The sequence below is a fragment of the Poecilia mexicana genome, unplaced genomic scaffold (assembly GCF_051168715.1).
Source record: "Poecilia mexicana isolate PSO_F unplaced genomic scaffold, ASM5116871v1 scaffold_12, whole genome shotgun sequence".
Classification (NCBI taxonomy): Eukaryota; Metazoa; Chordata; class Actinopteri; order Cyprinodontiformes; family Poeciliidae; genus Poecilia; species Poecilia mexicana.
Genome location: NW_028263381.1, coordinates 19,399,354 through 19,543,532, shown reverse-complemented (window position 1 = coordinate 19,543,532; position 144,179 = coordinate 19,399,354). Strand labels below are relative to the sequence as shown.

The 144,179-nt window shown below is 37.9% G+C and overlaps 1 protein-coding gene across 1 annotated transcript; it reads left to right on the top strand.

Annotated features, from left to right (window-relative positions):
- Positions 1-33,961: 33,961 nt before the first annotated feature.
- Positions 33,962-136,899, top strand: LOC106921688 (leucine-rich repeat transmembrane neuronal protein 4). Its single transcript, XM_014993527.2, has 2 exons — positions 33,962-35,516; positions 134,226-136,899. Exons 1-2 carry the CDS (start codon positions 33,996-33,998, stop codon positions 134,547-134,549), a joined length of 1,845 nt encoding a protein of 614 aa, XP_014849013.2. The 5' UTR covers positions 33,962-33,995; the 3' UTR covers positions 134,550-136,899.
- Positions 136,900-144,179: the final 7,280 nt, after the last annotated feature.

Here is a 144,179-nt window from a genome sequence, read left to right as displayed (position 1 = left end):
AGACAGGAACCTGGCCTGTATGATATAGTTCTTTCCAAGCCATTTAAGTTAGATAAGCTGGTGTTGCGTTGTCATGTTAACAAAAAGACACAGGAAAGCATCTCATCTGTCATGTGCAACATGAGCCCCAAAAGAGCATATGGTGACATTCAAGTACAAAAGCCCTTTAGGTGAGTAAACAACACAGCAGACCTTCACACTTTTCTGTTTTGTCATTTAATTAAAACAAGTTTTCTCCAGCAACACCTTCTTTTGAACACTTCACTAACGATAGCTGTGAGCATGTTTTGTCTCTAATAAGAGAAAAAAGATAATAATCTCTATATAATATTCAGCACATGATTCCAGTGCCCTCCGCCGTGTTGCCATAAGTAAGCATTTTTGTCAAAGTTGTATGTTTGTTAAAGCTAACATTAACGTTCTTTCTGTAAACGGATACAGTTTGATTTCTAGTGTCATCCAAAACATTTTGTTCAGGACAATTTTGTCTCAATTTTCATAACAGAATACGATTGATAACATCAGGTATGACAGATCGTGACCCCTAATCAAATCTAAAGATTAATGAGCATCCTTCTGCTGGGAGATGTTATTGGTTTGATATGATCCTTTATGGTAGAAAATTATAGTCGTTTTTTTAGTCTTTAATGGGGCATAAAACAGTATCTTTGTGGGCATAACTGAGATATTGACAGAGTGAAATCTCATCTGAATACTTCTCTTTCATACCTAAATATTCGTGCATAAAGAACAAAAATGCAAAACTATGGAAAGATGAGTGGGCAGAATGACTAGAACAAATTGTCAACTATTTAAAAACACTCATCTTGTGAACAAATATATTTCATTATTGGCAAAATAAAGTAATTTTATAACATTTAGAAGCAAAACAATAGTAAAAGTAACATACAAAGTCTAACTCTAAATCTCCATAATGTAAATATTATTGATTACATAGGCTGGAATTCATAACTTTTCAGTGGAAACACAAAACTCAACTCCTGGCCAGTTGATATTAAACCATTTCCATGAGAAGTGGCTTGGAAAAATGTGCTTAGAGTCATAACCCAGGAGTGTCAAACGTACGTGGTGCATTCACTTCCTTTACTTCCAGAAAATATAACAAAATCCTCAAAGCAATTATAAAAAAAGAGGGGACTTGAAGAGATCATCCATCACACCAGGACTGTGAATCCATTTCAATTCATTTTTAAAGAAGAAATAATTTAAAAAATTACATAATGCACAGTATAATCCCAGTGAGTATGACTGCAAAGTGCATGTGATAAGGCTATTATTATTCAGTAGATTAAGGTCAACAGTTTGGCATGTACCATGGATCAAGACGTTTATTCAATGCAAATAATGTTCTAAAAAAAAAATAATAGGGAAATTACACCCTTCAAAGGGCTTAAGTATAAAAAGCTCTTCAAACAATGTCAGGAAATTGCACTGAACTTCAAAATGTCACTATATGTGGCAAGGCCACAACACATTGTGCTTAGTTTCTCAGAGGACTGTTATTATGAAAACCGAATGGTTCATTACTGAATGCCTGCTGTGTTTTGTGCTGTTGGTACATCTAAGGTGGGCTGTTTTTGTTAACCCTTACCTGTACAATAAACAGGTCACCACTCTTGGGAAGCGATTATGGTCTAGCTCAGTTAATGATCCTTGCTGACAGCATTTAATGAAAATTAATGGCCAGCTTTTGAATACCATGCAAACAAGTAGGACAGTGTCTGTATTTCTCTGGCTCTAAGATGCTTTTCACTTTTAAAGATAAAGCCACATAAAACAAATAAGTAAATGAACCAATACTGCAAATTAACTCAACAAAATGAAATCAAAGGTACATTTCTTTCTAATTACAGTAATTAAAGAAGTCTCACGCTTGCCAAGCATCTGATAAATGAGACAGCCAAAGTTTTTCCTTCCTCATACTTGGTTGGATCAGAAACAGAGGAGCTCTTATTATATGCTGCGAGAATACTATTAATGAGTATTAATTGAGACACACAGCATGGAGGGAATCATTGATATTCTGACTTAAAATTGTAAATTACATCTATGAGACGCAATCCCAAAACTATACGATCAGCTGTGTGCATGAACTAGATTAACAGAGAAAAGTATTTGGTATGTGTTTTTATTTTGTCAAATGGATTATTTTTATTTTTTTTAAATTAATTTAAAGCCAACACATTTTCCTACTGCTGCTAAAATAATACCTTCTGTTACAGTTGTAGGAAAACAGGCTTTTGCAGAGTTTCTATACATTTTTCCTGGGCAATTTTTTGGGGGGGCATTTTTAATGCAATTTCCCTGAGGGAAAATCCCAAAGGGATTAATAAAGTGTTTATCCATCTAAAACAATCACAATGTCTAAAAACATTCTTTGTGGTCAATGCAGAGAAGATTTAATAAAATCTTGATACTGTTTTCATTTTGAAAAGCATTATTTCTAAATGTAATTTATTTACATAAAAGTCAAAATTTAGTAGCTAATGAACGATCAAGCAGTTATTTCTCAGCCAGATTAACCTGACTACAAGGGCAATGAAAAGGCGTTGTCTGAATTTATTATTTTAATGCAAATGTGAATGTGGTAATATATCTAGCTAAACACGTAGTTACAAAAACCTGCTTTGAAACTGAATGCCTGGGGTCGCTCTTCAGTTCAGAACAGGAACTGTTGCCTATTGCTGCATGTAAGATATTGACCACTAGTAACTGCACAGAACTGCACATCAAAACTCCATGCATTTCATCATTTATACACTTATCCATTCACCATATCTGAAATTTAACTTTACCTCACAATTCCTGAAGGTGAAACATAATTTGTTCTGTCCAAGAAAATATCATCATGGTTTGTTTGAATACAGATTTGTTTTTATGTGTTAGATCCTTCCCTACGTATATTTTTTAATCGACAACTTAATCATCACCTTCAGTCTTTTCTCTTTTTTTTTCTGCTTTGGGAATATACTCTCCCTAGTACACAGTCCCAGCTTGAGTGAGGCCATGGCCAAGTTGCATTTTTAACAATGTGCTGCCCTTTTAATTAAGATTGATTTATTTTTTTATTTTTTTTGTGTAGTGCATTTAAAGCATTGCATAAATTGTTAACCAGTCTGCAAATCATGCATAATATTATACATTCCCCGAGGTGTTCCTGCTGCACAGAATTAAAGGAACTTTGGTGACTGTGCAGAATTTGTAAATATTTAGACAGGGAAAGTAAAAGTACAGAAAGAAATGTCTCATTCAGCAGCTAGATCATGTTTTCACAGCCTGCTTTAATGTCAGATCAGAAATGACAGTGAGAAGTCATTTTAATGTGTTCAAGCTTCACTGTAGAAACATGCACATTTGTTGCACTTCAGACTAATAGTACATAATATGATCAGCCGATTTATCATAAATCATTCATCTATTATCTGGCTTCTCATGTTACCTGGTTAGAATCTGACATCCCCTCTTCTTACTTTAAGTCCACAAAATCCATGAAGGTTTTTCAAAATCCTTTGCACCCGTCAGTGTTTTTGTGGAGGTAAAGAGTCAACAAAAAATGCATTTAATTTAAATTTTATATATCCGTATAAATATATAAAATTAAACTAAACTTGTTGTGACCCACTGTTTATTTATTTATTCTTTTACATAGATAAATCATAAGTACATTTCAGCTTCGGAACAATTGTAACAAGCAGACCCACATGTTTCACTGCTAACATAAACGCTGATGTTAAAACATGCTATTCCCAAGATGGTGGACCAGCCAGCACACCAATAAAAGGCTGGGCGTCTTAAACTATCCCTGAGTGCATGCGAGGAAACGACAATCCATATCTCCTGACCTAGCATTGTAGGGACGTCTGCTCTGCATTGTTAAATAAGCAGAAGCATGGCGACTTGTCCTACAAGACTCTCCAACAAGGATACTTCAGGCTAGTCAGTCACTGCCTTACTAATCAGAATCCCCTCCTTTATATTGTCTTCCTCTGTGGATCGGCACTGATTAATGCAACCCCTTAGCCTGAAGAATGCTCTGGTTAAACAGTTACAGCAAAATCTATCTCATGAAAAATCGCTGCACGTTTCTGAGGTAAGACACATCCCTCTGTACCAGGTCTGTTTGCATTCTATTCCCAGTCATCATATTAGCAGTCAATGCTTGCACTGAGCATTCAAAACCATCGCAAGCCATAGGTCTTGTTTTTGCTGATGCAGCCTGGCTGTCAGAATCATCAGTGTGTGCACACAAACAGCGGTCCTTCTGGAGGCACGGAAATGCGTACAGACAAGGCACACCACATGCGCATATAGAAGAAGGGTTCCTCTTTCTCTCTGCCGCTCTTTCTTTCTTTTCTCTGACTGTTTTATCTTCCTCGGCTTCTCCCACTCCCCAGCACCTCATGCAATTCAGAGATTATCCTGTTTTCCTCCTCTTCCTTATGCTCCAAGCCCCACCAAGCTGGGATTTGTGTCACTCCAAACCTTTTTAGCCGCGTCCCAGCCGTGCAAATGGCGACGATAACTTTTATCGCATATCACAATACATACGAGAAGAGTCTGATGAGTTAGACGTTAAATTAATAAGTAGTACCACCACCGAACAAAATTTGCAGCGGAGTTACAGGGAGTTACATGGTTCTTGCAACAAAAGCAATCCATATTTCTGCCAATATATGACTTTAATTTCACTGAGCTGGATCAGTTCTATTCGTTCTTTTTCTTTTTTTGTCTTTTTCTTTTAGTTTTAGTGCTTATATGTTATCCTCAGCATTTATGTCTCTCTGTATTGCCACTCTTCTTTTGCTCCAACTCAACAAAGTCCCAAAACAAATCGTGTGTTCATGTTAACCCCCTTCATATTTATGAACCACATATTTCAATTAGTCACAAATGGATATGCCCAAATCCTATAGATGGAGATAAACACGGAGCACTGGGATTTTAAAGCTATCTAGGTCTGATGATTAAAACTGATAAACTCCTCAGTTGCTCCTCTCGCTGTCCGACCTAACCTACCTGTTTGTATCAAGCCTACATTGTCAATAGCTCAAACTGTGATTTGATCTCTGCCTCTAGGTCCTGTGATAATTACACTGCTGGAACATCAATAAGGATTTATTGGGCTTTGCTCCACAGTGCACAAAAGCGCTCCCCCTTAATCTTTGTGAGGCGAGAGCCTTTGACTTGTTAGCAACACGTGCAAAGCTCCAACGTTCCTTTATCCTCAGCTAATCATTAGTGGAAATTAACATGAACTGGGGCGAAGCGAGAGTGCGGGTTCTGTGTGAAGGAAAAAAAAAAAAAAACCCGTGAATGGGAGAAATGTTCTCAAAGCGCATGTTCGGTCTCCAGAAGAAACGAACATCGTCTGACCTGTGAGGGGGGAGAGAGAGAAACACATTGTAAACCAAATGTTGACCGTGCAAAAGCTGCACCGTAGGTGGGGGAGACGTACCCCTGCAGTATTGTTGGTATACATAATGTTGTTTATATCCTTGAACATAAAGCATAATTTACTTACATGATTCTTAAAGTTAGTATGCTAAACTCATTGTTTAGGGAATGCTTTTCAGTTTTGAGTGGAAAAACCCGGAGAGTTTTATATCAAAGCTCTTTCAAGAGATTTAATCCGGTGCCCTGGAGTCTCTACAGATGGAGCCCAGTTTTGCCTCCCCTGACGTCAGCCACTGCTTAGTAGATAAAATCTTGTGCTGCTCACTGAAAGAGTTATGTTGCAAGAAAGGAACTTTTTGTCCTCCAAATATGGTGCAGAGTGATTCTATGACGCAAAATGAACAAGCTATATAGGAGATAAACAGGTACCTAACCTGGCTATGGCATACAAACTGCATTGTTTTTCTCCTTGTTGTTTTGACATTATTTTGGCATTTTTAAAAATATTCATTTATGAGGTAAACATAATTTGCACTTTACTGATGACGGCTTTTAGATTAGGGTAATTTTACAGATTGGTCACTTTGTGTATTACTCGTCTGTTACCAATTCAGATTCTGATCAAGTTTTTAAGTTTGTCTTAAACCCTTGTGACTTTTGAGGCTGCTCGTCATTTTTAATGTGGCTGATATGGCTTTCGGTCCTGGGAGGTTCTGCTTGGGACATTTTCCTTGACAGTGTGGAGAAAAAGAAGTTGTTCCATCTTTTAATACATTTCTAAACTTCCACTTGTTCTTTTTGCAATTCCACTGAGCAGATACCAGGTGTAAATATATATATATATATATACAGGTGCTGGTCATAAAATTAGAATATTGTGATAAAGTTCATTATTTTCCATAATGTCATGATAAAAATTAAATTGTCATATATTTTAGATTCATTGCACACCAACTGAAATATTTCAGGTCTTTTATTGTTTTAATTTTGATGATTTTGGCAAACAGCTCATGAAAACCCAAAATCCCTGTCTCAAAAAATTAGAATATTATGAAAAGGTTCTCTGAACGAGCAATAAAAATAATCATCTGAATCAACAAAGTAACTCTAAACACCTGAAAAAGATTCCTGAGGCCTTTAAAAACTCCCAGCCTGGTTCGTTACTCAAAACCGCAATCATGGGTCAGACTGCTGACCTGACTGCTGTCCAGAAGGCCATCACTGACATCCTCAAGCAAGAGGGTGAGAAACGGAAAGAAATTTCTGAACGAATCGGCTGTTTGCAGAGTGTTATATCAAGGCACCTCAGTGGGAAGTCAGTAGGAAGGAAAAAGTGTGGCAGAAAACGCTACACAACGAGAAGAGGTGACCGGACCCTGAGGAAGATTGTGGAGAAGGGCTGATTCCAGACCTTGGGGGAAGCAGTGGACTGAGTCTGGAGTAGAAACATCCAGAGCCACTGTGCACAGGCGTGTGCAGGAAATGGGCTACAGGTGCCGCATTCCCCAGGTCAAAGGTCAAGCCACTTTTGAACCAGAAACAGCGGCAGAAGCGCCTGACCTGGGCTACAGAGAAGCAGCACTTTGGACCACTGTTGTTCAGTGGTCCAAAGTACTTTTTTCGGATGAAAGCAAACTTTGCATGTCATTCGGAAATCAAAGTGCCAGACTCTGGAGGAAGACTGGGGAGAAGGAAATGCCAAAATGCCAGAAGTCCAGTGTCAAGTACCCACAGTCAGTGATGGTCTGGGTGCCATGTCAGCTGCTGGTGTTGGTCCACTGGGTTTTATCAAGGGCAGGATCAATGCAGCCGCTATCAGAAGATTTTGGAGCACTTCATGCTTCCATCTGCTGAAAAGTTTTATGGAGATGAAAATTTAATTTGGTCTGGAATCGGCCCTTCTCCACAATCTTCCTCAGGGTCCGGTCACCTCTTCTCGTTGTGTAGCGTTTTCTGCCACACTTTTTCCTTCCTACTGACTTCCCACTGAGGTGCCTTGATATAACACTCTGCAAACAGCCGATTCGTTCAGAAATTTCTTTCCGTTTCTCACCCTCTTGCTTGAGGATGTCAGTGATGGCCTTCTGGACAGCAGTCAGGTCAGCAGTCTGACCCATGATTGCGGTTTTGAGTAACGAACCAGGCTGGGAGTTTTTCAAGGCCTCAGGAATCTTTTTCAGGTGTTTAGAGTTACTTTGTTGATTCAGATGATTATTTTTATTGCTCGTTCAGAGAACCTTTTCATAATATTCTAATTTTTTGAGACAGGGATTTTGGGTTTTCATGAGCTGTTTGCCAAAATCATCAAAATTAAAACAATAAAAGACCTGAAATATTTCAGTTGGTGTGCAATGAATCTAAAATATATGACAATTTAATTTTTATCATGACATTATGGAAAATAATGAACTTTATCACAATATTCTAATTTTATGACCAGCACCTGTATATATATATATATATTTCTGAACACTGCTGTGGCTATAGTTACACACATTCTATTACATTAGTGTCTTCTATTGACAGTTACCAGACAGGAAATGAGCAGAAAGAGACGGGTGAAGTGATGCAGCAAAGGTCTCAAGGTCGGGAATAGAAACCAGGATGACTAGGGACTATAGCGTCTGCTTTTGGGGCATTTGATCTATGGCTTCTGATGCAGCACTAAGATAAGAATATTTCTGGTTATGTTTTTACAATTTTTAAATCTGAATTGCTTTTTATTTGCCTTTTATCCTGAAACACTTATCCTGGACAAATCTCAGGTGGATATTTATACTTTTTTTTTTTGTTAGATGATGTTTTCACTGCACAAATATATATATATATATATATATATATATATATATATATATATATAACAAATAGCATGATTAAATTGCCAACATTTAAGTGGAAAAAGGTCACTACAACTGGGGTGGGATGTGGTGTGGTGGGAAGGCAAGTAGCCGTTTTATGGAGCCTTGCTGTTCTTAATGTTGCCATCCAGGGTTCGAATCCACCCCTCAGGACATTTTGCATCATGCCCTTCTCATTTCGCTCTCTGCCTTTTCTACTGTCTGAATTCTGTCATTAAAGGTCAGTCGTGCTGCAACAAAACACAATTACTCGAGCTGCTGCTTAAATAATACAACTTCTGCAGTTGTTTCCAGGCCATGAATGTTGGGCACCAAATAGCTGAATTTGTCTTTCCCATTAATGTGGGAAAAGTGCAGTAACAGGTGGGAGACAGGCAGTAGTGCATGGATTTATGCTCCATGCAGCAAGAGAACACTCAGGCCCTTTTGACATATTTTTGAAAAGAACTTTCCAGGTACGTCATTCCTACAGCTTATAGAAAGTTTTAAAATATTTCTATAGCTAATTAAATTTAACTGGTTTATGACAAGTTTGTTTTTGGTCAGTACATGTTTTTATATTTGATCATTTAAACTGCTGCTTCTTCATGTCTTTGCATCTATTTCCAGACTACCCAGACTGAGGTCATAGAAATCAGAATGTGGTGCCCTCGGTTTTCCAGTGTCAACCCCTCAGTTTGAGCAAGGTGACTCCCACAGCATGTAATTAAACAGAAAACGACCTCACTAAACACATTGCTGACCTGCTGAGCGGCTACACGCGCTGGCATCTGCGTTTGTCACCACGACCGGGTTCCTTTTTGTCCATTTTTCAAGGAACTCTCCACACTGTCAAGGAAGCCAACAAACAAAATGAGGAAATGTTGTTTTTTTGACACCAGCCTAACTGGTCACAAGTTAGAAACTCTGCATGATCCAGTCTTGCAAACAAAAAGTTTGTAACATATCAAACAGCCTCATTATGCAGTATCTGCCAGAACACTGAGGTGTCTGTTAATAGACGGCAGCACAGAGCATGCTTTGAAGTTGAGGTTTTGGTATTCTTTGGAAAGAAAAATGTAAGGAAATCCCCAAAAAATGTCAAAGACAACAAATCTGAAAAATGAAGTTATGTTCTTTCAATTTCATCATCTTTTAGCATCTAAGTGTGGCTTTTAGAAGAACTGGAACTACAGTGCCCTGCACTGCTAAAAAAATGTATCTAGATAAAAATCTTAAAGTGTAATGTGCATTTGTATTCAGCCCTACTGAGCCAATGCTTTACCTATTTTGCCTTCTGCAATTCAATTCAGTTTGTGTTTTACCAATTCACAACAAATTTAATCTCAACCCATTGTACAATAAAACAACCTAAGTTTAACATGTAGATATAGACAAATTAAAATGTAAAAATTAATCATTGTTATTAAGCAAAGCACTCAATCTTACTTTATTTCTCAAATTGATTTTAAAGTTTACTTACTAAGGAATCTCAGCCGACTGCATTAAGCCACTGACTTTGGAGCAATCACTCTTCCTCGAGCAATCAGTCTTCCTGAACCAGCATGTTGCAACATTGGACAGTTGATTGCATTGAGTCGCTTGAGACCATAAGACCTGGAATGTTTTTTTTTTTTTTTCTGTGGATCTTTCATTTACCACGTTATTGTGAATGTTTGCTCTGAAGAGGTTCTTGAGACAGTAAGTAGGTAAGGTAAGTCCCCCTACGGCCACAACTCTGACTGATATCTAGTTCATCAGCTGAGTAAGTGGGAGATACTCCCGTTGTGAAAATAACACCTGTGACTTTCAGCATTAAAACAATTTTCACTATTTTTTCACACAGTGATTACCCCTTTATGACAGAAAGGTGCAACCATACATTTTGAAGATATTTACATTGTGAAGCTAAATTATGATATGATCACTAATTATGATTACTGCTTTACATCATGTTATAGGGTTATCCCCTTATCAAAAACATACCTGACGAACCTTGCAGAGCAGCCCTCCTCTGCCACTCCCCCACTCTGCTCCTTCAGACTAGCCAGCAGCAATTAGCCAACACCTGGTGGAACTGCGCATCTGCTGGGCTCATTATACGAGCTGCTACTCAATGCAATGCTGGTAAACACGTTGTTAAAGGGTTAATAGAGGAGCCATGCTGTGATGACTTGCTGAAGGTGGAGTTACAGAAAGAGCACGAGATATTAAAGAGACAGAGGCCCAATTCCAAAGCATTAAATTCCAAAGTAAACTTTCCTTTAAATCATATTTGATATTTATTGATTTTTTTATAATGACTGAAGTTAATATAGTTACTTGGCTGTGCTATAAAATGGCAGTATGTGCCTGATTATAATTACAACTCCCTCACCAGAACCTATTTTTACTCTAAATTTTTAGCGCTATGGCTGCAGGTCTTTTGGGTTTGCTTCTACCAGCTTTCCTCATCTAGATTCTAAATTTATTTGCTCACTTTTCTCCTTCTCAAAATAGCTCATGCTCAGTCAGTCTCAACTGAACATACACATCTGCACTTTGTGTGATTCTAACATAAGAATCGAATCACTTAAAAGTCTCGGCAACAAATTACATGAAAATCTGTTGTTGCTGTATGAACAATGTTGGGTTATGTTTTTATCATGTACGACACTGAGCCATGCTGTTTCTGAAATGTACACATGAACACGACTTACGGCAAATTGCGAAAAAGTTCAAGGGGCAGGAACACTTTTACAAGGCATTGCAAATACACACTTCACAGTTTCGCGAAGCACACAAGTTTGAGTTTGAAACAGGGATGCATTTCGTATTCCCATAACAGACATCCTGCAGGGTAATCGTTTTCTTCTGCCTGTGTTTTGCCAACTTGAGCTGCAGGTATCATCAATACAGCCTAAAAATGATTTTAACAAGGCTCTTCAGCTCATGCCCTACAAGTTCACAGTTTGATGCTTTAAATTGTACTTTTATTTACAGAGAGGAAGGTAGGCAGAGGGGAAACAGCAAGTGATAAAGCTGTTTAGCGAGATTTGACATGTTTTGCATTCATTGACAGTGATTTAACCTCTGCCAAAATGTTCTTTGAAGTCGAGCAAGAAATCGGAGGTGCTGAACATGTCACATGCGACGAGCTGAACAGAGCCAATCTGAGCCCAACAAAAAGCCTGACTGCATGAGCTCAGAATCAAAACACTTTCTCACTGAGCTACAAGTAATGAAACCTTATATTTGTGTGGGTTTGAAAATGATTCTGTGCATTGGTGTTTAACCACAGTCACCCGCATGAAATAGCCTGAGACCATCTGCGATTTATGATTCGCTCCCAGCCTCTGGCAAGCCAGGCTGAATAATTTACATTGTGCTGAGGCCTACGTGCCCAGAATGTCTGATACCAAAAATAGAGGAAGAAGGAGAGAGAATGGGATGGGGGCGGTGGTGGGAGCTAATACACATTCAAACGAGACACCACTATGGTTGGAATATGGCACAAAGTGGACATGTTGAGGGAAATGGAGCAGGTAGCACGCTGTGTGATTGCCCTAACCTGCTGAGTCATATAGAAGTCCTCCTGTGAGCCTTACTAATCAGTGAGGCTCTGCTGTGTCACCAAGACATGACAAACACAACATGCAGGACACTTCCCGCTTCCTCTCTCCTACCAGAAAGTGGTGTTTTTTGCACTCACTCTGCAATCAGCTGGTGGAAGGGATTGATTTCTTTCCTTGCCATTGTTAAATTGTATTCATTCAGCTTTGATCAAAGCCGAGAATAAAAATATCAACGAATAAATGAAAAGAAGGAAAGGATGTGACAGGAAATGAGCTTTGGAGTGGGGGTTGGTGGGGGGATGGGGGGGGACAGAAGGAAAATGCTGTATCGTAGGGTTTCTAGGTGTGCAGTACGGGTCAGATGTTAAAGCTGGAAACAGAAACCAATGCATTACTAATTAAATGTTTCTATCTCTTTTCTTATTTTGTAATGTTCCCACTGAATAAATGCGCTTAAATTATTTGTTGGATTAAAAAAAAAAATCTATGTGATATTAAAGAGAAGAAAAATAAAGTAAAATTAATTTCAAGACTTTTTTTTACACGTCATTACCAGAAGTGCTGATAAAATGTGGCTGACTTTGTGTCTGTGTGTGTACTAATTTACTCAAAGTCTTGTTTTCCCTGCTGCATCTTCTGGCAACACTGTTAGATGGTTTTTGACTCTCTCACAGGTGAATGCACTTTAACAAATGTGCAGACCCACAACTCACAGTTCTCCCAACGGGCCGCAAAAAAAAAAAAAAAAAAAAAATAAAAATACTGCAAGATGAAGGAGAAACATAAAACATGATAATAGCCACTTTTTAAACAGTTGCATGCACCCATTTAAAAAAGGTCAAAAGCAAAAAAGAGTCATTAACATTGCTAGAATTACAGAAAATAATGAGACACAAATAATGGTTGCGACAAGGAAAGCTATTTGGCTCTATCATAAAATTTGTCCTTGAGGATGCTTTCCCAGTGTCTTTGAACACAAAAGTAAGCAGGCAAACAGAGATTGCATTGTGTGATAATCTTCAACTGTGCCAATCAAGTGGCTTAATCACATTGGGGTTTTTAATGAAAGTGGAAGACCAAAGGCAGCAAAAAGTTGTACGGAGCCAGATAAGAAACTCCAGTGGCCTATAATTGCACCTCATTGATCTGCAGAGTTTAAAGATCTTTATCATCTCACATTATGTAAATTCTTCCCTCTCACAATAGGATTAGTAGACTCTCCTCTGTCTGTGCTTTTGACCCTAAGTGTTTGTAAAAGGTTCTTGTTATACTGTAGAGTCTAAACACAATGTTCATTAAAAAAAAAAAAAAAAATCTATTTGCTTTTGCGATTTGCTTTCATTGTTCAAATTTTTGTCAGACATTGTGAACTAAACAAGAGAGTCTGATCCTACCCATGTTCTGCCCATGTGAGCTTATGTCCACAGAGAACCCATGGGCAGATGACAGATGGCGAGGCACCGCCATTCACAGATGCCCACCTCTTATGTCTCATGTCTTTGCCAAGACAAAACACATAAAGCAGGCATGGGATCAAGTAGTTTGTGAGGAGAAAATCAAACGAGAAACACTTGACACAGTAACACATCACGTAACGATTCAGTGAAGATTCTCAGCAAAGTTCGAAATCTTATGTGTAGGAATGTGTCAAAGAGTTTAGAACCACAAATGACTTATGTATCTGATTATTTTAATTCATTAAATGTATCGCATCTTTATGTATATGTATTTTTATTTTTAGTTCAATGCAATTTACTGTATTTAAATTTAAAGACACATGATCAAAATTACTTAAGCCGCGTCCAGTTTATCCATCAGTTGTATTGTTATGTATCCATTCTTTATTTACATTTAATAGGTCACACTGTGCTTGCAAGAGGTGGCACGCTACAGTGCTAGGGAAGACCATTCCTTAAAGGAAGGGACTAACTGAGACCGGCCATCTGTTACGGCTGGCTGGGGGTTGAAAACAAAACAGTTATGCAATATAATAAGGATGGTGGTGTAGGTATGGTAGGGGAAATAAATAGTTATAAGAAAGAAAGAAGACGAAAACCTACAAAGTTAATGAAAAAAATAAACATATAAAATAAGAAAACAGCACACTGTGAGTCTCACAAACACAACATTTTGGAATTTAAGTTAGTTTAATAATATGTCAGAGTAATCTGTCTGACATCATGAAGTAAGACAAAATATATCAAAAATAGCAGCACAGATGCCCAATCTGCACTGAAAAACATTTACTTCTCTACATTTTGCGAACTGAGTGAAGCACCGGCTAGATGCATCCAATTATTTTTTTGGGACATTTGGAAGCATCCATTTAAAGGACCCAAGCCTTGCAAGGTGGCAGAGGACTGACGTCACTCTCCGGTGGTCAGTGGGAATACTTTAGGTTGTAAGCCCATCATTAGACCACAAAGACACACACAGTACAGAGAAACATTTCCACATACAACCACAGCTGATTAACCTGAAATACATGTTTATGGCTGGTGACAGGAAGCAGGCGTTACAGGAGAACCACACTGACAGACCCTGACTGTAAATCAAGCCTGGGATCTGTTTGCAGTGATGTACAGTTGATCCACTGTGCAGCCCTCAGTTAAATCAATGCACATTTTCATTGTACATTTTTGGGTTAATACCACTGTTGTTTGGCTCAAGGTTATGATATCTTTCAAACAGGCTCCAAGCAACTGGAAGCTGGTTCTATATCACAGGGGCCTGTCACCTAAAAAAAAAATACTTCCTCTAGTTCTATATTTAGAACACAAAGGTAACCCTGCAGTCTGACACCAAATCACCCTGTCCGGATAGTATAGAACCATAGGGTCTTTAGGAAGTTGGTCATTAACAGTCTTAAACTGAAGAGCACTGTTATATCTTGGATTTTGCAGGTAGCTCATGAATAGAAGCTAAAACTAGAGAATTGTAATCTCTTTAACTAATTCTCAACAGAGCTCCCACTAATCCATTACTCATTATTATTATTCATTTTTAATTAAGTCATTTATTCATTATTCAGTAAGTCATTTATGCAAGACATCTGCTTCAGAAACTAAAGGAGAAAATTGAACTGACAACTACTTAGTATGTCGTCTTCCAGTCAATTCTTCTTTGCATTTTTAACTAAAAGTTTGTTTACAGTGCAACTACTAAAACACAGATTTTTTTTTTTAAACTATAGCTGAAGCTCTGGAAATCATACTAAGATCTCCTTAAGTAATATTTTTAATTCCCTTCAAAATCATCCACACCTACTGAAAGTTTCTACTTCTTGATTTTACAACCACAAGCATCAATGGATTTCACTGGGATTATATGTGATACACCACCACAAAGCAGGGCAGACTAATAAGTGAATGGACAAAAATACACCATTTCACTTTTTTACAACTAAAAATCATATTTTGGCATGCATTGAATTCACCCTATGTCTCCAGCAGCTTCTGCATGTCTAGAGATATTGTTTTCTCTCCAAACGGTCTGTGAGCATCAGTTTTTCACAGTCTTGCCATAGTTTTCCAATTAGATTTAGCTTTGGTCTTTGACTGAGCCTTTCAAACACATTATATTTTCAGCTGAGTTCTCCCAAGGTGTCTCTTGCTGTATATTGAGGGTTGTTTTCCTGCTGGGACTTGAAACTCCACCCAAATCTCAGCACCTCTTTGCAGCCTCTAACAGCTTTTCTTCCAAGACTGTTAAATATTTAGCTCCATCCATCCTCCAATCAACTCTGAGCAGCTGTTGTTCTGTTGTATAGCACCTTAATTGAATAACACTGGAGTTGGTTTTTTAATGTGATTCATGTCTTATATACCTATACGAACTCAAATCCAAACCTGAGTTTATTTAAGCCTGCCACTTTTTATGAGTGCTGCAGTTACTACAACTTCCTTGCTACGAGTGTGTTCTACTCAGCAGTTCTTGCATCTTCACTTGCCCAAATGGAAAACTGTAATCTTAGACACTGAGCAATGACATAGATCACTGTTAAGACAAGAGCGTCTAATATGAGTCAATGAGGGCTGCTCCCTTGGCGACTGGCTTTATGTTTTCTTACAGTAAGCCTTTCTTGATAATTAGCAATTAGTTGTAGAATACCTGCCCCCTGAGCATTGATCATTCTCTTACTTCATGCTGTGGTCGCTTTTCACCTGTTAACAAAGCAAATCTAAAAAGAACCAGACATTCTCTCGGACTGTCGTAGGATGCAGCACCCTCTCACTGCAGCTCAGCGTCTGTTTCAGCTTCCATGCAATTTGGCTGATGACTTTACTTCTGGAATGAGTTCAACAAGCAGAGGCCATTCTGCTGACGGCGGTAAAACAATTAATACTGTGTGAAGTTATGGAAATACACACTATGCTATAGCCTCCAAGCAACAGCACTGGTTTCTCCTAAAGCCTTACAAGAGACATAACTGCATAGTAAAACTACTGTTGGTTCATTAAGTCTCTGTAGGGCTTGAGTGTCAGTGGATTGCAAAAGGGCCTGCGGTAGCTCTGGAGGAGGTGCAGAAATCTACAGCTTGTGTGGAAGAGTAGTTCGTGATTGTGCAATCTACAACTTTGACCTCATTGCACGAAGAAAGTCGCTGCAGAAAGAAAGCAATAAGAAATCTGGTTTGAGGTTTGGTCACATGAGACCAAACCTGAACATTCTGGTCTAAATGAATGATGCTACATGTGGTGCCTGAAGACACCATCCCCACCATGAAACATTATAGTGGAAGTCCCATGATGTGCCAGTGCCCTTTTTTTGTTTTTTTTGGCAGTAAGATGACAAAATGTGAAAATAATTCTAAGGGATTGAATTATTTTGCGATACAATCAACCATAACATGAAAAAAACAACAACAAAAAACCCCAATAAAAAACAAGTTGTAGATGGACAAAAATGTTTTACCATGCTAAGGTGTAGCATATTTTTTAATTTAGTGAAATACTGCAACAAATAATAAATAAACTGTCCCTTTCATTACGAATCCTGAAACATATTTCAGGAGCAACATTTATCAAATATCTTCTTTGACTCTAAATGTGCTTGTTGCCTGGCAACTTTCATAAATAATGTTGAATAAGCTTTCAGGTTGGAACTATTGAGGCCTTGTGTGATTCAATGTCACTGCTGACAATATGCTGCTGTTGTCTCTTAGTGGGATAATTTTGTATTTATTGTATGGTATTTGGACTGTAAATGTAAACAACAACAACAACAAAAAAAACCCTCAAGAGTTAGAAAAGGTTGTTGTGCATTATGTTCATTCATGAATCTGTGTATATAACATATAGCTTCCAGATCCCAAACATTAATAAATTACTTTACATGATCATCTGATGAGTGTAATGCATGACACGAATATTAAAAATTTACTGTTCTTTCTGTTCTTTCTTGAATACACATGGCATGTTAGAGAAATAAGTGCAAGATCAATGTTTGGAAAACAAAATAAATAAATATTAAACATTTTGGGGAAAATAGAGCTGTATGTAACATTAATAATATACAAACCATTCTGCAAAGAGAAATCAGAAGTCATCCTCAGGTAATCTCCTGGGCTGAGAGACAGTTGTGTTGTGTCCCACCTGTGCTCACATTAGGACTGATTCTTCCTGGAGTTTATTTCCATCCCCTTTGATCCCGACGCGCCTTGAGGCGGTTTTCAACTCCAGTTTCACAGGTTCTCATGAGAACGTGAATCATCAAACAGACATCCAGAGACAGCTTAGTTGATGATTTCTGAGGCATGTAAAAGAGAAAGGGGGGAAAAATACTCCTGTATATCCCACAAAATAATATCGGGACGGCATCTTAGATAGAGGTGTGTTGAAAGCGCGACAATAAATGCAAAGTTCTACTGCAGTAGCATAGTCTCACAATTAAAAAAAAAATAAAATAAAATCTGCGCACATTTTAAATTTGTGTATGTCCAGTCAGCAGAGGGAAAAAAAACAAACAATTGCTTTCACTTAAATCACTAATGGAACATCTATTGATAGTGTGTGCAAGTGAAGATACTGAAGCAATTTGTTTTATCCAGTGAGTTTTTTTTTTTTTTTACATGTTCAGGATGATTTAAACAAACGTTATTCATTAATCCTTGGCTTTGTGTTTACCTGGTCAATAAAACCAAATTGGATGAGATGCCACTCAAAGCTGCTCTTCAAACTATGAACGAACAGAGCACATGGCGTTTAAGTGAGACCATTTCCCATTGATGTTTGTAAGTAAGGAAATGGGAATGGGGAAATAGTTAATGTACTTGACCTGCACATGATATGCACAGATCAGTTATTTTAAAATGAGAAAACAACTCTGAAGAACAACAATTGGTGAGTGTAAAATTATGCCTGTGCAAAACAAAACAATGTTGATATCTTTAAATAATTAAGCCAGTGTTAACTTTTAATACCTTAAAAATGTATTCTTCTCCCCTATGAAACACCATAAATGCTTAAATTATAATTTGGATTATTTTAAGTTTTACACTGCTGGAATGAAATGCTAATTTATTTTAAGTTGTTTTATTTTATTTTATTTTATTTTTTTGTTACAGTTCTTTACTAAGAGTATCAATAAATGTAGAGGAGGATGTTAATAAATCGCTGGGATTCCATAGCTGCTTCGCTAGTTGCAAGTCTCCTTTTTGCAGGTCGCATCCATTAACCTTTACCCCAAGCTGCTTTACAATCTGGAGTGTTGCGTTTCATATAGTGTTGCTCAGGTTGAAGGTAGGGTGTCTGGATTTAAAGAGTTTCAGACATAATGAGGACATGAGGGGTGTAAACAAGCATGACAAAATAATTCTTCAGGAACTACTGGGAATAAATTCAAATACCATCTCTGTTACATTTTATCATTAAAGGGGTTACATGTTGTGAAAGTATTTTTATTTATTTTTTCTGTCACATTATGGTGTTCAGATATTAAAATATAGCATGAAAAAGTACTTGGACGTGGTGCAAACAGTGCTTTTTGCTGCTTGCCGTTGATATTGGTTTACCCTTATTTTTTGGTCATTCAAGTCCCCTACCTAACAGACCTTCACAAATATAGCTTTCCCATCTGTGTCTCCAGAACAGAACCATATTTAAATAGTCTTATTGTTGTTTTTCACAGTCTTAACAAGAAACTCGTATCATCGGAACATGAAAAGAACCTGTGGGGAAGCATCTGCATTCGTTGTGACTCTTCCATTCATCTTTGTTTTATTTGGATGCTTAATAATTTTTTATTTTTTCTATTTGTTACCCATTTTCAAAACAGGGAAAACACGGATTGGTAAGCCAGGGCAGATGAAATGCACATAAAAAATTCAGCTGCCTATTTCATCCTTTCTAAAGTGCATCGGCTGACTCAGTGGGAGGCATTGCATTCCTAATGCAAGATTCTGCAGAATATTAAGCAGTGCAGAAGCAAAATTCAATTATTCTTATTGTTGTTATTACAAATGCAACATTTAATTTGAACAAATTGGAGAAAAAAAATGCACGTTAAGGAATAATTGTTAACAAATTTGCCAGATGGACAATTATTGTTGCCTCCTGGATTATGGGAACGTAACAATTCTTTCTTTATTATTTTTTTTTTGTAATTATTTCTTTACTTATTCAGAGAGATGAGTGTTTCCCAAAGCTTTGAAGTAGTAATCCACCATTTCATTTTAACCTAAACTTTAAAGTTAGATGACAAAAGACAAAAATGAATACTAATAAGTGAGGCTGTGATCTAGTCGGTTATTTAAAGTGACAATATTATCTGTGGTTAGATATAACTTGAACTCGGTGAAACAAGTATGAACAATTACTGAAGTTTATCTTGTCGGATTGTGAGAAAGCGAAAAACAATATCTCTAAAATGTGCTGTTTGAGAATTTCAATAAAAAAGTGACCTCTTGGAGTCAACAAGTTTATATTCCAACCATTGGGTGTTGTGTCCATGCAGCGGATTGGGAGCAAACTCGAACACTCAAACAAACATAAAGGAGGTTCCTGAACTCTACTGTGACTGTGACTGGAGCAACATCCTTTGATAAATTGATAATAAAGCTGACACTTCTGGTGTGAAACAAAGGATGGGCAAGTAGGAATACACATCATGCACGGTGGAGGATCTCTGATGTTTTGCTTCTTTTTCAAACATCCCTGAAGACTTGTTAGAATGCATGACATTTTGACCTTTCAGAAAAGCCAGTAGGTTTTAAATCAAATATGATGTGTTCTGCCTGCTTAAAGTGGGACAATAAAGTAGCAGGACAATAATCCAAAACACGTGCTGAAGTTTACGAGACAGTACTCAGCCTGCTCATGAGGCCATTTCAGATCCCAGACCTGAATTTTAAGGAAAACCTACAGGGGTGAGCGCAATACAACTGAATGTAAGAAAAAGAGGTTGACGACAATAATTTCATATTGTGAAATTCCCCAGCACATATATTTACTCAAACTAAAGGTTGAGGGTTTTTTTTTTACACTTTCACTGTAAGATTATACATCTGAAAATAAATAAATAAATAAAATAAAATGCCCGTGAGACATTGTACACATCTTTTTTCGGGGCGCCAGGGGATATGTCTGCATGAACTCAGTCATCCAAACTGCAGCATTTCAGCACCACGGACAGCTCTGTGTGGTCTTTGGCTTCCTTACTCTGAGCGGTCTGACAGCTTCTTGTTGACTTTTAAGCTAAATACAGATAGTTATTGGAAGTCACAAAAAAAAAAAAAAAAACACAACTCTGCAGCATGAATAATATTAATAGTATATTTGTATGTATGTACATTTATATTACACATGTCCTGACATACACTGGACCTACATGAGATGAGATCTGTTGTAAGTAAACAGAATAAAAACAAAACTAAATAGATGGAGAATATGGCTCTGTGCCCAGGACAGCTCACTACCAGGGGGCGGCATAAGTATTTGAAAAACAACAAAAAAAAAACAAAAAAAACGTTGCATCGGCTTATCCGGTGAAAAGACACTTTAAACATACTTTTAATAAGTACAAGTGTGTGTGTGTGTGTATATATATATATATATATATATATATATATATATATATATATATATATATATATATATATATATATATATATATATATATATATATATATATATATATATAAAATAACACAGTCAGATATAGATAAGCTGACATTTTCTAAGAACTGCTGCTGAATAGTTGCAAACCTATTCCTTAGGAAATTATATCTTTACTTTCTGGGGGTGACCGTCCCTCCCTGACGCGTAGTGCGCGATGAACCCTTCGGACTTGCGCCCTGATCGCGGTCTGACCAGAAGAGGGCATTCCGCTTCTGCCTGACAAAGTTGCTTTGACATGCAGACGTGATTAACGGCGGCGTCATGCTGCATTTCAAACCCAGCAGCAGCGAGAGGGAAGGGAACGATTGAGCAGGGAAAAAAAAGAAAAGAAGAGGGGGATGTTTGGATGACTTTCCCGAGAGACTCGTTGACAGCGCTTCACACTCACTTGGGAATAAACCTGCTGCTTACTTTCTTTCGGCGTGCCGCGCAGAACACAGACGAACAAGGTCTTTTACCAGAAATATTTATGGGAACTAACGGCCTGCTTTTTTATACCACGCTGACGCGTGTGTGAAGTTCCAGACGGGATTTTCGTGGAATTTCCGTGCGCATGTAAGACTGACATGACTTACTTGGATGTGATATTGTTACCGTCTGCGCCAGCTGCAGTGCTCTTTCTGGCTGTTAACTAAAAAAAAAAAGAAAGAAAAGAAAAGAAGCTGATTCTTCGCTCTGCTTCTGAGACATGGATAGAGAGTTCTGAAGCCGGATTTTGCCAGCCTTTAATCTGGAATCGGGAAGTAAATGACATTCTCTGCGGTTCGCTGGGACGGGAATAGGTGCAGAGCTAAACCGGATAAAGCATCGCAGGTCCGGGAGAGTGAAAAAGGGCAGGTGCGCTTTGGAATCAGCGACTGCGCGGAGAGAGCGGACCGGTGGATTAGGACGGTACCTGCGTGTGCTGTGGAGAGCGCATCATGCGGACTCGGATGTCGCGCACAATGAGCCATTAAAACCTGTAGGCTGGAGCGAAAACAGATAAGCGGATATGGGTAAGTTTTTTTTTCTCCCCTCTTTTAATCTGTTTGCTGAACGTAGGTGGCTGCCTCCATTTCTCACAATGCAGATCAAATTGTGTCTTCTTTCCATAGTAGAAGCTGATGAAAACCGGACGATTGCGTCAAAAAATGTCACTTCAGACGCACCGTTCTGAATTTGTATTTTTAATATTTTTCATTTAAGTGATTGGAAAAGCTTCTGAAATGTGGCTGCCAGTTAGTCGCAGAGCTGCAATGTGTGTGTTTTTTTTTTTATAAATCTCCTGATCTCCATTTCCCTGTCCTTCGCTTTCTTAGAAAACTGGCTTTTAAATCACATTTTCAAATAATGCGATTAGAAATTCCGCCCCTAAAATATGCAGAAAGCAAATCCGCCTGCTTGTTTTAATTAAAGAACACCCCCTTGTTTTTCTCCGACTAGTTCGGGTGCACGGATGCACTGATTGATATGGATCGGAATGCAAATGCGCGGCGCATTTTGGAAGCCAGTCAACTTTATAAAACGTGCCTCTGCATAATCATTTATTGTCCTGTTTGTAGGCGCGTCGCACGGATCCTGCTGTCCTGCCTCACGCCAAAGCTGTGTGGCTCTGAGAGGACCAGTCGTGCAGGACTTTCTCTATCAGATTGATTTTTCATTCAGCAAACCCCATCGTGTTCTGCACCTGCTATCAGCAGACTCAAATTTAGCATAAAGAGCATAAAGCATGCGTTCAAGTGTGTGTTGTGCTTGGTTGTCTTTCTGTAGCAATGAAACGGGCTATTATGCCACTGTATCTAACCTACCCACTCTTACTCTCACTTCTAATTAGTATTTACCATTTGCCCCTTCTGTTACCCACACGCGTGCGCACTATTACTTACCCACAGGCCGCCCTGTGCCACACTCTTGATCCCCTTTGAGAGAGCTTCTGATGAAAATAAAATAAAAAAGAAAATCCCATTTTGATCAACACTTCAAAAAAAAAAACTGCATGATTTCATCTTTTTTGTTCTAGACCTAACCAGTTGCTTGAGTTTATTGGGGGAGTTGTACCATTAATTGTAAAACAGCATGACACATTGATCCACAGCAGGTTACTGCACCACATCAATATGAACTGTACATACCAGTACACTACACTCTATAGGAGCTGCAATTCCTGCACAGGGCCAGACTTAAGAGGATATGAGCCCCTGGGCTCAAGCCTGTTTTTACTCGGTTTAAGCTCGTTGTGATGCCTTATGCACACATGTTTCTTTCACTCATTTAGCCATCCCAATTCTATGTGCGCATATTATTCACCGCCTTATCAGTCAGAAGGTACTAAGGGGAGCACACCCTGGTCAGGTCAGAAGTCCATCAAAGAGCTACAGGTAGATCTACTACACACAGATTATCCATACTTGCACACATATGTTCCCTTTCATCTTTTTGGAGACCAATTTTGTACCCACACTTTGGAATTTCATTTCCTCTTGCTTCTATTTCATGTCTATATGTGAACCATTTTGACCCGTATACTTAAAATCATTTTTTTTTCTTGTTGTCATGTTATTTACATTTTTAGATTGCTATTAAAATCCTCCAGTCTTGCATTTATTTTCATTCAGTAATACATTATTTTCTAACTCCTATGTTACTGGGCCAACCAAGAACTGCACATAGCCATTTTTTTACATATCACTGATGTAGGTTGAAGCATACTCCATATATTCTATCAATTGGAAGGCCTTTGTTGCCATCTTTCAGTTGGAGTTATTCCCGATTATTCCTAATTTCATCAGTGTAAATACTAATTACCTAAGGTAAAACCCATGATATCTCTGATCTCTTTAATTTAGCACCTGTTCAAAAGGGAAAACACAAATGAATGTTTTATTTTGAATTAAATCCCTGCTATTGTAAAATCATCTCTTGGACTCAAGCCCAAGCTAGTGTAGGCAACCTCCTGTTGATAGATATTAAATCTTGGACCCACATAATCATTTTTTTTTATTTAATTATTTCACACATGCTAACATTCCCTTGGAATTTATGAGGAGCACAGAAACAATGACCATGACCAAGGACAGTTTAGTGCAAACAAATAACCTAACTTATATTTAGATGATCCAGGGAAGCATGTGAGATATGTGCAGTTCTTTGTTATTCAACTAGGAGTTATGGATATTCTTCAAAAGTGTTGCCCCATATTGAGGTTGCTGCAAGTCAGTGATGAATTTTTTTTTCACTCCAACACCTCCCATCCAGAAATCGATATCAGCTGATTTGAGTTTTGCCATATATTTTGTTTTCCTGAAGGAAGTTGTCATCATGATGGTACACTGTGGTCAGCAACGAATACTCAGGTTGGCCTTGGAGTTTCATTGAATGAGGCTAAGGCGGTTAGAGGCTCAAGTGTGTAAAGAAGAAAATCCCAGAAGAAAAAGTTTGAACTGGTGCTGAAAGGCAGGGCGAATTCATGACTTTATGTTATTTATGCCAAATTCCAATCCTACCAGCTGTAAGGTGCAGCTGAAATCAACACTGATCCAGTTTTAGTAAGCAGAAAACTTGAGCTTCAGTTTTCTGTTGTTAGTTAACCAAGGTGACACCTACGTTCTGCTCCTGTAGCCCAAGGTTTATGTTTAGGGATGTGTTCTGCTTATCTTTTTAATATTTAGTGTTCATGTCATTTTTTTTTTTTTTTTGTCTTTTTGCTTTTCCATCATCTCCAATCAGTCTGGGAATCCTGAGCTCTGACATTACCAAGTTATATCCGACCACACCCCATTGCTGTTGATTCGTTTTTGTCTCTTTCTCAGAACATTTTGTGTAAACCGGTTGTGTGTGAAAATTATAGTACATTTAATTAAATAGTTAGACTATCTATAAGGGACTGCCTGACCATTTCTTGATGGTCAGTTTGTTCTTCAGCAAGTTGCCTCCACCATGTCTAGATACCTAAACACATCGATTTCCTGCCAGGAGATTGGCTGATGAGCTCTTTGTTTTAACAAGCTATTGAGCAGATAAAGTTACTAGTGAGTGCAAACAGGAAATTCCTGCACATCTGATGTGACGTGAGTGAAACCGAGGTTCACAAAATCCAAGCTGTCAATGCAACACACCGTTGTGCATTTTGCTCACAAGCATTTGATGATTGCGCTGTGTTTTAGTCTTCGTTTTTCCGCCAGAATAGCTGATTGTGAGCCTCTTCATTAACAGCATGCGATGCACTTATGTTTCATGGACCATGTCATTAGAGATGTGCCTCACAGGAGGAGGATGTTAAAGTGGAGAGAAAGTACAGAGCTCAGAAATGAATTTAGATGCAAATGACATTTCACACAACCTCTCAGCATCTAAACACAATATGTTTCCTGTTACAGAATCAGTGACCATGGACTACTCTGCACTGTATACTTCAATAGTATCAACAGATGGCTTTCTGCTGGCCTTCTAGCATCACACAGGCAGCACTCTACAAATGTCAGGTGAAGCAGGTGCACAGCGAGATCAACTAGCCCTTTGAGGGCAATATCTCTCCCCTCTGTTTACATTGGGGGGGAAAAAATCAACTGCTTGTGTGGAAGTTCAAAAAAAGTATCCAAATACTGAGGCATTTTAAATTCTTTTTCATAAAGTTTGGGATGAACCATTTCAGTGCCAATTATTAGCTTTTTATTTTTATCTGCACAACCTAATTTCACCCAATTCAGCCAACATAGTTAGTGTTATGATTTCAAAAAAGATTAAGAAAATGTCACTGAACGGTTGATTTTAAATCGTTTTTCATCCTGTTTTTTCAGACACTGCCCTTACAGACTCTAGTGAATAGCAAAGGAGAAGTTAGATGTTTGTTTTTCTGGTATTTTATTTTACATCACAACTGTTACCTTCTTTTTTCCTAATAGCTATGTATACTCAGTGGTGACTTTCTGTTTGTGCTAATTGGCTCTCTGCCCAGGGCATCCTTTTGCTAGGAGGTGGCTCAACCAGGGAAACTGAAAGAAGCCATTTAATCACCCTGTTCAATTTTCTCTTGCTTATTTGCATATTGAGTCAGTGAGAACTGGGTGTGCCCCAGTCTCTAAAACACATTGTGTGGTCATGCATGAACTGGATTATTCTAACAAATAGACCAATAAATAGATACTTAAACAATCAGCTCTGATGTGGACTTGCATAGTTTTGCTGTGATTCTTGATAAGGGATGCTGTTGCTAACAGAAGCTCTGATGTCCCTGCTCACAGCAGTATGTTTTGCAATGAGGTGATTTTGTTGGCTTAAATTGGTTGTGATTGCAGTAATAAACATATCCTGTGCACATGCTTCGTGGGTGTCAAACAAAATTTAGGTGCATTCTCGCCACTTACTGGGCCAGAGTGTGTGCATCAGTCATACCCGTGAGCCAAAACTGAGAGAACTGAGAGGTGTAATCACTAAAATTAATCAAGATTTCATGTGCTAATCAGAAGGATGAATACCATTCTGGTTGATGGAAAGTCATGACAGAGTCTCTCTGGCCCTTCTTATTAAAACAAGTTTGGACTGAACTGTAAAAGCATGTTAGTAACTAGGCAACCACATAGAAACGGTCGAGGCTTCTCTAATTTAGGCTCTGAATAGCAGATTGAGATCGAAATTACTATAGTTACAAAATTCAGGTAATTGGTAGACAGCTGTTTGATTGCACGGTTTGTGTAAACCCGGTTCGATAACGTCCTAATTCATAGATGTTCCTGTGATTAAAAAAAAGAATAAATAAATTAAAAAAAAGTCTTCTTCTTTATATATTCTCTGTCATTGCTAAACGACAGTGTGCTGTGTTACAGTCACCAATATTGGTGTGTGGAGTCACTGGAGGTGACATTAATGCTATGTTCTTATATAACAGTGCGATTATCAGGCAAACTTTGGCAGCGATGCGACCCGAGCGTATTTCTGTACAATCGTGATCGTAATCCTTCCTGTGCAGTTCCACCTAACAAGACCAGGAAGCACAAGGAAGCAACAAAATGGCACAGTATTTCCAAGCTTTTGTTTCATCGGTTCTGGCTTGGCTGGCTTTGGTATGATCCCACAGATAATTGGAGACTAATGAGTTGGCTTAGGCTGATTTGGGGACATCCGTCCTTATGTTTTAGGCTGCTGTCCAGCCTCTATGGAGTGAAGACTGAATCTGGTAGCAGTTTTGTCAATGACAGGCAGCAAATAGCAATGAGCCACTCATGTGCGCTCAAAGTGCACCAGTTAGTGAGTCCATTTGCCAAGTTATTAAGCTGCATTTGGTTTTATTTTAGGTCAGCAGTAAAGTGCACTTACTCTTTCTATGTGTTAGGGTTGAGAGGCAGAAATAGCCATCTTCTGCTGCTGAGGACAGCAGGGCTGTCTGCTTTATAACAAAGCATCGCGCACATGCCTTTAGACAAACTTGGACTTTTATTATCCATGCCCAGAAAGCATCGGATTACGAGAAATAACAGTAGAACGTAAAGTGGTAAAATAATAAGCATTGATGCATATAATTCTAAAAAAAAAATGTTTAACATAAAAGATTAATTTTAGCAAAACAAAGAAGGGAGACCATAGAGCACCTTCAAACAAATATCTCTTGAATTTATATTGTAGTACAGAACTGCGATATATTCTAGTGGGATTTTATGTGATAGACTAATACAAAATTGCGTATATTTATTATGCAAATAAATATATTCCAGCGGGATTTTATGTGATAGATCAATGCAAAGCTGTGTACATTTCTTAAGTAAACAAAATAAATCTGAAATGTTTGGTGTGCTTTGGAAAACTATCACGTCTTACTTCAATTGCATCTGCAAGTTAGACATTTTAAACTTTGAACATTCTTCTTTCAAACTATTACTCAAGCTCAGTCAGATGGAGAGCCTCTATGAATGCACTTTTTCAAGTCTTTGCACAGATTTTGTTTGAATTTATGTTGGTCTTTACTTTTACTTGAATATTCTACCACTTGAATAGGTTTTGATGAAAGCTGACCCATTGCAGTTCTGATTTTATTTTGAGGTTTTCGCAACGTCGCCCCAGCCTAAGGTGTTTTGCAGTTTCTGACGTTTCTATGGCAGCCATTCAGGGCTGATTAAAGGCTTGCTCATACGAGGATTTAGCCAAAGCTCCTCCCAGGAGCTGTAGTCTCTAGCCGAGCTTCTGCATGACAAAGCAGCCCTCCACTGCGCCTTCCCTACACAGTTCCACCAGACTAGCGGCAGCAGCAACTAGCAAACACCTGGTGGAACTGTGCATGTGCTGAGCTCATCATAGGAACTGTTTCTCAGTATGCTGCTAAGAATGGTCATCATGGAGAAGAACTGTTATGATGATGTGCTGAAGGCAGAGTGTCGGAAAGAGCAGCACCATCTTAAAGACCAGTTTCAAAGTATACATTTTTTTAAGTTATTTTTGACATACATAATCTTAATAACAACTGAAGGTTGTTTACTTGTTTGTGGTATAAAATGGCACTATGCACCTGGAAAATACATAAATACTCCCTATAAATGTTGGTCGCATCTGACTGTATTTCTGTTGTCAACTATGTGATTGTCATTCACTGCAATCACATTGTTGCAGGAGCTCTAATGGCAAAACTTGAAACTGTGTCCACATTCTCACACTTGCTGTGTGTATTCTGTGAACCGACTATGCACACACTGTCCACTGTCCTTCATTTCCCACAATCAAATTAAATCAAACTGGTTTGACTACAGATGCGTCTGACATTGACTTTTTATTTGTGAAAAACTTCAAAAACCATCAGTAATTTTCTTTCTACTTCACAAATTGTTGCTACCTCATGTCGTTCCAGCTCAATGTACAACACATTGAATTGGGGGCAAAATGCAAAAAAAAAAAAAAGAAAAAAAAAAGAAAAGGTTTTGCCAGTTACTGTAGATAATGACTTCAGATGGGAATAAACAAAAGTTGCAAAGGAATGAAGATGACATTTTTTTTGAATCCATGCTCAAAAATAGGTTTTGAGTTACAAAAGCATCCTGATGGCTTCAGGGTTCCAGGGCATGCAAAATTTAATGTGTGCTAGACGAAAGGAGAAATTTCTTTCAAATGAAGGAGGAAAAAAAAATGGTAACGATGAAAAGGACCTCAGCTGGGAGGTAATAGAGACACAAACCCTTTGAGTGACACCTAGGAGGGTGACTTGTGCTGCTTCGTGAATAAGATTAGAGGAAGGAGTGGGGCAGAAGATGGCCTACAGAGGCCTTAGCTCATAGATGTCTCATTAAACTGCATGCCATGTCAGTCAGAGGGAAAGGGGTGTTTTGTGAGCCAGCCTCAATCTGTAGGTGATCCAGGAGTCACTTCTAATAAAGCAAGCGTACTTTGCAAATGGGACGAATGCAGAGTAGAAGTCTTGTTTTGCTCGTCCTCGTGGGATGCAAGGCTGAGCGAAAGTTCGCATTCATGTGTAGTGGAAGCTGCCCACACATTTTAGTCCACTCTTGAACATGCATTTGGTTCTAAGTATTTTAAATGGACATGGGAGAATATGCACCCGCCATTTGTCTACATCACTTTTCTTACCTCGTCTCCTCTTAGATTTTGATATGCATTATGCGCCTTAGACAAAAATAAATCGACTACTCTCACAAATCTTGTGATCCTCATCTTTCAATCTCTGCAGTGTGTGTATGTTAAAGTAGCACAATTGTTGGACCCGGAATGAAGAAATATGATGGATGGAGCTGTTGGTATAATCAATAGCCAGCACAAATTATCTTTGCGGCTCCACAGTTCCCTCCATCTGTAAGGGATGATGAAAGAATCTTCTGAAAACAAACACTAAGTGTTTCTCTTTCAATCACACTGCAAGACACAGACAAATACACATACAATCCCCATATGGGATCGGCAGATGCTTGGCAGTGAACTAAATGGCTATGTTAGACACCATATGGTGTATGATGCCTCTCAGCCACACTGTCAGGGACTTACATCTGACAAATCCCCAGAAGATTATTGAGATTCCACAAGTTACGCCTTTGACCGCAATAGAGGTATTCCCAAAGTCTGGAGATTCCCACGTTTCAAAGTGAGGTTCGTCGTCAGTGTAACATACTAAACATATGGCACGATCAGTCTGGACTCTCGGTTGTACCTGTCACCATATTGTAATCTAATTAGAAGATGGATCACTTCTATCTCCATGTATTAATCTTATCTCAGTCTGATCATGGCAATAAATTTCATACTTGATGATATTGCCTTGAGAAGCAGACTGAGGTGAGCATTCTCTCATACTATCTATTCCAGCGGAAATCAATGCATCTTAATGACAGATCATTAGTCGCTGGGCAAAAGGGAGAGAGGACTGGGGGGATTTTAAGTGGAAACAACTGATTCCAAGCTAATAAAAAACAGGTTTGTTGAAGGAAGTCGCATACCCTTTTTTTGTTATCTTTATACCACCAATCATTATTTTGATGTTTTACCAAAACTTCAAACCCTGTTGAACTATTTTCACATTTTGTCACTTTAACACCACAAACCTCAATGGATTTTATTGGCATTTTACATGATAGACATATATAAATTTAATAAACCAACACAAAACACAAAGACAAAGTTTGCTGTCCGTTTCTATTCATTCAACTTTTGCTTTGAAATCCCCAATTATTTCCATACTAACCTCCAGTATTGATCAAATTGATTTACTTGTGCAAAGCACAGCTATATGTTTTTTTTTTTTTTTTTTTTAATGTGATAGAAACTGTGCATCATCCTCACAACATTATGGTGCCTCTGCTTTTCCCCATGATCTTATCATTTTTGCCGTCTCTGGTGTGTTCTTCTTTCTGCAGGATGCTGTTTGTTTGCTAATGTTCTTTAGCAAACGTCTGAGGCCTTCACAGAACAAAAAACAAAATAATAATAAAAAAAAGCATTTGTCTTAATTACATTTTAAATGTGCTACTTTGTTTTCGTCCAAAACATAAAACACTACTAAATCCACTAAAGTTTGTCACTGTAAGGTGATTAAATGTAAAAGAAAATATATGTATGCCAGCTACTGCGTCTTGTGTCTATGGGATTATGCCTCCCCTTTCTCCAAGCTCCAGCCTTTATGAAAACCAAAATTTACATTCCAGTTTCCTGCTCTTTCTAATTCCAAGTCTGCTGGAATTATCTTTCAAGTCCTAAATATTTAATTAATCTTAGAACTAATCCTACAACTAAACTTAAAAATGATGAACACCCTCGATCCATATTTTCTGGTTTCTTCATCAGTTTCTCTGTCGCTGCAGTAGTGTAATAAATGTAATTCACACACTTGAATTTCAGGCTCCAAATTTGTCATGCCCAGCTCTTACAGTGTGTCTTCACAAGCGGCTCGTGTTCATTATTCCTACAGTTTTGTTAAATTGCAGAATTTCTAAGAAAAGTGCACTTGATGGTACTTTATCAAGCCATAAATGCGAAAGCCTTCTTTGGGATCTGCAGGTGCGGCAACCAGGGTGTAAAATGTAACTGTTCTTAATAAAGGAACACCTGTACACCAGCTTACCTGAACAACCATTAAAGCAGACATGTGAGATCAGTATTCAGCACAGAATCGAAACAAAAAAAAAAGACACAAAAAAAAACACAGGGACTTTTGTTAAAGTACGTGTTGAATACACAAATCTGAGATATGTTGCATTATTAGACTAAGTTATGTGACTTGTTTTGGGTATGTGTATATTTACTAACTATTCATGTGCAAAAGATCTGATTTTTTTGAGTAGTTTTATATGCTTTATTGAACTAAAATCAGGAGTATAAAATCTGTGTTTTTGAAAAAAAGTCTTCTGAGCTTCTGTTCCCGTGAACACCTTTCACCAAATTCCATGGCATCCACTGTTTTGTCTCCTCTGTAGTAAATATAGCCCAACAATCAATGCAGCATAACGTTTCCAGAGTCATATCTTCATCCATATTTGGAGTTAGTCTTTCCAAAAGCAATCACAGTGCCAATTGCAGAAGCAGATCAGTCATGGAGAGTGAGATTTTACTCAGCACAGAAAAAAAAAATCAGCATGAAAGGAGTGATAGTTGTGTCTACAGTCCTGGAGGCGTTTCAATTTAGACTCCAGTCATTTCATGTTTAACCAAACCAAAGCAGAACAGATTCAGTCTGAATCATTACTTTTTGCTTTTCGCTGGTCCAAAAACATCACTATATCCCCAGAGGAATGGAATTTCACAACACCTCTCTGCAGAATCAAACAACTACCTGAAAGGCAGTTTTGTGGATTAGTGTGGGCATGATGTTCAGCAAGCGTGTGTGTGTGTGTGTGTGTGTGTGTGTGTGGTCTTGTTTTTTGCATTCTCCAGACTCCTAAGAAGAAAGTCTGTGAGGTTAGGCTCTGGCATTTTGATGAAGCTAAGTTGAAATATCTTATTTCAGGCATGTGATAAATTAAAGAGTTTAGGTACAGCTATTTTGATTGCATTTCAAGATATTTGTATAAGGTCTTAAAAAATCAACGGGGTAGAAGTCTTAAATTCATTTTAAGGACATTGGAAAGTTTTAAATATTAAACATTTTTATAATAGATTTTAAATTTCATTTAGCTGCACAATTGTACCATTGTTCATTCATTGCTTCTTTCACCATTTTTGTGTAAATGTTGGCCTTAGTACTGTGACAAAAAATACAGGCCCTACAATGCAGGATAGCAAGCAACCTTTTCTGAAATATTTAATTTAAAAACTCTGCTCCTGAAGCTACCTTGTTTTAGCAGGTAGTTTCAGTAGATAGTAATTAAAATCACCACCTACTTTGTACTGGTAAGATGTTTACAAGATGGAGCTGTTTACAGGAATGGCAATAGCGATTACTGTGCACTGCAATATGGCATTGAGTTTTTTTAAAACTATTTTTAAATTAAAAAGCTACATTTATATTTCAATTATTTAACAATGCTGTTTCAATTTATAGTTCCTTTTTGGACTGAGTCAAATAACGGTCCTGGATTTGACAATATTTCTTGTCAATTCTCTTTTACATCTTTTGCAAGCTTTCTAGAACATGCTTACTGGTTGTAGGCATGTTGTTTGTGGTGATGTGCTGTGTTTGCTCTAGTCTGATGAAAAAGAAGCTTACATTTGGTTTCAGTCCTTAAAACCTTTCAGTTTATATTTAAATATGGTTATGGACATCTCGACATTCCACCTCACATCTTCAGTGGCTGTAGGTCTTTTTGGTGATTTGCAGTGGCAGTCCTCATTTTGTCTGGTCACTTAGTCCCATTGAAAGTCTTTTTTTCCCCAACATATTCCCTATCTGCGCTGCTTGGATCAACTAGTCAATTTATTGAATTTAATAAAATGTAAATGAAGCTATTTTTGCTTTTATGTCTTATGATGACGTGGGTTTTAGCCCTGTTGTTCTATACCGGCTCCCTTGGTATTTCCACCTCACTTTGATGCTAAGCGCATCTGGTACATTGCATGTGTTCTGGATCTTTACACATCCTCTACTCTGGTAATATTTATAGGACTGTCTACTGGGTATATTAACTCTGCCTGCACATGGAGTCGCATTTAGCTGGTTTTGCTTTTGAGCTGAAAGAATGGGCTTCCTGCTATACAGGGACTTGTTATGCCATAAAATGTTTTCTTCTTCCTCCTGTTCTGGGTTGAATTTCTTCCCCAGTTATTAGTGATTTAGTACACTTCCAAAAATCAAATTTATTTGTTGATGTTACATTTTAGCCTTTGTTTGCTTTTCTGAAGAACTTAAAGTAACAGTCCAAATGTGTAGGAAAAGATTCTTGGATTGAATTCAAATGTTTTAGCCAAGATGATCAAGACAACTTATCTCATCTTAATGTTCGTAAGAATCCCTTTTGTTTTATTGTCTTTGTCTTTTGGAGACAAATGAGGTCACAGGGACAAGTGCCTGCAGTCAAGTGTAGGCATATGAATCATAAAAAGTATTTGTTCAATAAAATACTTCTATTTTAATCTCAAACATAATTGGAAAGTAAATATCTTATTTTCTAACCTTCCTTTTCTTTCTTTTTTTAGGCTCTGCTCTGCAGCGTCGCTGGCTATTGTTCCAACTCCTGATGCAGGTGTGGCTAGCGGCAAATCCATCTCTAAGTGATCGCCACTGCCCTAAGAGTTGTCGCTGTGATGGAAAAATTGTCTACTGTGAGTCAAGCGCCTTTCGTGATGTCCCCAAGAACCTTTCAGGAGGCTGTGAGGGCCTGTCACTGCGGTACAACAGCCTCTCCAGTCTCCGCGCAGGACAGTTTGTTGGCCTCAACCACCTTATTTGGCTGTACTTGGACCATAATTACATTGCCTCTGTGGATGCAATGGCATTCCAGGGGGTCCGCAGGCTTAAAGAACTGATTCTAAGTTCGAACAAGATCACATCGCTCCATAATACAACATTTCATCCTGTCCCTAATTTGCGAAATTTGGACTTGTCATACAATAAACTGCAAGCCTTGCAACTTGGCCAATTCCAAGGGTTACGTAAACTTCTTAGTCTTCACATACGATCTAATTCACTAAAAACTCTCCCAATGCGTCTTTTTCAAGATTGCAGAAATCTTGAATTCCTTGATCTTGGTTACAATCGCCTCCGGAGTATCACCCGAAATGCACTTTCTGGACTTGTAAAACTCACCGAGTTGCATTTGGAGCACAATCAGTTCTCCAAGATCAATTTTTCCCATTTTCCTCGACTCTACAATCTACGGGCTCTTTACCTGCAGTGGAATCGCATTCGGTCAATGAGCCAGGGCTTGACTTGGACCTGGGCCTCTGTCCAGAAACTGGATCTGTCAGGGAATGAACTGACAGAAGTAGATCCCGTAGTTTACCAATGCTTACCAAACCTGCAGACTCTCAACCTGGACTCTAATAAGCTGACAAATGTTTCTCAGGAGGTTGTTGATGCTTGGATCTCACTGACCATGATTAGTTTAGCAGGAAATGTTTGGGACTGTAGCCCTGCCATCTGTCCCCTTGTGGCTTGGCTGAGAAACTTTAGAGGGGCAAAAGAGACCACAATGATTTGTGCCTCTCCCAAGAAAGCTCAAGGAGAGAAAGTGATGGATGCGATTGAAGCATTTGGGGTTTGCCAATCCAACCAAGGGCCAGTGATCACAGTGAATATTACTCCAAACCTATCCAGTGTCCCTGTACAGACAGAACATAACCCATCTGTTCTGGCTTTGACAACTAGCTCGGGAAAGAGATCTGAGGGCTCTCTTTGGGGTCCTACTTCATTGGCAGTTACCCCACCTGTTGCACTTCCTCCAGAGCAAGACTTAGAGCCCGTCTCCTTCCATAAGATTGTGGCTGGAAGTGTTGCCCTGTTTCTGTCCGTTGCGATGATCCTCTTGGTAATTTATGTGTCCTGGAAGCGCTACCCTAACAGCGTGAAACAGCTCCAGGAGCACTCTGCCGCGGCACGCAAGCGTCGCAAGAAACCCCGAGAGACGGAGCGCACCCTTAGCTCCCCTCTGCAGGAGTACTATGTGGACTATAAGCCCAACAATTCTGAGGCCATGGATGTGCTCGTCAATGGAACTGGACCGTGCACCTACACCATCTCAGGCTCCCGAGAATGCGAGGTATGACACACTACTAACACTACGCTCAAATTAATAGAGTAAAATGATGGCACAGGCATTTCTTTTGCTTGTAACGTAATACTTCATGTTTTCTGATGGGTGCTTCACCTAAACCCAATCTCTTCTCACATGCATTGTTTGTTATGTCACAGAACAGCATGGAAATACAGACAAAATGAAAGTTATTGTCACACTATATATTCTTTGGTGTGTGCTATTTGACTATTTATGCCCTTATTTGGATTTCACAAGCTTTTTCTTTGTTTTGGTATGCTTTTTTTTCAGTATTAAAACAAAAAAAAAAGTTTTTTGTCAGCATTAAAGCTTAAGGACGGCACCTACATGCTGGATGTGAATGACAGTAGTACTCTTTTTTCCCTCTAAATGGAGCTTCCTCAGAGCAAATGACTTCACACTTTTTCTTGACACAGCTATGACTCAAGATAGTTGTTGAAAAGCTCCGCAGTCCCCCAACAGCATTGCCTTTCAGCTTTCCTTCCTTCCCTTTTATACTATGGCTGTAGTTACTCGCTTGTTTGCTCACTTGCCTAAGTGATTAGTTAAGCATAAACTGAAATGAATACTTTCACTGGCCGTTGACACTTAAATTCACATTCATGGAGGTAGGGGGGAAAAAAGTATTTGTTGCACACAGACAGAAGCAGTCTTTGATAGTCCTTAAAGGAGTGTGAATCCTTTGAAATGTTTTACACACAGGCAAGTGATTTTCTTCAAAAAAAAAAGTATTTACACACCACATCAATGCTGGAATAACACGTTTCTCCGCTTGCTTTCACTTACCCTCCTGTTGTGTACTTGACCCGCAGTATAAGGATAACGTAAAGCTCTTATTCCAAGAAATACTTACCTCTCATTTTCCAGGTTACATTTTACATTTATTCACTATTTCACTGATCACATTAGAATTGTGAATATTGGGCCTTTAGCTCATTTACCACCTATGTCGTGGGGTTTTTTCTTCCATTTATTCCCAAAGGTTAATTATTTTTAGAAAACGACTCAAATATTTCTGCAATGTCACATTTAGCTGCAGACTTGAAAACATGATACAATTTACCATGTTGTATCATGATAAATTAGACTGACGTGCCAGTCTAATTTAAAAAAAAAGGTTATTTATTTTCAGATAACGTGTTTTATATATCATAAATGAACTAATGCTGCCAGTTGATTAAAACATATCAGATTAATCACATTATAGAACTGATTAATCAAGATGAATCACCATGTTTAACTTTGTAAGCTTGAAATGTAAATATTGAAGAATGCATCACCAACGTTGTCCTTGTTTTATGCCACTTGCAAAGTGAAGAAGTGTAGTTTCACTTCTCATCTATTTGGTGTGTAGTAGCCGTGCAGTAATTGCGATTACCCACGGATGTCCAGGGGTTTCCGGTAAAGGCAGTAAATGTGGCGTCTGCCAGCTGTTGTGATTTAGCTGCCTCAATGATGTTATACAGTTTATGTATTCTTTTTTACAATAGTTTTTGTTGAAGTTTCTACAGCTGCATCCTGTCAGCGTTGTCTGACAAGCGTGGCTTGATGTTGTAAAATCGCCCTGAATTAGCATCTTTGCTAGCGTCAGCGAAAATGTGCTTTCCTCGAAGATGGTCTTTTAAACACCTTGCGCTTTGGCGAAAACAGAATTTATTGTTGCAATATGTACATACCACCTTGATTTTATCCACTGCTCTATCAGGGAGTTTTATCAAGCTGCATTTGGTGCTGAGCACACTAGTTTGACTCAACTTGCTCATCTTTTCACTCGCATTTGCGACTTTGCGTTGTTGACCAAAGACTGTGTGATGCATTGTTGTGAACCAGGTAGAGAGGACATAATAGGTTATGCAATTAATTTGCATTATATAATATTATCACATTAAACTTTTTAGATCAGTCGCCTGCATGTGTCAGTATTTTCAGCCTTTGGATAAATTTAGGCTTTACTTTGCTGTTCTAGTTCTTCAGTGTGGGCAAATTTCACGAAAGAAGTTGCTCACCTGCTTTCTAAAATTAGCACTCTGCTTTGAAAAGTTGTAAAATGTAATGACTGCTTTAGCTGAATCTCTACAACTCTTCACTTACATGCACAGCTGTCTAAGCAATGTGGAGTCAGTCATACACAGACAAGCAGCTTCAGTCTGCCTTTTAACTGTGAACATCATTGTGAAGTAAAACTCGCTTTGATTGTTAGAGAAAAACAATAATTGATCAGAAAAGTTGTGTGGACAGCCTATGCTTTAACTTTGCAAACCTTGGACAGAAAAAATGCTTTAGCTTAGTGTTTGGGAGGTTAGGGTCTCTGATGTTAATCATTCAAAATCGTCATCAAATCTAGTGACAAACCTAATTATTAATATATTAAATATTTTGTAGGTGGATGAACATATGCACTAATAAAAAATGTTTGGCTGTGGTTCATTGCATGCAGGTCCATGTCACTTTCCAATTAAATTGTTTAGTTCTCAATATACTCATATATTTCATAGTCTTAGATGATAGGTAAATCACGAAGGGCACATTTAACTAATCGTTGGCATTTGGATTGATCAAGGCCTTTTCTCAGTTGATTATGGTACAACCACTTCGCAACATTTTTTCATTTAATGTGACAGACCATCATAAAGTAGCATGTAGTTGTAAAGGGAAATTCTTCACTAATACAATTCCTAAAGGTTTGGCCGGGGAATGGGTTCAGTCCCCCTTTACCCTCAATACCCCTAAAGAAAAGTATGTGCAACCAGTTGTACTAATTCAATAAAATGTAATCCCAAGGCACTTTTTAAAAATAGTCAATTCAGTCAAAATATACAGAAAGATTCGAAACTAATAAACTCTGAATTTACTTTTGGAAGGTACTGTATTACCCATAATGGTGGGTCACAAAAATATTTAAAATACATGTTATTTCCTTATAAACACCTACTTGGCATCATCCCCAAAAGTTGACTCTTTTATTTTTGCATACAAACACTTGGCTGTGCACCATGTGGATGTTGTCTGCTGTGGTTTGGGTCGCCTTTTAATCAGCTCTTATCGAATCCCAAGGATAGAGTTGGACAACTCTGGTCTTAAAGGGCTGTTGTTCAGCTTGTCTTAAATGTCTTCCTGCTCCAAATGACTGTTTCACATCACTTCGCCTTATCACTTTGTTCTACAGGGACCTAATAATTTATCTCAGATAGAACAGACAAAAGTAGAAAACAGGCAGCAGGACTGCTAACCCCTCAAGTAACATTTCCAAACAGACTTATTAGACCTTAAGGGAATTATTAATTCAAGGATTTACATTTAAGTCTTATGCAAAATATAGCATTAAACTACAGTAAGTGAAATCGGCTCAGAATAAACGCCTTCCTTTTTATTGTGTAGTCTTTTGCAGGTACTCTTGAAAATACACCTTGTCTTTCCTTATCTGTCCTTCCCTCTCACCTTACAAAATGGTGGAATGGTAAGACAGGAGCTATCCATCAGCAGTCCACGAAGTCCTGAGTTCATCTCAGAATGTGCTCTGATCTTGTTTCTACATTTTGTTGCCTTAGCGTAGACATAAATCACTGGACAGAACATGGCAGCGCTTGCAGCACTCTGCCCACCTCGCAGCGTTGCTTCCGCTTTCCGCCGTTAGGTGTGTAGCGGTTTATGTTCATCCATCCCTGAGCCGGAGTTTCTTATTCCTCCTCCGTCACTTTTGCCATTCTTTTCAATCTGGATTTTTGTGCCACGGTATATAGTAACCTCTTCATATTATTGTCCTTGCTCTCTCAGGTCCACTTGCCTCGGTGTTTGGCAACCTTTTTAGTGAAATATCAGAAGATAGTGGAATCCTCATTTCCTTGTGTCACTTCAATCAAAGCAGACTTTCCCCCCCGTCATTTCATTTTGATTTTCCTTTTATCTGGTCCACTGTAGCTGCACTCCTGAGGTGCGCAGTGGACTTCACCTGATTTCATGTTTGATGTCACCTCTTTTATGTGTCAGAACATCATTTTATGCCTCCTGGCACTTTTTTTTTTTTCCCCAGTGCATTTTGTAATCTGGCAACACTACATAGTAACATATGCACTCTCCTCTCTCTTCATTTTCCTGCCTTTTCATTTTGTTAAATATTGATGGGTTTAGGAAAATGGCCATCATCAGATTTCCCCAAGTTGATTTGTGGCTCTTTACAGTTTAAATGCCGGAGATACGAGAAGGAATTCGTTGTTTAGATTTTTTCGTTCTTTTTAAAGCCTCTCATAGGTGCTTGACTTATGCTCTTTATCCTCCATTCTCTAGGTTTGACTCAGGCACCTTACTAGGTTTCTTCTTTAAAAAGAGAGGAGGAGCAGGCAGCCATGAAAATGATCAAATGCAAACATTTTTTTTTATCTTAAATGTATGCCTAAATATATGGATTTTATATATTTCCAGTAATTATATTAAATGATAATAACATTTTGATTTTTTTTGCTGAATTGTTTGTAAGAACAAGATGATGCATGTTAAAAACAGGCTGAGTAATCCTAGCTGGTGTTGAGTCTAATTCTTTGATGAGCCCACGTTGTCTGCTTGATTCAAGCCTTCCCTTTCAGTGCCACTTCTGAAATTCACTCTGTTTTTATTTCTTTTTGTTATATTCCTGTTTACCCTTTTGACTCCCAACAACTTTCTCTGATACTCCTGCTGACAATTTTCAAAGCCCAGTGAACCACTAACTGCACCTCAGAACCAGATCAGCACATGACACCTGGCTTTTTAAAGTGTTGCAAAGAAGCATTTGAAGTTCTTCTCAGCTCATAGTGACATTTCAGAGGAGGAAAACGTGATGTTTTGATATTGAAGATTTTCCCACAGTCATTCCAACACTATATTTCCTCTTCATATCTGTCTCTGAGCACTGTCATAAGAATAATACATAATCATTTGTGTTGTATCACAGCCTCTCCTTTCATAGAAAACTAATTAAAATCTTGACAAGTCATTCGGTTAGGCGTTTGACAAGATATCAAGAGGGATGAATGCTGATGTGTGTTCAAGTAAATGCCCTGTATACATTTTTATTTTTGTAGTACACACAACATTCAGAACCCTGAAAATGACCAATCAGAGAACATTGTTTTCATTTCGGAAAAGAGGAAATAATGCTGTTTTATAAATTAGATGTTTTAATTAGCAACATTTCATTCAATTGGCACTTTAACAAAAAACACGTTTTTTTACATCTATGAATTATAAATCTTGAAATTGAAAATGAAACAATTTGCATATAATTTCTAAACTATCTCAACAAAAATATTACTTCTACGAATGAATTTAAAAAAAAAATCACTTGATGAAATCCCACTTCATTTCTCGCCAGAGTTAAATAATGACCAATCAAAATTAATCAAAAAGCAAAAGAATAAATGAAATGGATAAATAGATAAATGAACATATAGATTACCTGGGCTAGATATTTTTCCCAGGCACCATTTCTCAGTAACTTTACTTTTTGCCCCAGTATTTTTATTTCAAAAGAGACAAAAATAGAATTAATTAATAGAATGAATGAATATATTAATTTAAAAAAGGCAATAAACTAGATGTTTTTCCAATGCTTACTTGTGACAATATGTTGTGACAACATGTTGTGCTGATTACACCCCACTAAGATGAATAAAAAAAAAAAAATAAAAAAAAGATTCGCAAACTGAAAAACCCCCCCACAACAAATAAATACAGAAACACAGATACCAGTAGCCGTACCAGATGTTTTCCCTTCAACTATTTACACATTAGGACTAATCTTACCACAGTATTTGTTATGCTGATAACACCTTGCTTGTTTCAAATTTTAACAGAATGAAAGCAACCTGAGTAAACAAACAAATTAATGAAACAATACAACACATGTATTATGTAGATTATTTTTTCCATAGATCTGGTTACACATTAACCATATTTGTTTCCACAGTATTTCTGCTATGTTCTTGAAACATTGCTAATAATGGGACACTATAATGGGAAATTACCGAATACTGTATCTAACAATCAAATAGGATGAAAAAACAAAACAACAAAAAAACCTCAACAACCAGACACAGACTCTGCTTAATGTTCTTCCTTTGCGCTAATTACACACTAACTGTTCTAATTACAGCAGTATATCAGGTTACGCAGTCGACACCATACTATATACATATTTCACCAGGATAAAATACCAATATTTCAGGGCTGTCAATCAACAAAAATATTTAATTGCAATCAATCCTAGAATTTTGTTCAAGAATAATCAATAGTAATGATTAGCTTTTCCCCCTTCACACTTAAATATACCTGCTTTCTTTATTAATAGTATTGTAAATTTGCATTAGGAATTTTAACTTCTTTACTTATGCAATATTTAGTTATTCATTTATCAAGTAAGGTTGTAAGTCAAATCTTGTACATTAGGTTTAACATTATTTATACCCCTGACAAATTTCTATTTATTTACAGTTAAATGCATATATCAAAATAAAATGTATTGTGACAATTTTATTTTATTTTTTCATGTGTTGCAATGATCTCTGCACCTTGAGGTTATAACACTCCTTTGCTGTCACTCTAGTCTCCTTCCAGAGATTATCTGTAGGATAAGTCAGGATTCTTGCTGGCCTATCTTGCCATTACTTCCACTCAGAAGAATAACCACGGTCTAATGAATGAATTACCTAAAAGTAATTACTTTAAATGTGTTAATTATTTTCAGCCTGTATCATGAATTCCCATAGTTGCCTATGAAGAGTGTTCAAATGTGCATAGCAAAATTCACATAAGCTATATACTACTCATAAATCTCTGGAACTTTGCAAGAATGTACGAGAAATCTTAAAGTGTAATTTTGAAATTTTTCTTCTTTACACTATCTTAAAGTTAACATTGCTTAGGTAACAACACCTGGTGAAAGAAAACAAAATAATACTGTATAAGTAAAAAAAAAAAAACAACAAACATTTAAATTTGTCATGGTGTCAACACAAACACTGGGACACTAGCCAAGGATGAATTAGCTAATTACAATTCAGTGGAGAGGTTAAACTTCAACATGCTAGTGTCTTCAGTCTGTAATAAACCAAGTGGGAGTCTTAAAACACGCACTGTGCCGACTGTGGGAAAACATCTCTCTTATCCGCTAATCCTGTCTGTTTCACACTCCCGTTCCATGCTGCTGCTTTCCACACTGCTGTTTGATCCATGCTTAATGAGGGTGGAAGATCACTAATGCAGCAATTACATTACCTGGAAAAGAGGCAAGAGTAATTCCTTTTCCTCGTAGCTTTCTGTAACGCAACCAAGGCGTATTGTTAGTGTTAGGCTTTGTAAGTTACACCTTCTTCTTTGTTTTATGTTTGACCAGTGGTTCTCATTATAAAGCTGCTGAAGCTTTGGTATTTCTCTTTCATCTGTTTGCATTTTCTCTCCACTCATCTGGCAATCAACCCTCATCTCCTTTCCTGCTTCCAGTTTCAAAGTCCTTTTTCAAAGGTGTTCCCATTTGTTTTACAGAGGTCGCTGCTCTGTTTTATTACCTCATATCTTCCTCTCTATCTGCTGATGAAGTGCTGCTCTCCTAAACCCTTCCATATGGATGAGGAAAGTAGTTTAACATATTGTAGCTGCGTCTAAGCAGATAAACCGGGATCCTTTGAGAGTGAATAAAAGGTGAGGGATAATATCGCACTTAAGCCACACCTCAGAGAAGCCTGTGTTTGCATTCCACTTATCCTAACAATCTGTTTAGATGAGCACAAAGCAGCAATTACAATCATTTTCAAGCTGCCATATTTTGAGCATCAATGTGTGGAATTGTGGAAGGTCAAAATAATCTATTTTAGAGCAACTGAACAATAAAAATGTCAATAAAAATATTTTATTTTTGTGGTCAGATTTGCTTTAACTTATGAACTGAGACTACATTTCAGTGGAAGTTCCATGAAGCTTTTGGCTCTTTCCATAGTTTATCATCACTTTTCCACTTTAGAAATCACTTGAAACCGGCTTTCACTTGTTAGTGTCCACAAAAGCCCTCTGCCCTGCTTGAGGCAATTCATTGTAATGCTCTTGGTAACATGACTGGCATGCATTGCACAAAAAAACACCATGCCAGGATCAGACACATTGCTCATTTAGATGAGTAGCGCTAAGGCTCCCTCTTGGAGTTGGGCCCCCAGCTGGGGAGAAATATTCACACCTCCAAATGGTGCAGGCTGATTGCTGTGCCGCCAGAGGAAATTTTTCAAGCTGCAGTTCAAATGCAATTTTTTTTTTTTTTTTTTTTTTTTTTTTTATGTCAAAGAGAAGCTCTGGCACCGTATTTAGTGATGAGTTGAAAGCAGAAGACATAATAAGGGCGAGCAGCAGCTCATCAGGTTTTATGATTCCTCCAATGTTGTTGGTTAAACAATATTTCATCAAGGAAAGGCTGAAACTGATGGTTGAGGTATGGAAACATCCATTATTTGTAAGAAAACTACACAGATTGTGAGGGAATAAACTCACGCAAACAACAATTACACAAATTTTCATTTGTGTTGTAATCTAGCCTTATTTGAGTAGTCATAAAGATCGTTATCTATTGATAGGATGTCTATTAGATGTGTGTATTTTAGGCAATTCAAGATTTTCTTTCACTACAGCGACCTTTTAATCGTTCTGATTTATTGTGAAATGTTTCAGGATATCAAATTATTCTCCTTTTCAAAAGAAGACAGAAGTTACAGTAGTCATTTGTGTACTGGAGCAAAGAGAGAAGCAGATCTTTGCAGCTAAATGCAAAAAACGGTGCTCTGTTTATATTCTTGCTGGTATGATCCTTCTCAGTAAGATTAGACAGCGGTGCTCCCACTTTCCCCTTAATTATGCTGCGAACCAGTAAGAAAGGCGAATATGAGTCATTGATTTCCCGGCATGTAAGCATACTGTTCTCATTTCAGCACATATGTGCAAGCCTGCAGTGACGTGAAAAAATTCAAATCATTACTGTAACAGGCACAGTGTTGTTTTATTTTTAAACCAGAGCAATTGCCACTGACAGAAACACTTACGCTAAACATTTGTGCTTTTTTGTTTATGTTAGTCGGTCATTAATGAGGTCTTTGGTAACTATGTCTTTTGGGTTGTGTGTGGATGAATGGAAAATTACGACTCACAGATCTCAGATATTTATTTCTGCAGGATATTTGGGTATTTTAAGCTGCTTTTCATTATTAGCATTTCTGTCTTGTAAACAGTACATATCAATCTGAGAACGCGGTTATTGCAGATTCTTGGAACTACATTTAATTTATCAGGGTTTTTATTTATTTATTTTTCTTTCGCATTCAAAGTGATGAAACTCTGCATCGGAATTTTGTTTATATGAACCCAAGGCTAATGTCAGCCCATCCCAGAGCTGTGAACTGTTTGCGCACTCATTGGTTTTGACAGTATTTTTAGGCCAACCTGTCCGGCACATTCAGAAAATCTGAGTTTAAGTGCTGTAGGACACACAGGAAGGCAAACACCTGGCAACACCATTGAGCCGTCGACAAGCAAAAAGGAAAAATCAAGAAAAATCGGGCGGTCATACAGGCTTCAGACTGGGAAGTGTTTGTCCACGTAAAGAATCTCTGCCCTTTGTCTGCAGATCATCCTCAAAGCCTCATCCTTACTTGATTGATTTTTATCAAATTATGTGTTTATTGTGGCCTATGGTAATATGTCACACAACCAGCAGATGTAGGGTTAAAGATCTGATCTATAATCTGAAAGTTCTGGCATTGACTCCAGCTTTGTTCTGTCACATGTTGATGTTCTCCTTGGCAAGGCACTTAGACCTATGTTTCCTACTGATCTGCCTCTCTGTGTGAGAATGCGTGCATGTTTGTGAGTGTGATTTGTTGAGTGTGTTTCAAGCAGTCTGACTGAGCAGTATGACTCGAAAGGAGCTGCATAAATTCAGAGCTAAATAAATTCAGTCTGTTTGCAGGTTTAACAATGCTATCTATAACGTTTTGTTTTTTAAGTGTTGCCAACATGCATACAAACTGTAAATTTATCTTATAGTTTAGCACAAATCCTAAGCTTTGAAGCACATGCAACTTTAGCATAATAAGGGGTTTTACGTCAACAACGATTATCAGATGGCTCTCAAAATCAAGAGAGTTCTCCAAGATTGTTTATTTATTAATTCAAGTCAAGCTACACACACACGTTTTAGATTTTCAAGGCAATTTAATGCAGGACTCTAAAACAAAAATAAAGCCACTTTAATTAAAGTGGCAAAATCTTCAGCGTCATCCATTGTCTCTGGTTGTGTTAGTGTATTGTTGTTAAACAGCTAATTTCAGCAGAAGAAATGTAAGTGTAGAAAACACATTTGTAATTAGGAATACTTAATTAAGCCAACATGGTTTGATTCACTTGGTATTTTTTTTCAGAACTGAGACATGAAAAAACAAATCTCACATATTAGGTTTTGTTTAAAAACGGTATTATATATGGGCTCATAAAATGTACTCCAAAATATCAAAGTAGTGTACCAAGAACAAATGAGGAACAGCTGTTGAAGTCATGATTTTGCCACATGCTTTTGATCTTACAAAAGAGCAAGAGGCTACAAGTCAGTTTCACAGTAAAGGTGAACAGTTCTGTAAAACCACCAGCTTTTTTTGTTGTTTTCAGTTTTACTGTCTGGAACACTCATGTGTGTTTATATAATGCTGTAGGGGTGGTATATATACAGTATATTTATATATTTCACTCTGCATCAGAGCCGACTGCGTGTCAATGCTCACCCTTTTCTGACCATCATAACCTTCATCTCTCCGGCCTGCAGTCTGATCCTGAAGGTTTCATTCTGTTCCGTTTTCTGTTTCTATTAAAGACGTCGTTTTCTCTGCTGTGTCAAGCACATATTATTTTTAGTTAATTACTTGTCTCGGACTACCTCCAGCATCCCACTCACTGCGGTCTCAGTGCACAGACCTGATGTACTGCAGGTTGTCTTCTGTTGCAGGAAATGTGCACCTCGCATGATTGATGACTCCTCTTCTCCAGCCGCCTTGCTTTAGTGCCGTGATGATTCTCATATGTCCAACTGCCAAGAACATAAATATACATAATTCAGAGAATAAGTCTCCAGCATCCATGTTATCGCCATGCATGGCGCTTTATAATTCAAACGGCAGGACGGCAGGAACTTACAAACTCAGAAGGCGAATGTTTGCCATGCCTCTTGTCATTGTTCTAGCTACATTTCTAATAGTCTGCTAAAGACAGTCCTGCCTTAGAGCATAACAAGACACAAATAAAAAAAGTCATAAAATCTTAGGGAATCTTTAAAAATAAAATAGAACCGTGTCTACTATTGATTGGATTAAGAGGGTAATAAAAGCGCTGTATTGACAAAGCTGACAATGGATACATTGTGCATCGATTGTGCCACAAAGCCAGTGAGGCCACTTAAAGACCAGGGACGAACTCCATACACAGATTACAGATAATGATAATCATAAAATGAGCGCAAAATCCACCTGAGCCTCATATGTATTATACATAAAGACTTCCAATACCTTTGCAGCAGCCTGACACCATAATTCAGAGTTTGTGCCCATTCCTTTGTAACAAAGGATGGCTCAATTTCAGTGTCATTTGTGTATTTCAAGAGATATTCAGTGAAAATTTGAGGAAACTAGTGGATTTTAGGAAAGCAAGCTGCTTGTAAGTGTTACACAACATTTATCTGACGTATTTAACATTACGAGCACTTTCTTGAAGAAACTTAGATGAGAATAGAGATGCAATAATGCATAATAATACATTCATTATATTCCAAGGGGGAATAAAAATGATGCTTCTTTGCTATGTACATCAAGTGTGGTCAGTCTGTTATAATTCCTGAAAACAAGTCTATTTGGCTGATACGGGAAGTTTCAAGCTTAAAGCAATCACTTTCAATCTTAGACAAGAACTTGGTCTCATTTTACCAGACAGAGTTATATATCCATTTGTAAGATTAACTTCACTTTGACAAGACATATTTTAACGTTTTTGTACTGAAAGATCTTGTGCCAAATGGTCTCATCATACCTCATAGGAGAGTCAGGTCCTTATAATTGAATGGATGGTTGATCCATTTACTCTAAATAGCATTTTATAAATTATTTGGAACTCCTGAATCACCAGTTCTCAAGTCGCTTTTGTGATATTTAGCAATTCAGCTATGAGTGGATCAAACTATGTGAGAGTGGCAACTGATCCGTATTGTAATAAGAACTCACTGTGAAGGTTGTGCTTCAAATACTTATAAGACAATAAGTGATAGACTGCTTTTAGCAGCCAAAAAGTAATATTAGTAAAATGTCTTTTTAAATATCTGTTGTGTAATTCTAACAGATTTGTGGTTCAGGTCTACTCTGCTTCTCCAGAGTTGGAACTAAACATTCTGCTTTTTATGCCCCACCGATCTGGAACAAATGTCTAGAAATCTGCAAAAATGTAATTCAAGGCTAAAAAAAATCAATTTATTTAGAAATGCCTTTGGTCAATGACAACTGGGACACCATGAAGTGTAGTCTGTTTTTTAGCCTGTCGACATTTTACCTTACTTTGGACCTGGAATATTTTACTTGTTTGTTGTTTTATTTCCTTCTAATCCTGCAAAGCACTTTGAATTGCCTTGTTGAAATTGTGACATACAAATTAAATCACCTTATTCCCTCCACCCCCCCCAAAAAAAAGTTTAGTCATTTCTTCAGATGAAATCTCGTGGAGAGAAAAACAATAATAAACATGCCACTTGATATCAGAGCCTGCCATTTTTGACGCCAACATTGGATTAATGATAAGTGAATTTCAGTTTTTGTTTTATTTCAAAACCATTCTTGCAATTGTCTTGTTAGTTTTTGTAGATGGTCTAATAATATTTTGCTAATGTTTAGAATTTTGAAACAGACACTTGACACCAGCGGTTTCTAATATCAGCGTTTTATGGCAATACACTGTAGCTATTAGAACAAAAACTGCACTCTAGAAAGTTAATACATTTAAAACAAGCATTTATTTGGAAAATGTGACCTCTCTACCAGCTCGCATGATATTTCATTAATCTTGTATTTAAGTAGCCTGAGATGACTCTTTGAAAAGATTCTCTTCTTTAATCCATTCAGTCCTCTTAACTGATATGCAATCTTCCAGGAAAAGTAAGATCCATAACACCGTCTTGCCACTGAATATAACCATTTAAAAGCAGTCAGTCTTAATGGATGGGGTCACTGCCCGACAAATTACATCGTTCATCATCAAATATAATTCTCTCCATGCACTCACCTTGTAAAGTGAACACTTAAATTGGGACGTTTTCTAAAGTGGTGTGACAGTCAATGCAAAAAGAACATTTTAATCACATTCTCCTCCAACTCACTTCTGATCTATTGAATGGTTCACCTTAGAAAATACATGCCTGATCAGCTCCTCTTTTGTGACATCACTAAGCCTTTTTTTGTGTGTGTGTGTGTAAAGAATGATTTCATTTTTGACAAAGAGCCTGTAGTGTAGTGGAGGTACCAAGAACATATTGGGTTTTTCATTTCTATACTTTTGTAAGTGATGAGCCACTCTCAAATGAAACAGTTACGCTGTTTTTTTTAATTTATTTTTTTTATGTCCACTCTTTTTGATAAGATAAGTGGATTTTTAAAAATCTTCTAATGATAATGGTAGGTCAGTAATCGGCATCAGGCTAATCGGATTTACGTCAACAAATTGGTGTTTTTGACCTTTCTGACTTTTCTGTTTGAAGGTAAACTAATCCACACAGTGAAAGAGTGAAAGAGTGAGCAGTTGGCATCAATCTGGTTTCATTGAGTTCATTGGTTATTTAAATCTGTGTGTCTAAATAAGAATACAAGCATATGCGATGCAAACGTGTGTGTCACATTGAACACATGCTTTGTATGATGTGTAATATGTTGAGGAGCAGAACTGACAAAATCATAAATATAATGGAGCGATATGCATACTTTAATAACATATTTCAGAGCTACAGCTACACAATTACAAAGGAGGAAGGTACAAGACATTTCTTTTGAACGGTAACAGTATAGGAAAATGTAAATGACCAGCACTTGTATAGCACTTTATCAAATCCGAGGTCTCCAAAGCATTTACACTAAATTCAATCTTTCACACATTCATACACGCATTCGCACACTGATGCAAAGCATGCATAAATAACTATTGGAAAATTAAGACATACAGAAGTGAAATGAAAATATTGAAATCCAGTGCCGTGCAAACATAAATATAGTCATATTATAATCAAAATCTTAAGAGTAATAATTGAACATCTGAAAGGTGTGGTGTGTATTTGATTTCAGTCCACTGTGCGCCAAAAATAAATATAGTCAATCTATGTATGGTCATAAAAAAATATAATAAAAAAACACTTGCCAATTTTAGTGTCAAGACCAGACAAGGGGAATAGTATTCAAAGAAGATGGCCAGAGTTATCCATCAATGACTCAATCTAAAATGATCTTATTTGTCGTATATACCGTATTTTCCGCACTATAAGACGCACCTAAAAACCTTCAATTTCCTCAAAAGCCGACAGTGCGCCTTATAATCCGGTGCGCCTTATATATGGACCAATATTGAGCCACAACAGGTCCAGCAACGGACCTTACCACAGGGGCCGCGTTTCATTGGCTAATGCCCATTTTAGGTCACAGTGCAGCTACCACGTGCGTGACCGTCTCACAAACACAAGCTACAGTAGTAAACATATGCTAATGTACATTGTGGACCATCAAAACCATGAATGCCGACTTACCCAGCCTTGCAAGAACAATAGGCATCAGTGATCTTGTCCACAGCTATATTTATGCTGAGGGTGTGAGGATCTGCTGTTTTCCTCATCTATCGGTAGCTTTTAGCTGTGACACGCACAATGTTGGAGGCATCCAGTGGCTCAAACACCTTGATGTCGTCCAAAAAAGATGACATGAACTTGTTGGTTCCCCTGTCCATTGTCGTGGCTGATATGTTGTGAAAATCCGGCAGAAATGCTACGCTAATTAACTCAGATCGAAATGAAAGACGTCATGTTTACACAGACATGCAGTAGGCTGCTTACGTAGTTGGTCCACTACGGTAAGCAGCCGCCAACTTCTTTTTCCCCCGTAGAAGAAGTAGTGCGCGGTGCATGCTGGGATAGTTGTCAGAACACTGGTTTGTTAATAAAGTTTGATAATACATTTAAAGGGGGGAGGGGCAGGGGAAGAGAGACAGAGACTGCAGCGGCAGCGTGTCGGTTGGTCTGTGTTACCCAGAAAGCAGTTGGGCATAATATCGCAACACCAACACCGTGAGTGAAACAACGGCTGGGCCAGCCTACTATATAAAGTACTCGGGGACCATTTCTTTATTAATGTGGATGTGTAATAATAGAGTATGAAGCGTCTATTCTATGCGCCTTATAATGCGGTGCGCCTAATGTATGAAAAAAGTCCTAAAATAGGCCATTCATTGAAGGTGCGCCTTATAATCCGGTGTGCCTTATAGTGCGGAAAATACGGTATATGTGTGTGCGTGTGTGTGTGTGTGTGCCTAACCGTGCAAGCTCCACACAGTGACTTGTTGCGTGCTACTTTCTATTTCTCAGACTTTTTTTTTTTTTTTCCCTTTGTGGAATGTAGTAACCCAAAATCTATTAGGTCAGGTGAGGTAGATGGTAATGAAAGGCCACTGGAAGGGAAAATTACAAACTAAGTCCAAGTGTAAGAGTAGACATAAGGCAAGAGGGGGAGGAAAGGGTGATGTAGGGTTTAAAGATTAAGAAAAATTGATAGTTGGAACGGAGAGTCAGGCGTACACACAGTCATGATCCTAGTTCTCGCTGACCTGAGAGGCAAAGCCTATTTGATTTACAGCCAATCAAAGTTTTTAATGTCTGTGCAGAGCATCATAATTTATTAGGATTATCATAAAATTGTGCTGGGAAAAGGAGTGGGGCACTTGTGCCTCCCTCTCAGAATGAATTACTTGCTGGGAGCGGAAGCGTCGATCAGACCGGCTTCCTCACTCTGCTGTTCTCCAGCCTTTCTCTGCAGCACAGGACCCTCGATAAATATTTAGCCTTTCATCTTTTAGACACAGCCAAGAAAACGAGGTGGAGGAGAGATGAAAACTGTGTTTAATTTTTTTTCTGTACATCTGTTATTATTATTATTTTGTTTGTGGATAATCAAGTGTACTTCTGCAAATACAATGATTAAATCCATAGTGGATTCCCACCATCACACCTTCATAGAAATCCTATATTGATTCTGGTAGGTCTTTGTATTTTCCTTTTTTGCTGTGCTCACTATTTAATTGAAAGGGTTTGTAAATGGGATCCTTGTTTCCTTAGGTGCTTTTATACAGATTGAAATGAACACCGACACTTACCCCCCATCATCTCCTAAGCCTTTTCACTCGATTTCAATCACGCAGAAAATTGAAAGAGTCGTCGAGAGGCATTGTGTGGAATGAAGGAGGGGAATTTCTGTTCTGTCCTTCCAAGATGGAGGGTCCTCTTCTCTTACTTTACCCTCTTTGCCATGAAGAGTGGAGGCTGAATTAATTCACTCAGGACAGGGGGAAGAGCGGTGGGACGAAAAATAAAAACTGATCATGTGACTTGAGCAAGATGTGTTGGATTTATTTTCACCTTTTTACAGTAAAATCAGGAATATCAAATCTGTTTGAGTCATAAAGCTCAAATTGGAGAGAGATAAGACATGCTAATTTCAAAAGGACAGAGGAGTATTTACCTCTTTCTACAGGTGTGTTTCAGTAAATTAAAACATCATTAAACAAAGTTATTTGAGTCATATAGTTGAAAAAAGTAATAACAATAAAGAATGGTACTAATACTACTAAGATGTATCACTATATTATCTGGACTGCAGACTACATTCTTAAACTTGACAGTTTCTAGCGTTTTAGCTTTCTAAAGCAAATGTTTGCTGTGGATTAAGACTTTACACATGCCTGTACAGTCTGAAGGTTATGTCTGTTTGTTTTTAATATTGACCATAATCGACCGTTTCTCTGGTGTAGATTTAAAACTCATGGTGGCCTGCCTTGATCATTTGTTACACTAATCTGCATAGCAATAGAACAGCTGACTTTTGGGAGTTGGTTTATGGCCTGTACTACCATGACGCTCATAGGGAGTAGAAGGCGCTTGGAGACCGGAGGCCTAATTAATCCAGACTCCCTTAATTACTCACACTCCTGTCCATTATGCTCTCACCAGTCTTCTCACGCTCACTTTCCCTCCTCCTCAATCCTCGTCTTTTTCCAGGTACTTTCCTATTTTCTTCTTCCCCCCCCCCTTTTTTTGTCCAGATTTTGTGCCTTTCCCCCTGTTCTTTCTTACTCTTTCTGGCTTACCATCTTGAATCAGGCTTGAGTGAATGGTGACAATATGTTCTGAGGTGATAAACAAGCCCAGGCTGCTGCCGAGGGCAGCTTAGGCAAAGCGATGGATTTCTCCGCTGCTGCCGGTGTTGCCATATGAGAACCAGACAAAAGCCCAGCTGTAGGCAGCACAGAGTGCCTTCACCACATTGCCTTTAGAGATATGTAATATTTCACAATGCAGGCGGTCTGCATGGCACGATGCCCCCAGGCACTGCACCTCTGGTTGGAGATCATGACAGTTGCCTTGCAAAACCTGGATGCCTCTTTCCCATCATGGCTGGATTAAAGGCTGTGGGAAGGGAGTGTGTCCGACGCCAGGCCCGTTATGCTCAAAAATGCTGACTTTAATGACGCCGGGCGACCAAGCCCAGCCCACTCACTCTGTGCCCAGAAATAATGAGGCAGTAATTCCACCAGTGGCCATTCAGAATGACTGCACAGTGAATGCTGATCAAGAATAACTGTTGACATACACGCGCACCATGCTGGTTTGATAATGAGCCGCATGATTAACTCATCAGGGTTTGTTTGTGTTATTTTCAAGGAAGATGAAATATTTCAATGGCAGCTATCTGAAGTAGAAAAAAAAATGGTGTATTTTATTTTTCACAGTTTGATTGCTTTGAGATAGTTTGCTGTGTAAGTTTAGATTTTATTTCTCCACGTAGCTTTTTTTTTTGGTTATATTTTCCACTGATCCTCTGTACACAACAATCCTGAAGCAATGTAAAACAACTATTATTTTTAAAAAATAAAAATGAGGCAGGAGAAAGAAAACATGTAGAAAACTGCTAAGTTAAAGACAATCCAAGTTAGATACGTCTCTACCTCCTTCAGACGTTAAGACTTTTAGTAGATATCAGAAACCCTGCCCTGTTGCTCCGTTTTATCCGTGCATTTAATTGATTAGTCCTCACAGTCTGCTTTGGTCAAAATGACATTTTCTATGATTCTATATGTGACATGTTTTGGAACATGGTGTGATTTTATGGGTGTTTTATGACAAGCTTACACTGGCAGCTGCGTAACGCCTATGAATAGATTAGAAATGTGAACATAGTGGAAGAAGCAGGAGCTGCTTGTGTCTTGCAACAACATTTAGTCATTCTTTTCTCACTAAATATAGAACTGATATAAGATTTTTACATTTTTGTGCTGACTTGGCAGGTAAAGTGTTATCTTAAGTGAACAAATCTATTTTTTAGTGTGAACTTAAAACACTGACTTACTATACAGAAACAGCATCATTTTACAATTTTATCACTTATTACTGCATCATGTGTATTATTGAGTCTTTTCTGGGTGTTGGAGACATAAATTTGGTGATATATATATTTTTATATATTAAAAAAAACACTTTCTTCCACGATAGCATATACCCAGAATATGGCGAGGCTAAAATAACCCAGTATTATTATTATATTTGCTTACATAGGTGTTTTTATATCAGTTTTCTAATTGTGTTTGTATCATTTTCCCCCTATATTTTATTTTCTGTATTTGTATTATAAATTAATTAGATACGGTCTTCTTTTCATTGTATTCACAGACTCATATTAGAAACAGATTGAATATTGACAAAACTAAATGAAAAACAAGCCTACGTATGTAATAATCCAATTATTATATAATTAATGCTACTCTTGATTGAATACTGTGAATGTATCTTAGGAGTGATTTCATTCACCACATTAACTCCCGGTACATAAAGCAGATGATGAAAAATGATGGAATAGAAGGTGATAATTACAAGAATCAGATCTGTCTTATTTTCAATGGGCCATGATGTGATAAATGTCCTGAGGGATGACTTTTCATCTCTTCCCCTTTTATGCCTGTAAAACAGGGCTATCAGGGTTATCTTGTATCCTTGCAGCCATCTCAATGAACACTTGGCAGATTTTTCCCCTCCTTCTCCTTAGCCTTTTTTTTTTGTATGTCATATCCTATTTAATGCAGCATATTTTTTATTATCGAATTTTTGCTTCCGAAGGTAGAGATTATATTTCAAAATTGAAATCAGGTTGAGTTAACTCTTTATCCCCTCCTTTAAATGCCATGATTGCCTTCACTTTATTAGATAAGAATTTGGGATGGCATTTTGAACTGAACTTGATTCCAGATGAGACAAAAAAAAAAAAAAATAACAAAAAAAAAAAAAAAAAAAAAAAAAAAATATATATATATATATATATATATATATATATATATATATATATATATATATATATATATATATATTATAATGAAAATACCGTCTTTGTGACAACATAGTGAATCTTTTAGTTTCTGGTGGAATTTCAGCAGTCCACAGTTTTTATTCAGGCATTTTGAAAACTAATGGTCAAAAAAAAAAAATGCCAGGTTACAAAATGTGGTTGAAAGTGTTACGCAAGTTTTGTATGGTTCTCCTTAACACTCTCTGTAATCCCAAGATACTCCAAGACTGTGTGGGCCGGAGATCTGGGACAGCACACTAACTGGTGTCTGTAGTGACTCACCACCTCAACACAGTCTGCTAACCATCACATCCCTTGAGCGGCAAGCAAATATCCATGTTTAGTCTGCTCCAGTTTAGCTCCTTTCTCCCACATTCCTTTAGTTGATCTCATGATTCAGTGGCTTGTGTTTTTTTTTTATTATTCTATTCAGTGTGGCCCATTTTCTCTCCTTCTGAGTGTGTTTTTGGGTCTCTCTGTGTCTTTATTTCGTTCGCTTTCTCTTTCCCAGGGCCTGCTCGGCATAATTTGCATGGCCTACTTTCTGCAGTGTGTGGTTTTGTTAATACCCACAAGCAGACACTTGAGCAGTAAATACTCCCCTTGCCGTGGCTAACAGTGGGCTTTCCAGTTTGAACTGTTCCACTAAAGGCCTGATCTGTGCAGTGCCTGATACACCATCCTTGACTGCCCGTCCATTCAGGTACTACAAAAAATATGTGGCAAACTTCACCAAGTCTGATGATAATAGAATCTCAGTGGCTCATAAATTTATGTACAGATTTATTGACGTTATTTGTGTATTGTTTATTATACATTATACTGCGAGTTTTGCTCTGGTCTGTTGTTGATGATTTTTAGTCTGAAAGTCACTGTTCAGATGAGTTTTCTTCTCACCTGAACATTGGGGGTCTGGCAGATTACAGAAAGCTTGTTGTCACAAACGTTAGTTTTAAAATGGATAGTGATTTTAAACTGGACGGGCAGATCAATGCAGGAGTGAAATTCAGCTTTCTTTCACCTGAGACATCTTGTCCAAGTCATCTTTCTTGACCAAAAATGACTTCAAAACAGTAATGGATGCCTTTGTTACAGCTTAAACACTCCCGTCTTGGTCAAGGGGGATCTGACCCCCAAACTATAAACTGCTTTCTCTCTGCAAATCAGAAAAAAAAAAACATTTTCATTTGCCATTTTTGAATCTGCTCTTAAGACTCACTTGTTCTCTTTGGCTATTGATCCTTTCTATGTTGTATTGTCCTGTTACTCCTTTTACTTGGTTTTCTTTTTTTTTTTTTAAATTATTTAATTTGTTATGAATTCAAAATATTTTGTCAATTATTTTGAATTTTTTATTTTATTTTTTGTCTTTTGATCTGTGTGTTGTTGGGGATTTTTGTGGGTGTGTCTATGTGTGGGGGCGTTCCCTTTGAGAGGTGCAGCCAGCTGCATGTCACGTGGCTTCAGCCAGAAAACCAGACAGTTAGATTCATGTCACCTGTGAGTTCAATCAATCCAGTTCCATCTGCATTCATCTTTGCCCTGACGAAGTATTGTAGGTACGTTGAGTTCAATATATTGTTGTGCATCATTATTTTTATGTTATTTCTGGTTGTTGAAATGGATGTAAATATTTTTGGATGTTTATTGTAAGTTTGCACAACTTTGCTAATTCATTTGGGGCAGTATTTAATGTAGCTACGTTAAACTTATATGTACATGTTTACAAAAGACTGTGAAAGTGATGTATTCCTTTTTGTTTGTATTTTAGTTTCACACTTCCTTGGAGTCAATAAACCTGTGGATAAAAGGTCAACTTTCCTCAGAGTCTTGATATAAGGAAGAGTTTAGCTGTACTGTCTAGTTGCATTTCATATGGCGAAGGCAGTATAATCTGTTTCTGCTGTTCTTAAGGTGTTAAAAAAAATTAGTCGTATAGTGAATATCCTCATATTTCTGTTCATTTTATTCTGACCCTTACCTTTGGTCACAAGATATTATTGAACATGACCAAAAAGAACGAGACGCTAGATACAAGCTGGTGGAAGAAGCTTCCTCTGCTTATGGCTGGGTTCAGCATTAGAGATAAGAAATGGAGTTACGTTATCCTGGGGGAGCTCGAAGTAGAGTAGATCACATCAAAAGGAGTCAGTAAAGATATTTCAAGCATCTGATCAGAGTGCCTCCTGGGTGCCCTCTTTTGGAGGGTTTCTAGGCACATGCCTTGGGGAAGAGACTTCAGGGCGCACTCAGAACCCGCTGGAGGGACTGTATGCAATGCCTTGCTTAAGTATTTGAACCCTGTAAACGTTTGTTACATTTTGTCACATGAAGACCACACATGTAAATGTATTTGTTTTGGGGGGGATTTTTGGGGTATAATTGTGAAGTGAAAAGACAATGATACAGCAATATCCCCGATTTAACACACCATAAACCCACATTCCATGTTTGCCTCAACTCAGCTGCGGCTCCAGCTGGATGTTTTGACTCCTTCTGGAAAGTGAACCCTAGCATCAGTATATGGTGTCTGGTTTTCCTCACATGCAACAATTTTGCATGTAGCTCAATATGGTCTCATCTGACTTAAACAGCCTTCTTTAGCCTATTATTACACAGCATTTTGTATCACTTTTCTTCACCAATTTTTCTCCTTTTTTTTTATCAGATTTTTTCCAGATATCTTGGTGGTCTTGTCTTGCCTAACCATTTTGTTTGTTTGTTGGTTTTGGTGGATTGCCATGCCTCTGTATGTTTGGAGTTATGTCAAATGATAGACTGAACAGTGTTCAGTGAGAGGTTCAAAGCTTGAAGTACCGTTTCATAATCTGCATCTGCAAACATATCTCTGAAAACTTCACTACATCTTCATCTTCTTCACAATCTTCATTTTTGACATTAAATGGACAGATGGGCTATATCTACTCATGAGTTGACTTTTGCACATGATTTTATTTAGGGGTATCATGAAGATTTTTGTTGCAACTTGATATACAGCTAAAAAGTTGAAATGCAGTCAATACTGTTACAAGGCAGTGTGTAGACTGCAATGTGATCTGTGTAATAAAAACAATGCCTCAATGTGTGCATAAATTGATGACACAAACTGTAAAGTTCGTTTTAAATCCCCCCAAACAATCTAAAAGGTGCTCTTCAAAAGTAAGCAATTAAATTTACTGTGGGCTTTGTTGGCTCCGGACCCCTGAAACAATCTTTTCCTCTTGATAAGCTTCCCAGTTTAGCACTCTCTAAAGTTTACAGCATGGGGCTCCCTTCAAAGCAGACATCTTAGTTCTAATTCTGAACACTCAACGCCTCCTTTCAAATGTAATGCAAGCCAGTAAATAGCAAAGTCCAGTCAAGCATGGGCCACTCATGACTCTTCTACTTGGGGAGAATCCTGCATCCCTGCTTCAAATGTCTTTTTTTTTTCAATTATGCTTATTGTGAAGTTAGAATAGCTGAAAACATATGCAAAGATTCAGTCCATTACACAGACTCTCTAGGTTCACCTTACTTGCATATTAGATTCAGTGTTTAGTGAGCCTTCTCCTTTTTTGTAATGCTGGTGTTAAAAATATCGAGCCAGAAAGAGCTCCCCACACACAGACACGTACAGCCAAACCTTACAAACTGCGCCGTTATCTATATAGTGTACCTTTATAAATCTGTGGTGCTTCTCCTTAAAACTGTAATGTAACAGAAACGCAGCACTTCACTGCACATCATCTGCACATCTGCATGCATCTCAGAATTTAGAGAAACCATTGAGGAAAATAGATCTCGGAAAGCTAATCTCTCTGCTTTTACGAGGCTTTCTGGGACACCCGATTCCCAGGAGGAAGCCGTCTATGCACTATACACAACCTCTCTGAGTTTGTGTTGTGCTTTTTAAGTGAATAGAAGATATACGTGGCTTTCTGAGACAGGAGCAGCAAATAAAAGCTAGAAATAGGTGACAGAAACAGAAAGAAAAGACCAGGATTCATATGTAATGGGTGACTGGTGGAAGATGAGAACTAGCTGTTTTTCATTTCACCATTTCACCTGTGTTTGTAAAGGAAGTGTCTGTCACAATGAGGGTGATGTCGCCAGGACAGTGCATGTTTCCATGACAACAGAGATACCCAGTTTTCTGATTTGTGTTGTGTTGCTGCAAGAAATTATATCCCTAAGCAAGTTTGTGCTTGTCCTACAGAGGACACATATGAGAGCAACTCTACCTTGTTCTGTCCACAACCAGCAACCTCTATAAATGTTTCTATGCTACAGCTCGGATATTTTGATCATTAACTGTGCATGTTTCATGAAATTCATGGCAGCTAGAGTACATTTACAGTCTCATAGTCCATCTGAAGTCTAATGTCCTCTCGGTTCAACATCCTGTCTAATAATGGAGCAATCAACTTGTCATTCTTCTGTTGGACTTTCTTTGCCAGTCAACTAAATACCATAGTATCCGTCTTTCAGCCAGCAGACTGGCAAGGCCAGCAACAGTTGAGGGAGGAAGAATGCATAGTTAATCTATTTCACTTAATGATCTATTATGACTGTTGAAAAATGCACCAATCAATCAACCATATACTTGAATTAGACAACTTTCACGTGAGATTTTTGATTGGCTGGTCAACCACCAATAGATATGTCAGAAAATGTGATATATTGATTTGTTAATTAATTTATTTTATTGAACCTACCACCTTAAATCAATATAAAATATGTACACCATAAAATTAACAATTGTGGTTTAGTTTCTACACAAAAAGTGTTGCTTTCGTAGGCAAGGTATACATAATAATACTCACGTTTGTTGAAGATTAGTATTGATGACGATAGTTTTTGAGATTCCACGTCCAATCTTTCTGTGGGTTGTATTGTAAATGTGTTTGCCGGCACACAATCAAGTCGATGCAGGAAGAAGAATGGAGTCCAAGCAAAATCAGGGGCCACTTTTCTATTGTCACACAGTTGGAAAATGATGAGGCCAATCTGTTCCATGCAGGGATAGACAGGCCCCTGTAGGCTCACAGAGTCTGCAGCAGTACATTTATGTTATGTTCTTTCATCTCTCATTTTGGAAGCTGCAGGTGGGCTTTTTTTTTCTAGAGCGTAGAGTCATGTTCTCCCCTGGCTCTCCTTTAAAAGGTATGGCCAGACCTGCAGCAGAATACATTGTTTTCAAGCCTTACTTACATTGGGCTCGAACTATTATTATTACAGAGGTTCACTTCACCTTCACCAAAGCACATTATGATGCGCTACATCAATGTATTACCTCTTGCTTTGGAGCCACCTCTAGGAAATACATACATTTGTTTCCAACAGTGGGTAAAGGTCAGTGAGCCAGTCAGATGTGAATGAGAACTAACAGTACAACTAATAAGATGATGATAACTTCCCCTCCTCTGGGTCAATCATTATTGCTACCACAAGTCGCATTTAGTAAATCGTGGCTGTACATCTAGAGTAACACAAGAATACCCTACTGAACAGTCGTACAACCTTTGTTAGTAAAAGTGCACAATGCATTATTGGCAGAATGTGCTTATGTCCTTTACCAGCAATCTGTAAATGTTAGAGATTTTCCACATGTGACAAGCTTGAGCTAACATAAACTTGTAGTGCTATTAATTATCAGTGCCATTCAGTTGTTCAGGCACTGTTTTCACACAGTTATTATAATCGATAGATATGGAGATTTGTGCTTGGACTGAAGATGGCTGTTTTTTGTTGTTGTTTTTTTTGTGCCAGTGTGAAATTTATGCAATGATAAGGATGTGCATAAACCTCTCACATAAACTCATAGTAACATAATCTCTAATTGAACAATTTCAGACAGAAATGTGTCAAAATGTTGTCCAGTCCTCCAAAAAGTCTAAGAAAAAATGTGTTTGTTTATATCTAGATGAAATTCTTTGTTTATTTATTTATTAAAAAAAATATTTTGTGGTGGCTCAAAAATGATCAGAAATTGAGCAGTGAACCATAATAAATGTCCCGGTCTGTTGCAATATTACATAAAATTAACTATTTTAAGTAAGTTTATTTTGTACTTTTTGTTCATAATACTATAACAAACTCTAGAAATAAGGGGGAACCATCCTTAATTCATGTTCATTGTGCAAAAAGGGAAATAGGAACGGCTAGTGAATCTCACTATAGTGCTACCACAAACAAGTTATTTATCAGATCCTTTGGAATTACATTTTACAAAGCAATATTTTTTTTTATATTGTGAGAGCAAATCTGAGATTTCTATACGAGTTATTGAGGAAAACAATTGCACGCATATATGGTTTGTTGACTCAATCAATTACATAGAAAATTTCGTAAAGATGAATATGGCAAAGCAACGTCTGTTTCTTTGTTATAATACTGTTGTACTAATGTAGTGCTGTTGTTTGAGGGTCAAAGATTTGTTAAATGACTAAAGTTACTTTCACTAGTAAAATGTTAAGTTACTTTCACAATAAAATGAATCCCTTGTTGATATCACCCCTTAATAGGAGCTAATGGATATCAGATTAAATAAAACTAAATTCATCATTTGCAGCAAAACATCAGCTGCATAAATTAAGTTGGTACAAAATTATATATAAATTGATTTAAGTGTAATGAGTGATTAGTATACCGTCGGTTAAGTGAACATACATAAAGGCATTTCTTACAGTCCCTATATTAAATAAGAAATGGTTTTAAACGGTCACTAAACATAGCAATCAGCAAGTAAAACTTGCTCAGATGTGAAGTCACATCCATGTTTTTGTCATGCTATATATAAAATTACTCATTAAAGCTTTTCTTGTGTTCTGCTTCACACTTGCCTGTCACAAGACATGCAGAAGAGCAGAGTCTATTTTACTCCTCTGTCTACAACACAGCTAACCGGGGTCGATGAAGTCAGTCTGGAGCTTGGTTGTCACATTTAGGGGTCATAACTGAAACACAACTCTTAACGACGTGCAGTAGAGACAGCATTAGACTGTGGCCTCTCAGTTCAGCAAGATGCAAATAGACTGGAAGTGTGCATTGATTTTCTCATCATGTCAAGACCATTCAGTTGTTCCAAATCCTTTCCCAGTCTCTCCCAATTAGCTTTCGGCCCGTGGAACACTGTCAATCCCCATTTGCCCATCTGCCTATCAGTGGCTTCTTTCCACTGAAGCAAAGACATAGGAAAATGGGGAAAAGAAGAGGGGGAAATGAGGAAAAAGCAAGCCGGCAATGGCTAATTCTGTGTTTGGCTGCTAAAGGAAGGAAGGCTTGGCATATCGGTGCAAAACCACAGCCAGTAGGGGTGGCTTGGAAACGGAAGGACTCCCTGAGAGAGATACTGTTGTTTGGATGATAGAGTAAGGCACAATGCCCACTCACTCTTTCTGCAGCCATTTATCAATGAAAACAGAGGACTTGTTCTGTATTATAACCTTTGCCAAAAAGTGATGTAGATTTCTCATTTCTCTCTCACTTTTATAAGTCTCACTTTCTGTCTGCCTTCCAATCTCCTCTTTGGGATTGATCTATCACTGCATGTGCTGCTCTGAACATTAGAGAATCTGGTCACGATAATGGCCTATCTGAGAAGACTTCAGCTGAATCCTTCACTTTCCCAAAAGGCTTTGGTGCTTGAAGTTGGCAGAGCTAGATTTTCTGTGATTGCTGGCTCATCATTCTCCTCTGGTTTCCTCTGCTTCCCCCCTGTGAAACAAATAATAGTTCCTCTCTGTACTAAAAAGAATGACAAGATACATCCTCAGAGTTTCTCTGCAAAATGCTGTTTGTTTCTTCAACTGTCAAAATATGTCCACACGCCACAATGATTTGTTTTTTCCAGAGAGAAATTTGTTTTTTTCAGGTGAGAAACCTACACTAAGCAAATGTTTTTTGAAGGAAATATATTATTCATATTATTGAAAACATTATGTCCATTTTGTGAGTACAAACTGTTAGAGTACAGTTCACCTTTTTCAGATGGAAAAAAAAAATAAAAATATGACCTGCTTCCTTCAGGTTGGAGGTCGGTGCTCTTTTAATGGAGAAGTTCTAGTATCTTGCCTTCTTGTTCAGAAGCGATGGTGATAGATGGACATTAGATCTCATCTGCAGAACCATTTGGAGAAATTAACTAGGGAGGGAAATGACTACCGTATTTTCCGCACTATAAGGCGCACCGGATTATAAGGCGCACCTTCAATGAATGGCCTATTTTAGGACTTTTTTCATACATTAGGCGCACCGCATTATAAGGCGCATAGAATAGACGCTTCATACTCTATTATTACACATCCACATTAATAAAGAAATGGTCCCCGAGTACTTTATATAGTAGGCTGGCCCAGCCGTTGTTTCACTCACGGTGTTGGTGTTGCGATATTATGCCCAACTGCTTTCTGGGTAACACAGACCAACCGACACGCTGCCGCTGCAGTCTCTGTCTCTCTTCCCCTGCCCCTCCCCCCCTTTAAATGTATTATCAAACTTTATTAACAAACCAGTGTTCTGACAACTATCCCAGCATGCACCGCGCACCACTTCTTCTACGGGGGAAAAAGAAGTAGGCGGCTGCTTACCGTAGTGGACCAACTACGTAAGCAGCCTACTGCATGTCTGTGTAAACATGACGTCTTTCATTTCGATCTGAGTTAATTAGCGTAGCATTTCTGCCGGATTTTCACAACATATCAGCCACGACAATGGACAGGGGAACCAACAAGTTCATGTCATCTTTTTTGGACGACATCAAGGTGTTTGAGCCACTGGATGCCTCCAACATTGTGCGCGTCACAGCTAAAAGCTACCGATAGATGAGGAAAACAGCAGATCCTCACACCCTCAGCATAAATATAGCTGTGGACAAGATCACTGATGCCTGTTGTTCTTGCAAGGCTGGGTAAGTCGGCATTCATGGTTTTGAATGTACATTAGCATATGTTTACTACTGTAGCTTGTGTTTGTGAGACGGTCACGCACGTGGTAGCTGCACTGTGACCTAAAATGGGCATTAGCCAATGAAACGCGGCCCCTGTGGTAAAGTCCGTTGCTGGACCTGTTGTGGCTCAATATTGGTCCATATATAAGGCGCACCGGATTATAAGGCGCACTGTCGGCTTTTGAGGAAATTGAAGGTTTTTAGGTGCGTCTTATAGTGCGGAAAATACGGTACCTTTCTCTTGTGGACATTTTATTCCAGAGCCATATGTCAAGTCCTCAAAAGGCAAATGAATGGAATGATTTATTTATCCATCCATCCATTTTCTTTACACCCTTGTCCCTTATTGGAATCGGGAGGGTTGCTGGTGCCTATCTCCAGCTAACGTTCCGGGTGAGAGGCGGGGTACACCCTGGACAGGTCACCAGTCTGTTGCAGGGCAACACAGACACACAGGACAAACAACCATGCACACACACACACTCACATCTGGGGATAATTTGGAGAGGCCAATTAGCCTGACAGTCATGTTTTTGGACTGTGGGAAGAAACCGGAGTACCCGGAGAAAACCCACGCATGTACAGGGAGAACATGCAAACTCCATGCAGAAAGACCGGGTCCGGGAATCAAACCCAGAGCCTTCTTGCTGCAAGGCAACAGCTCTACCAACTGCACCACTGTGCAGCCCATTTATTTATTTAATGGGGCAATATTATTTGTTTTCCAGGCACATAGTCGACTTGGAAACTGAGTCTCTGAGGAGGAACAGCGTGGAAACGTGAGGCCTTAGTTAGACCAAGTTGAGCATCTAAATTGGAGGTTTTACATGCATAATCCATTTGGGAAGTAAATTCCGGGTTGGTCCAGATGTTGCTGGATGGATATATGTACTGTATGACCTTGGAGTGCCATGGGTTACCCTAAATTTAGCTGGAGGGGGACTGTTGGCCCAATGAGCATTAAGCAGAAGATGACTGATGGATAATTTTTGGGAGTATTTAATATTGCTCCCTTGCAGGTAAATAGCATGTAATTTTATTCATATAAATTTGCTTTTCACGTGGTTCTCTCTGACTGGTTTCATGATTTTGAGCTGTTTGAACTTGAAATATTTGCTCACACATGCAGATACGAGAATCCATGCTGTTGTCAAACCTTTGTTGTCCTCCCTGCCTTCGCTCATTGTTTTCCGTCTTCAGTCATTGTCTTGACGGGTGGTGTAATTATAGAAGCCCTAGGGAGTCAGCTGGATTTTCAAAGTTTGTGTAAAGCCGGCAGGAAGCTGCCCACTAGTGGGGGGCAGAACTGAAATATACACCGCCGCTTGCTAACCTCATCAACCGGAGGAAAACACCCGATAAGGAACAAACTTTAATGAACAAAATGTTATTGTACAAACACTGATGTTGAAAAATTATAAACACACACATGCACACACACACACACACACACACACACACACACACACACACTGAAAAACACTCACATAAATGGAACCTCACACAGTGAGGCGTGTGGACACACATTGTGGAAATGTATCTGTCCGCCCCTGCACACAAACAGATAAAGTTGCCATTGCAGCGAGCTGCAGGCCGATAAATTTCCCCCAGCATTCCTTTATGGGTTGCGCTTTTTTATTTTGCTGCTGGGGTTTTATCTGGGGGCAGCAGTGGCTGCATCCACATATCCTGGCCCTGGCACAGTCAGGTCTTCGCCCACAGTGCATCGGTTCTCACATGAGAAATTAGTTTTTTGATGAAACGTCCTGGCATTCTAAGTCCTGATGGAACATTACTGTGGCCTTGCCCGCAATGATCTAATCCAGCTGGGCCCAGGCATTGCCTGATATACTGGTGTGCAAGCAGAAAGACCAAGAGATTGAAGGGTTTGAATAGGAGAGGTGTAGAGTAAAAGCAAGGGATTGAGCTGGAATGAATAGGACATGCTCTCTGAGGAGAAACAGAGTTAGAGGATCTTATATTAGAGATTCCATTTTTGGCATGTGTATGTCTGTATCTCACCCATCTTGCTGACAGATATTGTGCGCATTATCTTGCATGATTGTAGGCTCGCTGAAGGGTCAATATGGCATGTTTGAGGGGGTGAGTAGACAGAATAAACATCGACAACAAATAAAAGAAGCAGCGACACAAGCGGCTGCAGTAGCTGCGCCGTTGTTCGGATAAACTCACTACCGAGGAGCAGCCGGCACAGAGGCTTCATGAAGGCATGTGGGTATGACTCATAGGTGGGCTATAATGACCACAGATGGCCATTAGCAAGGTGTGAGGTAAACAGGGAAGGCCCCAGGCCCCCAGTGTGGTGGAGGTGCTCACTGCTCAGTTATGACAGGCTCAAACTTGATATGGATCTAACGAGCCCCCTGGTAAATTGCGCTTGTAAGAGGAGCGTATCCCCTCTGCACCTGCTGGAGGCAAGTCTAACATTGGGTTACAAGTGGCGTGCTAATTTTACTTAGCACACCCAAAATAAACATTTGTCTTTCAATCTGATTTCTCGGATTTAATTGCCTACGTGTCGGCTTTGTCTTTATGTATTTTAATTAAAATGTGACTTTGACAGATATCCACATGAGGCTAGTTTGTGTTGGAAGATTATTAAGAATTTCCATAGGGTTCAAATTAAGCTTATTCTCTGTCCTTGACTTAGACAAGCTGATATAACATAAATCACTTCTTAAGTCCTTTTGAACCAGTTTGAGGTGTTACTTTGGCTGCATACATCTACAATATGCAGCAGCATCGTGTTGCTTGTCTTATGGTCAGAGTGAACTAAGATGACAACCTTCAACTTCTTTCAATTTATCTGTGGTTGCAGATAGATTAACTCAACTGCAAGAACCGGAGCTTGCAGTTACTGAAGCTTTTTTCATTTTTTTTTTCTTTATGTGTTGAGGGACCCATTGAGTGAAGTACTCGGAAATCTCAGCTGTGCAGAGGCTCATCTCTGCCTGAGCAGCAGGCTTTGAAAGATTATTATCAAGAAAGGTACCAATAGCTCGTATTTGAAGTAGTGGCTTTTGTGTGGGAGTCTAAATGTTTCCAGGCGTAAATAAATTACACAGAAAACATGTAGGCTGTGGTGGTTTTCACAAGAAAATGTAAAAAAATAAAATAAAAAATAGTAATATATCTAAAAAATATATTTATATAAATATATATGTATTTTTTTGCAGTTGAAGTCAATTATTTTGTTATGCTACTTTAGAAATTTTACCATCAAAGTTTGCAGTATTTTTTTTTATTGAATTCCTTCCAAAATCTACACAGAAAAAAAATGAAGTAAAAATAAAAACCACACAGATTGGACACAAAGACATTTTTATTCTTTAAAGAACTTAAAAAGCTTGATTTTTATTTTAGTTGCAGTATCAATCACAGACTACAAATTCACATCAGTAATTCTTAGGCAGCAGGTTGGTAGAAGAAATACTGCCACCTGCAGGTGGGAGTTATCAGTCACTGAAAACTAGTGTTTCCTACCAACTTTACAGAAAGTATGCAGTAAAATCACAATTAATTGTTGGTTTGCTCGATTTCCGTAAACAATGTATGTATTACATACCTCATTGTGTGATACACTGCAACACCTTTATTGTCTTTTATTTTATATTATTTATGATAATTCACAACACTATTTAGTATTATAATTGAAAAACAGAAAAACAATGAGATTTCTGTATTTTCAGTTTCATTGCGATTGTGGATTTTTGTTTTTCCTTCCATCATCTGCTTCACTATTCCATTATTGTAGTTCTGAAAATGAAACATAAATCCTTTCCAATGTTTTCCTGAAACATGCTATTTTAAATGGTCATTGTATAAGGAAATAAATTATTGCAAAAATATATAACTTAGCATAAATCCCAAAATAATTATTGATCTGATGGCCCTTCAGTATCATATGCATAGTTTTTACTTATCTTCGTGTTTTCACACAATTATACATAGCAACGCACAGTTTAATTTTTATTTATTTTTTGTTGTATTTACAATGACTTATTTCTAAGGCAGCAATCCTCCATGCAAACTTTACTTAAACATATTTCTTGTGTGGTTTACAATAGATTTTATTGTCTGCAATTGTACAAATGTGTTTGACTGTATTGGCTTTTTTGTATTTAAATTATCAATATATAATTTATTTTTCTAATGATTTGCTAACTTAAAAAAAAAAACAACAAACATTTGTTTTGTTCAAAATTAGATTTAAACACTAGTAAATGCATTCATTTCTTTTGGGACTATCTCAGCGCCAGAAAAGACAACTGGTATAGAATAGCCAGTGATTTGGTTAGATGCATATGCCATTTATATAAATAATAGACCATTTTGGCCCTCCAACTGACCCATGAGGTATACCACATGTAATATTCATGATTTTGGATATGTATTGGTTTCTTTGTTTTGCAGGGCCTGTACACTGAAACACTTCATGAAAAATTAAGTGACTACAGGGCTCTCTGAGGGCACCACTGACAAAATCAGGCACTAGACAAACTTATCCAACAAATATCTTGACCTTGACCTCATACCTCCAATCATGTCAACACATGTATAGTTCCTCGTGATCAGACACAATTGATTTCATTTCCACAAATAAAATGAAATATAATGGTATGTTTTGAAAGAGTTTTAACCCAGAGTATAAAGAATACAAGTAATGGTTGGATTTTTATTGAACAAGTTAAACAGGAATCTGGGCAAACCATAAGTGTTTAAGTAACTGAGTTCTGCAGGGAGCAAAGTAATGGAAGTTCTGGTTTGAGGAAAGAACAGAACAAAAGCACATGACTTTGCCTTTAGCAATTTTCTCTTGCTATGATTTAACATTTTTAATGACCTTCCTTCTCAGGCCACTATCAACCAAACCCAACCCCCCGCACCCCTCCTTCTCCTCCACTTCTTCCTAGTCTTTTTTTTAAATATCACCTTGCACAAGGAGACTGTTTCAGTGCTTTTTCAGATTTCTTATCATCTCAGTGGGGCTTTTATCCCCTGGGAGAAAAGAGCACAACTACAGCTACCTCTAAATCTTAATCCACCAGAAGAGTGGTTAAGTTTTAAGGTACTAGACAGTACCGCTGCTGTTTTCAACAAGTCTCTTAATCTCAACTCACTCATTCATAGATACTTTTTTTCTTTTCCGTTTTGTTGTTTTTTTCTGGAGAAACAGAGCTGAGAATATTGGGTAGAAGAGTTGTAGACTTGTTGCAGTTGCTGTGTGACAGTACTAATCATCTCCCGTCTCCCTGCTGGTATCTGCTGCCACCATGTCAACAACCGTAAGCATAATTGGCACTTTCTGTCTGCTTGGGTCACATGACCTCAGTGAGACCATAACTCACACACACATTGGAATACAACCTAAAACCGTGAACACCGCTCTGTTTCCTGCCAAATACTATGTGCATCTATGAATTATTAATAGGTCTGTGAACGATCTGGCCAGAAAGTGAAATGTTACAATTCCAGCAGATTGTAGAAAAAAGCATAGGTTGTTCCCCTTAATCAGTTTTTGTAATCTTTTATCATTTTCTAATCAAATTTTTGGTAAGCAGGTTTTCTTGTGGCAACAATAACAGCCTACTTTCAGTCTGCTGACTCGCAGTGCACAGCAATATATCAAAGAGAGACAGCCTGGCAGTCCTCAGTGCTGTTTTCTAAAAGCAATTACCTGAAGGCAAACACTCTGTTGCCTTCATTTACATAAAAGTAGGACTGAAAGAAATAGAAAAATGTAGTAAAAAAAAACAAAAACTGAATACTGCTACAGAGCTGTAATTAATAAATCAATATAGAGGTTTGATCATTAAGACTAATCCTTAGCACAAACAGCAGCACCCTCATTAAAAACACAAAGACAGAACTGTGCATATCGTGCTGGTTTATTACCATACTCAAACAGCATTATTGTTTGCACTTTATAACTCTTATTTTAAGTCTTTTTTAGGTACTAAATGTGGCTGTGGCTGCATGCAGCTGCTGCAAAAAGTCCCACAAACAAAAATTGTTTAAAAAAGTGGTGGTTTTCTCACTAAACTCATATTTTCGAATTGACATTTACCAGCACACTCATGGAACCAACAGTGATGGTCAAAATTACCATTCTAAAGATACAATCAGTTTTAAGGATTTTTTTATTTTTTTTTTACATTACTTTCAGTAACTGGAATTTATCATGTTACGTTAAATATTTAGTCTTAGTATGAGTTTTCACAATAACGTGAAAAGTCCAGCATTCCCCTCACTTCCTGTTTGAAACCATCCATTAGGTTTACAAGCAAATAAATTCTTTCATCATTTGTGATTCCTGTATCTAAACATCTCATTGATACCGTGAGTCGTGGAAGCAACAGAAGTTTTGAGTGTCTGTCAGGCTGTTTAAGATGAACATTTTTCAATTTGGTCCAGTATCTAATTTCTATGTCAACGTTCAATTTAAATGAATTTTAGTTGAAACATGATTAAGTAAATGTTTGTTTACTGTAGTCTATTTCGCCTGCAGCCTTCTAGATATTGCTCAAAAATAGACATTACTTTCAGATTTTAGTTCTTATATATAATATCGCTGTGCCATTTGCACTTTTGCTTTCAGATGTTGCTTGGATGTACATAGGAGGGAAAACAATGTTATTAAGAGTCCGTAAAATAATCTTAAATTATCTTGGGCAGGTTGAGTATTCACCCAGGGTTAAACTGTCTGACAATTCCACATGCTCTCTCTCATGGTTGTTTTTTTTTTTTTTTGTAGTGAATTTCTATAAAGAAACAAAAACATGTTTACTACTTTCTTATTAGTCTGCTGTATGACTGAAGCGTTGTTCTTCATGCAGAATCAAACATTTTTGTGCTTCAAATCCTCTCCTGAAGCTAAAAACTTCTTCAAAGTCTTGCAAGGTAAAAGTGTTTTCCAACTTTTTAGACTTTGAAATTTTCTACCCTGTCCTTTGTTGTTAGTCAAAACAAGAGTCTGATCTCAGAGGGACTGCCATGGGGTCTGGGCGTCCTTTGCGGTCCTTTATGGTGCATCAGGCCCGTGATGCTGCAGCTTTGCTCAGCTCAGCAGGTATCGGATGGTGCTGGGTGCCAGGCAGACACAAACGCAGAAACCCGTGGCATGGCTGGAGAAAATGAATCGCATAAAAACAACACAATCTGACTGCAAATGAGCACAGGAGTAGACAGGCAGGCGCAGAGTGGCGGGGCCAGGGTAGGGAAGGAAGCCAACAGGCCTCAAACCAGACGCTCTGATTCAACATCTCCAATCATTCACACTGCCTTGAGCCACAGCAGCAGTATTATAGGCTCCATCAGGATTTTTTTTTTTCCTCATTGAATTGCTCTGAGACTGACAGCTATCTACATTTACTGACACCCAGGGTAGTAGAAGACTGCAGCGATCGAAGGGGGGTGCCAGGCTAATTGACTGTCTTCCAGCTGGTTGATGGCTGGCTGCGGAAGAAATTTGAGGCTACCAGCTCACCAACATTTTTTTTTTCTTTTCACAGCCTGGAAGTCATGAGCAGTGAAATATTTTGGTTGAGATTTCTGAACTCTGCCGGCCAATTCTCTCTTTGTCTTGCTACATAAAAATATGACTGTGGATGTGTGCGTCACTATCACTACCACCCTGGTTGTTGAGATTTTTTCTTTTTTTTTTTTTTTGTTTCTATTATGAAAACTGTCTCCACGCTCCAAATGCAGAAAATTAGATGGAGCTGAGGGGGGTCCAGTAAATAACGCATTTCAGAAGGTGAATTACTGAACAAATAAAGATGTGTACCTGCAGCAAAACAGCAGGACCTCACAGTCTTTCCACAGTGGTTGAATCAGCCATGGATTAAATTATGTGTTCCAATTATTTGCTCTGGCCCACAACATTGCACATGGACTTCTTTGTTTTCTCGTTTGTCGCTTTTTCCCCCCGTTTTTGTAGATACTGCAGAAGTGTATACATCCAAGAAACTTTGGACCAATTATCCATGGAGACAAAGAAAAAATAAAACAAAAAGAAATGCAGCTAACCAAGTTCTTTCCAAACTAACAGTTGGTTAATGTTAAACCAATAAACTATTCTCATAGCTGAAAACCTTCATTACATGTTGACACATTTTGAGTTTAAAAATGAGTAACATTCTCTAATTGGACTTCAACTCGGCAGGAAAATTAATGTTTTTGATTGTTTATTCAATGTTGCATGACTCTGTGTTTTTGTGTTTAATGATGCAAAGCACTTTGAAATGCCCTGCTACTGAAATGTGCTATACAAATAAAATTTGATTGATTGATTGATTTGTCACCAGAATTTTAGGACGAGATGCATTTATGGTTTATGTTTAATAGGCTATTCCAAGGAAAAGAGGAAAGGAAGAAATCTGAGATAATTGTAGAACTAATACAAAGTTTGAGTCTTGAGTCAGACTTATTACAAAAGCAAAAAAAAAACAGCTTTTAAACTTGACTTAGACTCATGCCCTATAGATTTGATCCTTGATGTGGACTCATGATCTAAGTTTATTAAGTTTTTGTCTTAAGGAGTGAATGTAAGATGACATGTGAGCCACAGACTGCAGATCCTACACATGTTTTACTGTGAAAGGACTTATTTAATCATTAGCCAATGACATTCATGGATTGTGAGCTATTAATGTCTCACAAGAATATGCTACTTTTTGTGCAGCTTCACAATCATGACCACATGAATGTCTTTCTAAATGAACACTGTATTAAATGGCATTGGCTCACTTCAGAAAAGGATACATGTCAGTTACCTCTTCCTGCTAAGCTGGCTGAGTCATTACTAAGGCTGGAAATAGAAAAACTTCTGGTTGTGTGTATCCTGAAGTTGTACGTTATTAAATTATTTTTCTGTCATGTGACTTATCTATGCTGTTATTTTTAACCCAGATTATACCATCTTTACCAGTTAGAATTGAAAACAAAGGTTTTGAATGTGGATTTAGAAAACATATTTCCATTATTGTTAAAAGTTCTCCGGCTCGGAGTGAAATGAAGAAATCCTTCCAAACCCCATTTAGCGCCCTCTTGGGCCCCTCAAGGGCTGCTGTCCTACATATTTAAGACGTGTCCCTGCTCCAAGACAGCTGATCTGTTTGAGTGAATAAGCTTCTTAGCATGTCATCAAGTTCTGCAGAGGCCAGGAAGAAGCAACTCATTTGACTTGTGTTAATTGAGTAGAAAAAAAAAAAAAATCAAATTAAAACACTATGCGTGAGGCAAAATAAATCAATTAATGCAGGCATGGAGCATTGGAGAAAAAAAAAACACTACATTAGGAATATTGTTGTTTTTATAAAAATAAAACTGTCCTATTTTGAGTATTTATTCTAGTGTTTATTTATTTATTTTTTCAGGCTGATTTTTAAACCAAGCATATTGAATTTGGGTATTGAAGAAACAGCACACATTCTCTACAATTTAAATGGTCTCTTGAGTATTGCTGATAAACAAAATCTGATTCAAAGCTAATACGCATTTCAATTTGCAGCAGATACACACACAATGTGTGCATCAAAGTCGTCATATTGATTTAATGTAAGCTGCCTGAATGAGGGGAAAATATGGCGTCCATCGAGCCCATTCAGAGAGGGCTGCATTTGGAATTGATTTTGCAAGAAGATACAGTTTTTTTTTTTTTCAGCATGGCCTAATGCTGGAGTCTTTCAGGCCAATTATTACTTTTGATTCAACTATGACCATGGAAGATCAAATGTTGGGATGAGGGCTTGATGAACCGTGAAAATATCAGTCAACTTTCAGTCCAGCCACCTGCAGCTGGAGGTACAAATCTGAGGAGAAAGAAGCTCCTGTGGTTATGCAGTAAGGAGACTTAACAGTAACAAAAAAATAAAAAGAAGAAGAAGAAGAATGATAATACTAAAGGTTTTCACTGGTAAATTTGAGTAGGCTGTCTGATTTTCTACTGCTAGGGGAAAATATGGGAGGTAGGTAGGTAGGTAGGTAGATAGATAGATAGATAGATAGATAGATAGATAGATAGATAGAAGTGGTGTTGGCTCCACAGCTCTAGTTCTACCTCGCATTGACAAGCTGTCCACATCTCTCTGTAATTTAGGGACTTTACCCCAGAGAGCAGCTCTGAGTTATAACATTTCTCTTGACCCATTCTTCTTCTCTATTCTCTCTTTTAATCCTCTACCCATTTTCCTCTGCTCTATGCTTTTGTTTTCAAAACCATCTTACTTTTTTGCCTGATTGCTTGGATCATGCACTGATGGTAGTTTCTGTTTAATCATTGCACCATACCTTTGGCATTTGAATGCATTAAATGAATGAAATCTATGCAAGATTCCAGCTTTAATGTTATTTAATTTCCTAATTATATATATATATATATATATATATATATATATATATATATATATATAAAAATTGTAAGCACTACTTAACTACATTGAAAAGCAATTTGATGTGCCATACATTGGTGTAAAATTGTTGCTTATAAGTATGGGATTTACATAATTAGGGATAAAATGGCAATATGCAAGTACAAAGTGAAGAAACAAATATTAATTATGCTCAAAATTATTTTGGAAGTCATTTATTAAAATACATTGCTTACATTTTAAGCCACCTACTGGCTGAAAATATGGCATAATGGTGTATTCTTTCAATTACCCCTATCAGTACTATAAAGTACTAGTCATAGTAGAAGTAGCACTAATATTACTATTATTTAATTATTTAAATGATTTGTGAAATCTTAGACAATCTGAAAAAAACTGTTCTGGTGTTTAAAGTCCAAATAATTATGAATTTTCCCACTGTTATTTTTTGTATAAAGTATAACACCATATCCAGCAAATTAGCAAAGGAACATGATTGGGTTTCCCCCCGAAGACCAGCCGGTTTCTCTCTAACTGCATTAAATCAAAAGTAACATTCCTCTTGCCACTTTGAAAGCAATTTACTCCAACTCCTCTTTTATCCCAGTAAATGACAATGTAATTGTGTGCCTGCTCAAAAGACAGATGCTTGTAAAGCAGAACCAGAAGAGCTCATCAAGAATTTAAACGAACGATGCGCAGTTTAGAACGAGCGAGACAAGATGCGTTTCACCTGCCTCGTCAATGTTGACATTTCCATCAGCGAGTAAGAAATTAGAACCAGTCATTCTGGTTGCTAATTCTACAGCTTAGCACCCCCACGCCCCCTGTCATAAACCTGCCACAGCGGCTTCACATGCCACGTTCACACAAGTCATGCTCCAGAGGTACGATCTAGTATTCCTACCCTGCTGTGAGGAACAACAACCTTCATCATGTTCGGTTTAATCACTTAATCTTAGCTTTAATACAGAAGTAAACAAATAAAAGCACATCTAAGTAAATGAACAGTTGGGTTCGTTGTGTAATAGCTCGTAAATCTTTCAGAGTTTGTAATGAGCTTCTTACTCCTCTGGGCTCAGCAGCAAGAAATCTGCACTTCACACACGAGTGAGAGCGCCATGCGAGAAGACTCCCACTCTAAATACACCACTGAGAGACTTGGGGGAAAATTGGATTGTTTGTTTGGGGAAGTTGTGTTAATCCATGCAAGGATCCCGCATTCATTTTTGACACCTCAAGAAAACTGCTAGGGAAAAACTTGAGCCATATGCAGCACAACTGTTTTGTTCCTGAGACGGCTATCGTGGCGCTGCTGGTGTGAGGAGGAGATTCTGCTGTGAAATGCATCTGCAGATTTTAGGCATTAGATACAGTAGCTAAAAGTAAGATGGCACTGGGATCTGTTTGGCTGTTTCCAGGCAACAAGAAAACCACAGCATCTCCTTTCCTCTCTTTTCTTCACTTCCACCAACTCTTTTTCCTCTTTCTGCTCCAGGGAACACCCAGCGTTACTTTTTTTTTTTTTTTTTAAATTAAAGCCTTGCAAAAAAAAAAAAAAATAAATAATATACTTTTTTGTCCCTGATTTATTCAGACTTTGCAGTTGAATTATTGCTGCATCATCCACACCGTTAAGGACAGGGGTTCCCAGCTCCTGTGAAAGAGAGTGTGCTGGTTTCTGATGTGCAAACCAGACCAGAGATGTGTTATGTGAGGGTGGATTACCTCGAGATGAATATAGTCAGAGGACAATGGGACATAGGTGGCATTTGATGTCAAGGCACAACCCCACCGCCACTGAGCCAAATCAGATATGCATCTAGGGTTCAGAAGAAGAGCATGTGTTGTCAGACGCACGTGTGACATGTTTACTCCCACACATTAATACTCGCTTTGTTCTTTGTTTTTCTGTGACATTGAACTAGATTGCTTCTTTTCCATCTTTTAAACCTTTTTTTTTTCAAATGATGTTTTCTTCCCACCAGTCTTCAATTTAGAATCATTTCCAAGCATTAGATTTACATAACCTTCGTTTATCCAGTGATGTCTGGCATTCTGCGCTGATGCTTTGAAATCGAGTTGCCACAGAAACACTGAGATGTCTCCTGCAAGAAACTACTGTAAGAAAGAAAGAAAGAAAAAAATATGACAAGAACAAAAAAAGAGAACAATTTTAAGGCAGATGGCGCCTCAATTGTTCTTAAACAATTAATTCATATGACTTATTAAATGTAATAATAATAATTTAATTGACAAAAACATATGAGTTAATTTGTCATCACTTCATTCAATGTAACATATTGCATTATTAACTTAGCTCGCATCAAAGTCAATGACTGAAGAAAAGAGAAGTTTAATCATTGGAACTGGTCTAACGGAGACTTGTTGTCCAGGCTAACCAATGAAGCGTTTGATGAACCACTATTTCAATTTAATTTTATAATACACTGCAGAAAATCAAGAAAAAATAGTATTAAGACAAACTCTATAACACTGCAAAAACATAAAATCTTACCAAGTAAATTTGGTCGACTTTCCAGTGCAAATATCTTAGTACACTTGAAATAGGAACTAAACTAAAACTAGTTTATATATAACTTTTCAGCAAGATAACAGAGCATGTTTTAAGTCAATTATCCCTTAATATTGATCAATAAGTACTTGTTCCATGGCAATTATTTCACTTCTAACATGGGGAAATGTCTTGTTATAAGTGAAATTATCTGCCAATAATAAGTAGAAGTACTTTCTCATCAACACTAAGACATAAACCAAACTCACAAATCTTTCTGAAAAGTTACTTGCCAGTTAGGATTGTCTTAATTCCACCGTACCAAGATATTTGCACTAGAAATTAGACTATAATTACATGGCAAGATTTTGTGTTTTTGCAGTGAAGACTTTAACAGTTATTGACCTAAAACAAAATTGGAGAATTCAAACAAGCATGTATGCAAACAGCTCTTGTGTTTAATGTTGTTTGTTCTGGCTGTGAAAAGCTTAAATATGGACTCTTTCCTTTAAATATATTCACAACATCCCATTTAAATGGATCCAATCAGCGTATGTGGGTAGATTCAGAACTAGATGGACACTAGTTGACACACATTTAGCAGGTAGCTATATGAGACATTGTGACATGATACAACCCCAGTATTCCTTTGATTATTTTCCCCACTTTGCCATTTCATTGATAAAAAAATAAAATAACAAAAATAACATGACATAAATGATACCCGCTCCCTCCTACAAATAATAAAAAAAGTTAATTTCTCCTGCACTCAGTTGTCTTTGTAAGCAGTGAGGCAGCACAGGACAGCTTCTCACCGCAGCTGATGGTTCCACGTGATGGATATCTCCCACAGGTGACAATTCATTCTGACACATCCGGTGACAAAGTCGTGCTTTATAGTGACCGACAGACTACCTGCAGCTCAGCCTCTCTGCAGATGAAGCTTGATATCCGCTGCATAGTGAAAATCACTTGAGCCACATGCCAGGAATTCCTCACAGGGACACTGTTGAGAAGCGCCAGCCTGTAAAGATAAAGTGGAGACTATCTAAAAATATCCCGCATCCCGGCTCTGATTTGATCCAATCTGTGTGCCTTGTGGCCAGAGGTAGTAATTAGTAAAGATAGAATTACTGGGCCAGTTGTTAATTATAACTACTGAGCAGTGCTGTGAACCTGCGTGTGTGTGGGTGTGTGTAAAGTTGGGTTATGTGATTGTATGTGCAGGCTAGTGTATGTACATTAAGACTGTGTCTCGCGCGCACACACACACACACACAACATACAGTAATACCTCCTCACCCTTTACTGGATTTTTGGATTGTGAGCAAAAGGAACAGAGCACAGTCTGCTAAAAAATTAAAGGAGGTAACGAGCAAGTCTATGTTGTAAAATTCCCTATATTGTATATCCTATGACCTTGTTTTTCCCAGAAAACATTCGTTCAAGAAGATAACCCTGAAGGCAGGGGAGGGGAACGGGGGGGGGGGTATGAACATCAAAACCTTGTCTACTTTTCAATTGTTTTGTCTCCCTGTTACATGTGAACTGCATTCGCTGGCAAACCATCAATTATTAGAAGGCACAACGAAACCTGAGAACGAAAGATAAGCTAAGACTCCTTGTATAAGTACTTCATCCACTGAGATAGAGAATATAACTTCAAAGCTAATTGTTTTTTTTTTCCCATTCTTTGCCGTCCTTCTTCTTTTCATGAAGTACACGCAGGAAGAGAAGAAGTGGAAACCTTCCTTTTTACTTTCGCTCCTAATAAATTCTCCCACTTTTATCCCTTGTCCTAATTTAAAGGCAAATTAAAATTCATTGGATTTCAACATGTTCATTAGGCTATGAAGGTGAGCTTTGTGTGGGAGGATGCAGTGCTTTAAAGGTACTTCTCTCTCTGTATAAAATGAATGACAAATAGAAAGCAGAGCACGAGGCAAAGAACTGGTGGCGGTGTTTTAATTGCAAAATAATTAATTTACCCTGTAAAAAACGAATAGACTTACAGTAATTCGCCAGCATGTTTATATGTAGATTCCATTTAGATATTACAAATACGTAGCAAACAGTCATCCCAATAAGTCCCCCACCCTAACAGACCTGTGTGCTCCTTTACACCACTGCTATCGCAGGTAGCAGGAGGTATTACATGTTAAAGCTGCGCTTTCCCTCCAGTTCACAATTGTACACAACCTTGTGTTCGTCTGTCATATACAATTCTAATAAAGCTCATTTTTTGTTACAAAGTTCTCTTAGATAGTCAGGACAGGGCAGTAACCCAGCTTTATGTTTGTGCATTAACATGCATTTGTTTTTGGAGTGCAATTTAATTTTTTTAAAAATAGAAATGAGTCTATTTATTCTAAATATTATTATCATTATTATTATTATTATTATTATTATTATTATTATTATTATTATTATTATTATTATTATTATAGTATTATTATTATTATTATTATTATTATTATTATTATTATTATTATTATTATTATTATAAATATTAAGTATAGAATATTGTGATTGTATAAATTAGAAATAAATCACAGATGTATCTCGCTTTGCACACTTTAACTTAGCTTCCAATTAAAAAGAACAAAAAAAAAAACATAATAGGTCAGGGTGAAAAATAGCAAATTAGTTACCATATGGAAATGAACCATCAAAGGGTGATAATACGTTATACGAACATTGCCGTTGTTAGAGGCTACTCCTAAATTACCCTTATTATAGATAATGATTCTTTGCATGAACAAATAACTAATGGGTGTGTTTTTTTTCTTTTTGTTTTTTGTTTTTTTAAGTAGCCTACTCTTAACAGTCAGTGTCATGCAGATGTGTTTTTCTGATGTCCAAACGTACTTTCAGCCATGGCCATTGCATTTTAAATAAACTCGAGGACTCATGCACAGTATGAACTAAGCTGTTACATGAAAATGGCTTATTAGTTGGGAACGCATGTCTCAGTTATTAATTTGTGTATTTAGTAAATGTTATTACATAAGAATGGGATTGTTGTGGTAAACTACTGTGATAAAAGTATTTTAATGCTCCTGATGGGCATAAAGTTTTTGAGTTTATATGGTATATTTGCATTCCTTATGAAAAGCTTGCATTGCTTTTGTTTCACACCCTGGCCTAAGATAGCATAAGATTCGATTAAACCATATCTCATAAAATGCTAATTTGGTGAAATGTGTCTTGAAATAGTTATACAACATGTATTGGTGTGTGTGTGTGTGTGTGTGTGTGTGTGTGTGTGTGTGTGTGTGCGTGTGTGCGTGTGTGTGTCACCAGAAATGTTTTTAAATTCCCACTTCACAGCAAAAATATTTCCAAGTACAGCTCTAGTGGTAACTCAATTTATTTTCAAAATTTTGTTCAATAGCCATAAGAAATAAACACTTTTTTTTTCAAACTCTAGACGTTTGTAGACAAACTGATAGTGTTCTGTCACCTTTGACAGCCAGCAGGTCCTGGCAGGTGAAACTGCCTCACATTGTTGGCACAGGTGCCTCCAGAAGAAATTGTGGGCTACAGATAATCTTGTCAGTCTTATATCCATAATAATGTTTAGGGATGTAACTTCAAGTGAATATAGGACATGCCTTGGTGATTAATTTATTTGACATTTAAACGGTTAGCTAATTAGTTTGTTTTGGGGCTTTGTGTTCTCTTATGTCTACCTTGTTACGTTCGTAATATGCAACTTTTGAATGTTCATCCCTCATTCATACCACCTCCAGTCACGACAGCGTAATAAAACTGCTGATGTTCTGTTTTGGCTTTTGGTTTTGGAAAACATGCTTAAAACAATGCTCTTTTCACAGCAAGTTCTTTAGAAGTTCTGGTGGGGGATCAAAATGTCACACCGCTTAACTTTTAAGAATTATCCCTTAAGAATTATGTAACAGTGTCACAATACCGAAACCATAAAGAGACCAGAAATAGACCCATTCATGCTATCAGGAGATGAGACTGGAGCTTACAAAGGTGTCCTGTTCCGAATGATATGTTCTTGATTCCTTGCCAGAGAAAGTAAGGCTGGCTTCACTTCTGCTATTAATTCCATCTTAAAGGCATTTTACCTTCTTACTTTGCTGCAGTGGAGACAATGAGGAAGAGAGCAGGAAATAGGTGGAAGGAGGTGAATGGAGAAAACAGAGTTCGCCGGGTCTTGGCCTGCAGTGGATACTGGATCAGGCAGTGTATGGGTGTGTGAAGGTTAGGTGCATTTGAATAAGTGCATGTTTGTGTGTGTGTGCTGGGACTCGGGGGTTGATGGGAAAAATCAAGGACAGCCGCCTGTGCCTTCCCTAACTCTGTTAGGCCAGACTGGCATTTTAATAAGGGCTGGTGAATACCACTGCTTCATACCCCAGGGAAGCTAAACACACACATCCACACGACTTATGCCACATGCGTACAAATTATCCAGAGCAAGGTAGAGCCACATGTCATTCGTAGATAGGTGTGTATAAACGCTACAATAATGGTGGGTGTGTGTGTGTGTGTGTATATATATATATATATATATATATATATATATATATATATATATATATATATATATATATATATATATATATATATATATATATACATATTTTCTCATAAGATGAGACCAACATGTAACTTTGTGGCATTTAAAATAACCCTTTGTATGTGAATACAAAGGGTCAGCATCCTGAGTTATGTCTCATTTTCATGCCTACATTTATGGTCATTATATGTGCAATATTCAAGCTTTCAAGCTGGTATTTATTTATTTTTTTTAACCTTTTTTTAGGTTTTTTCTTTGCAAAATCACTCATAAAGGGTGTGTGTGTTTATATAATTTTACATAAAATCAGGCAGTAAGATTGCTCTAACCCGAATGTGAACATGTTCTTTGTGACGTTGTGGTTCGGGGAATCTTTTGTTCAGCAAGGACAAGTAAAGTGGTTGGAATTGATGGCAAAAGGTTAGGGGCCGCAAAAACCTTTAGAGAGGGGAAATTCATGTTTTACGATGGCCAAATTCAAGTCGAGACCAAAATCCAAAAATTGAAACTAAAAATTTTAATATATATCTGATTACTCAATGAAAATGGCAGTGAGAGCCACTAATGAAATCCTCGCTCACTTGTGTTATATCACTATTGTCTGAACAAAATACTCTGCGGACATGAAATGTGGAAAAAAAAAAAAAAGAAAGCAACCTTTCAAACTCTGACATGTCAGGCATGGAAACAACTGTCAGTGAGAATTGGGATGAGACGAGACTGCAGTGGAAAATAAACGCAGCACACAGCTTATATCTGTGGCTGCTATGTTATAATTCCCCATGCAGATTCACTTCTCGAGGCTCATCTGTGGAGTCTAACATGGATATATGAATGTTGGCTCATATTGACCGGTGCAGATGAAATCAGAGTCATACATAATGTTCACACGTAGCGTGCCTGCTTCTGATATCGATCGGAAACGGCGAAAGAGGAGAGGATGCTGGCTCGCCGTGATGCGCTCATTGGATTTCTGCTTTCACACTCCCTTACCCTGCGCAACATCCTGTGTCAAAACTTGTGTAAAGCCTCTCCGTGTGGAAGGTAAGACAGTTGTAACATACTCCTCTCCCCTTCCCTCTGAAACGTGTACTTGTCATCAGCTACTTCCAGAAAAAATGCTTAACATTTTTATACAGCACATTCATTTTTTCTTTTAATGGCTTTGAAAACATGAGCAGGAAGCTGGATACACAATGATTTGACAGGAGCAACTTGAAAATGCAGTTTTGAGCTAATAGGTTGACCTTTTAAGGAGACAAGTGTGTAATGTGATTGTGTTTCGATTTCCTTGAGATTCATTTTTACGCAGCAGGGAGAGAAACTCGTGAGAGGGATCAGAATGGTTGTGATACCACTCGGCCTTTTAAGCAACAGAGGAAAAAAAAAATATAAAAAAACACATCAAGTCCCCACTAAAGATTAAATCCACTGGGATTAGCTTTGCTTTTATCTTTTTGTCATCATTTCTTCTGGGTATTCTCTCTAACTTTTGATTGTTCAAGAAAGGTTAAACCAAATCTCCGTACAAGAGGGAAGGAAATGAGGATCTTATCTTTGTGTTTTGCATGTGATTTGATCCTGTTCCTCAGGATGTATGACCTTCAGAGTTCACTGGTTCAGTTCACAGTAGGGACAGAAAACTCCTGTAGGTCTTAGGTCCTCAACAAATAATGTTGAAGAGGTATGTCTCTTCGTCAAATGGCAGAATTTGAGTATATTCAGTCTCTACCCAGTCAGTGTGTTGTTTGGCCACGTTGGGTTTGTCTTCATTGCAATCTGCCCCTCACCACTGTGGGCGAGAAAATGAACAGAGACGTGAAAAACATGGGCTGGCTGCGAGTGCAAAGGAGCTGTGGTCAGCACTCAGATGATGTCATATTTAGCAACATTCAGCAATGGAGAACCTCGTGGTTTTGGTTCTGATGGACTCAAATAAACCCAGATATTTAATTTGGTCTTAAAGACAAACAGCCAAAACTGTCAAGTAGTCAAGATCAAAAACCCAAAAGGATGTTGCATCTTATCCTTCGTCTGCCTGTCATCATGGCTGATTCAAATGATTTAATTTAGTCTTAAAACTTACACTGCTGGCTCAAACATAAAGAAAAAAAAATCTGATTAGCTGATTAGTTTGCTATATGCACAAATCTATTTTGTGGAACTGTTTTTTTTTTTTTTTTTTTTTAGAAAGTGCTACGTTGACCAGACTGCACCGTTTCCCACTCCTTCCACGCATGCCTGTTCTTCAGAGACGCGCGCCGCTCGCCGGGCTGTGAAAATGGTCACGCCACTCCAAAAGTTGACGCATGTCCTCCTGCCGCTACTCATAATTACACTGAGCAGCTCTGTAGTGACGTGAATCACGGGCCAATCAACAAATGCAGTCTGCTGTCAACCAAATCACTTTGCACACAATACACAGCTTGGTTTGGCTCGTGGTAACTCTGAGGTGGTTTTGAAAAATGAGTCTCTTTCTGCTAATGGAGACAAATCTGGCCCGACCTGAGTAGGGAGGGACCGGTTAAAGCCACACCTGTGGAAAGATGTGGAAGATGGGCATCGAGATGTCTTTGGGTTAATAAGTCAGGGTTGTATACCTTTCTCATATGCTTCATTCAAGAAAAATATATAAAGTATTTATCCATGCAATAGTATCTACTACACTCCCTGTGATGGACCGGCAACCTGTCCAGGGTGCAGCTTGTCTGCTGCTCAATGACCGCTGGAGATAGGCACCGATTACTTATACATCTGTGCACAACCCCAACACATATACGCCCTAGCTAGTTCTCCTTACATTATTGGAATTGCCCAATGGGCATTGACAGCAGGAGTTTAATGAATTAAAGTGAACGCAGCTGACTCAGTTCAATCGATAACAGGTCCCCAGTGGAGCCCTGCGCTCTGAACTCTAGAGACAGCCAGGAATGTGGGCTGGAAAGACGGAGACGGTGTCACAAAGAGAGCAAGAGAGGAAAATAAAAGAAAGGGTGAAAAAGAGCACACAAAGGAGAAAAAAGAGGAGGGACGAACCCTCAAGAGACGTGATGTGAAGGGAAAGAGCTGGGGACGGAGCTGAATGCAAAAATGGATGGAGATGCTGAACAAAAACCGATGAAAGGGTTAAATGTTATGCGGTTCCTTGCATCACATTAATGGCTCCTGAGGCTTTTCCTCAGGAGGGGTGGTTTGTATTATATCTTTTAAGATCCTTTGAGATCTGCGCTTGATTTATCTCTTTTTATTTATATATATTTTTCGCATCCCAACAACAGCATGTTTGTGCTTTACTGCTCAACAAACAAACTGGGACTTTATCACACATGTGGCCTCATTCAGTCCAGCATACATGGAAGCAACATTCGTCTTGCGCTTTGTTGCAGTGCTGGAGTCACAACTACCAAGGTCTTTTGAGCATTAAACACTTGAAGCCGGTGTGCTTTGTTCCAACAGGTGGTCTGAGCTGAACAAGACAAAAGGAACGGACGGTTTTTGTTTTGTTCGAGAAAGAACTTGAATGCGTTTTGACCTGGAAAAGGATTGTGTTAGATAAAATGTAACCCGTCTTACAAGGATGAGAGCGTGCTGCTTTATGTCTACGATTCTAATCCCCCGCCATGAAATGGATTTAGCATGTTATATGAGATGTATGTCACAGATTCAGAGCACAGTGGCAGTCTTAATGAGGGTTTAGATGAAACGTGTTGCATATTTTAAATGCAGCTCAGTGGGACGATGTTTCTGGAGAAACCCAAGGTGAATACAGTTTATGTACTGTCTTGGTATCACTGCATTAGCAGGGGAAAGCTTCTTTCCATCACTTCTGCTTATTTCCTTTCCTCCTGTGCGACTTCACTTGGAGTATTAAATTAAAAAAGCTTAAGATGCTTCTTTGAACAGAAGGTTTTATTCAAGACCACTTCACAATACAATCTGTTATTCTGTTCTGTAGGGATAAATAGCCTAGCACCAGCTGTAAAATTTGTGCTTAAATATTTTGAAGTTTGAAAAACAAATACGACTTTTTCTTTCCTCATATCGTTAACTTTCTTGCATTAGTTTATTTTCCCCTTGCGTTTTCCCCGGACCCCCTTACTCTCTTCTCATATTTTTTTTCTGCTGCGACAGGGAACAGTTTCACCTGTCATGTCACACTTGTGACTGACTGCGTGATGGATGGTATTCTGGTTAGAGCTCGGCTCTGTTTAAGGCACGCAGTGGGGCAGAAGCACCCTGCCACCTCCCACATTACCTGTCACAGCCCGCACCCTGCTCACGTTACCCCTTATTACCAGGATTTTCACTTCACTTCCGCTGTTCCTTCACAGCAGCCTCGCTCCAACTTTCGCCTTCATTCATTAGCTTCTTGCTGGTGCAACTGTCGGTTTATTATCATTATCCATTATTGTTTTTAAACTTCTCTCAACTTGATATTGTCATGTTTTTTTTTTTTTTAACAATTTACACATAATTATGTAAACTCTAGATCGGTATCACAGCTCCAAAGACTTGATAAAGCCTAACACTCAACGGTGATCTTGAAAAGTTTAAGTAGCAGTGCAAAGGGTGGTGAGAAATGAGCAATCAGCAGCAAGCAGAGAAAAAAAATATACTGCACATGCAAGAGATTGTATTTAAAAGGAGTTCATTTTCTAGTTAGTTTGCTCAAATGGTCAAATGTTTTATTTTTATTTTTTTATTTATTTATTTTTTTAGAGAAAAGCAACCATCCCTTCCACTACCAAAATATAATGTTAATATATTGACGTAAACACAAAATGGGTAACATTTTTGATAATTACAAGTCATCTCTTATGAGAACCACATAATAAAGTCGATTACTTTGCCAGTCTGTGTTTTATGGAGCAACACATGTATAGCAGACTGGCATCAGCTGGTGTTTTGTAGGGCTGTTGGCTTGGTTTAGAGCAGTAGCTGAATTTGTCCCACCTGTGTGCGGAGGGAATCCTTCAGCCAGCGACGGTTGAAGTTTCTAAAGTCTTTATTTGTTTAATTCGAGGGCTGCTGTTTTGCTGTTTGTTTTTGTATGTTTTAATCTTTGTATGCCCTTGCCTTTCCTTACATGTGTACATTAGCATCTGTCTTTTGGCTCCTGAAAGCATTTGGACATTTTATTTTACTGCTAATTGAGAAGATCCAGCACACTCAATGTGATTCGGGGAAACTTTTTTTTTTTCCCTTTACCTTTTAATTCCATTAGCCTCTCTGTCCTTTCTTTTATAGAGTACTTTCATGCATTATCCAATCCTGCTAATCATTGTGCGCTTGGATGGACCAAGTGTTAGAATTTATTTATGCTAACAAGGAACAGGGCAAATGCAGCCTTTCCAGGTACTGCTCTGGTAATGGGTCCTTGACTGATTGGCAGGCCTATTCTCTGCTCCTCCTGAGTGACAAGTCTGCAGTCGCCCGTGCAACGTAGGAAATGAGAGTGGAATTACAATACCAACCATGTCACCTCCTGAGGGGACAGGAGAAAGAAAAATACAATCACATTCCCCATCAACCTCCCACCTCCCTCCATCCACCCGCACGACACACACAGACAAACACACACACTGATGCACGTTATTTGCAGTCTCCATTTCGAAGGTATACATGCCCACACACAGCTTGGCTACAGCTGTGTTTTTATCAACTATTATGCCAGCTTGTATTTGATCCCCACATTAAATCCACCTCCAATTGTGTTAATGTGAAGATGAATGAAACTCGGCATGTTTTAGTTTTCCAATCAAAACGGGCCAGGTGTAAAAAGTCTAGGTATACAAAGGCTCATTAAAGTATTTACACCCCCGTGGACATTTTCAAGGGGTGTTTTTTTAAATACATTTTCTAAATGTCTTTAATAAAGCTGAGAAGACATATGTATTAACCTCCAATACTCTGATATCTCTAAATAATGTGAAGTCAGCTGAATTTGACACTGTAAGTCGTTGTAGCAACATCATTCTGCAGAGATGTGTTTTTATTTTTTTATTTTTTCAACAGTTAAGGGACAGCTGGCTATAGCTGATGGGAAACAGAAAAACAGAACAATCTTGCAAGAAAACCTGCAAGAGGCTGCAAAATATTTAAGAAATTGACAGAGTTTTAGAACTATGACACAAACATAAAGGCACGAAAGAATGATTTAGATCGACAAACATTCACATGAAAGAATGGTTTATAAGAAGACCAGATAATAATAATAAAAACCAAACATACAAAAAAAGGCCAGTCCTAAAATCAAATGTGAATGTGCAGAAAAACTTGAAAATTGCTTCATCCATCCGGTTGAGATTGAGCTACTTTCCAAAGGAGAATTGGGAAAAAATGTCTGGAGCTGCATGTCCTCCATTGGACCCATCTCTATTTCCACTGCGTTTCCCAAGTAAAAACATTTTACCAGAAAACGTTCTAGTATAAAGAGGGTACTTTTTAATTTGCCATGAAACTTTGAAACAAATATCGTGGAGGGAGACTGGTAATTATTTCAAATTGTTTGATTTTTTTTTTTTAACATTATAAATTGGTCATTTTAGTTTGAAGCAGTCTAAAGTTAAAATTTTAACTTTTAACTTTCATAACTTTTACCAAGACTGAAGATCTTCTTGTGCATTTTATCAGGCTTTATCTAATGTAAATATTACCAACCTTCTCTGACTTTGAAGTAATTATAATACTGTTACATATTGCAAAAATCTTAATATGATTACAAATTTCTGCTTAATCCTTGCCAGAGCAGACATGTTGGACCATAGAAGTATGCAGCACCAAAATATATTTTAAATTTGCTACAGTCTCACCTTTCAATAGAGTTAGTAGTGACTTTGTGTTATAAACTGTAGCTGCTGTGACAGAATTCTTGTTCGTAGTGTTATTGCTGAAAAAAGCAAAAAAAAAAAAAAAAAAACTCCTGCCTCGGAGTGGGTCTGTCCCACTCTCAGCTCCCGAGAAACAGCTCAGTCAACACTGCTGCAATGGAGGGAGTTAAAATTCAACACCAGTGGCCGTGTTTTGGACCCCATATTGGAAACCGTCAAGCTTGTGGAGAGATGGCCAAAAACACTTGCAGTTGTAGCTGCTATAGAAGGAGGTTCTACAAAGTATTGACTCAAGCGTGTGGAGGGAGACGGGTGGACACATTTTCAAGCCACACTTTTCATATTTGTATTTTTATTTGAGTAATTATTCAGACTTGTCACGGTCATGCACTACGCACTACGCATATTCAAATGCAGACAAAAATAGATTTAAGTTTGTGATTTTTAACAAGCCTGTCTTTTTAAGAAGGCACAGTAGATATTTGTTTTCCAATCTGGACACATTTGAAAGCCACGCATTGCATTTATTTTATTTGAAAAGAGAGACAATCAAATTTAGTCCCCATGGTTAAATAGGGACTAAATTCATTTCATTTTTATCCTACTGAAGGATAAAAGTGCTTTGCTTTGAAATAACTAAAAAAAATATATTTATTATTTTACACTGTTTCAGGGATTTGCTTAAAGTAACGACCATAAAACGTTACACGTCTGTTTTTTTTTGTTGTTGTTTTTCTTTCTCGGCCCAGGAAAATAAAAAAGAGAGATTCCATCCTCTAAAGCCAAGTTATGTTGTCTATTTACTCTGCATAAGAAAATGCAAATTCAAATCCACATTTCCTTTGCTGTCAGTCACTTCTAATCCCTCTAAGCTGGTTTAAAAAAAAATAATAATAATAATAAGTGATGATGACCAAAGCATCAGCCACGGGAGGGGATTTGCAGCCATTGTATGGTTTGTGGTAGGATTTCAGCATGTGCATTACTCTGTGTGTGTCATTACCATGGCTTGGTGAGTATGATGCTTGGGTAGATTAAAGTTTAAGTGGGGACATTTTCCATTAAAAAGCTTCCTATTATTCTGCTTTTCAAACAGAGGTGGCCACCCGTCTGCAGTGTGCCACATTTACTGTTGTTCCCTCTCCGCTTTGACTTTACTGCCTATGACGTTAGTGGGGGTGTTTATGAGTTTATAAAGCCTCATGATGCATCATCATGCCTTTATAAATTCAAAATGAAAACATAGACCGCCTGCCGCTCTCTCTCTCTTGCTCCCCAACATCAAGCCCCTCATTTTCTAACCATCCCAGCGCACTCATTTAACCTTGTTAAACCCCTTAAACTGGGCCGCTCATGGACCGTTACATGCCACAGTAATCTCTAACAGGGGATTCATTTCTGTCGCTGTTAAAGAGGGAGCTGTTCACATCCGCCATAGGCAGTATAATTTACAGACACCAAGCTCAAGATGTTTAGAGAAAGAGAAATGGTTTTTTGTTGAGATGTTACTCACGGATAGGGCCTTACGGGCAGAAATAAAGACTAGAGAGAGAAAGAGGGGGGAGGGGGATGAGAGATGGGAAAGAACAGTGAGGGCTATTGTGGTGTAGCAGGCCAAAAGAGTGTAAAAGGTTTTGGACTGTAAATGTGGAGTAGATTCAGCAGTGGGGATGCAAGAAAAGCTATTTCATATCTGCAGTGTTAAGCAACAGGATGGGGTGGATACATCTAGTTTGTACATATCAGCAATAACTGATAAATAGTCATCAGAAATATGTCTGGACTAACATGAGGTTCAGTACTTGGACCAGTTTTCTCTCTCTCCTTTTGTATTTACATATCTGTATTTTTACAGCATGTATCTTTATATAGCATCAACATATATTCTCAATATATCATTTTTTTTTTTTTTTCCAGTTAGAACTGGGGTTTATGTACTAGATATGAGGAAGAGTGAGTCCATGCATACTTTAAAATTAACTAGATAAAGACTTTTATTTTCCGAATGGCCTAAACCAGAGTGGATATCTAGATCTGAGAGGAAGACTGTATGATCATTTTGTTTTCCACACATACCTTCCATTTTATTATGAGTGTGTACAGTTTTGGGAGTTTCTTTTACAATCTTCAACATGCTACAGAGAAATAAACCTACAGAGATTTAGATCAGAGTTAATGATGTAGTAACACAGGGTTTGGTGTTATTGGCTGATTTTCTGAACTCTGGCTTTGCTTCCACATGGTAAAATTACTAGACAGCAGAGAAAACATGTCTGATGTTATGCTGATGATCCTGAGTTATGTTTACCCAAACAGCTCAGTGGATCCAATCAGTTAATTAGACTAATTCTCATTTCTTAACCACCCCAGCGCACTCATTCAGCCCTGCAAAACACTTCAGTTACATGCCACAGCGATCTCTAACAACAATTTTATTTCTGTCATTGCTAGAGAGGCGGCTGCTCACTACCTCCACAGGCCGAGCTCAAGATGCCTAGAAAAAGAGGGATGGATTTTTGTTGTGATGTTACTCGAGGATATGGCCTCAGGGGCAGAAATGAAGAATAGAGACGGGGTGCTTAGAGCCGGGAGAGAACAGTTGTGCCTTTATAGGCATAGCAGGCAAAAACAAGGTGAAGGGTTTTGGACTGTAAGTGCGCAGCAGAGGCAGCAGTGGGGGCAAAAAAGCCAGATACATGTCTGCAGTGTTAAGCAGTGGCTGGGTGGATGCAGAGCCGGCCAAAATGAACCCCATTGAAGGTTAGCAGGATCCAGGTGGCCAGGTTTTCAGAGGGGGACAAAAGGCAATCAGCCTCGTGCCCCTCTTGCTTGTGTGGGCATGTGTGTGAGAGCTGCACACATTCCTTTGCCAGTAAAACGGGGATCAGTCAGAGAATGGAATTTTCATAAGGCGTCGAGAATTGCTTTCATGGGAGCAGGAGTGCGCTGCTTTAGATGGACTGGCATTATAGCTGCGGCAGACTTCTATTGGAAAATCCCTTCAAAATTCGTTGTGGTTAGAATAAAGTCTCGGTGTCAAGCATAAGACCAGTCAATAATTCTCAACTGTAAATTGATAGTTTTGAGTGTATTGCCTATCTTGGTGTCACAGGCCCCTGAAATTGTTTTTTGCTGAGCGATGGGTATCCAATCCTGAAGTTAATAATACTTGTATTTTATTCTTGCAGCTGCAGCTATATGCCCTCCTGCTGCAAGCTCCAGACTGGGCTCATGAGCGTACCTGTGTGACTGAATTAAAGCCGCTCACAACACTGTGCTATTAGGAGGCGCCATATGAGGAAAGAAATAGTGATTGCTTTGTTCCTAGAGATGTTCTCCACCACCACAGCATGAGGCTCACTCTGCAGGGAAACCGCTAGATGTTTTAGGGCCACAGATTTGCCTATAAATTTTTCTAACTGCTGTTCAGCCAACATATGACAGAAAACGGATTTCGGGTCAGATCACTGTTTTTTGACAGCATTATGCAATTCCGTGCCTTCATAACAGCCCGTAATGGTTCTCCTTTACTCCTCGACTCCCCGGCTCCTGTACCTCTCGCTTAGATTATCCACAGGGTTTATCTTTCATGGCACATGGTTATATTTCTAACTGCACTGTTTTCAAGTGCTAATGCATTTAATATTAGAGGCTAATTAAATCGGCAAGATCGCTTTGGTACAACATCTGTTCCCCTCTTAATAAGCAGGGCTGTCTTGAAGCGATTGTGTTAAGTGTCATTAAATGCTGATCAAAGGCTGCTGGCAGGTCAGTCCTGGTAAACATTGCTGAATGCTGAACTGTGCATTTCTTGATTTCAAACCATTCTTTATTTGCTTACCAGTTTCAGCGTTTTTTTTTTTTTCTTCTTTTCATAATATATTTTGGTTCTGTTCTCACAAACAATTATATACTTTACAAACTATTTAGAATATTATGCATTTTCACAATTAAAGTTTTAAACCAGAGATGAAAAAAATAATGAAGTTCAGATTGTTTTGTTTCAGTCTTAGTGCTATTAGTACAGCATGTCCCTGTTCTCTTGTCATGTTTACACTGTGACAACTTACTGAAATAAAAAAAGGTTTCTTGTAACAGTAATTTGGTTTTATAACTAATTGATTAATTTAATTCATTGTAAATGGTAAATGACCTGTACTTTTACAATTATTGTGTTCTCACTAAAGACTAATACTTTTGTAAAGTCCTCTTATAAAGAAAATAAGAAGGCAAAGCTGGTAGTAGTCTTTGTTTCTTTCTTTTTTCTTTTTTTTTACTGCTTACAGAGTTTTATTTCATGAACAAGCTTAGTGACTGTTTTATATATATATATATATATATATATATATATATATATATATATATATATATATATATATATATATATATATATATATATATATATATATCAATTTGGTTTGCTACTGTTAAAATATGCATGATCTTGCCTGAAACGTAATTGTTGCCCTGGGTGGATAACAAATGAGCAATTTGTTATATTTAAGTAAAGAAGATGTCGAGGTGAACATTTTATGAGCTTAACTGAATTCTTTTAAAACATTTTAAACAATGAGGCCTATTGAGAAAGCTCTGAACCTCTTCCAATTCACAAACCGACTGCAACTTTCTTTCACAAAAATGTCATGTTGCTTACATATCAGAAAAATCTGCCTCTTTACAACAAGTGGGTCTAAAGGAAAATACATTTTGAAGGGTGTTGGCGATTAATATAACTTACACTTTACAGCTGTCCTGGATAACTAGGCAGTGAAAAACACTGTTTTCACAAACAGAAAACTGTGTTTCAAAAACCACAGATTGTGTTTTTGAGAAAGTATCTAATTCAATGTCATTTCAGTTCAATTCAGTTTATTTGTTTCACAACAGATGTCATCTGAAAGCACTGCACAAAAAAGTGGTTTTAATTTAATTACACATACAATCCCAGGGACTTACATATTTCCAGGTTTAAACCTTTTAAATTTTGAACTAGAAAGAAAAAATAAATAAATAAATAAAAAAATTGTTCAATGTCAACAGTAAAATAACCATCAGCACAAATGTGAGGTCAGATGGCAGCCTCAGTGTTCTCTTTCACTTTTTTTGCAGTTCCTCCTAATGTGTTGACAAAGAAAACAAATTATATTTACAGCAATTATTGATCATTATGTTTTGTTTTGTTTTGTTTTTACTCAAATGAACATTACAGTTCAAACAGTCTTGTTCTGATGATGTGCTCAAGGCAGATTGTAAGAAAAGGCAAAGGCCAAATTCAAAGTGTTGGACTGCAAAGTGAACCTTCTTTTAAGTTACGTTTGATTATACAGCATTTTTATGACAACTGAAGGTAATATAGTTACTTGATTGTGCTTTAAAATGGGACTATGTGTCTGGGAATTGCATTACTCTCTCCCCTTAAAATTAAACTAAATTCAATTTTAGACAGTTTTCATTTTATTCTTTGCAATAAATATTCCTTCTGTGCCTATATCCAGGCATAAATAAACTTGTAAAAAGGGATCAGTTTCATTCTCTACCACCTTGTTTTTCCTGCTGGGTGGGCACCTCTTAAATGACAAGAAAAACCCAGTGAGCATTTTAAGTGGACAGTTTGTTTTTATTACTTAATATAAAAATAAACTTTTCTAGGCTGTACTTTCACATATTGGAATTTATTCAGTGTCAAAATGTTAAAGTAAACGGTTCTTTTTCAGAAATGATAACTGGAATTAAAGTGTTACAACGTTAATGACTTCTTTCCACAGTTTATACCAAGTCTCAACCTTTTGAATAAATGAGAACTATATTAAAGTTCAGTTTAAAAAGATTTCAAAAGCTAGTTAAATCTGCTTTATTAAACCATACAAAACACAAAAGCAAGCCGTGTAAAGGTTTACAGACTCCATGGTATTTATGGTCCAAGCAATACTCCTTTCATGAAAAGTCAATTGATTAGGTTGGCTCTGATCTGTGGAAGCTTTTGTGTTTCTAAAGTTTCTCTTTTTCAACATTATTTTCCCTTCTCCACTTTGCCTTGACTGCCTTGTTCTGATTTAGTGTTTTACTGACTTTTTTTTCTTTGCATTTTTTTCTCCATATAATGCTTAAGAGCATTTTCAGTTCAATGGTGTGAAGCATTGGTGTGTGGTGCTGAACTAATGGCTTTTAAGTTGTCAAAGGGAAAAGTAGTTCACAGTGAAAGAAATGTCTTGGGCCTACATGGAATTCATTCAAAAGGGGTTCCTGTGCACGTTTCTCATGGAAACCATATTTGGCCACATCGTTTTTATCTTTTTCTTTTCTTTTCTTTTTTTGCCAACAACTGGTTAATAGCAAAACGGAATAATAATAGTCAATCCGAGTGCATTACAAATAGGGGGCAGAATCAAACATGTTTAAAATAGGTTAAGGACACTCAATTGAAAGGGGGACATAACTTAGATCATGTTTGTCCCCATTTGTAGTCACAACTGCAAGCCCAGTACATTCACTCATCCATGTCATGAGCAGACTGGTTAAGGTTTTAAGCCATGCAATATTGGATATCAACTCACCATTTGACAACTGAACTGGGTGTTTACTGATGGCACTCTTTGTCTGAATTATTATATTTTTACAAACCTTTATGTAGTTGCATTTGTATGTGGTGGTACGGTGTGAAAAAAGTGAGGGTCTTGCAGTGGGATAGAACTGATCATGTTCTATTCATCCATGGTTAAAAAAAAAAAAAAAAAAAAGAGAGGCTGGTCAGCAGCTCAGGTGAGCAGGGAAGTTGTGCATCTTTTGCAGTAAGCCAGAATCTATCAGCTTTATGCAACGCTTCTTTGCTCTGGCAATCTTTTCCAGGGAAAATAAAGGACTGTGTAAGTTTTATCAGCACTGCAGTGCTCCCTGTGAAGGTTTCCTCTCAGGAAATGGAGGAGGAAGTGAGGGGTTGTGCTCCATCAGTTATCAGATATACAGTAGTTGCTCTGGGATATTACTCCCTGATAGGTTCTGAATGAGACATCTGCCAAAAAAACTCCTCGCCACTGTATCTGGAGAGTCACTTTTCGCATAGGTGCTCCACAGACGAGCTGACACCACTTTATTCTGAGATTGGCGATTTCAGAAGTTGCAGTTGTTCCGGTTGTTATCTGTGCAACGTAGTGAAATTGCATAAGGGCAGGTGTCACACTCACCCTTTTTTTACCCATCCTACATACTAATTTACAAAGCTAAGAGGGTCAAGGGAAAGTGTGGCCAACTGGACAACAATGTTTAATATACAGAGCTCAGGCCGGTACATCCGACACGTCCTGAAATATAACATAAGGGTCTGCAAGGCAGCTGCAAGGAGTGGAAGGGAACTGAGAGACTGACAATTTTGTGAGGGGGGAAAAAACAAGTAAAGCTATAATCACAAGCCAAAAGCTGTCAGTATCACCATCTACCATTTGTCTTCATAGATGTGACGGTCCTTAATTATTTCCAGGGGAGGTTGAATGATTTGTGTTTTAGTCAATGGGCTGTAGGCCTTTTTCTTCATCTAGTGTCAATGATTTCACTAAGTGCCTCTCATCTGCTTTATCTGCAATATGAATTTTGTACCACGCATTTTAAAGGCAACAGATTTTTATGGATCCCCGTACTTCATTTTTATTATCATTACAATTGAAAGGTGAGCAACAGTGTCTTTAAAAATCCATCCCCACAGCAGGATGGCGTCGCCAACGTGTTTCACCATCTCATGTCTCATCTGAATACATCACCTCATGCATATGCTGTGTTCCGGGCATGGCTTGTGCTAAATTGCAAGCTTCGCTAATTAGATGAATTCTGAAGCCAAGTCGCTGCACTTGATTTTATTTCTGTGCATCGGATTGAAAAGGACAGAATAAAAATTCACACGAAAGTTTTTATGATCTTATTTGTAAATCAATTTTTAAAAAACTCTTGAAAATCATGTATCCTCGTTCCTTTCACTTATATTAATCGATGGCATAAGATTCCAACGAAAACAAGTTTGTGACAGTAATGTAATAAAAAGCCACTCTGATAGAAGTTGTAGCATAACTACTGCTTTAAATAGCTTATTTCTATTTTTTTTTTCTTGTGATCCAAAGTTTTTCTACTGATGTCCCATAGTCCACAATATGCTAATAAAATCCTGTTTTGAAACCTACCTACAGGCTTTGAAGCTCTGCTCTTAGCCCCATTCCTTGTTTTTATTTCTGTTTATTTGCTTTGCACATTTGTAAAATTGTTCCTGAAGCTCTTTTTGTCTCTTTCTCTATATATCCTCACCATTATTTCCCTAGACGCTCTAGCTGTAAATAGATATACCTTTCCCCGTAGCAAACCTCTATCTTCATATGTAGTATTTTACTCTGCAAACAAGGCTTTCATCCCTGACTATGTGACTTTCACTTCTTAACTCGATACTAAAACGGGGAGGCAGACAGATTAAATTTATGATGTAGATAAAAAAATGCATGTCAACATTGCCAGTAAGTTTGAGTCTGTTGACAATTTTTTTGTCTTTATTCCTGTGCGGATTTCATTTTCAAAGTCTACCAGTTTCATCTTCAACCGAGAAGATGATAAAATCATGAAAAAATAGTGTGTGCATCAACTGAGAATATATTAAAACAGTACTAGCCAGCTCTGCCATCAACTGCATTATCCTTCATGATAGTATTGATGTCTGACATCATTTGACAGCAAACAGTGTCAAAGTGTCTTCCAAAATCTCCACCAATCCTGCTCCGTGTGATTAGCACAAGAACTGCCTCTTAACTGCTTTTGACAGCCAACATGAAACAATGTGACAGATGTCGTAAGTTATTGTCGCTAGCAGTCAAGAGGCATTATACAACTTTAATGATGACTTTCATCAAGCACCACAAAGCCGCTGTCAGCTCCAAACACGGATGCTGTACCGCTTGCAGTCCGCTTCCCCAGGAGCTGCAACTAGAAGAGCAGGTCCCTGAAAGACTTACTGGAGGATGGCCTCGAGCAACCATGTGCCACAGAGCTGCACCTGGAATAACTCGAATGGAGGTCGTTTGGTAGAGTAAGGTTTCTGTATGTGCAGCTCGGTGGACAGAATAGCCCAATCAGTTTAAATGCACGATCAAGGCCTTGAACGTTACCTTTCTTATCTTTCGTTAGCATATGCATATCTACAACTAGGCATGGGCCTGAGCGAGATTTTCATTGTATAATGCTGAGAATCAGTAATTATATAAAACACAATGGTGTTTAATAAAATCAAATGATCTATTTATCTATATTGTTTGTTTGTTTTTTGCTTCCTTTCTATCTATCTTAGTTTTAAAGAATATGCTAACCTTAGTTTCTTTAGCAGTTAGCCATCCATTTTTTTTTTCTTTTTTGTAAATTAGAAAAACAAAATGTCAGTGCCAGCTTTCAGTCAGTTAGCCAGCACTGTGCAGCAGTACATGGAAGAGGGGCAGTGCTGCATGTCTCTACGCACACAGCCGAAATAAAACTCCGGTCACCCTAGCCGGTTTTTGTGTCATGTCATTAAAACTGCACAAAATTCTTCAGCAGTTGTTAAACAAGCCGTTTAAAAGCCTGGCATTCTTCAGTACAGCTAACCAGGCAGTTTCCATCCGCGACATGACATCTCTCTATTTTCACTGTTTCTCTGCACTAAGGTTGGTTCTCAGGACAAGGAACAGTGATGTTGACAGAAACCTGCTTACTGCAGCTCCTGCTCCCATCCTTCTGCTTGTTGTCAGAAATTGTAGTCCTTACTTCAGTTTTCACTCTCTTCCACCAACACATCTCCATCTCTGGTTCTGTGCCATTTTTTTAACCCCCGTCTTCCAAATCCGCGTCCTCCTTCACTGTAGTAACAAGTCCTACATTACCCTTAGCTGTTTTAGCTTACTAATGTGCAGAGCCACAAAAACCCACTCATCCCAGGAACATTTTCCAGCCTTTTCTTTTTTTTTCCCCCTTCCTTTTTTATGCATGGTTAGCTGCCGGCCGCAGAGAGATGATCCTCTGCCTAACTCTTCAGGCTGCTGATAATGATTGTCACTTCTGCCAAGCCACAGAGAGAACTGGGAGATAACGGGGGAGTTGTGGGGGAGTGTGCGGGTGTGTTGAAGGATTATCTGGTTTCCTAACTGAAGCGAAAGAAAATTATCATTTGCGAAAGACCACCAAAGTGTGATTTCGTAATTAACGAGAAAACCAAGTAAGAAACTGCCACATGCAAACAAAGGCGATCAGAATTATTCCATTAAAAACAGTCGATGGTAATTTAGGCTTTAATTAGTCCACCTCATCCAGAGACATGAGGGCCTGATTGAAATTCAAATTGGAGATGATTTTGTTTACTTTTTTTAAAAAAAAGATAATCTGTTTGAAATTCCTCCTCTGTCTCATGTCTTACATTCTTCCTTTCATTTCTTCTCCTATCCCCCGTCCAACTCATGAATTAACCAATGAAATGGCCAGAGGGTTGAGTCTTAGAAACAGGATCAGCAATTATTGTAAATCCAAGGTACACCTTTAAAGAAAAAGAAGTATAAGCATTCCATTATTAATAGATTATGTTTGGCTGTTCCTTCGAATGCCTCACAAAACCGCCTCACTGTTTTCTTTCAATTCATTTCAGTGTTGCAGAAGGTGCAGGGAGGAATCCCTAAAGTGATTGTTCTGGAGACCGTAATGGTATTATCAGTCTGTGACAAAAGAAGCATGCCATCATAGTGTCATAAGCCTCGAAATCCTTTGCCTGAGGGCAGCACATAATACTTGCTGAGTTTTTGGCGGCAGTGGAGTGTGCCCTCCAGTGTAACGGTTTGTGCCGTAAACATACAATACATTTCTGGAGAGTAGCGTTTTCTTTTTCTTTCTTTCACACCAAGTAGGTGGTATTGCTTTAACCACTGTGCCGGATGACATGTCCCGGTTTTCAAGTTCAGTGAGTAATGCTACTCCTGTAAGTACTCAGGGCTGATTGCATCTGGTTGTAAGGTGAGTGAGTCAAAATCAAGTGATTGTGAAACTGCTGGCAGTTTGATTCTTGAGACATTATGAGAGTATTTTTGAAAAATGGCCCATCTTTTTCATGGTTCTCGACTATTGCCACGTTCATTCAAGAGAGAACCTTGTTGTCGGTGTGCATTCATCCTACATTACTTCCCTAAAAGTAACATCTAGATATATTTAAACTGCTGCAAGTCTTAAATGCTTGGAATGCCTTGCAAAAGGAAAATCCCAGCCTTAGAGAATGATGAGGATCTCCTATTCTATCACTTACCAAAGGAGCTCTGTTGTTTTGACGTCTGCTGATTGTGGAGATCATATTGGTACAGTGAACTCATTATGTTCAAGAAACCAGTTTGAGATGATTTCAGCTTTGTAACATGCTGCATTATCCAGCTGGAAATAACACTTAGATGACCAGACACTGTGTTAACAACTGACTAAAACTGAAATAAATATGTTATCCATACCATTATAAAACCACTGCCAATCTGAACTGATGCTTGTTCCAAATTCTGACTTGTATGTACATGTTGTGGATAGAAATCTGTTGTTATCCAATTGTGCTAACCTTGTGTAAACATCAGTTTCCCATTTCTAGATGGTAGGAGTGCCACCTTGGGCAAACCTTGAACCTGGTTAAAGGTTTGTCTTGTTATATTCCAAACACTTTGGCTCAAATTTGATCTATTGTTACCTCTCTATCAACTCTGTGTATTCTTCTCTCACCATATGTTTTCTCCTTATTAATCCAGGAGATGGTTGCATATAAGATTTTCAGTAGATTCAAATTCTAAGATCAGCATGCTGGGTTTAAACTAAAGTCACATAAAAACATTGATATATTCAAATATTATTGTCTCGGTTGCTATTTGTATCAAAAAGAAATATTGCCCTTTATGCACATAAGATTTCCTCTACATTTTATATTCAGTTAAAACCATATGAAAAACCATATGGAAAATAGGTTGTTATCATATTGTGGATCACATGTGATCATATAGATCAGCCTGTCAGGATAAGAAGTCTAAGGTGTTAGTTTACCTACCATCTCCCCTTTGTCCTATTCACAATCACACATGATTAGCAAAGCATTGAATATATTCAGTTTATTTATTTGTTCCAGTGTACATGTTAAAATGACCCGAGGTGTTAATGCAATTCCTTCATAGATTTTAGAGCTACTTCTCCATGTGCAACATGATAAATAATAAAACTTAAGCCATAACTGTTCAGATTTGGAGCCCATATCCAATTCTACGCCCACAAACCACTTAGCTCTGCCACGAATGGAGTGACTCATGAATCTGTGAAGCTGCGAGGCTCTGAACATGTCATGAGGTTACCAAAAAGAACAGCTACTGTTTGAATATCCGTACTTGCACAGATTTGGTGGAAGGAATTTGGGCTGTAAATATGAAGTTATCATTCCACCGTTCTGATAGACACTTATTTTGATCGTCATGCTTTAATAAAGATGCAGTGTCAGTGATTTGAGGAATTAACTTGGACTCTTAAGTCACGAAAGGAACATCAGTTTGGTTTCACTTGTATGTTCTCATATTTTTATCCAAAGTAAAATTCAAGTCCTTAAAGTATTTTTTTTTTGGCAGCTTTTGATTTGTATGTTTTTTATATGATCTTTTTTAGAACTCAGGTACCACTAATATAAACTAAATGCTGCTGAACCGCTAAACTATTATAAGTCAAATGCAGTCCCTCACAACACTACAGTGCATATTTAGCATGATGAGGATTTATTTCTTTATTTTTTCCCCATTTATAGGTATGGTTGTTTTGCAGTATAAGAGGAAGATTAGATCTCTAAAAGGTTGAAAAAAGGTAAATCCCCCAGTTTCACCGCTGACTTTATTAAATAAATGGCACAAGAGATCTGGTTTGTATTTGTTTAAAGCAACGCAGGTCAAGCTTGTCCAGTTGTAAGGAGAAGAGAAAACAAAACAAACCAGCAGAAAGCAGAAGTTAGTGATGGTAATGATACAATCAAAAGTCACAAAGGACTTAATGTGTCCACTTCATCCCCTGCCATGTTGTGTGATTGTGCCTGCTTCTGCCCATTGTCTGTATGCGCGTGTGTGTGTGTTTGTATGTAAGTGGTCACAGAAGTGGAAGCAGAACAAGTCTGTAGCTATGCTGTAGAAATACCCTCAAAGGAGAGAAGGGCATCTCCCCAAATCTGAAAGCAAACCCCTAAGATCACGAACAGAGAGAAAAGCAACAAAGCATTTCTGCTCCCATCAATTCCAGCCATGGCTAGGGTTTTCATAATGTCAGTGTTTTTGCTACCTGTTTGTACAGTGTTTTCGATTTGAATCAGTCACACAATGTGCTGGAAATTCCTTCGTACCATGTATCACATGCCGTTCCTACCACAAACAAAAATTGGACTTCTGTTTCTAGATCATGCAGTACTTTTGTTTGGCTTCACATCAAAGTCCTTTCAAAATACTTTATTGTTTGTGGCTGAATTGTAACAAAATATGAAAGAGTTCAACATGTTCTGGCTCTAATTTCATCAGTTGCTATAGTTTGTAAATGCATTTTTAGGTAAAAAGTTTTTACGAGCAGCTGGGTTGGGGGCATGAAATAGTGCTGTCTTCTTAGTCTGAAAACAGTGCATGAAAAAGAGAGTTCAAAGGGCCTGATATGCAAGAACACATGTAATTACAAGAAGAGACACTTTGAATAATCCAAAGACGTTGATCCTGCTCAGTGAGTGGTTTAAAATAGATTTATTCTATAATCTGTTTGAGAAAGAGAAAAAAACACCAACACAGTTCACAGTGGGTGTGGTTAACACATTCTGTATCTTTTGTTGACCGTGTCAATGTGAAAACATGCTTGAGTCATTGGCTGAGTCAATGTTTGTAATGAGCAAATTACTGACAAATCACTCTAAGAATTCATCAACCCTGCACAAGTCTTTAATTGAGATGTTTAAAAGAATCGAGGGCAGAAAAAAAAAAAAACCTTTTCACTGGAAAATACAGCTTTTTTATATGCATGTCACACAGCGAGATTCAAAGAACAATGCTGCTCTGCACTCTCGACTTTACTTAGCTGCTGAAAACCAGTTACAATATATAAACTGACAAATGTGATCCTCCCATAAAAAAACCGTACAGGAGTTTTTAATCATTTAGAAGTTCTTCTGTTGGGTGATTTTGTTAAGTAGCTTTGTTTCCTGAAGCTTGAGCACAATTGAAGATATGAACTCAAGTCGTTATTGAACATGGATGACACTGCCCCAAAATTAGCCAAATGTTTGAGATTCTAAAATGTTATTCCTGTCAAGCCTTAATGGATGTAATCAATTTGCAAAGGTAAGAAGAGAGTATAGAGTATATATACTTCCAGCAGAATTCAAGGTTCCATCAATTATGCAAAGTCACCCTGGTCATGAAGGCCACAAAAACCATAGCACATGGAGTACACGCCTCCAAAACGTTTCACTTTTTTCTCGTTAGTCAACAGAGGATTTTCCAGAAAGCCATGGTCATCGATATATGTATTTGTGAAAAATACATATATATATATATTAAAAAAAGTATATATATATATATATATATATATATATATATATATATATATATATATATATATATATATATATATATATATATATATATATATATATATATATATATATATCCCGTGGTTACTAGGTTGTCAAGTCTCCCTCTCAGTCTTGTTGTATCTTGAAAACTGATCTTCACTCAGGCAAATATAGCCTGCAGTGCTTTAGATGTTTTTTTCTTGTTTATGTTTTGACCTCCTGATGAGCTGAGTTGAGTTGAGATTCACTGATGTCCCAACAGTCTTAGAAGAATTTCTCAAATTTTGATGACCTTTATTAGATTGGAACATGATGTGCTGCTGCTGCTGAGATATTTTAAACAACTTTGAGGTTAAATAAGTTCTGTTCAAATATTCACATGTTGCGGTTAATCATATGGAGGCAGATTTTTTCTTTCTTATTTCTATTTACATCAGGTTATTCTTCTCTGATAAAGTTATTTTGATTATCTGAATGAATAAAGCCAATAAAAACAAACAAACAAACTACAAGAGGGATAATACTTTTGCACAGCAATGTAGGTACCACTCTTCAGTGGAATACTATTAAAAAAACATGTGTCTTGATGTCATGAAGCACCCACTGTGAAATTGTTTGAAAGGGTATTTTCCTTTTTTTTTTTTTTTTTTTTTGCTTCAATTTGATGCAATGTCAGAAGCCAAACACAATTTTATTAAGTCAGGTTTCTGGTTGAGCTAACTGGAACACAGCAGATGTGCGATGAGAATGATTTTGGCCCGGCCTCGGAACGCAAATGTTGCCACAGTTAGCGAGGAAGAACAAAGTCGGTGGCAGTGATTCACCCCGACCTGTTGACAGAGCCACGCGTGTGCGGCTGCGATGGCAGCTGGGTCCGTCCGCGTCGCTTGAGGCGGCAAAGATGGCTCTGGAAGGGTTTCAAGCCAAACCGTGCTCGGATCGCTACTCATCACCATTTGCCTTGCCTCCCTGATACACAAACGTACATTGTCTTGCGTGTGTTGTAAAACAATGTGGTCATTCAGACACTTCGGCGCGTGAGCATGTGAGACAGAGATTGAGAGAGCAAGGGGGGAAGTAGAGGAAAGTAGCAGATGTGTTTTTCTTTCTCTTGTGTACGGACATATATCTTTCTAACTCTGTTCACATATATGTGAGTTTGTATATATTAATGAGCTGATGGTAGGTTAACCAATAGATAATACTGCGCGTTGGCTCTCCGGTACCATATGACAGGGAAAACTCTGCACACCTGTGCTCTCATCTGTTCCACCACAGGAGGACTTATATTAAGTCATTACTGCAGGCGCCGCCAGTGCACTCCAATTGCGCACATGGCTACCAGGATAAGTGGGCTCCTATTGGATCGTGCAGCCTTGCCATTTATATTTATAGAAACCATGAGGAGATGTCATATCATCACCACGGATACACAGTGGCTGCTATTTGGGCTAAAGTGCATATCAAATTTCAAGTTTCTGTCCTAAAGTGAAATGTATGACTCGTGAAATTGAGTCTAAAAGTCAAAATGAAGCTTTAAATGTCATCTTTATAAATGCAAAACCAGCTGTTTATGACCCTGACTTTTTATCTTTATATGTAGTTAAGAAAACTATATATTGCCTTTGACATTTTAACTTATTGTTTCCACAAAGAACAGTGTATTTATTACAGTTGTATATGATTGTATATTCCTCACACCAACAGAATGTGAGGAAAGTCAAGACTGATAAAAAAAAAAAGTAATTAAAAGATGTATAGTTGTGTAGATGTGTAGCACCAGCTTTTGATCCCCTTTCTTTTGGCGCCATTAAATACAATATTGGGAAGCATTATTCTAATCTTACATGTAAAATTCTTTCTCTTTTGCAATTCATCATTTGTCAGGAAGGCTGTCATACTGCGCTGCTGAGCCACCTTCCCCACAGCAGGAGGAACTAGAACCTATTTAAATTAAATATTCCTTTTTGTTGGCAGAAATAAAAAATCCAACTTCCTAGTGAAGACATACAGTATAATTTATCTCCCTTAAATCTAAATAAGATAAAGTGGTTCTGACCACTAATCCTAAAAATACAAGAATCTGGAAAAAAAAGTCAGAAAGTTTCACCCAAACCAGGCTATTCACTTCTTATATGTATATCATCTTAGTCATGCTTGAGAGTTTGGGGATGCTTTCTGCTTTATGCTGTGTTTCTCTACTTTACAGTAACACTAGCACATTTCCCTTCTTGAAAGAAAATGATTGAGACAGTCTGTTTTCTCTGGGTGTAATAAGTCTGTCTCAGATGACACATCCGCTTCATCAGACTAATTGCCCTTTCTGCAACAGAGGGATTTGTAGGAGCTCACAGGACATCAAAGACGAGCATCGGCTGCTCATCCCTATATCCTCTGCCTCCTTAACAGCCCCTTATAGAAACACTGGCCTGTCTTAATTGACTTGGCCCCGTCCAGACTTGCTCTTCCATATTAGTGAAGTTTAAGCTGCTTGTGAGTGACATGAGGCAAGTTAGCAATGCCTCAGGAGACAATGTTAGTGACAGCTTCCCTCCCCTGAGCCTCGATTGTTCCACCAAGAGCATCATTGGCTGAGAATGGAACATTGTGTTGATTAAAGAGTTCTGGTGGTGTGATGTGTCATGTTCTGGCAATCTCTCACAAGATGGATTTAGGGGTCTTCCCTGTTATAATTGCCTTATCTTGCACTAGAGACTACTGAGTGTAGATCCCAGTTACATCAATACCTAAGTCTCCCCAGAGGTCGTCATTGTACTCGAGGAAAAAAATCTGTCTCAATTTGCCAGATTTTAATAAATCTGGCAATAGAACTTAATACGCAATAGAACTTAATCTGTCTGGAAATTTTGCTGCTGGTTTCACATAATCAGTTTTGTGAATCCTTGGGCTGCTAATACCAGTTTCTTTTCTACAAATGCCATGAAAATATTTTTTTCTTTCTCAATTTTCTGTATAGTAGGTCGACGTATGTAGTTGTAGTGGAGATTTTGATAAGAATGATACAGTATGCCTCCATAGAAAATACAATTACATTTCCAGATGTCTCTCACAGCTTCTGCGATAACTTGTTTTTGAAACACCAAAGTAATACTGAAACACTGCGTATCCAGTGATTTTTGAAAATAGGGACAAAATGGGTATTAATTTTCCCATATTTTTTTGTTATTATTTCTCAACCTTATGTATGCAAATATGACAAATATTTTTAGGAAATGTAATGATGCTAAGGTACAGGCTCCCAGTTGCAAATTGTTTTAAAAAATTACATTTTTAATCGACCTGACCCAGAACTTTGTCATCACTATCTGACTAAAATAAATATAAAATTATTTTTAAAATACCCTATTAGAGATATTTTTACTCATTTTACAGACAAATGCTTCTCAAGAAACAAAATAAATATTATTTAAAACAAAAAAACAACAAAAAGTCCATCTGACAGAATTGACACAGAACTGAAGGTGGTGACAAACTAGTGAGTAAAATGAGAAACTTGATACATGTGAAGTAATGCAATTCATGTAAAATGTATTAAAATGAATTAATTGCACAATTAAATGAGATTTGATAACAATTTCACTGAAAGAGTCAGAAAAACTCTGACGGAGTTGACATCTGACGGAGTTGACGAAATGCCAAACTACCTCAATTTATATGATGTTATTCTGAAGGAGGCCATATTGTAGCTCATCAGGTCCATGAAATCTTTACATTATACCAAAATTAAGCTTTTATTTCACAAAATTTCCTCAAAGTTTTGTAAATTGTCAGTTATGGAGTTGACACATCATGGTTGTGACAAACAACTTAGGAATAAAACAGAAGAAAAAACTAAAGAATAACATAAGCTAACCAGAGCTAACTAGCCCTCTTAGCAAAGGAAGAGAAAAGACGATGTCATGGGGTCCTCAGAAGTTGTATTGAGTTCTGCTCCTAGACAAGGGCTTTTACAAGCATCATCCACCAACTACAATGTTTAAAATAAAAAAAATATTCAGCAAATACAAGAAAAATATACATTGTTGTGCTCACATGACCCAGGTTAGTTTAGTCAGATATTTGAAAAAATATATACTGTGTGTATATTTTATTCAAATTTGGTGCTTTATCCATATGACCTGTTTTGTCCCTATTCTCAAGAATCACTGGTACCCAATTGGCATCGTGGTTGGCCACGTGCAAAATCAATTGATTCTGCTTATCTGTTAAATCCTCAAAGCATCCGTATGTACTCATTTTATGAAAAAGGTTGTTAAAAAAATGACCTGCTGGAAGAAATGTACAACTTAAAACGAGTCTCTCATTTTCCACCTGTCACGAAGCACATTTCTTACCTGACATCATTGATTTGTCTGCCTTATCTCAGAGGTCTTTGAATTTGACAAAGTGGAATGAGTTTGAAATTAATAAGTTAAAATGGACAGATGTGAACCTTGGCCTGTGCCTTTCAAATGTCCGTCACTGCTATTTGACAGGTAAAATAAGGAGAAAGAAAGAGAACAAGTAGTAAAAAGGAATGAAAAACAGCCAGCGACGATGAGGCCAGAGAATAGGTTTTGACTACTGCTAGTACTAACAATAGCCCTGTCAACGCTCTCCAAGAGCGTGGCCCAGGCTCCCAGTGGCATCTCCAGAGAGAATGTCATGGGAGAAATAAATCTCTCAGCCAATTTATGTGCAGAAGGTGAACTTTTTTTTTTTTTTTTTTTGCCTGCTTTTCATAGCAAAACCAAAAAGGAAGACCACTGACAGCTCAGAGTGGAGATTTTCTTTCTTCCTTACTCGTTGACATGGCATTTTTATTCACTGGGCCTCTGGAATGCACTCTTGTGCAACGTAGGGGTGAAAGAGAGTCAAAAACAGCCCAAGTGAAACTCCCACGGCTGCAGGGTGGTAAAAAAAGTGAGAAATCCTTGTAGCTCAAAGCCCTGCTGAACAGTCGGCTCCCCATCCATTTCTGAAGGTTTGACACCATTATGGTCAACTGTAAATACTTTTACAGGAAACTGAAAGAGCGCTTTTCATTACCTGTTTGCTGAATAAACATGAAAGCCCCACACTCTACACATCTGTTGTACACATAATGTGACATTTACGTCAAGACAGGTACATGAAAACCAACAGCATGCAGCCGTCAACCTTGACAACCGAGGAAATTGGAAAATCTTAACATGAAGCTAATTTTGTTTTTGAGTTTAAGGGGATATTTAGTGGTTTATACACCTTTAATGGTCACAGTCAGGTCTACATCCTAACACACTGCATTACTAGAGAAAAGGGTTCCCAGTTCAACATGCAGCAGCATATAGATGATCATGTCATGTCAAGAAGTTGGGAAAGAACAAAGACTACAACGCAAAGAATCTACAGGAATAAAATGCAGAGTAAGAGATGAAATAGCACAGACTGTAGCTTTTGGAAAGCAATAATCAGCCACAGACACAACTCCAAAAAATTTATTCAATGATTCAAGATGAAAAATTGGGGCTTAATAACTAACAGCGCTATCTTCTGAACCAGAACAAAAATAGAGAATGCTTCCCTCCCTCATCTGGAGAAGTTGAGTATCTTGGTGTCTTGTTCATGACACACCACGATTAGCTGGAATGGGAAATGACCGGACAGATTGGACCCTCTTCTGTAGTGATATAGGTGTTGCTCCAGTCTGTCTTTGTACTCATCTATTGTCATGGGATATAAACCACGGCCAAAAGTACAGAGGAAGCTGGGCTCAACCTTAATGATAGGGTGAGAAGTTCAGTGATCTGGAGGGAGCTCAGAGTAGAGCACTTTCACCACTGAAAGCAGCCAGCTCTGGCTATCCAGGCAATCTGATAAGGAGACATCTCCAATTTGAGGTTTTCTGGGCATGTCCCACTGGACTCAGAGCCAAGGACACACTGCGAACGGAGCGGATGGACTATGTCTCCTATCAGGTTTGGAAACACCTTTGGACCCCTCAGAAAGGGTTGCAGATTGTCAGTGGGTAAGAGGTTGGTTTTCCCTTCTTTCCCTTTTAGCAGAAGACAGTTATATGAATGGATGATTAGATTCATAAATCATCTAATCAAAACTAAACATTACCTGCCAGACAGCTATTATTAAAATGGTAAATACACATTGCATCATTCAGAATGAAATGTGATGTAAAAATGTTCTGTTGGCTAAACTGATACAACTTTATTGCTTACTACTACCAGCTAATACTAATAACAAGCTTTGTGTCAGTCTTTAATTGGATAAGCAAAGCACAACACACACACACACACACACACACACAAAAAAACTATTTTGATCTAAACCTCTATCTAACCCTCTGAAGCCTTTATAGAAAGCCTGTGTTTGTGGATGCTGGTACATAGAGCTGTTTCAGTGTCCATTGATGTGTTCCTTGTGGAGTGAATCTTGTATTTTATCCAAGGGAGTCTCGCTACAGAGGTCAGCAAGTACTTTTGCTTGTTCAGTGACGACGAGATTCTGCACTTAAGGGTATCTCTCTCAGGTCTCACTGAGGCTATTTTCACAAGTCCCTTACATGTAGATGCAGTGAGAAATTTTAACGAAATAAATAGTTCCTCATCTCTTGAGGCAACGTCTGAGAGCGGTCGAAGTCTTTTAGCCGTAAATGAGAACTTTATCTGCTTTGTTGTTGTCAGAATTCAAGTGAGTGTTTGCACGGATGCAGTGTTGTAGTCGATGTCTTACTCATATTTGTGATGCTCTCTTTCTGCTGTTTGGTTATGTCTTCTGGCTTCATGGGAGTTTGCTCACTATTGTGACAGTGCACTCAGGAATCTGCAGTCATGTGGGACAATTTGGGGTTTTCCGCTACAAATACAAGAAAGGAAACCTTCCAAAATATGCAAGGAAAGGCCATCCTTTCTGTTTTAATGAGACTGGTCCATGAACAGGCACATCACCTCCACTATCTTGGCATGGGGAGTCACATTAGTATGTGCATAATACATAAGGTGGCATGGAGATGTACAAATAATATGCTGTCCCTCGATTCAAGGTGGCATTAGTATGTGCATAACATTTGCTCTTCCAATTTATTCAATGTACTCTTAGAAAATGAATGTGATTTCACTTTTTGCAAGTCTCCCCATCCTGTTATCCTTGATAAATTGGGTGTAGGTTTATGCTTTGTCCAATGAACATTGTGGCTTCTTATTTATAGTGGGCAAGATCTTTTCTGAATGCCTTGAAGCTGGTTTTACGGTACGCTCTGTCCACATGGAGTGCCTATGCTTTCATGCAGCTGTTTTTTCCCCATGTGAAAAATTCCTTTTGAACAATACTGGGATGTTAGATCCAAAGAACTAACATTTAGTTGGAAGACAGGAGATTTAAAATGGACCAGATCAAACTAAATTGGTCATCTAGTAGATTCTCTTCCAGCTCATTTGAAGCTTCCTGCAAAATTATTCATGTATATTTTTAAAACACAAATCTCCACATTGTGATTTCATGTGATAAAACAACACACTGGATTATAAATTGGTGATGTGGAATTGATATATAAATGTTATATTTGGTACCATTTTGATATGCTTGGGTAAAATGCAGTACTTCCTGTGGCTTTTATAAGTCACAGATTTAGCATATGGAGTAAATCTGTCAAATTTACTCTCAGTGTGAATGCACCTGTTCCACTGTGCAAAATGTAATTTAACACATTATCGTACAATACAAAGGCATATTTCTAACAAAAACTCAAGTCCTTGAAACATTTTCCTTTGACTTCAAATCAACAATCTGTGATTATATATTTTAATCATTTCCATGGTAAATTTCCAATATGTGCATTTGCATTCAGTCCTCCTGACTTACTTTGTAGAAGGACCTTTAGCTGAAATTACAGCTACAAATCACTGTGGGTAGTTTTCTACTCCATTTGGAAATGTCTCTTTGCTAAATAGCTCAAACTCCCAAAGATTAAATAGGGAGCAACTTTGAAGATTGCTATGTAAGTCTTACTACAGACTCTCAATTGGATTTAGATCTGGACTTTGACTTGGCCAGATATAAACCACCTAATTTTAGCTTTGTAAGAATGTTTTTCTCCTGCTGGTAGTTGAATGCCCCCCTTATTCTTGTCACCTTTGCAGTCAGTCTCACAATCTCTTCCAGGCTTTGCCTGCTGAACCCACAAAGTTTTACTCTGGAGCTGGTGTTTACAGGATGATATGCAGTGTTAGTTTTATACTTCAAATCCTAATAAAATACACTACGGTTGTAACATGACAAAATTACAAGTACTGACTGTCACAGGCTTAATTTCTACTTACTTATGAATCTAATATACATTTTTACTGTATTTAGGTAACTGGGCTCAGACCAAAAACACCTCATGTACCAGATCATTGTTATTTTATAACAGAAACAAGTCATTTTGTTACAGGGACACCATCTTGCATTGTGCTTCTTGGGCAGCAATATTATGGAGCAGAAATGCAGGAAAATATTTTCCCCATCACTTGTTTTCTTCTATAGCTGCACATTGTAGCAAACATGAAATTTGCTGTCGACATCCATTGAATGCTGGAGGAACAGTATAGACTAAACACATTAGGTGTGGCAAATATGCTACATGCAGCATGTTCAGTTCTGCTTTCTTCAGCTCACTATTTGTATATCAGTACCACAGCTTGATGTCACATCCTGCATCACACAGCAGTTTGTTCTGATTAAAAAAAAAATGGACTGGATTTCATACTTTTTTGTGTTGGGGGCCATGAAATAATAATGGAATACACTGAGTTGTTTATATGGTTTTGAAATGTATGACTGAACGTCCACGCCTAAGTGAGCGTCCGCGGCCATGCCCTCTGTTTGTGTATACCTGCGTAAGTGCACATTTCCACGGCAGGAGTTGGGGTCAGCTGTGGACATGCCAGGGGCACCTCGGGTGCCGCTATTGGCCATCCCTCCTGAGATAATGTCATAATGGGGAACAGTGGGGGGAGGTGGGGTGGAGACAGCTGGCAGCTTCGTTTTCTGTCAGCGCAAATTTTCTACTACATCAATAATGAGCACCACAGCCAGCCGAGCCATGAGCGCCACGGCTCAGTGGGCTCATAACTGTATTCTCGCATGTCCTCTCGCTCTTCCTGCTCTCCCCCTTTCCATGTAATTCCCCTCTCTTCATTTGTTTTAAACCTGCTTTTTACCACATTTTCTACCTGCCCAATTTTATTGTGATTTGTCTGTGTTTTTGTTCTTCCCCTCTTGCTCCGAGTATATCTGCTTCTGCAAAAAAAAAAAAAAAAAAACTCTCCATGATTTCTTTCGTATCCATCCTGACATGATGAATAAATAAGGAAAAAAAAAAAAAAGATCAGCTTTGTCTCAAAACACGGATTTAACAGCTTTTCCGAGAAACTTGCATTTGCATGTTTAGTAAATATTGGGATAGTTTAGGGCATAAACAATAAAGCTCCCACAGTTTGTGCTTATTAACCCATGTTTATATGCGGCTATGAAACCATTCTGTAAGAGGAAAAACTCATACAAAGTGGAGAAAATTAACAACAATACCCCAAAGTCATAGTGGAAATGACTAGCTTTTGTTTGAATTTAAATTTGGTTGCTTTTGGCAAGACCATCTAATCTGCAATTTTCTTAGATTAGTAATATAATTTCGCTTTCATTTCTCAAGCCTATAAGAAACTTGCTGAGGCATCAGTTCTCCAGTCCAACATGTTTTCCACAAAGTGCTCAGTAAATGATCCTGACATAATGGCATCACAATGCAGAAAACCTAAACCTCAGTATTTATCGTCTTTTGTCATGGTAGTCGGTGTCAAATTCCTTCATTTATTTTGTATGTATGTGCACAACAACATAAGTATATTTCTGCTTTTTTAGTCTAACCATACCTTGCATGTTTATCTTTTTGAGATACCGATGTTGCATTTTGTTTTTCTAAACACTTCATTTACCTCATCACAAATAGCCTTCACACCTAGTCCGAGATCATTATCGAGCCATTGTCCATTCTAGACGCAAGCAGAAAACACTTGAGAAAAAACCCCACCTCTGTATTAAAATAAATTACATAACAGAAAGTGTTAACCACTTCCTATCTTTTAACCACTTACAAATTCCTTCCTTCTTAGTACTCATCCAACTCAAGGTTTGGATAGTTAATCATGAAATATTGGTCTTTGGCAAAATAATAATTTGCTTTTCAAGTCTTAGTAAGTAGGTGCAATTTTGTTTATGTAGCATCTTTCATAGATTAAATCACAGCGTGCATCACAAAACACATAAGAAAAGCAAATCAAACAAAAAGAAGAAACAAATAAATCAATGTAATTGATGTGTTATAACAATAGGAAAATAAAATCCACAATGGGGGTGCAACCCTGTGGGTTTTAAACCTAGGATGTCCGTCTAACAATAGACTGATCAGCAGACCTCAGAGATCTGGAAGAAGACTGAGGCTGAAGGATGTCAGAGATATTGGGGCCCTGAACATTCAGGACCCTAAAAGGTAAAACAAGAAGTTTAAAATGAAACCTAATATTAACTGGTGAAACAATGAAGAGAAATGTCAGAGGAAAGATCCTGGTAAAACTAAAGGATTACTTTCAGCCTACATTTGCCACCCGTATGAATAATTCTTCTTACGACACTTATTATGACGTTCATCCTGATGGTGACTGAAGGTAAACCTAAAACCTGAGCAGTGTGTTTTAAAACCATTAATACTTAGAGTCTCAGAAAAGATAACGGTGCTTTGAAGACCCCACTGTCTTATAAGCTTGACTCCAGCAACACAACTCTCTATATTTTAAATGCTTACATGACATCCAGTGCTTACACAATGTAATAATAAAAGCTCCTCTGCAGTGCCGCATTTTGTGATTTCAAACAGAATATCAGAGCCACCGATGACATAAATCACCACAATAGGATGACATTACAAATCCCCATTAGCATTAAGCCTTTCTTCCTGAGACATTTGGATGTGCACATAAAGATTTTGCCATTCATTTTGAATATTTTAATGTGATTTATTTAAAATTTGATGTGTTTTCACATCCTGACTGCCACCATCACTTTTGAGGAAATAATAACTATATTCTCAGAAATGTCCGTTTTATCTGCACATTTCCAGAAATGTTATTAGGCTGCAGTTTCTGCCATCGTCTCTTAAAGCAATTGAATGCAGTTATGAGTTCTTTGATAAGCAACCACTTACTAAAGGTTAAAACACAAGGCTGCCATAAAGTGCAACCTGCTGGAACCCCTATCAGTGTCTACAGTAATGTCGTTTTTACATAGTCAAAGGTTGAGATTGTGTCTCCCAAGAAAGACACCAACACTAAAATTTAAGGCTGCCCACATGGACAAACTAAATAGAGGAGAATATGGAGAAATGTTAATGGTTAGGTTAAAAAAAAGGTATAATTGTTTTTGTGAAAAAAAATAACTCTCTTCCACCAAACCATTTTAAATTAACTACCAGTTCTGCCAAGAATAGTGGTCAGATACCCAACCTATAAGATGGCAGAAACATGTTAATTTCTTCAAATATTCTATAGGCACTTTGAAGAAAATAGAATTATTGTTTTTCACTGATATTTTCTTTAAAATATTTTTACATTTCCCGTCTTTTTTTTTGTGGGATGAAGGTTCTGTGACAGGAAAGTAAAATTCTGAAAATGAATGCAGTTGAGATTGTGTTAAGGACTTTTTGAGTCGTGCTGTGAGAAATCACAAAAGAAACAGACATTTTAATGTCCAGGACATGAGAACACGCTCTGACCACTTAGCAGAGGTGATTCTTGGCTCCCTCTGCACCCTGTAATTCACTTACCACTGCGCTGTCATTTGGCCGAGCTTTAAATGTAAAAAGAGATCTGTTGGGGTTTTTTGTTTGTTTGTCTTTTTTTTTTTTTTATGGGAAAACACAAACAAAAAGCAAAATCCATCAAGCGACTTTCATGTCTAATCTAACATGAGGCTGAAGGACATCAGTTCAGTCTTGCCTTTGTTTTTGTGTGGTGTTTTTCCTGCATGTCATAATGTACTGTATTTTTAGGTTTTAGACATGATAAGGCTCCTTTTAACATCACCAGAAGACAGCGAGTCGTGTTTCCCCAGTGTGCTCCACATCAAATACAGTCAGTATCTCGGATTCAATCAGCAATTAATTAAAATAGAGAGATATCTCTCCAACAGAAATCGAATGCATTTTGTCCAGTTGATAATTTTTTTTAGCAGGTTTGTCTTTGAAGTGCTTTCTTCATTCGGTAGATCTTTAGAGTTTCACTCCAGACTATATTTCATTAATTTAGTCTAATTCATGTTGGGAAGTTTCAGATACCTTGACCTAATGCTGTTTTGTTTCTGGGCAACAGAATGATGAATACATTTTCAAAGCAGATGAAATAGAAGAATACAGTACGTATACCCATCCCTGAAAATCTAATGATTTGTGTTTTTAACAACACAAATGTTGTAAAGCAACAACAAAAAAATGTCTACGAGAAGTTAAGGCATCGGTTTAGTAATCTACATATAAATATACATACAGTAATCATAACTAAGAATGCCATACATTTTTGTGCTGTTTGATTTTTTTCCTTTTAGATAGTGAAAAGATTATACAACTATGACATCCTTTTACTTTTGATACTTATTCTTTGGCAGCAAATTGACATTTTGAATTCACCAATACCAGAACAATTGGAAAGTCCAAGGAGCTCAAGGATAGTTTCCATTTCTAAACACATTCAGTTTTTACAAAGCCAAAGGAAATTCAGTTTCAAACAACTCCACTGAAATACAGGTGGCTCAAGGTGTCATCAATTTGCCCGTCATTGGAAGAAGAACGAAACGGTCCCTCTCAGGAGAAAGGAAATGGGTTAGAAAACACCTAGTCTTCACCATTTGCTTTTAGGTTACAGTAATTGTCAACATGTATTGAATGAAAAAAAAGATCTTACAGTAAGCCATGCAGATGTATTAACATGAGTTAACAAAAGAAGAAGAAAAAGGGTGCCATTGACAATGTCTTTGTTATGACAACTTGACATTAATCAAGAAATCATTACTGTTTAAACTTTACCTTTAATAACAAAGTCACCTGACTTTTAAAGTGCAATCAGTAATACTTTTATAACAAATTTATATCAGTAATGATTTCCTGGTTAATGTCAAGTTGTCATAAAGACATTTTGAATAATGTCAACTTTGTATTAAAAATGTCATAATTAACCGAATGACGCTTTATGACAACAGTCATAAATATTCATGAAGGCTTATTCATGTTCATGACAGGTGTTATGTCATGTTTGACAGGTGTTATGTCATGTTTATGACAGGTGTTATGTCATGTTCATGACAGGTGTTATGTCATGTTAATGACAGGTGTTATGTCATGTTTATGACAGGTGCTATGTCATGTTTATGACAGGTGTTATGTCATGTTCATGACAGGTGCTATGTCATGTTTATGACAGGTGTTATGTCATGTTAATGACAGGTGTTATGTCATGTTCATGACAGGTGCTATGTCATGTTTATGACAGGTGTTATGTCATGTTCATGACAGGTGCTATGTCATGTTTATGACAGGTGCTATGTCATGTTTATGACAGGTGTTATGTCATGTTTATGACAGGTGTTATGTCATGTTTATGACAGGTGTTATGTCATGTTCATGACAGGTGTTATGTCATGTTAATGACAGGTGTTATGTCATGTTTATGACAGGTGTTATGTCATGTTCATGACAGGTGCTATGTCATGTTTATGACAGGTGTTATGTCATGTTAATGACAGGTGTTATGTCATGTTTATGACAGGTGTTATGTCATGTTCATGACAGGTGTTATGTCATGTTCATGACAGGTGCTATGTCATGTTCATGACAGGTGCTATGTCATGTTTATGACAGGTGTTATGTCATGTTAATGACAGGTGTTATGTCATGTTTATGACAGGTGTTATGTCATGTTCATGACAGGTGCTATGTCATGTTTATGACGGTGTCATGTCAGTCTTATTCACCCCCTTCAAATAAAGTGTTACCATTAAGAATGTTATCTTATAATCACATTCAAATTAGGTCAAAAGCAAATAATGAGTCAAAACTGAAATGAAGCTACTTGAAAATATCCCACTTGTAAACAAATGGCAGCATAGCAACCGTGCAAGATGCTTATAAAAACTGTCAACCTTGGGGAAAGGCATTGCTCTATTAAATGTTGCAGTCTCCAGGGGGTGGCTCTGTTTTAAAACCCATATGGATAAAGAAGGCATTTGTCTCTAATGCCATGTTGGAAGCATATTTAACTTGGCTGAGTTTTATAGGTTGTTAAACGCATTACTCCAGGTCACTTCTGTTGGCTGTTTTTCTCATATGCGTTGCCTTGCAAAGTGCTGAAATGAGAAGTGAATATTGTTTGGTTTACCCGTCAGGGCAGACAAGGTCAGTTCTTCTACATCTTTTAGCTTTAAATGATCTTTTGCTTGGCTAGAAATCAACATTCTCTGCTCTATTGGTCTTCAGCGGAAACTGAATACCACTGCGTGGGTTTGAATAGAAATAGGTAAAAATGCTTAACTCTATATTAAAAGCTGCAGGAAGACAATATGTAGTGACTCATAGGGCACAGAAAATATATGTCGTAGTAGTGAAAGTGCAAAGACGAAAGTTAGGAAACTTATGTAGTTTAGTTAAATGAGTAAGAGTATTTACCAGACTATACAATGTTTGCAAATAGCTGCAATCAAACACATGTCACTCCTCTTGCTCTAAGGAAAATGTGTTTGTTTTCTTGTTTCCTTGCAGATGCAATATTTTTGATGATGACAGTTAAGGGTTCATACTAAATTACATGATAAGGCAGCCAACTGAACAACCTGGCAGAGTGAGGATGCATACAAAAGATTGAGGTTATTTCTACTTTTTCAAGAAAATGTTGATCAGATGTGGAGAATATCTTATTGGAAACCTGAAGGAGTAATGGGAGTGTTGGGGACTACAACAAAACACTGAATGCAGTAACCTTGGTGACCAATGAGTTTCACCGATTTCTTGGACAAGCAAATGTTTCTCCCCTCCGATGTTAAGATTGACTCATTGACATCTAAAGGACAGCACAATTTCAAAATATTATGTTTTGGAAACAAGAAGTAAACATATGTTTATTTTATCTATGCACAATCTCAGGCCAATGCGTGTTAACAGACATATGAAGAGCTGCATCAAACAAAACATGAACCAGTCCAGCACATGGCAGCAACTCAATGCATTAAAAATCTAGACGAGTTTAAGAATTTGGAGACTTTGACTGTGGCAGGATTGATGTTACAAATCTGGGTGGTGTAAGAATTTCAGAATCTGCTGGTTTACTGGGTTTTTCACACAAAACAACATATTTCACCTACAAAAGAGAAAATATCTATTGAATGGAAGGTGTGTAAGTTGTGACATTTTTTTCGTCTAAAAAATGTAAAGGTGATGTATGAGGTCAGAGGAGAATGAGCAGACGGGTTAGAGGCATGTGGAGTTCCCTGTGTCACGAATGTCAGCTAACATCAGAAAACAGACGAGAATTCACACAGGCTCAACACAATTTATAAAATAAAAATTTAGTCCGGTTCAGTGACTCTTATTTTCTTCAACATTCAGTCTGACATGAAGACATACTGTAGATGCATCCTGCATTTTCCCAATGTTTCTTGCCGCTGCTGGTGTAAATGTTTCCTGGCTATCTAAGGACAGAATGACCTGTTAGCACCAACTGAGCTTCCTTAACACGCCACTTCTTCCTGGCCATGTAGACCCCTTTATTACCAGAGTGTGTCCATTATCTGATCACTACTTTTAGCAGAATAATAAGAAACCAGCATCCTAGAATGGTTTTCTACAATGAGAATTAATTCATTGGACTCCAGACATCCTAAATCTGATGGATGCTCATCAGATTTAGGATGTGGGGGAAAGGATATTCACATTATAGATCTGCAGCTGATCAATCTGCAGCTAATGTAAGATATTACTTTGTCAAAGTCTCTAAAGAAAAGTTTTTGGCACCTTGTTGAATTTATTACAGGAAGACGTAAGGAAAAATGTGCAACTAATGCTGTGTGTATATAAAAATGACAACAAAAGATTCATTTACTTATTAGCAAGAAAAGTGCATCAGAAAGAACAATAGACGCTCAGAGACAAGTGACAAAACTCCTTCAAGTTATACCTAATGCATTTCTTTATTTATAGGCACAAAATAGATGAAAAAATGTCCTCAAAAGACCGTTTATTTTTTCTGATGTTTCTCGACAATATGTCAGTTGTGTCTGCAATCTGGCATCTCATTAGTCAGCTAGTCACTGGAGGATAGGCTTGTCAGGTTCGTCTTGCATTTCTTTGAGTTGAGAAAATTGAATCATGGCAACAGCTTAACTCAAGACAAAGTACTGACAATGTTGTCAAATTGAAACAGGTTTTTATTATGTTTGTGTTTCAGGTTTGAAATGTAGGTGTGCAAGTCCAAATGTTCACTTCAATCGCTTCAGGAAATGGTTTGCATTTACGGGGACTTGGAAAACTTGTCCTGTAAGCTGGAGTTTGTGTTTTGTGACGATACAAACCGATATTTTTATTATATTTCAGAGGGAATTTTATGTGATAGACCAACACAATGATATGTATAATCGTGAAAGAGAAAAAATAATGAAGCAGCTTTTACCAGTTTATAGTTATAAATGTCAAAAGTGTGACTTGCATCTACATTTTGCTCGTCAAAATCAATGCTGGAATCAGTACGTCTCACAAAACAGCTTTATTTATACATATTAAATTTATTAACCATTTAGTTTACGTTGCCTTCAGTTTAATTAAAGATAATGAGTTAAAGAAGGCTGAAAGGACACATCACTTCTCAAATGTTACATGTAAGATATTTGAAAACTCTCTATCATTATCCTTCACCTTACACTACAGATTGTATATAAAAACCCTTAAAAACCTCCTAATATTTATGGTTGTAATATAGCAAAACCTGTAGAGTTCAAGAGTTGTGAATTCTTCTGCAAGGCATCACAAAAAGATTAAGTGATTCAAAATGTAGATGTCCTCTCTGTTGAATGTACTTATTCTCTGACATGTAACATTTGGATCGTGAGCTACAGCAGCAAAATGCCAAAAGTGAGAAACGGGTGAAACACATGAAATTAAACGCAAAGAACATGTTTGAGGCCATTAGTGCCAGAGATATTGCATGACAACATTTCATGGGAAACTTGGACAAACTGGTGGTTTTATGCTTTTAAAAGAAACCTGTCAAGCTTTGACTCCATTCCGATTCGCTGGTTTTGGTTATATAACCTCATCTGTTAACAGAAGTGCTGAGAAATCCTGCAAAGCCCCTGTCTAAAACTCAGCAGGTGGTAACAGAGTCATTTTCATGTTCTCAGATGAAGAGGTTAGTTTTGATATGAAAAAGTGATGAGGGCTTAAGAGGATTTGCAGAAATGTAACTGATCTCTATTTGCTTTATTTTAAACTCTCGTGAACATTTGTTCATCTTATGTGCAACCTCTGTCAAGCCCACATCAAAGCAAAGTGTGTCTTTTTCTTGCTTTTAAATGAATCTCTCATCTTTCTCCCATGTGTCCCTGCTGCATTTTGCCCCCGGGTTGAGCTTTAAAATTTTATTTGTCCAAGTGTTATTCCACCATATGTGGGTTTACGTTAATGTACCGGGATTTTTTTATGTGTTGCATGTGCAAATCCTGGTGCAGTAAGGGGCAAGGGGAGCGAGAGAGACTATCATAATAACGTGGGGGCGCCGCTGGGAGTGATGCATTAATTTCTCTATAAACAATTTGAATATTGTTGCTCCACTGCAGAAGTAATATCAAATAGCCATCTAATGAAACATTTATCTGGGGTTTGGGGATTCAGCCGATTTTAATTACCATTTGCTAAACACAAGTGTTTGCTGTGGGGCAATTGCGAGCAGCGCTAGTCAGCGATCACATTTTTGTTTTATTTTTATTTTTTTTCCTGTGGCCCATGTGTTCTACTTTTCCAAGTCTAAAGAAATCTGGTTAAATAACAGGGAGATGTTGCTGTTTTATGGGTGGTGGGGGGGATCTGTCATCCATAAATCATCAAAGCAGGTTATTCAACACTGCTCATTATCTAGACTAGAGTTTAATCTGGATCTCAGCTTTGCACGTCCAGGGATTGAAAAATATGCTACTTCCTGTCAGGAATGTAGCTGAAATTTGGTCGCAGTGGATGGAGGGTCTGTGAACACAAATACATTCAAGCATTGCTACAAATGCTGAATTTGAATTTCAGAAATTGAAGCTTGACCTCTTTTGGTTTTCTTTCAACAGTGATGTTGTTCGTAGCCAATAGTTTCATTTTTAACAAGTTCTCTCCTCTCTAAGGATTTTAGCTGCAAAATGAGTTTGCTGTCATGTTTCCTGTTTCCTGCGTACTTTCTGACCTTTGTTGTGTCTCCCTTGGTCACTGTAATTGAAGTTGATTGCACATTTTTTGACACCAATAAAGTGCATAACTGTAATGAAACAAAATATGTAAAAATGATCAAATAAATGCCGTATAAATACATGACTGTATTTGTGACGGCTGTTTGGAGAAGCTCTGTCTGCTCTCAAATGGAATTTTATTTTCTTGAATGTTTGATTCAGAAGAGAAAAAAGAGGGAAAATAAAACTGGGATGAAGTACCAAAGAGAGCAGAAAGCCATGATTATGATATTTAACGACTGTAATACAAAAAAATGATAAACTCTGATGATAAAACTAAAGATTTTGTCTTGATTCAGTGTGTGATGGAAAACGATTGATTTTGCCAGCAGTGTTATTTATGTCTGGTCTCTGTACAGATTCAAATTTAGACAGAATGTTTTTATTTTATTTATTTATTTTCTTTTTTTTGCTAGATTTAGACACAAAATCACACAGCGAAGAGGTGAAACAGACATCAGAGTGCCCAGGTTGATCAAAGACCTTGTTTATCACAAATTCCAAGATTCCAGTCGGCTACATCTCGATCCCATTTGCATCACTGCTCATTAAAATTCAGACAAGATACGTTATAGCCTCAAAGAAACTGTCAGGTCAGAGTTTCTCCGCGGAAAGGTTTTCCCTTGAGGGATTTGCTCTGCCGCGAGTGTATGCAAAACAGTCCCCGCAGGGATTGCTTGGGACGACCTGAATTTTCCTGCGATTACTCGAGGCCCGTGGCTAATTACCTTTGCAGATGAAAACATACGCCTCCTCATTAATTCAGCACTACATAATCTATCATAATTACTGGCAAACAAGTTATTGTTATCAGTTTAATTTTGTAGTTAGAGACTTTGATTCTGACTAACTTCAGTGCGGGCCGGTGAACGAATGAACACTGTGAAACACTGCTCTGTAGATTATCGGTGAAAACAAGCAGCCGTCAGGGATCATTTTCATAGTTCTGAACTATAATGTGTGATTTAAAATTGTGCAGTGCAACTGTGCCTTGATGAATGTTTAACAAAATGATACATTTTTTGCCAACTTTATTCATTTATTTAAAGTTTTGCTTTAATTAATCTGACAGGTTCATTAATTGTTATCGAACATCCAGCCAGTGCTAGAAAGTGGATTCTTTAGATCAAGAAACGTATGTCTTTGGATGGCCTAGTTGAAGTCCAGACCTAGGCCGAATTGAGACCCTGTGGCAAGACTTGGCAAGACTTCATGTCCACAGACACTTTCCATCCAATGTGACTGAGCTTTAGCTGATCTGCAAAGAAGCTTCTGCCAACATTTCTAAATGTGCAAAACTAGTACAAGTGTTAATACGGAGGACTGAATACTAATGCACAACTTTTTGTTTTTTTTATTTATCTAAAAATATTTCATCATTTTTCCTTATGCCATAGTTTATGTTGATCTATCACAAATAATGTAAGTTTGTGGTGAATTTTGCACAAGCAACAATTATGGTAAAACTAATTATTGGAAAATTTCTAAATATGTTGCAATGGTTTCCAAGTGGAAAAAAAAAAAGTTATTTCAAAACCGCAAGATGAATATGAGTTACCTGAGTTACCTAAGAAGATTTAGGCTTTGTTTTTGTTGTTGTTTGTTAATGTGTTGCTTCCTTGAAAAACTGTGCCTAAGCGCTGCTTCTACAGGGTGCAGGGAGCTAAAATAGGAAGCCGATGGGCCTGGTCTGGGTATCAGTTCTGGCTGCACCCAAGTCCCTTTGACATTTCTTATTAGTCAGGTCTTTAAAAGCCTCTGCATGCCTTCCCAGGCACACTCCTCCCCAATATCCCTGATTAAAGTGCGACTGATGCTCCCAGTGCAGAGCCAACTTGGCCACACAGCGTTTATGTTGGGTCATGCTCATTACTCAGACAAGCCGCCTGTGCTTCCACGACTGGAAGCAGAACATAATGCAAAGCATCACCAACTGAGAGATTTGAGAACTTTGAATCCATAATGAGACAGTAGAAATGAAACTACAAATTGTTCTCAGCCTGTCATTTTGCGCTCTTAATATGCATTTGGGCTCCCTTCGATGAGGGTGGAAGATTTACAGTGTAAATGGTGCTGGAAGCAATTGAGGGTTGTTTGTTAGGCCGTGAAATAACATCAGTGTGCCCTGACTTTGATCATTTGCATGTATATAGATAATAAAACGCCACAGATGGGTTTAGCTGCACAGGGCTCCTGCTATAAGGTTACGCTATTACACCACCCAGAGTCACCCTCTCTGCCAGAGGTTATATAAATATACTTCAGTTTATGTGGACCTTGAATTAAAGTTACTTTACCGAATCACTATGATTATTACCAGTCATTATGATGCTTAATCTCTCCCAATTTCAAGGCTCAATTCGTGGCTCCTGTGGTGTAAATGTCTTCCTCTCCTCCAGTCTACCTGGGTCGGTGCAGACATTTCCACCTGCAGCCCGAAATTTCTAAGTGAGGAAAATGCAAGACTGCTGACAACGCATGAGCTTCACATGAGCCAGGAATGCAAAAAAATAAAAATAAAAATACTTATTTGAAGCACAGAGACTCGTTGAATGCCGTGGTAGCCTTCTTCAAAGAATTGCTGTGCAAGAAGGTTTGGCACAAACAAATTTATTTATCTTTAAATGAGTAGATGAGCCAAGGCACACAAGTTCTCTTTCAATTTTCAACATTTTCTTGTTACGCCAACGCTTTGTTTTGCAGTTTTGAAGAAATGCAGACTGACTCATGCATAAATGTTAGTGGGAATGGAGCAGAGTGCATGGAAGGTTTGTTGTTGTGTGGATATCGTGCAGCGGCTTTAATAAACACTCAATGCCAGCCGAGGAATTTGAGCAAAGGATAGGCTAGGAAAATATCTGAGAGTGAAACTCATTCTCAGGCTGAAAATCAGCACGTATGTGACACCACACTTTTATTTGCAAAATATTTGAAAACTGTGGGAAGCAAGTGGGAAGATATGACACAAACCTGAAACTTTTGCACTTCTTGGTTTCTCATTTCCATGTTCCCACAGATTCTCACCCCCCCGCCCCACGTCTCATTAGTTGTTGTGATTGTGTACATTTGTAGGTGTGTGTGAAAGCAAACCAGGTTGACAAACGTGTTGAGCATTGAGTAACATTTCATGGCCCATTTGCTGCGGCCTGCAAAAGCTCCTTTACTGTATGTATCGTAGAACGGGAGGCGGTTACGATGAGCATACACTGGGCACTCACTGGTGCGTGAAGGGGCCCTCGATCCTGCTTTCTCCTTCCCTGTCTTTCACTCTTTTTTTCCCTCACTTTTTTTTTTTTCCCCTAAAATGGCTTACTGTGCAGACCTGCTTATGCATTTGCAATTTTAACTGTCATTGTGTGGTGCCTGAGACCTGTAGCCAGGAGTCACTGCACATAAAGGGACCTTCAGTCTTTAAGAAGTTAGTGGAAGGCGAAATCCTGTTTAGAGAATCAATTAGTTTAATATCTGGACAGGTGGGCTCATTTCCTTACGCGGTTATAAAAGAAAGTATCATGGTGTTGCAATGTGCATATGTGGCTAACTGACCGTTTCTGACTTCAGAGCTACTTTAGTCAGAAAAGGACGTTAAATAAATAAAATATGTGCTGTTTATTTTCCCAAAAAGTACATTTAAGTTGAAGACAGAATTTGGAATAGCTTCAGTTATGTGATTTGTTTTTCAGAAATTGAATGGGAAATACACTAAGAATATTATTTCAAGATTGAATATTTTTTTATTAAAATATTTTATGTGGAAAAGCACAGGTAAAGTGTAAACTTAACCTCATCAACGACTGAACAAATCTAATCTTAAAACTCTGAATCAATTAGAATGTCCAACCTTCAAGCCAGAAAAAAAAAAAAAAAACTACTAGATTGAAATTGAAATAAACATGTAGATGTACTTGAATCGGTCTTAGTTGTTGCTATAGCTTGGCTTGATTTAGATAGAGATTTCTCAGTATGAACTGGACACATTTGTCTTGTAGGGAGCATAGACATGATATTTGTAACAAACCAACACTACAGTACATAAATACACTGATCTAAACTGAACATGGAAATATTTGACTTAGATAAACAAATTTAAACAGAAATGACACCAAAACCACAGACCCTGCAGTATTGAATCGTGTTACAGGATCAAGCATTTATCGTAATTCTTTTATTCTTGTATTCATTAATTAGAATCAGCAATGGTCAAATAGAGAAATAAGCAAAACAATAAAAAAAAAAAAAAATGGCAGGTTACCAAACAATTTGTTGATGCACACACATTCCTTTACACATCCGGATGGGCTGTCTGGAAACAAACTGACGATGTTTATCTTCACACCTCCTCAGACACACTGCTCTGGTGAAAAGCTGACTGGTGGGCTTCGTGTCATTGAGGCTCGCCTAGCAACATCTGAGTTAAGCTGACAACCCCCGCATGCTGCAGAAACAAACATTTGAAAGAGAATATTCTCCCACATGGAGACAAACAGTCAAATACAAACATGCAAATAAAAAAGAATAACTCTCACACTCATGGTCTTATAAGATTTACACTGGCGGCAGATTATCGTGATTATGGAATACTCACCGGAATCAGACTATAGATATTTAAGTCATATTTGAAAACTGTGGACTGTTAAGAGAATAGTGAACAGTGAGTTATGATAAACAACATGTGAATGGCATTGGATTGACCTGAGCCACAGTTGTGTTTGACTAAGTTAAATGTATTTAGAACAAGACACGAGCAGTGTCAGTCGTTTATTCCCCATATCTACTAGTATAGAACACAGTTTGGTCTTAGACTTAGAAGGTTATTAAGACACAAGCTTTCATATCCAAAACAAACTGTAACAATAAGATTCCAATTGAACAATATGCGGTGAAGGAAGAAAGAAAAAAAAACATAACGACTGTGCTCACTCATTAATTTCATTTCTATTAAATTAACCACTTGCAGTGCTAGTCACTGATCACATATTCAGTTTGCTCCAAGGAATGTATTATTGTCCTCAGCTCCAGTAAGCACTTTGTACAGCAGTACCGCCCTGCAGAACATTATCTTACTGAAAGGGTTTGGGTTTAAGTACTGGAAATTAACAATAGATGTATAAGTACTGGAAATTAACAATAGATGTAAATTTCTGCCAGTACTAAATACAAGTAGACTGCTTTGTGGCTTTGCTCAAGACATCTGAACAGATCAGAAGAGAAGAAAAGGCACACAAGCAAGATAACAGCTCAATTCAAATGCAGGAATTATGATATTAAGAAGCATCACACAACCACCTAATCTCACTTACTTAGAGATTGATTATATTTTTTTCAACTCAGTCCAAATAACAGTTGTATCAGTTACATAAATTCTGACTCTGCCCAGATAAATAAATTCAATTCACCGTTTCATGTCAGGTAGTAATAAAAAAAACTGAGGAATCCAACTCAAGGGACCAAGACTTTGCAGCAATCCCTCAATGTGAGTAAGCATGTGAGGAATTGTTCCTTTTTATATGGAAGAACCTTCAACGGGAATACTTCCAGAAAGATGAAAAAAAACAATAAACTGTGAATACAAAGTTAAGTAAAAGCTTTATCAGGAGTTTCATCCAGAGAACAAACACACATTAGCAAAAGATTCACAAACTGAGAACATAGAGCAAGTAATAACAAGAGCTCTGTGAAAGGAGCTACTCAGGAATGAGACATACCTAAACACAGAAACCCTGAACCAGAAGTACTTTGTATGGAAAAGAAAAACAAAGATAACACAAACAGTTATGACAGTAATATATCTGTCAATAACTTCAACTAGCAGAAAAAATGCACAGCTACAGAAGGAAACAATATTGAGAAAAAAAGACATCACACACAGTTACTGGTAATAGCTCCCTCAATGTCCCCATTTAAAAAGAAATACAGCTAAACATAGAAGGATGTAGCCAACAGTACTTTCTATAGAAACGTAGTTTAGTGAGCATTTAAGCAATTTCAATTTCAACACATTTATGTTTTGCTCTAGTAATTCCCTGTAATGTTATTTTGCGGTTCCTTGCAAAAGAGCTACAAGAATATACTTTTTCAACAAAAATACTAAAGATTTATGTATTTTTAGGAGTAATGCAATTTTTTTGGAAAATGTTTTTTTTTTTTCTTACCATGAAATACATATTAATTACCAATTTTAAACATGTTTCAAGTATTTACAAAAATAAGGCTTAAAATAGGAAAAAGCTAATCTAGAGTAGCAGTTCAGTGGGAGCCGTTTGCAACTCCTCTTCACTTTTTTTATGCTTCCACGAGACACAATGCAGTGACATGAGAGGATCAAAGTGTTTGGCAGGGAAAGCGGCAGACTTCTGAACCGTAATGCTGCTAAAGCCTAGGGAGACATTAGCATTGTATGCCTGTGGCACTGTTGCTTCTTCTTCAGCTGCTCATAAAAGCATGAATGCAAAAAAAAAAAAAAAAGAAAACTTCTAAAGGGCACTGGAAAGCTGTAAAAAAAATAAGTTATGGGATTTGGGGCTTTTTAAGAGATGGCATGACTTAAATTAGAGCTGCTGTGAGACTGTTTGTAGTATCAATATGTAAAAAACAGACAAAACAGTTGACTCAGGTTTTTCCACATTATTTAGTTTTAAAACACACATTCGGAGGTTCTCCAGTCAATAACGATAAACTGACATTGACTTTGACAGCAACTTAAATACTGCTTATACAAGACCCACGACTGTCGAAATAAAACCATGCATGAAAAGCAGCCTAAGCGTTTTAAGGTGCACTAAAACATTTCCGGTCCAACCCGAGGAAGCATGCCAATCACTGTGTTACTGAAACACAGAGATAAACGTTGGCAGAGATCCAAAGAAGCAGAAAGCAGTCCAGTTGTTTAACACAGAGATGCAGCTTTTCTTTCCTCTCTTTATGCTAATACCTTCTGACAGCCGAGGCCAAGTTATACAATACACACAGGTGCATCTGCACCAAATTGCTCTGTAAAAACAAAGCTCTCTGCACCAGTGGCAAGCGAGGAGTTGGCAATTTCAGATCAGCTTTAAATCAGTTTTCAATGTGATTTACTCTTTTGACAGGGAGCTATGACTTACACTTTAGGTACAATCAAATTACAAAATAAAGATTTATTTTTGAAGCCTTTAAAATAAGGCGTCGAAATATTTTAAAGTCCTTGACGTCTATCTTAGCAACAAGGACTTAACTTGTACTTGAGGCCTCAGACGTCAGTCTCTGAAACAATATTTATGTCTCTTTTAATCAGATTCAGCAACACGGTTGGCTTTAGATAGTGTAATAGATTTACATAGTCGTTTATAAGTTCATGAGCTCTATGTAAGCAACCGGATTTTATGGTAGCATTACACAGTACTGTGACTTTCTATCACACATACATATGTAGTAAAGCAAAGAACTTACTAGTAGTTCTCTGCTTTCCTAGAGAACTACTAGTAAAGCAGTTAACATCTTTTAGGTTTGCTTGTTTTTTTTGTTTTTTTAATGCTATTATGAGGCAAGCTTTTACAATCTATAAGACTCATACTATAGCTCAGACAGAGATGTCCTTAATTTCTTATTAAAAGATTTAAAAAGCTTTTTTATTAGCCTGGGGTGTTCGTGGACTGTAGGCTATTAAGCTGCTCATGTTTGCTGTAGCATCACAATAAAGACCAAACCAACGACTCGTATTCTGAGCCCAGTGTTAAATGATCGAGTCGTTTCTGAATGAAGTAAACTTAGCTTCTGTTTGGCATCTTATTTTGTCGCCGCTAATGTCATCAAAGTAGTAGTGAATGATTCATTTAGATGTTCTGTGTAGTGATCCTTTTCTTCTTTTTTTTTAACATAAAACTAATAAAAGTTAATAAAAGTTCAAAACAATGTACAGGGTCAAACCGTGCAGAGGATATGGTAAACATTTGATGTGAGAATGTTCACTGGAGTCATTAGAGACTTGAAATCTGACTTTCTATTTCTGCAGTACAGTAACCTAAATGTGGCACATTCTATCTTCTTCTGAGATATGTAATTGATAAATATTTGGCAGCTTGTTTTGCATTTTAATGGCAGGCTGCTCATCCATCCATCCATCCATCCATCCATCCATCCATCCATCCATCCATCCATCCATCCATCCATCCATCCATCCATCCATCCATCCATCCATCCATCCATCCATCCATCTCTTCAGTTTCCTTAATAGCTCTATTTTTGCTGCCATACCTTGTCAAAAGGCTCCACATTTGACAAGTTTTCATGCCATCAAAGAGGTAACAAAAAGAGAGAAATTACTAAAAATGAAGGAGAGAAAAAGAGAGAAGAAACCAAAGTCTAAAGAGAAAAAGCTCGTACGTTCTGCACCAATCTGTTCTCATTTTTGGCTTCGGAGATGGCTACATTGCATCAGGACTCTTCAAAAAGGCACAAGGTGTTCTTGGCATCAATAAATCTGCTGAAGCCATTCTTCAGCGAGAACGAGTCAAAATCCTTCTGAGGAGATCAGATACAATTTCAATTAGGAAATTGAGACCAATGCGTTACTGTTTTCAGCTTTTGATTTTACACTTTTTGCTGTAGATATAAAATTTTAACATGATTCCATAAAATCCTAATAGAATGACAAAATATTTCATATGACATTAAGGCAGTGTTATGAGCAGTAACCCCGATCTGCTCATAAGGAAGTTTAAATACCCCACATAACTAGGTTAAAGTTTTATCCTCAAGTGGATACTGTTTTTTTAATCTCTGGAAGCAGAAAAAAAATATTTTCACAATAAAATCCTTTTTTGTGGATTTCATCAGAACAGTCTATTCAGCAGCATGGTGGCTATAAAAATATGCAGCAAATATATATTTCCTCTTTGTAACAATCAAATTAAGAAGCACTTCAAGAAAAAAATGCTGAAGTCACTCGACAAGGACACTAATTGTTCGTGTGTGTGTGTGTGTGTGTGTGTGTGTGTGTCTTGGCTACAAACTGAAAGCTGTAAGCCTGCCAAGATTGATTTTCTCGTGAATATGATCTTGTGAATACTGTGACAATGCAGTTGCCAGGTTACAGAAGCGTATGTCAGACAAAAACATTCAAATGCATGTACAGGCAGCCATACCAGTAATCAGGTGTGAAAACAACATCTCAAGGCCAGCCCTGCATCCATTACAGCAGCTGCAGTGACAAGAAGCGAGTTATCTGTTTGTCAATTCATATCTATTAAAATATGTCCGTCATTTGGGGCAGCACTCTTATTGAGAAAATAGCCAGAGGTCAGTCTGACTTATTTATAAATACCTGCTTGTGGAACAAGATGTGTGCATTATTCCATCTTCATACAAGCATATACTGAGCATGACATAGTAAAATCATTTAGTGCTTTTCTGATCCTGATGATTTCAATGAAGTGGTATTCATTTAAATGTTGAGGATCAAACATAACGTTACAAACAGAGAAGGTTTGATTTCCAGGTCAGCAATGCCTCTACAACTGCATGTGTCCACACTGATAAAGAACAGTGTGAGAATTTAATTTAATTTAATTTTTTTTCCAAGATACTTTTTTGTCTGCACTGTAGGGTTTAGTACATGTACAAATGTTGATAGTGCTACAAAACAATTCATCCACAGGGGTATACATTAGGGAATGCAATTTTTAGGTACATTTTCTTTGCAGCCCCTTATACTGTACATGTTTATAGATCCTGATGTCTGCAAAATGTGTGAACATTTGGAAATGTTCAGACCTCTAAGAAGGCATTTCATTGGCATGAGAGTCCACAGAATAATAACATCACTTGCTCCACTTTTGGTTTTTGGGACTAAACATAACCTTTTATTGCATACAATTAGAAAAAAATGGGTAATCAAAAATTAAGTCAATCATAAAGAAAGTTTCAAAATGGCATGGTTAAAAAGCAAACCATATGAATAAAATACATCACATTTTCCAAACAGAAGAGATTCACCGCTGTTTATTTTCCTTCCAACTTTAAAAACATTTGGAAGCAAAAAAGATATGCTTTATGTACGGTGACCAGATGTGAAACATTTGCATATTTGACTGTCAACAGACTGCAGGGTGCAGGGAATTACTAATGTCCTGATGCTGAGAGGCAAAAAGGCTGACAGCATTCCTAATGAGCCAGCTAGACCTTGCTACAATAGACTCTGAATAGAAATGGCACATTTTGTTCACAGAAAATGATGTGAAACACATTTTGGGTCGGTTTTGTCCAACAGAAGGGAGTCTGTGTTTCATTTAAAAAGAGTCTTAACACGTTTTCTTTTCTTTTTTTTTCTTTTTTTGTCATAACATGGCAACTCTTAATGTAAAAAAAACCCCCACTAAAGATAATTTCTAAAAACATACTTGCTGTCTTTCTCTTTCAATAATCTTGTCTCTTAGTCCCTCTTCAATTAAACCTTTACAATTGTTCGCTTCCAGACATTACTTGCACAAGGGCAGATTTATAGTCGGATAATTCGTCAGAATCTGCTGAAATGGTTAGTGAGCGAATATAGGTTCATTAATTGATTGGATGTGGCCTGGGAGTGAGGGAAGCAGCACCGAGGTCTCTGATGAGAGGGGGATATGATGGTGTGGCAGCGAGAGGAGCAGGGCTTGTGAAAGGTTTAAAAACTGAACGGGGAATGGAGGGGGAGTAATCCACTGAGTGCCCATAATGTAATGAGTCAGCCTTGCTTAATGGAGTCCATTTGAGGGGGGAAGGAGTTAGAAAAAGTATGCAGGGTGGTGTTCCTGGAGGTGCTCAGGTGTTGCTGCGAGAAAAGGCTGAACTGGGAGGATCAAAGGTGGCTGAACATTTGAGTTTTCTAAATGAATAATCAACAGACAAACAAAGGCGGTAAAGCAGGTCAACGACTGCAGCTTTGGTCTGTTGCTAAGTTGTTATTTTTTTTTCGTTTCATTTATGAAGCATAGCTGCCTTTAATTCTGTGTGACTTGGTTAAAGATACCAGACCTTTGTTGACATATTCCAGCTACTGTAACCGGAACACACCCTGTACGTGAAAGCATGTCTGTGATTGGTCTGAACTTTCCTAAAACGCAACTTTTGAGACACCAAGTGAGATAGAAAAAAAAATACTTATAGATAATAAATTAGCTCATGCAATTGATGGCATTAGAATCGAAATGAGAAAGTTATGCTGGAAAGGTGGCATGGTTGTGACGCTTCCTCTCAAGTCAAGAGAGCGGAATATTATTTGTGTCTTATGTGTTGGGACCGTATCTGTTGTTCCTGCATTCGTCGTGTGCTTGTTTTGTCGTATGCAAGTACAAATCGGATGAGTTCTCTCTCCGCCAGCCTGCAGTGATTTTATTTATTTATTTATTTATTTATTTATGTTTTTTTTCAGGTCAGCTGCCATCTCACCCCGCTGTTTTTACGGACTGTTAGAAAATTTTATAATTGGCAAATAAGTGTGTGATTTAAAGTTAGGAAGACAGAGTGTTGCAAGAGACTCATCTGCTTGTTTTGGACTGTGTAAAAGAAGTGCAGAGGGAATGCAAGTCCAAACACATGGACAGATGTGATGAGTGCTCCTGGCTGTGATACAAGTAGCACAGCACTGGAGATGGCACGGGCTTGTGTGTTCCAGCTTCACTACGAAAGTTTGAGCACAAAACCATCTGTGCTTTTGCAGTCCTTCAGCATGGCTTGTGTACTCTTTACAAGCGCAAGCTATAGTGAGATTGCGTATTAGAAAACAGGACCCCGAAAACTCAAAATAGTAATTCTTCAATCTGCAAGGTGCAGCTGTCGTAAATGCATAAATTTCAAAATGGTATCTAGGCCGGTGCTGAGACTCAGGTGGTCACCATGTGAGGGTATTTACAGTGAGCTGCCAAACGGACTGGGAACAGGAGCTCCCAGAGTCTTAATGAACCATTTAAACGATGGCAAAATTATTATTCAGAAGTTGGGGAAATTCAGCAACGTGCTGTATCAATTGAAGTTTTAAATGTAAATGTTTTTGGTTTAGATTGTTTGGTATTAAAAATTGATTTGTGTTTGTTTGATCTAACATCACAATGTGAGATATTTCATAAAAGTGACATGGTACAAATTATGGAGATTATTGCCAACAGAAATACTGTGGAATATGAAATCTGGAGAAAAAGTGTCCAGTAGGCTTATACATGTATTCAATTCATAAAAATGAACAAAAGAGCATTTTTACTGTACTCCATTCAGACGGGGAAACTCATTACCGCTATGAGTTTCCCCGTCACCATCAAAACCAGCTGATTCACGTCGACGTCCCAGTTTATCTCTCATCGTCTGGGGTTTTAATTGGCAAAGGGGACAAACAAGTCCTGAGTAATTTCTGTAACACCTACAGAAACAGTTGAATGTTTTTGTTTTATTTTTCTTATAACAAGCTTTAAATTTGGTTTTGCGATATTGTGCTGTGTTCTTCAGTGTCAGAAAATAAGCAAAGAAGTCAGCATGTTGCTACCTTCTCCCAAGTCCATACCCATATGAAAACTCCATATTTAATATACTGATTCAGTCAGATTTTCTGGTTGTGAACCTGGATCATTAATCTCATTTTTCTCTTTCCCCCTCTCCCTCTTTCTCCTCTCTCCTCTCTTCACCATGAACCTTCCACATTTTGCATCCTCCTCTTTTCCAATGCTCAGGTCCCCCACCAGATGGGTGCCCTAACCTTTTACCGCTATGAACAGCCCATTGTAGACTACTGCCAGGCCCATCAACCCCTGCGGCTCAACATGGGATACGAAGGCCCACCTCAGGGACTGGAAGGACTTGAAGACCTGGGGCCATGTGACAGGGGCACAATACAGACGGTGGCTTTGCCTGCAGTGCCCTCTGTTGCCAGCATAGGTGGCCCTGTGCCAGGGGCCCGGTCCCCTCCTCCATCCCTCATGCAACAAACTGAAGGCCCCAGCGGCGGCCCTTATCCTCCCCCAGAACGCACCGGAACTCTTAAATTCGGACGCTAAAGAGTCTGGCTGTTTGAGGTGGGAGAAAAGCCTGTGATTCACCATTACGTTTGAAAGGAAGGGAGCAGGTGAGGTGGTTCAACGGGGCCTTGTTTTTACCACATGGACGAACGGACTACATTTTCAAAATATGCCCGGAGAGGCACGGCACTGGAAATACACAGTCTTACAGTAATATAATACGGTGGGACATTCATCATTCTGAATTTCTTTTAAAAGCAGCTCATAGAAAAACTCCTGAAAGCCTTTACTACCTACTCATGAAAAGTAAATTAGCAGATGATGAAAAGAGTTGCTTTGTGGCCTAACCTGGTCCTCATCATATCTGATGTCAGCCCAATGGCTTACGTGTTCACAGTGGCAGCAGTCAGCTTCTGCAATGTCAGGAGTGAAAGGGGACGTGCAATAAACACAATGTCTCGATCGTACAGCATAGCAGTAACGCCACAGATCTCTGAGGTTTTGCGAAGCACAGGAGGCTTCTTCCTGTAATTAGAAAATTCATCTCACGAGCTGGTGACAGAGTGAGACCTGCATTATCGTTCTGGAAGTAATCACATTCAGACTTTCTTTTGTTCTGTTTTGTTGGATGTTGTACTTAGAACTGGATTCAATTTCTGTGCATGTTAAACCAAAGAGTTTATTAAGGACTTTCTTTAAGGCACATACATAAAATATCAGTTGTGTTACACAACAAGCCCCCGCCAGTTCGCACTTAACCGCCAAAACCCCCCCTGCTGTGTATGACGAACTTTGCAGATGAGCAAAGCACTCAAGCATGAGTCAGGTCAGGTAGCTGAGCTGAGATGTTGGACAGATTTATTATACATTATGAAATGTATAAGGGAAACAATGAACAACAGCTTCCAAAGCCGTATGTTCAATAAAAAATAAATAATAATAATAATAATAATTACAGAAAACGTATAGGTGCCCCCTTTAGGCAGTAAATGGCTAATCACTGTACGTGAATATACCCCCAACTGAACGACTCGCTTTTCTTTAGGAAACCTTTCATGTGGATATCCATGAGAAAATAAGTACATTTAGATGAACATGTGTACATATTATTCAAAAAGCTGAGCCTATCGAAAGAGAAACCACTCTCACTGCCCCAAAAATTGTCATTTGAAACAAATCAATGATTGACTTTCATCAGAACGGACTGCAGAAGGAGCGCCACGCTCCTCTTTCCCTGCCGCCACAGAGAACAACACTGCTGACTGGAGGCATGTTAAACCAGCAAGCTGACTTCTCTTTGACCTGCTTATGAACCCATGGACTGTATTGGGAATATTACCAGACATGTTTATTTTTTTTTTTTTTCGTTCTAAAAAGCGTGCAATGGAGTTTTATGCACTCGGTAACCCTGTGGCCGCTGTGTTGAGCACTTCTTATGGAGCCGTCGGGGACTTAACATACAGCAGCGACAGGCTGTCAAGTATAGTCTCTGGCTCGGGCCAGAGTGTTGTGGAAGCTGACCACAACAAGCCGGGGTGACACACAGTTCAAACAGATCGATGCATCCTTACGATGGGAATATACGAAGCAAATTACTGGGTTTTTTTTTTTTCTTTTCTCTTTTTGAGATAAATCGAAAGTTTCTAAGGTGTTTAAAGATGATGTCAAGAAATTCCATAAGACTCACAGAGGGACTAAATAAAACAGAACTCAATCATTGTGTAAATAAAAAAGTCTTTAAGAAGAAAAAAAAAAAAGGTACAAACTTCACTTCTTCTGAAACACAAACTGTGAACAGAAGAGGAGCCTTATTGACGTTCCAGTGGGAATATATTACCAGGACGACTCGGTGAGGAGGTTCCTATTGTAATGCTCTTGTTGTTTCAATGATAAATATTTTTCTATCTGCTCCCTTCATGATATTGCCATTTAATTCAAATGATAATGGAGATTCTTTCTTAAGCCCAGTTCATTTTACCTGATCACGTTTCGAAGGAGGGATTGAAACCGGTATTATTTGTGAAGTTCTCTGAACGGCCTCTGTATTCTCTGTTCTCACACTTGTACATGTTAGAGAGGTAAACCTTCAGGTCGTGGTCACACGGTCTGTTCTTTGTAACACAGTCTGTTCATCGGGTTCTAGAATTTCCATGCTATCTTGCCATTCAAAGATTTCCTGTGTGGAGAAGAAGTGTGCTAACTTGTTAGAAAAGGTGTTCTTGTTTTGATGTGCCATTGTACTTTTTGTATGCGTTCTACCAAAAACCAGGCCCCAGACACAAGTGACTCAAATGTTATCACTGCATTGCAACCTCAAAAGGCTTCATTCCCGTTTATGTACAGGTCATCACATAAAAAAATAAAATAAAAATACAGTTGAGTCACTCGATACGGTTGCTTTTTAGTGCTGGTGGAGTTTACTTTATAATTACAGCTGTGCCAATGTCTTTATAACGGGAGCTCTCAGTTCTACCCATGTATTATTGTCTTGCCTTGCTCTATATCACTCCTATTAACTCCCTGGCCTGAATTTCATGTCTGCTGCTTGGTGACTCAGGTGAACCTGTTAAGCTTAGTTCTATTTCTGTCCGCATGTTTATATATTGGGAAACTTCGTCCAGCTGGGGAAGGAGACAAACCGCGAGACAGATATTTCCAGCCAGGAATGGCCTAGAACCAGCAGCACGTGTCTCGAACCACATCTCTGCTTCGAACGCATTTCATTTGCCGACCTGTTCGTTCACGCTCCTGTCTCGTCTGATGTGAAATTCCCTGACATTCGAAGCTGCAAAGGAGAGAAACGCATTTTGTCAGGCACTCAAAATCACATGAGAAATTTTCCTTTTATATTCCCTCACGTATGTCATACTCATGTTAGGTTCAAAACGTTAATATTGGGTCAGTTTTGTTGGCAGCGAAAGATTAAAGCTACTTTGTCCTTCACGTTGTAATTAGAAAATTGGAATGAAATATGTATTTAAAGTTACAAACTAATGTTGGATTAATCATGACTATATCCCTGAAAAAAATCAGATTTATTCAACGGAGACTCTGAATCCTTCTGCCAGCATTTCTCCAGTCTTTTGTCCATTTCTTTTGCCTTCAGAGAGCTGGAAGCACAAGTGCTGCATGCTACTGATGCATGCATGAGCTAAACTCCTGGATAGTCTGTGAGACCCACCCAGTGCCAACACTTTTTATGTTCTATCCCGCTTTGTTAATAGTTTCATGCCAACGGTCCATTCATCCCCTCCACACTCTGAGTTAGGGGTCAAGTCTTCACAAGGATTAAGTGTTTCCCTTTTTTCTTCTTGCTTCAGACGATAATAGTAAAAGTCTAAGGAACAGCTATAAAAACTTATGTACTTGAGAGTTTACTCTCAGAGAAATAAATATGCCTCTCTTTTGGGAAAGGTACGGCAGAGAAGATATAAAGGTAAAAACTTGACCTGGGCTGATATGAGGTTCTCACAATATAACAACCCAGCAGAAAAAAACTTATAGTTTAGTAGTATCGTGATATTTAGACAAAACATTTTAACAAAAATTCTATTACATGAGCACATTTATTTTATTTAAACAAAACTATTGTTTTAGTTGGCAAATTAAACGGGCTATCAATCCTCTAATTGGCTGATTAACTGACACACTGCTAGTAGCTTAGGAACTGCTGTTTTCAGACAGTTTTACCTTAATAGCAGGGGGTAAGTGGTACTTTACATCATGACTTATTGTATGTTTTGCAACCAGAAATATTTCAAAACACCAAAAAGTTTCTTTGCTAAAAGCATGGGAATAATCTGTTCTATACAATCATAGAAAACTCCAGAATAAAGTTAAAAGAAGTTTAAACAGCAAGACAGGTACGAAGGAAAAATTTCACCGATTTGAAACTAAATTAGAAATGCAACGAGGATTTGTCTTCACCTAGAGTCAGACTTTTTTTTTTTTTTAACTCAGGCATTTACTGTCTCTACAATTAACACTGGGATTTCTTTGTTTAATGCTATCTTTGCTGTTGCTAATTGCAAATAAATGATGGTTTCAATTTAAAACTCCATGATCATTTCATCTTTGCTTTCAAATAGTAAAAACCCTATTTTACAATAACTTCTCTCAGTGTGTGACATCACATTTCCTCATTTCTTGAATTCTCCTGGCAGGAAGGTGGGAAAACCAATTTCTAAAAAATGTATTTCTATATTGCAGTTTTGAAAGAAAATCTCCAATCAGCCAATATCAGACACAAAATATAAAACCTGTATATTAGATGTCGTCCATAAAATTCTGACTATTGCATCTCAAAATGTAGCTTTTCAAAACCTGACTATATGTCACTATTAACTCGCCTGTCTAGTGCAAACACAGTCATGCATAAACGCATATGTACACACAAGAAGCAAAGTAATAACAAAAAAGGACTTTGCATATATCTTGATAAACGATAACAAACTACTGCAGGACTTGACACAGCTATCCATTCCAGTTCACCCAAGGCCATCTGTGACGGTTCACTAGGAAGTAATACATTACCTGATAAACAGAGTTGAAAAATTAATTTTGAGCCAGACATGGGTTTGCAGCTTGTTCTTCTATGCCATACATCTGTGTCTTAGCAGCAGGCAGTACTGGAGTATGCCCATACAGCACACATTCATGGGTCTTCAGAGTCAAGCTAGCATGTGTACACATGGAGACTGGGACCGGCTAGGAGAAAATATGCTAATCCTGACGACGTGCCAATTTTCTTGAATTTGCTGGATGTATTTTGGTCTTACAAACATTGAGACTTTTTAAAGACAATGAGACTTGAAGCATCGCCACTGATTGAGCTCCCCTGCATGCGCCCTGCAGACGGCCTGTTTGTGTGCGTATGTGTGTGTGTGTGTCTGCATCTACTGTACAGCAGCACCTACTCCTCTACCTCCTCTGAGCAAACATCACCATTACTGACGTTCTTGCCAACCCGCGCCCCCATTGATTGTTATTGTTCCACGCTGCTTCACATTAGCAGGAAGTCTTTAACCTTCGACCCTCGTTGTTCCAGCTTTGTTTTTCTGCCATTGCTCATGTCAGAGGTGGCACAGAAAAAGAAAGGCATGATCATTAACCTCTGTCGGGAAGACACACATTTTCGTTTGTCTGACAAAGCCCTAATTGGATTTAATGTAAGCACTTAAGAGAGGAAGTTTTTTTTTTTGTTTTGTTTTTCTTTTATTTAAATGGGTTCAATTGTTCTCTTACAGTTGGACTGAGAGTGCCGTGTGAGAGCAAGCAGCAGGATCCTGACAGAGAGCAATATCAGAATTAGTCATTGTTACATGTGGGGTTAAACATGTTTCCGTTTTAATTTGTTTTTCATAGCTTATTTTTTTAATGTTTGCTCCTTTCTGAATGCTTTCTATCCAGCCACAGAATCCCCACCGACTCCGTTTCATCCATTTCCCGCACAGAGCGTTGTTTCTTTTTTTATGTAAGTTGTAAATATGCGCTTTACTGTTTTCTTTACTAGTTGGTTCGTTGTTACTTTTTTAAAACTTTTATTTTGTTTTTTAATTATTATTGTATCAAAAACTAAGGCTTTTTTTTTCTGTGAAGACCTGGTCCAAGCGCAAAAATATGGCTCTTCTATGAGTATATTATTGTCAGAAAATGTTTTGTAAAAATTTTGATGATGATATAAGAAATAAAATTATAAAGGTGGGAAAGTGTGTTTGTTCTCTCTGAAAGTCCTAAGTAATCTCATCTTTTGCACAGTGTTGCACTGAACTACCTTTTAAGAAGACAAGACAGAATTTATTTTTTTTCTCCATGAATTAATTAGTGTTTTGTTTTTCTATCAAGTTAAATGTCACAAAACGGGGGTTCAGACAGCTAATAACAATTAGAAAAAGTCAAAAATACTTCAAATTGTACTTTCAAATTTTACCTGCATTATTCTATTCTGAACTGCTGACTTGACAGGTGTCCAGAAAACAAGGAAAGGAAGCCTCAAACTGTCAGTTTTGGAGGAGCAGGTTGTTCACAGAGTTTTGCATCCAAGCATATTGACAGAAAATTACAGTAATTAAAATGGTAAAAAACAAAGTTGAAATATTTTACTTTATGTGTAATATCTATTCAATTCTTAGATCAAGAAACGTTGCTCTTATATGCAATATTCTGTTTTTGAAGCGAACTTCAAGTCTATCAGTTGAGTTCAGTAAGTTTGTTCTTTTATGTTCTTTATTTGATTTTTTTTTTCTCATCAAGCTTAACACATTATGGTAGCAACTAGCACATATAATATTTTACTGAACTTTACAACTTTGTTTTGTTTTTTAGCTATCCATTTACTTCTTTATGGAGAAACCAGTTATTGTTATAAAGCTCTAAAGTCAATTGTTTTACTAAGTCTGCCAGCACAATTGGTGATTTTTTTCTTCTTGTTCCATTTCTTGTTCCTAGTTTAATTCAACTTATACATTGCAGCCAGCTCCCACTACCAGTGCAGAGTTTCTGATTATTTTACTGACATTGGAAAGGCAGAGACAGGCGTCAAAGGGAGCAATCTTGGTAAATGTGAGGGATTTGTTATGAGTGTAAAAAACACCAACAGCATGGGAAGAGAGTGCTGCAGAGACAGCAGATCTGTTTGCTGTCACTTTAGATGCACACGTCATGCCATCACTGCCTGGGAGGAACAAGACAGGGCCGCTCACAGTCCAGCTCACAGCAGCTTTCAGGACATGAGGTCCCGCGATCTTTTACAATTCGTCTCCATTGATCACGCACCCTAAGGAGGACCATCAGGACAAATGTCAGGAGGTTGTTCAGTATTTTTACATCAAACGTTGGAAAAACTTGTTATTGTCTGAACTGAGCCAAAAGATGCACTTTTTCGAAATGTTGACATTTAGAGTATTGCTTACTGGCAGTCCATGACTTAAGGAACATACCGTTTCTGTAACAAGAAAAGGACATAATACAAAAGTATATTTCAGTCATACCTTAAACTGTTACCAATTCAGCTGAGTTCATATATATTACGTTAGTTCAAAACACATGCAGTGAAAAGGGTAAAAACTGTCCAGTTCAAACGCTAAAATTTGGATGAAAAAGGTAGACTATTCTGTCACACTGTGAAAAGTGAAATTATACACAGATTAATTGCACAGAGTAAGTATTTCATGTCTTTATTTCTTGCACGTTGGTTGATTATGGGTTACAGGAAATAAAAGCTCAAATTTTTCTGTCAGAAAATTTAAATATTATGAAAAATTGAAATACTGGAAATAAGACACCCACTACAAAACAAATGCAGATAACCTGACAAAGCAACTTGTGCTTGCTTTACACATTAGCAATGTCACAGTCTGATCACCTCCATGTCTTGCTGCACCGATGCAAACGCACTGAATACATAAATCTGAAAATATGATTCAGAAATCTCACATTTCTGTTGAAAATATCTTTAATGTGTCGTGTTCATTTCACTTCACTATAAAGCAGATGCACCATATATGGGAGCATTTGTCTTCAACAAAGCTGTCATGGATTTGAATCTCAGCCCTGAGTTATTTACTGCATGTTTTCTCTTGCCTCTGTCCCTCTTCACCTACGAAGGCCACTAGTACCAAAAAAATAAAAAATAAAAACAAAATCTGGAGTGCAATTTTGTTTGATGCCACTGGTATCCTATCACCTTAAGGTCATTTCAGGTGGTGAGGGGTCGGATGTTGTCACAAACTGGCAAACCTTGGTCTTTACCGCCTCTCACATAAACCATTTTTTAGGCCCACTCACCCTACTGACCTTTCAAAACTAACACAGACTGACATGGACTTTTTCTGCCTGGAAACTGGGGATAAAATCCATTCAGATAATCCAAAGTATGTGCATCAATACTCTAGAATTATGTTATTGGTATTTGAAGGTGCTTCAAGTCACATCTAAAAAAGCCAACTGCTTCGAAGGAGCAAACCAATATAGAACTTATGCATAGACTGAAGGCTAATAGGATACAAAAGCTTTCACAAGTGTGCTGTCAGAGCTCCAGCAGTTTACTATGCTTTGGAGGTACCAGGTTTTCCTCAGCAAAGGCAAACCATAACTGAAAGGTTAAAAAAGGTCCATCATTGCTGAAGGGTCAGCCTCTTTCAGCTGATTGCACACGGTCATCCTCTTCTCTGTGTGTGTGAAAAAGCATGTAGCTCCTGTTTGATTAGCCAGGTCAGAGGGCCTGGTAAGGATGCAGTGTCTGATTCTCAGTGACCTTTAAAGCTGTGCGATAGTGGTATGGTGCTGGTAACTCGCTATTCCGGAGTGGAGCTGGGAATTCATTGGTTTACGTCTCTGAGGTCGGTTCAGTGGGGTTTGTATCCATGATTGTATCTGTGATTTCTGCAGCCCTCTCACACTCACATAAAATGTAAGAAATGTGACTCTCGGGGATGAAAAACGTCTCGACTTTCACAACCTGTACTTGCATTTCTGTGTCCCTCTCCATTTGGATCCAGCTGTTGTTTAAATGTATCCAAGACCCGGGGTCTAAATGGAGGCTTTCCTGCTCCCCTTGGCGCTTTCTTTTAACTCACTGCACTGGGTCTTCCCTTTGACCTGAAATGAGCAATCAGCATTAAAAAACACAATTTACGTTCTGCTCTAGTTGCTCTTTTTTTGGTTTTGTCCTTTTATCAAGTCTTCCCTCCAGTGCTTCCTTGTATAGACACACATTCTCTTGGTGTTCTAAGAAATAGTCTTTATAAAATGTGTCTTTTCCCTTAAATAACACACTGACCCGGAAAAAGAATAACCAAGCAAGCAGCAAAAATAAAGATTTGTGTGACATCTATAAAAGATCAGATAGCTTTTAGGACCAGGTATACTTATTACAAACTGAAATCCGCTCAAGGGAAAACTGCCAGCTCTGTAAAGAAACTAGCTGAGCCATTTGGCTCTGCACGTCTCTCGTCCCAGTGGAGGATCGTTGTTTACAGCATGCAGAGAAATTTCGACCCGCTCATCTTTGCACAGTTGTTTTAATTTAGCCACACTGGAGGGTTTTTGAGCATGATCCTTTAGACCAGATGTAATGGGACACAAAAGAAACTTCTTACAGTCAAATACTTTATTGTAGCCTATCCAAGCAGGGCAGAGGTTTGCATGTCCTGCCTTTCATTCTTGGGAACTGCTATTTCAAACAGGAGCTCCTCTGATGTCTGTCTATCCCACATGAGGGCTTTACTTATGGACTGATTCCATAGTGGCAACAAGAAACTCTAAAGCATTTGTTAACTTTAACATTGTTATTGGCTAGTGGTTAGCCAGTCAGTGTGTTCTCATACTGCTTACAAATTGGTATATCTTCCCTGCAACATTTTAGTACCCAACCTCTGGCCACACCAGCAGTTTAGAAGTAGTGAGTCCTCCTAAGTCCTAATGTAACTAAGTGATGCTGTATGAGTCAACTCTGTCAACACAACAGGACAGCTTGAGAATTACTTCATTTTTATTTCAAAACAAGAGTCTGAGATATAACTACAGCAGGCTGTCAAGCTTACCGCACACGTCTTCATATCCAGGACTCATAAAATAGTTCAAACTCACATCACCAGACAAAGTTACAAACTAAAAGCAATATTGGATGCTCTTTTTTTTTAAATCAAATTTTTCACTTTGCTAATTACA

Bases quoted from the DNA above. Each gene is read 5' to 3' on its own strand.
- LOC106921688 (XM_014993527.2), top strand. From the start codon at position 33,996: ATGCAGGTGTGGCTAGCGGCAAATCCATCTCTAAGTGATCGCCACTGC. The intron at 35,517-134,225 runs GTATGACACACT...TCCAATGCTCAG, and splicing joins CAGGCTCCCGAGAATGCGAG to GTCCCCCACCAGATGGGTGC.